General features: G+C 42.5%; 4 protein-coding genes across 16 annotated transcripts; 3 read left to right on the top strand and 1 right to left on the bottom strand.

The window, feature by feature from the left end:
* Positions 1 to 32,047: 32,047 nt before the first annotated feature.
* si:ch211-141o9.10 (probable endonuclease 4) lies at positions 32,048 to 36,270 on the bottom strand. The gene is made up of 7 exons (XM_039787874.1): positions 35,955 to 36,270; positions 35,661 to 35,870; positions 35,319 to 35,501; positions 33,913 to 34,044; positions 33,609 to 33,713; positions 32,648 to 32,777; positions 32,048 to 32,427 (listed from the first exon to the last, which is right to left on the bottom strand). The coding sequence occupies exons 1-7, from the start codon at positions 36,115 to 36,117 to the stop codon at positions 32,367 to 32,369; spliced, it is 984 nt and encodes a 327-aa protein (XP_039643808.1). The 5' UTR covers positions 36,118 to 36,270; the 3' UTR covers positions 32,048 to 32,366.
* Positions 36,271 to 36,367: 97 nt separating this feature from the next.
* On the top strand, positions 36,368 to 65,682 carry tnrc6b (trinucleotide repeat containing adaptor 6B). 7 transcript variants are annotated; one of them, XM_039787870.1, is made up of 23 exons: positions 36,368 to 36,660; positions 37,452 to 37,590; positions 38,998 to 39,084; positions 39,989 to 40,010; positions 40,388 to 40,846; positions 40,970 to 43,936; positions 47,117 to 47,281; positions 47,382 to 47,584; positions 47,987 to 48,061; positions 49,954 to 50,163; positions 50,381 to 50,500; positions 50,703 to 50,828; positions 51,675 to 51,845; positions 52,385 to 52,495; positions 56,651 to 56,849; positions 56,980 to 57,150; positions 60,338 to 60,484; positions 60,681 to 60,824; positions 61,162 to 61,254; positions 62,058 to 62,270; positions 62,649 to 62,716; positions 62,983 to 63,122; positions 64,357 to 65,682. In XM_039787870.1, exons 3-23 carry the CDS (start codon positions 39,028 to 39,030, stop codon positions 64,928 to 64,930), a joined length of 6,435 nt encoding a protein of 2,144 aa, XP_039643804.1. In that variant the 5' UTR covers positions 36,368 to 36,660; positions 37,452 to 37,590; positions 38,998 to 39,027; the 3' UTR covers positions 64,931 to 65,682. The 7 variants fall into 7 exon arrangements, with proteins under 7 accessions (XP_039643804.1, XP_039643806.1, XP_039643800.1 ...); XM_039787872.1 differs by having other exon boundaries at positions 38,995 to 39,084; positions 56,983 to 57,150; XM_039787866.1 differs by having other exon boundaries at positions 38,995 to 39,084.
* A 2,289-nt stretch (positions 65,683 to 67,971) lies between these two features.
* On the top strand, positions 67,972 to 82,596 carry csnk1e (casein kinase 1, epsilon). 5 transcript variants are annotated; one of them, XM_039789326.1, is made up of 11 exons: positions 67,972 to 68,027; positions 71,018 to 71,116; positions 71,313 to 71,423; positions 72,025 to 72,173; positions 75,011 to 75,239; positions 75,577 to 75,747; positions 75,915 to 76,063; positions 76,671 to 76,869; positions 76,956 to 77,101; positions 79,409 to 79,474; positions 81,150 to 82,596. In XM_039789326.1, the coding sequence occupies exons 2-10, from the start codon at positions 71,041 to 71,043 to the stop codon at positions 79,439 to 79,441; spliced, it is 1,263 nt and encodes a 420-aa protein (XP_039645260.1). In that variant the 5' UTR covers positions 67,972 to 68,027; positions 71,018 to 71,040; the 3' UTR covers positions 79,442 to 79,474; positions 81,150 to 82,596. The 5 variants fall into 5 exon arrangements, with proteins under 5 accessions (XP_039645260.1, XP_039645259.1, XP_039645262.1 ...); XM_039789325.1 differs by lacking the exon at positions 67,972 to 68,027 and adding an exon at positions 69,400 to 69,529; XM_039789328.1 differs by lacking the exon at positions 67,972 to 68,027 and adding an exon at positions 69,400 to 69,534 and having other exon boundaries at positions 79,409 to 79,463.
* A 2,433-nt stretch (positions 82,597 to 85,029) lies between these two features.
* tmem184ba (transmembrane protein 184ba) lies at positions 85,030 to 97,256 on the top strand. Of its 3 annotated transcripts, XM_039788976.1 has the most exons (10): positions 85,030 to 85,385; positions 85,480 to 85,520; positions 87,620 to 87,853; positions 89,666 to 89,831; positions 94,402 to 94,492; positions 94,918 to 95,085; positions 95,504 to 95,673; positions 95,779 to 95,973; positions 96,181 to 96,207; positions 96,870 to 97,256. In XM_039788976.1, the coding sequence occupies exons 3-10, from the start codon at positions 87,620 to 87,622 to the stop codon at positions 97,097 to 97,099; spliced, it is 1,281 nt and encodes a 426-aa protein (XP_039644910.1). In that variant the 5' UTR covers positions 85,030 to 85,385; positions 85,480 to 85,520; the 3' UTR covers positions 97,100 to 97,256. The 3 variants fall into 3 exon arrangements, with proteins under 3 accessions (XP_039644910.1, XP_039644911.1, XP_039644912.1); XM_039788977.1 differs by lacking the exon at positions 85,480 to 85,520; XM_039788978.1 differs by lacking the exon at positions 96,181 to 96,207.
* The last annotated feature ends 4,306 nt before the right edge of the window (positions 97,257 to 101,562 follow it).

Raw genomic sequence — 101,562 nt, 5'->3', positions numbered from 1 at the left:
GACAGTTGGCTCATGTTCGTGAAGATTCAACTAAAGGAAACCGAAGTTGAGTCTAGTGAGTTACTGGACCAATGGCTCACAAACTGCTGTTTATGATCCACTTGATCCACTTTGTATTTTGCTCTTAAGTGACCACATGATATCACCGTTTGTTGAAATAGGGCTTATAGGTGGGCCAACGCATTTTTTGTGCATGCATCGTTTTAGTCCGGCGCAACACCAGCAGCGCCACCGCTAGTTAGCTTAGCGTAGTGAATGGAATCCTATGTTGCCGGTTAGCATGTTGTGAGTAAAAGTGAGCCAACAAAAGACAAAAAAACAACCTAATACACTTAGACAAAAAATGCGTTGGCCCACCTATCTACAGCCAGGATAGACCGTGATAAGCCCTATTTCAACAAACGGTGGCCTATTCCTTTAAGCAAACAGTAAATCTACAGTGTAGCGTTGCTATTACAGGGATATGTTGATTTTCATCAATTGCAGACTCACTCTGAGGTCTATGATTATCAGGTAAGTAGAGTTTTACTTTTAACATCTCAGCAGGTTCAGCTTTAAACTTCAGTTAAATTAACTGACTGCTGTAAAACTTCATCCAACACTCAGAGAACAACAGCCGTCCGAGTTGTTATCCCCATAAAGTGCACATGTGAGCAGTCCCACGCTGACCTGGCCAACAGGAAACAGTGCCTTATCAACAGGAACAGAAGCATCCTCACGCTGCCCTCAAAGGCTTCTAACAGGTCAGTCTGTCTGTCGTTAAAGCTCTGAGGTGGCCTGTAAGGCTGCCAGCGTACACCACCACCCATAACACCACAGCCACATGCCACCTCTTAGTGCTACTACTCCCTCCCACACCCCTGGTATACCACACACACACACACACACACACACACACACACACACACACACACACACACACACACACACACACACACACACACAAACACACTTATGAGCTCACACGCAGGCAGGCAGGCGGAAGTAAACACAATCACACACAGTCCTGAAAGCGGCCATCATTCAGTTTCAGACAACACCCTTCCTTACCTCACCATACTTTGTCCTTTGTTTGTAGCTGTTGCATTTTTTAAATATCCACAGTCTTTTTACAGGAAGTTTCGGACTAAATCCACTATTCTTCTTTCTGATTGGCTCAGAGCATGTATGTATTACCAAAATACATCCAGGACACTTTGCTGCATTTGAACCAGAACATGTTCAATCAGTAGGCGTACCTCCCGGTCTCCACATTGTCCATCTGTTCACTCCTTCTCACACTGATTGCACTTTGATGGAACTTTTGGGGGAAATTATCCGTGTTGTTTATCTGTTTTGGGCATTTAAAAAATGACTATGATTGGACAAAAACAAGTGAAACGTGTTTACTTGTTGTATTCCGTATTACTATACTAATTTAATTATTCAATCAACCATATCATTAGAGCATCAGGTGATTTATAGTTTGTTAGATTGGATGTCCTTGGATTACACAATTATCAAAACATTGGCCAAGATGTGCACCACCATAAGCACAATGTCAGCCTCACACTTTTGGCCAAACACTAAACACACTTGTATACATTAGACACAGATGTATCATGATGTCACTTCCTTGCAATTCCAAAGCACTGACTGTCAAATTACCACACATATGAGACAACCTGTGAAACACAGCCATCAGGTGAACAAACACATGATTATTTACAGTAATCGTAGACACACCAATCAGGTTTACAGTTTTTTTTTTCCAATTGCTAACACACTAAAATGACATGCATAGTACAATTATTTAAACTGACACACAGAGCAAAACCTCTTCTCAAGTCTCCAAAAGTCTAAACATATTTTCTGCTTTACACACATTTTGCAATTCAAAATGGCACTTTTTTAAAGGTCCCATGACATGGTGCTCTTTGGATGCTTTTATATAGACCTTAGTGGTCCCCTAATACTATATCTGAAATCTCTTTTATATAGACCTTAGTGTTCCCCTAATACTGTATCTGAAGTCTCTTTTATATAGACCTTAGTGGTCCCCTAATACTGTATCTGAAGTCTCTTTTATATAGACCTTAGTGGTCCCCTAATACTGTATCTGAAGTCTCTTTTATATAGACCTTAGTGGTCCCCTAATACTGTATCTGAAGTCTCTTTTATATAGACCTTAGTGGTCCCCTAATACTGTATCTGAAGTCTCTTTCCCAAAATTCAGCCTTGATGCAGAATTACAGCCACAATGAACTTTCCTTAGGATGTGCCATTTCTGTGTCTGTAGCTTTAAATGCTATTGAGGAGGAGAGAGGGGGGTCAAGGTGGAGGGTGGGGGTGTGGCCTTGACCAACTGCCACTTTGCTCGTTTGAAAGCCATGATGTCTCTCTCTCATGGGTGGGCCAAATTCTCTGGGTGGGCAAATTAGAGAAAGGGGAGGTAACCTTGCTCCTTATGACCTCATAAGGAGAAGATTCCAGATCGGCCCATCTGAGCTTTCATTTTCTCAAAGGCAGAGCAGGATACCCAGGGCTCGGTTTACACCTATCACCATTTCTAGCCACTGGGGGACCATAGGCAGGCTGGGGGAACGCATATTAATGTTAAAAAACCTCATAAAGTGAAATTTTCATGCCATGGGACCTTTAAATGCACTGAACACGGTTCTCTGCATAAGACACAACAATCTGACATAAAGTCGCATGTCTGCCATTTCAAAACACTGCCATTCAAAATGACACTACATGATCTGATTGGCCAATACCTACATGTGCCACCTGGCCAAACTCCTCAATGGTTAATTGTTACCTCTTCAATCAGGAAGTAAGCACTATGAAAAGACCACAGGTGAGCACCTTTTGATTTTTCTAACATTTCTACACATTTTTTCTGCAATTTTCTTTTTCAGTTCACTGTTTTTTGTGAGCATATTTTTGTTCTGTCCAATGTAAATATATCTGCTGTGCATATGCTGCACTGACTTGTTTGGTGAAAAATAAAAAAAATAAAAATGTTTCAACAGCATGTGTTTCTATTTCTGTGCATGTGAACAATCTGAAGAATTTTCTACAATCTGAAGTATTTTAGTATTATGGCAAAGCATACTAAAGATGAGAGTGCTTTTCATTATGCCCAACAGTGTGTAGTTGGTTAGACAAAAATCTGGTAATATGAATGAAGTGTGTGCCATTTGGTGCAAAAGTTTGATTTTGATAATGCTATATGGAGCTCAGCATAAATTCTTGCAGGAAGACTTCTAAACTTAATCATATTTCTCTCTCTTCTAAAACTGAACAGCTGTTAGAGGCATTCACTTTTATTTAACCAATCAGAAGCGGCCTTGAATTTCACGAGCCAATCACAGCATGACATCCCTGTTTTAAACCTGTCTCTCTCTGCTGCTCAGTTGTCATTTCAGGCTAAGAGCACAACCCTCCTCCTCCCCTTGCTCCTTCGGGAAGACTGCCGTCGGATCCTTGGTTCGGTCTTTGGGTTCCTCACACCAGCATCATAGCTAGACTCCATTGGGGGATCAGCTTCTGGCTTTCTAATCCCCTAACTATATATATATATATATATATATATGTGTGTGTGTGTATATAATTTCATAATGATGGAGTCTAATCTCCAAAATCTCCTAAAAACTCATCTTTTCAGACAAAAAAAAAGAATTAAAGAGAGTAACTCTTTAATTTTTTGACTATAATAACCCCACCCTTTTTTCTTGTTCTTTTATAAATAGTATTATCATGTTATTTTATGGTTTGTTTCTCTGATTGCTTGTTTAATGGATTGAGTGTTTTATTGCTGATTTTGTAAGGTGACCTTGAGTGTTTAGAAAGGCGCCTATAAATAAAATGCATTATTATTATTATTAAAGACCGTACATGTCATATCATGCATTCGTACAATAAATCTTTGCATATCTGCAACGAAGTCTCTCCTGATTGAAATTTGGTTTAGGTTGCAGGGCTTCATTTTGTAGGATATATGAGGTATTTTGCAGTTTGGGTGTGTGGTTTTGTGAATTGTGTTAAGTATTTTGATAAAACCAGTCTAGTTTGCAAAATTGTGTTTTAGCAATTGGAAAAAAAACTGTAAGCACTATAAAAATGCAGCAGGTAAGTCTAGTATTTTCTGTACTAGTTTTTGTTTATTTGTTGTTTTGTAATTGTAACCTGTACTGGATACAGTGTTTGATGTTTTTCTGTTATTTGCTGAGCTAACAGTGTTATACACACTACTGTAGTAGCATGAAAACTGGGACATGTTGTCGTGGGGATTCTCCATGTTGACCTGTTGACTGATTTAGGTATATGGAGAGAAATGAATTATATTGTCCTCAGTCTGCAGCATTGGTCTTGTGTAGTGTTCTGTGAACTTATTGTATATTTTCACTTTCTCTGTGTACTTCATTTACAGTACTATAATCACTAAGAAGTATAATTGCTAAAAGTGTTTTAGGTCAGCAACAACAGTGTATAACTGGTTCAAACTGATATGTCATTTTAAACGTGTGTGTTTCATATAGTAACAAAATGTGTGTGTGTGTGTGTGTGTGTGTGTGTGTGCGTGTGCATTCCATGCCCATGTGTGTCAAGCAGTATGTCTGTATTTGCTCTGTCTTGTCTCCAGCTGCCACCTATGCCCACACTTCTCGGGCATGAAGGGCTGGCACGCCCGCTCCGCCTTCACTGCAGCTCCAACAGACATTCATTTAACACCGCCAGCAGCCAGGCTTCACCGTGCTTTCAGCAGATTCACTAGGTGACATTTACTTTGCATTTGCTGACCTACAGTACAGGCCAAAAGTTTGGACACACCTTCTCATTCAATGGTTTTCTTTATTTTCATGACTATTTACATTGTAGATTCTCACTGAAGGCATCAAAACTATGAATGAACACATATGGAATTATGTACTTAACAAAAAAGTGTGAAATAACTGAAAACATGTCTTATATTTTAGATTCTTCAAAGTAGCCACCCTTTGCTTTTTTTGATAACTCTGCGAACCCTTGGTGTTCTCTCAATGGGCTTCATGAGGTAGTCACCTGAAATGGTTTTCACTTCACAGGTGTGCTTTGTCAGGGTTAATTAGTGGAATTTTTTCCCTTATTAATAAAAAACAAAACAAAATATTTTCAGTTATTTCACACTTTTTTGTTAAGTACATAATTCCATATGTGTTCACTCATAGTTTTGATGCCTTCAGTGAGAATCTACAATGTAAATAGTCATGAAAATAAAAAGGAAACATTGAATGAGAAGGTGTGTCCAAACTTTTGGCCTGTACTGTAATTTCCTGGCTTTTTGGCTCAGGTGGCCAAAAAAAAGTTGCCGTCCAGTTTCCAGTCAGAATTTAAAAAAAAAATACAAAAAAAATTCATGTACTGGTTTACATTATTTCTCGCTTAGTCTTAACCACCACGTTCCACTTCCGGGATTTCTCCGTTGCCGACGGAAATTCCGCCGGATTTCACTCATTTAGATCCATGGGGGTAAGCGAGCGTCTGGAATGCGTAGCTCCTATGGCGCCATTTTGATGCTAACAAGTGATCACCCGCCGTTAGCATTCCATTGACTGCCATTCATTTTGACGTCACTTTGACAGCGAATAACTTTACATCTGAAGCGTTTAAAGACTCTTTTTGTCCATTGTTCATTTCTAAAGAAACACAACAATGTATAAAAGGCTCCATTACCTTGTACCTCACGTTATGGCTCCGTAGCAGACGCTTTTGTAAAAATAGGCTAACGATTGTGTCATAACCAAGCGAGCAGGCAGTTTGGACTTACATGAGCTGTTTAGGTTTAATTACTGATGTTAACTAGCATTTTAGTTAGCAATAATTAGCCTGTGCCCATGTTATCTCCTTACATATACCTACGCTCTCCGTCTCTGTAAGATTGGGAATGATTGAGATTTCTCTTGGCACAGCTACCAGAAGACTTACAACTTTCAGACACGTTGCTCACGTCACACTTACATTGTCTCTCAGTTGGAGGCTGCGCAGTAAAGCTAGTGATCACCGGAAAAGTGCTTCTAATATCCTTCACTGGTCTCCGTCCAGAGCAACGGGATCTGTCGGTCCACTCTTATACACTGTCTATGTTTAGATCAGATATCCGTTACCTTGAGCTGTCTTTGTGTTGGCATTTTAAAAGTCGTCAATTTAGGACTAGGGTTAACTGCTCCTCAGATCTCTGCAGGGTAAATCCAGACAGCTAGCTAGACTATCTGTCCAATCGGAGTTTTCTGTTGCACGACTAAAAAACTTTTGAACGTAGGCTATACGTTCCACCAAAACAAGTTCCTTCTCGTCGCTCCGTATGGCGCTTAGCGCTGCCCAAGACGATTGCGATTGGTGTAAAGAAATGGCAATAAACCAGGGCACGTTTTTCTTCCATCCCGGAATGCTGTGTGGACTTGCCAGACCCTCCTTCGCAGAGCAGTGGAGGAAGGTCTGGCAATGCGAGACTATTTTTTGCTAAAACATTCCACGTGCTAAACAAATATAAATGTTGTCTCGTTCAAATGATAACGCTGGTGATATTTTTCTTACTGTCTACAAATCTCCATGAAAACCGAACATGGAACTGATCCCACTAACACTTATTGTTTGTGTAGCCAAAGCCTGGTATATCGTACAGTATTCCTCTTAACGATTGGAAAACCTGCATTGATGTCCAAAAACTATTAAAAACACATTGATCAGCCACACCGTTGTACTGTTGGTGTGACATGTTCCTTCAATACTGTTCCTATTTTAATTCAGTCCCACATACACTGGGATTGTTTTGTTTTATGGCCCGCCACTTTACTGATTTGGTTCAGTCTCACCACTCTCATCAGTGCCCTTTTCTAGCAACAGGCAGCTGTTTTCAGCAAAAAAAAAGCTGGTGAGCAAAAGTGGAGCATTTAGCAGCTAAAGAGTCAGATACTTCCTTCAGAAGTTGGTGAAGACCAAAATAGAGCCTAAAGCCAAGTTAATATTGAACTTACATTCATCAGGTTGCCAAAACCACAACTCTAATACAATGCTAATGTTGCTGTGTGTCTGCTGGGTGTGTGGATATAGATAGATAGATAGTCTTTATTGTCCCATAGGGATAATCATTTCCAACTGTTTGCTTACATGTAAGCCATAACAACTTTACAAGGTGGAACTTTGTTGAAGTGTTTGTATCTTGTTGTGCTGTATACCCAAGTGGCCACAAGGTTTAAGCTACAGTATCTAAAAGTTCATCGTGACATCATGACATCATACACGCCACTTTCTAAAGCCATGTGGCATGTTATCTGTACGCATTTTGAGCTATCCGCGTGTATGTCTACGCCTTATTCAGCGGGCGGGTTGGGTTTAGGAAAAGAAGAGCGGGGCGGTTGGGTTTAGGAAAACAATAATGGGATGCGGGACAACAACGGCACGGTTGGGTTTAGGAATAGAACAACGGCACGGTTGGGTTTAGGAATAGAACAACGGGACGGTTGGGTTTAGGAATAGAACAACGGGACGGTTGGGTTTAGGAATAGAACAACGGGACGGTTGAGTTTAGGAATAGAACAACGGGACGGTTGGGTTTAGGAATAGAACAACGGGACGGTTGGGTTTAGGAATAGAACAACGGGACGGTTGGGTTTAGGAATAGAACAACGGGACGGTTGGGTTTAGGAATAGGGACGGTTGGGTTTAGGAATAGAACAACGGGACGGTTGGGTTTAGGAATAGAACAACGGGACGGTTGGGTTTAGGAATAGAACAACGGGACGGTTGGGTTTAGGAATAGAACAACGGGACGGTTGGGTTTAGGAATAGAACAACGGGACGGTTGGGTTTAGGAATAGAACAACGGGACGGTTGGGTTTAGTAAAAGAACAACGGGAAGGTTGAGTTTAGGAAACGTGACACGCGGGACACGATCCCCGGTCTCCTGGGTGAAAGTCCTGTGTTGTTTGACCCATCCACCATCCCAACCAACCTCCCTATGTGGATTTTCGGGCTTTCATACTACTCGCTACCGTTCTTTTGTCGGGAGAACTTGACGTAAATTAACACGCAATCACAAGGTAATGTAAGTCAATGGAGGCCAAACGGTGTTGATAACCACACTAAAAAGCGATTATGCGTCTTGATAACACGCCAAAATGGCATACAAATTGGCGTGTCATACATACGCCGCTTATTGAGATCAGTCTGAAAAGTTCCACCTTTTTCATTTACTTCCTTCTTGTAGATGTCAAGTGCAGCTTCCAAATAGATTTTGGATTAGATTCTGTTTTCCTTTCTGCAACTTGTAAAGAGATAGAGATATTGTTTTCCTTTCTTGTGCTTTTTTTGGCCTTGGTTCAATGATGGACTCAATCTAACTTTGTGCTCTAAAAATGTCCGGAGGCCTGATTCATAACTTTTAAACGTTGCTCTTAAGGTTGCCTTGGTAATAGGTCTATATTTGAAGTGTTTCTGTAGCAAATGGTGCACAGTCCTGTTGTTAACACTGGCGTATATTTTCTTTTGTTGAAATATGTCTGTTGTTCTTCATGCCTTTTGAATGCTGTTATCTTGGCTGATATGCTTTATTTCAGCACTTCAGCCTGCAAACCATTTGAAGATTTTACAAGTAAAAAATTTTTGTTTTGTACAATTGTAGACTTGTGTGGAGGCTGATACTTTAGCGTCATGTTATTTATTTTCCTGCAGATTCCTCGGTGTCGTCCGTTCCTCTCACATCTTTCTAAGTTGATTTATTCTTACATTCAATCTCTGTTTGTTCCTGTGGGTTGTCATGATTTTTAGGCTGCTCACGTCTTTGTTACTGTGAAACATATTATTTCTGTAGATCTGCCCGAAACTGTCATTTGTTTTTCATTCGTCTTTCTTATGCCTCCCTTTTATTCCTTTTGCACAATCTCAAATCCTCCTATCCATCTCAATGTTCCTGTTTTTCCCCCTCCTCTCTCTCCCAGGCTTTCCTTGCATCCCTCTTCTCTCACCCCTTCTCTCCATCCCAAGATAAACAACCTCTGTTCTGAGGCATGTCAGCTATTTGTTCAAAAAAGCTCGCAAGTTTTTGGATGCCGTTCAGAGCTGGGTCTCCGAAGGGAGGCAAGATTACAAATTTAGTGCTTTTTCACGATCTCTCCCTCTGTTTTTCATTTTTCTTTCTCCACGCTGCTCTTTTTTTTCCCTCCCAACTCTCTCACGAGTTCTACATCTCTCACGTGAAACTCTGTGATTCCCAGATATGTGAGTTTCGCCGCCCTCTCACCTTTATGTTTGACCTTATGTCCCTCCTAGTACAACCAGTTTGACCATGTAGAGTCTTCAAATTCCATTCAAACGTTTGATTATGCTGATTTATTTTCTGTCAGGAACTTTCATCACTCTTCTCTGATTAACACACGAGGGGAAAACCGAAAACCAGTTCTCGTGCGTCTGAGCAGCCTGTGTTAAGTCCCTTTGAGAGTCACATGCAACACACACTCCAGTGACTCTGTGCCAAAACATACTCAATTTGGCATTTGCTTATCGCGGAGTTGTTTAGAAAAGCTTTTTTCAGTGAAATGACCTGACATTTTTCTGATGACAAAAGATGCGTGTGTTTGTGTAATGGGAGTCCAGAATGCTGTGTTCTGTGGCGAGATAAAACCAAGAACATCCGAAGTACTCCTTGGTTTTTTTGGTTCATATACTTTTCCTTGTGTCATCTGCAGACTTGCAGTTGTGGTGCGTGTTTGTCTGCCAGCAAACTAATTCTAAATTCAATATTTTTCACCTCAGATTACATCTGTTCTTTGTCTTTTTGATCTCAGTGTTTAGCTTATTTTCTCAAATGTCTCACTCCATCACAGTGTGTGTTTATGTGTGTTTCTCCATTTTGAATAAGTGGAACCACAAACAGGTTCCTTAATGTGCTCAGTGCCTAGCCGGTTATCCAAGATGCTTTTGTACTTTTGCATCTTGTGACAAACACACATACTGTTACTCAGAGCCATTTTTATTTTTATTTTATTTTGTGAAAACACACAAAAAGACACCCACTTGTATGTGCAACCTACTGGTGATAAATGCTTCTTTTTATATCCCAATGCGCGCGCGCACACACACACACACACACACACACACACACACACACACACACACACAGGTTTGTGGCACTATCTTTGTGGGGACCCGTCATTGACATCATGCATTCCCTAGCCCCTTACCCTAACCTTAACCATCACAACTAAATGCCTAACCTTAACCCTTACCCTCACATTAACCATAACCTAATTCTAACCCTAACCCTAAAACCAAGTCTTAACCCTCAAACAGCCCTTTAAACTTGTGGGGAACAGCATGTTGGCCCCACAAAGCTGTTGGGACTCCACAAGTATACTGGACTCCCGGGTTTTTGGACCCCATAAATATAGTTAAACAAGCCCTACACACACACACACACACACACACACACACACACACACACACACACACACACACACACACACATCAATACACAATACAGCATCTGTGTATAGACTAGGCCACCATTCTTATATGGAGATACAGATCACTGTTTTGCTTTCTGGAGCATGATGAAGGGGTAATTATATCTAACCAGAGGGAACACGAGAAAGAGAGAGAGAGGAGAGGGGGGGGGAGGGCGAGGGCGTAAGAGCACTGACACACTGACCCGCAGGCTGTTTTCAGTGTCAAATCCTTTCCCCATGGCCACCTGTGGTGATGGTGAAAAACACATTGATGAGTAGGTGTGTGACAACAAGCGTCATAGTCAGACGGGCTTGTTGACCCCTCACTGTGATTTACTTTGTGTCTGAGAGTGTCAAAGCTGCTTCTCTGGCCTCAACCAATTTGTCTGCGGCTTGTTGCCTCGGTGAGTCCTTCCAAGTGGTGTCTGGACGAGAGCAGATGTAACTATCTTTGTCAGCTGGAATATGCAAATAATGTTGTGTGATGCATCTACCGGCATGAATCACAGCAGTTTGCTCAGAAACAAGGAGATTTTTTTTTCTTCTCCCTTTTACACTTTGAGCGATGAAAGCAGAATTGTTACTCATGGATATTTATCAAATATGCAAAACTACCCTGAACAATGATTGTCCAATCCAATCTATATCCAATGACTGGCAACCGTAACCCGGCACAGCAGGCCAGTCAAGCTTTGGATTTACGATGTTGAAGCGCTGTAGTGGAGTATTGTGTCTTTTTTTTAATCGCTTTTCAGAACCCAAAAGTGTAAGAAGCTGATTAAACAATATGTTTATCTGCTCTAGCGTTAGATGCAAACGTTAGCATTTCCAGCTAATTAGCTTACTAGCTTCAGTAATAATCCAACTCAGTGATAGGCCAAGGAGCATTTCATACCATGTTATTTTGTGGAGTTACAGGTGCCCTTTAAAAACAGGCCAGTTCACAACTTGCACATGCATGGTTGAGTATTACCCCACTGCGTGGAAGCCGTTCTAGGATGCCATGTTTTTCTCTTTATTGGAGGTTTAACACTTTAGCAATCCCAGCCAAAATAGCCCAACACCACATTGGTTAGTCCTCATCCTAAAAGCATTTTCTCTTGTAATGATGAATGTAGAAAATACTCTTTGAACATATAGACAAAAAGACACAAATAACCCCTGTCTGCAGCCAAACAGGGTTATGTTAGAATGAAATAACAGTCTGATAAGAGTATGATCCGTATCATAAGGACTAACTAGCTCTACTGCAGTACGAGTACAATGCTGTTTCTTTATTATGTCTTCTTCTATGAGCTTTAGCCTCAGTCTTTTAGAACAATATGTAGCTATCAAATGTGCTGGAAACACTGAAAAGCCAGCCATCTATTTGTCTGTCTGTCTATCTGTCTGTCTGTCTGTTTACTTCTGTCACACTTTCTGTTCTCTCACGGCACATTTCCATTCTCTCACGCAATTTGCAATAATAACAGTGGCATATTAACTGCTTGTAATTCTTGGTTATTTCTGAAACAATGGGTCTTTATTGTTTTCAGACAGAAGTATACAAAACGCCTCATTTCTAATCCGCTATGTCAATTTAGTTGGCTGAATTTGCAGATTTTATCAGCTGTAGCTAGCTAGCAAATTACATGTAAGCTGATAGATAGATAGATAGATAGATAGATAGATAGATAGATAGATAGATAGATAGATAGATAGATAGATAGATAGATAGAAAGAAAGAAAGAAAGAGAAAGAAAGAAAGAAAACATCTTATGTCAAAGTGAGATCTCAAAAGTTGACAAAGGGATGGAGGAGGAAAAGGGGGGGAAGGAGAGGAAGTCGGGCTGCAGAAAAGCAGAGAGGATGAGGGAGGCCTGAGGAGAGTGTGAAGGGAGTGAGGTGGTGTGCTAAAACAGGATGAATATAGTATTTGGATCTTTGTCAAGGTATAAATTAAATGTACAGAAGACCCAGGTGCTAGTTCATAAATGAGACCCTCCTGATTACATAAAGTCTGATTATAAGCTTTAATGGCAGGCAGAATCAATTAAATATCTCAGGGTGTTTCTGCCGAAAGATTTGGACAGACCCATCAACTATCTCCTAAATCTCTAAATTGAACTCATTACCATGTCTTTTGTATCTGTTTAAAACCTTGCATGTTGATATTCCAGATAAGCAATTTGTGGAGTGAGACAGACTTATATCAAGGTACCTGTGGCAGGGCAAAAAAACTAAGAGGAGCTATAACACTCTCCAACTGCCAAGAAAAAAGGATGGTTTAGCACTGCCATGCCTGAGGGACTATCACAGGGCTGCCCAATAAGAGTATGAATTTAACAATTGAAAGATATTGAGACTTCTCTGACAGACATACTCGATAGTATACTCGAGACAGCTGGTATAAAAATTGGGCCACAAGTACGCTCTTCAAGTGCAAACTTCAAGATTTTCCAATCAAGATAACTGGATAAGAAGATAACAAAGGATTTGTATTGATATAGTTCACATAGCCACATGCTCTTCATCTTTCCTGTGAAAATAAAGGCCTAAAAAAACAGTGCAAGTGCAACAACTTTTTGGGATAGGTTTCAAGCGATGAAAGTGTAACTTTATTGTAAATTCTGATTTAAAAACTGAATTGTAAGAGCTTACCATCTCTCCCTGAGTAGCTGACATTTGCTTCCATAATGGCCAAGTGCTTAATGTCTCAAACTGAGTGTTAGAGGCAGGCTGTCAGATGCTAACTGGACTGTAATTAGTGTCTTATTAAAGCAAGCTGGAGGTGAAATGTCATTGTTAAGCCTAAAAACTGAAATACATGGCCAGCATCAGTTGTGATACCAATATGGAGCATATTGTCTTCTAATGGAAGTAAAGAAGCTCATACTGCCTCATTCACAATAGGATGCTTGAAATCATCCCCAAACTAGGTATTCAGAAACCTTTGACTATAGGGGTGAATGTGCATTTATATTGTACCAACTGTTAAGCTTTTTAGGATATGCTGGTAAACACATTTAATCACCCTACTTTTGATTTATTGATTTATTTGACAGACCAGGAAGCCTCATTAGGTGCAGGGGGTATTGGAGGCATTTCTTTCTCCAAAATTGAACCCCCAAAACTCTTTTTAAAGTGCTCATATTATGCTTTTTGGCTTTTCCCCTTTCCTTTATTGTGTTATATATCTTTTTGTGCATGTAATAGGTTTACAAAGTGTAAAAGCCACAAGTCCACCCCAAAGGGACTTACCATCTCCAACAGGATAACACTGTTCACAAACTGCTCCAAACAGCTCTGTTGTAGTCCAGCCTTTACTTCAGAGACGACCGTGCGTCACTTTGTAACACACGTTATAATGCTCGCCTAGCTGCTAGCGCAGCATGCCCTCATACTCTGCTTCTGACTGGCTAGTAGTCCTTACCTAGGTACTGCGCATGTGTGACTCCCAACAAAGATGGAACAGAAGTGAGATGTCTCACTCTGTAGCTACAACAGAGAGCTCAACACACAGATTGAAAAGAGGAGCTGCAGCAATGTGCTGTACAACAAATATATTGTGTTTTCTAAAAATTAAACTACGTAAACCTATTCTGGTACAACCTGAAAATGAGCATAATATGAGCAATTTCAGCCATTTAAATGCCATGCACAGTCTGGCAGTTCACAGGGGGTATGTTATGTGTAACCATAATAACATCCGAAGTTCAAATTGTGACTTAAACGGAGGTTTATTTTACTGTCCAATTCTGACAAAAAGGGAAAGCTGTTTTGATCTTTTGTTTGCTCCGACTCCAACCAGAGACAGAGTGACTTGTTACCTAAATACATTCACTATTAGTCTCTTTTTTTGGGAAGGGTTTCCATGTGTGAAGAATGTTATACAAGTTAAATTAAATTTAAACTAATAATAGTTTTTTTTAACATTACAGCCTGCAGTAAATGCATCTTTATCTGTTCATTCATCATGCTTTTAAAAAAAAAAAAAAAAAAGGAAGTAAGAGTTTGGTGGAAGCTGGCTATTACACAGAGGAGAGGATTCCAATCATTTCCTACAGGGAGACCTGTTACAGGTAAGTCGCGGACTGTGTTTGTGTGCACGTGTTGTGTCCTGTATGTGCATATGCTGTGAGGTCAGCACTTAATAAATCTTAACACATCGTTGTCGCTCGCGAAAAAAAAACATTTTATGTCCAAAACTGTTGCTTTTTTTTAAGGAAATGACAAAAAGGCTAATTTGAAAACACTATATTAAGCTGTTTACCTCCGACAAAGTCTGATGAAATTGCCTCATCACTGTTAAAATATTTGTAAAACCCACAGATAGACGTAAAGGGTGACCAATACTGTATCATTGATATATGAAAAGAAATTAAATGACGAAATATGGAGATACAAGGTTGTTGCCCGACAGCGACGACATATCGCACGTCAGTCTTTACTAACTTCTGTTGTGTCTTTTAGGAACTTTCAGAGGAGGAAAGGTCACCGTGGTCATCACCACGAGTCAATAGGCCATGACGGAAACACCAGTAGCACCGGTGACACACAAAATCACTATCTACATCACAACACTACACAAATCCCTTTTGAGACTCAGACCATAGAGATCGGAGTCCCCACTCAGACCATAGAGACCGGAGTCCCCACTCAGACCATAGAGATCGGAGTCCCCACTCAGACCATAGAGACCGGAGTCCCCACTCAGACCATAGAGACCGGAGTCCCCACTCAGACCATAGAGACCGGAGTCCCCACTCAGACCATAGAGACCGGAGTCCCCACTCAGACCATAGAGACCGGAGTCCCCACTCAGACCAATCACACTTGGACCACTGCAGTAAAGCTCATCAGTGTTCTCTGCATCCTGCTCCTTCTGGCCATTGGTGAGTTTCCTCCAAATCTTACGCTAACATAATTTCTAAAACACTAAAACCTGGGGCTGCTGCTTTTATTTTATTTTTTATAAGGTTCCTTGTCAATAGTAGTGGTGTAAATAAAACAATCACGCTTTGATAATATATTGATTCGATATTGATTGAGTCAACGATACAATATTTACTGATATCACAAAGTCTGCCACGATACGATTTTGATTTGATTCAATTCAGAGGCCTGCGACCGATACGAGACGATACATAAGCCCATTTAACACGATCAGTTACATTTATATTCACTGACAAAAAACAACTAAAATAACATTTTTGCATTGCATTGCTCTTCCAGACATTTAAATTAAAAACAAATTACTCTTGTAGTGGACATTTCAAAATAAAGGCACATCTTAAAGATGAGGATACGTAGCGATAGTTCCACTTTGTATCGATAATATTGGATGGCTGAGGATTGAATCGATATATATCGATCCAGATCCATGTATGGTTACACTCTTAGTCAATAGAAATGATAGCTTTATTTTTTATCTTTATTTTGAACGCTTCAAAAATAAATAAAATGAAGAAAAGGATAATGAAAAAAAAGATTAAAAAAAACTTCAACATAACATACACTAGAAAAAAGGGTATAGGAAGCCTAGGCCTGTCAAGTCCTACCCCCAGTCTTTATCACAGGCAAGGGCACAATCCAATAAGATAAACTAAACAGACCATTTTTGATTGACATTCTCCTTGGTCACTTCTGTATTATCAAAAATATATCTTTTGTACATTTTTGCAATTCTTTTACAATTGCATTATATTTATACTGTTTGATCATGTCGTCAAGACCATTCCACAATAAAAAAAACATACTTTTGCGATTGGTCCGAGCATACTGCTGTTTCAAATAGAATTCCCCTCTTAAGTTATAACCCCCCCTCTCTATCTGTGAACAGTTGTATGTTTCCAGGCAGCAGTATAATTTTTGGTTTAAATTATTTGTGGAGTCTTAAATTTTACCAGATCCTTAAACTTAATTTCTAACCTTTGTGCTTTGTGACCTCAGGAATCACACATTACATACACATGAGCATGCATGTAAAAGAGCTCCAGCAGGAGATGGAGATACTCCAGAAACATGGCATCAAGATTATGCAACTCAAAGAGATCGGTCATGGTAGGAGATGCTCAGGAAAGATTTGATGATGGGGATGGAACTAAAGAAGCTCCAGGTGGATGTGGAGCTACTCAGGCAATGTGTTCATGGGTGAGTCATCTTCATCTGTTTGATCAGGATTTATACACAGGAAATGATCCCAACAGTTCTGTGTTTTAATCGTCTAATACTTCAGATGTACTTGTAGGCCGTTATATTGATGAGTAGTTTAATTTATATAAAAACATCGGATTTGATTAACTACATGAGTTTTTTGTGCAAAACTCTTAATTTGTAAAGTAACTAGTAACTAAAGCTGTGATGATGTGCAGATGAATGTAGTGGAGTCAAAAGCACAATATTTCTCTCTGAAATGTAGTGGAGTAGAAGTAGAAGTAAACAAGTAAAGTACAAGTACCTCAAGATTTGTACTTAAGTACAGTACTTGAGTAAATGTAATTAGTTAGGCTACATTCCACCACTGGATATATCCAGCATACTTGTCAGTTTTATTCACACAGTGCACAACAAAAGGCTCAGCTCTTCTCTTTTTCTTCTCCAGGGAAGGATGCTCATTTCTACCACTGACAAGGAAGGAACCCATTTGGGAACACTGGTTTATGATGAAGACGGCGCAGCTTTTCAGACCTTTAAACTGCCTGTGAGTATGATATAACAGTAGAGCTCTCATGAACATGTATAGGATAATAAGTAGAGATTCTTCTGAGAATGAAAGCTCTTCCTTCCCATGTTAATGGCTGCAAACTGTGGTAGTCAAACAAACTGTATTATAGAGATGGATTTCATCATTTCTCTCTCTGACTCTCTTTGTTCATTTCTCTCTCTTGTCTCTTACCAGAATCCAGACAAAGGAGTCTTCCGATATGTGAAGCTACAGATTGACAGCAACTGGGGAAACATAGACTACACCTGCCTGTACAGCTTCAGGGTTCACGGTAAGATTGTTGAAGCTGAAGGTAAATCAACCGCAAAACCACCTGAATCCACCTGAATTTGTGTACTAAAATTTGTAGTCACTAAAATATCAGCAAACATATATGAATTTCCCCCCAATATATTTTAAAACATATTGTAAATGGAGGTGGACAAAATATGAAAAACTATATTTTAGTGACTAGAAATTCGATTCAATTCAAACAAATTTCATTTTAGTGTCAAATCATAACAGAAGATATCTCAGGACACTTTCCTGTTAGAGTAGGTCTAGACCAGTGGTTTTCAAAGTGGGATCCGGACCTTTAGGGGGTTCCAGGGGGTCCCCAGCAAAAAGGGGAATCATTTATTTTTACTATAATTCCATCCATAAGTAACACAATAGCAGCAATAAAAGCAAAAGTCCTATCAGATGGGGGGACACTGGGACAAAATCTTATTAAATGGGGTCTGTGGTCTAATTTGTGTCAGTTTAGGGGTCCTTAGTATCACATTGCCAGACCACAGCGCTGGGCAGTAAGGTCTGGCTACATCACACATATATTCTAGGACTGGGAAGTTTGCATTCCTTTAAACCAATCACAATCGTTTTGGGCGCCCCTAAGTTCTGGACACTGTGACGGTGGCTCTGCAAAAAAGTCTCGTGAAGAAACTTGTTTTGGTGGAACATTTGCACCCCGCAAAAGAAAAACGCCACATTAAATATAAATTATATTTTAATGTACACAGTGCCATGGATACGCATTGCTAGGCCTCTGTCCTGATTGTAGGGGTGGAACGGTACACAGAAGTCACGGTCCGGTCCATACCTTGGTTCAGACATCACGGTTCGGTACAATGGAAGGAAAAGCACAAAAAAAATGCAGAAGGCAATTATTTTTTTTATTGCGCATGTCTCAGGCTGTACCACCTAGTGTCATACAGTCTCTCCGCTAATAGTATGTAAAGTAAGATGTAAACAGTAAACAATAAGTACCCTCATCTCCATCTGTAACTTGTGAACAAAATAAGACAATCAGCTATACAACTGAAAATATAGCATCTCTTATGAAAGTCCAAATTACATAGAATAATTACAACCAAATTCTACTTAGGCGAAACCTTCCCCCACAAAAGATAAAAAAAAGTATTCTTGCTATTAACCCTTGTGTGGTGTTCGGGTCTGTGGGACCCATTTTCAATGTTTGCTAAAAGAAAAATGATGCTATTTATTATTTATTCTAACTCAAACTCATTGGCCTTGGCTCATTTTCTGTGAAGAACATGAAAAATAACTTATTTTCAATGACTGCACATGGTACACCCCCCTCCCCCCCTACACATAACTATTACATATGAGGTGTTTGGGTCTACTGGACCCAAGTGTATTTAAATGTAGGTGCTATGAAACTATGTTGTCTTTCTGCACCTGCTATGCCCACACAAAGTTATACAATTGTTACATTGCAAGCACTTTCACCTGTGAAATAAGCACCAATAATGATCAAAAATCTTTTTTTTTGTAAATTTTATTTATGCAGATTTTTATATAATAATGATCAAAAATCTTGTTTCTATTTTTTTTTTTTACCTTTTGAATTTTAATTGAATTTCCTTATTTTCTCACAAAAAACGAAAATGATCATAAATGTGTGACTGAGTACCCAGGGCCCTCATGTGAGGAGGGCCAAAAAAGATACTAGAATGAATAGCTGTGGATGCGGGGAGGGGCCCATAGAAAATGCCTTTCTACAGGGCCCAGAATGTTGTGCTACGCCCCTGGCGGCACCGGAGCAATCCCTGAAGTGGAACGTCAAGGATATATGTTAGTTAGCCATTTGAGCATGTAGCTCAAAGTTTGTTGTTGTTTCCCATATTGAAGGGATTTTAAGAATGCCAACACACAGAGAGCGGAAGGCAAGAGGCAATGTACTTCCGCTGATCCAGACTAAGGGATCCTTGACGTGAAAAGGTTTGGGAACCACTGGTCTAGACCATACTCTATAATTTACAGAGACTCAACAATTCCCCCAAGAGCCATTGCATTTAGTCCGGCCGACACAAGGAAAAACTTGTTTTTAACAGGCCGAAACCTTGAACAGAACACGAGTCTAGGTGGGCGGCCATCTGCCTCCACTAGTTGAGGGAAGGATTCATAAACACAAATCTTTACGATATGTTCCCAGATGTTTTGCAGTTGATTTAACTTCACTCTTAGGGTGGCGTGGTGGCTGTGTGAATGCAGCCTCCCATGTCTGCGTGAGTTTACTCCGGGTGCTCCGGTTTCCTCCCACACATGCAGGTGAACTGTGTATGTTTGGATTTAATTGGATCATTCAATTGGAATAAATGAATTCGAATTGCAATACCAAAGATATTGAATTGAAATTATATTTGTTTGTTTTTTTGCAAAAACAATTGCCCCTATTGGCTTTTTTCCTACATCACCAATTATTACTCAAGCATGAATTTTTCACTGTCCTGGGGGGTTCTGAGCTTGTTGTCAAGCCAATATAGACTTTTCCTTTACTTATTTACATTGATAAAATTAAATTGTTTCTTTCTTTTCAATAAAAAGAATTTACTAAGATTCAAAATGAATACAGAATTGAATTAATGTTATTTTTAGGCCAGATGCTGAAAAGGCTTATGATTCGGTGAACTGTTCATACTTGAACAAGGTTTTAGGAAAATGTAGGTTTCATGATGATGCTATAAGTATTATCAAGAATGTATATGACAAGTCATCTGCTAGAATTAAAAGGAATGGGCATTTAACAATTAGTTTCACTATTAAAGTCCCCTTAGCATTGTTCATCGAACCACTGATGTCCTGATTTTATTGAGTGACCCCTCTTTCTCTCTTCCAATTTCATGAGATCACTTCTAGTACAGGGCTGGACTGGCCATCTGGCATACCGGGCATTTTCCCGGTGGGCCGACGCACTTTTGGGCCAAATCGCCGATAAATAGGCCTTTTTTTTGTTGGGCGCCGGCCCATAAAGAACTCACAGCAGCCCATTGGTTAATTTTCTTTATTGGCATTGGCCTGACCCAATCAAATCCAGGAACTCCCTTCCCCACTCAGGACCGCAAATTTACGAATCCCACTATGGCCACGCCTCCCGGCCCTGAGACACGAGCTGTAATAGTTATGCTTATGATGGAAGTTTAGCATCCACGTTAAAATGGACAAATGACCACCAAAGCGCAAGGGAGGTGCAGAGAAATTACGGGAGAAAAAAAATTAAGAATCTACAGGCGGATTCCTCAAAATGTGCCAACATTTCTGACATGTTTGGGGCTGTAGTAGCTGCTTCAACATCAGCATTACCTGAAGCCGAGGAGGAGGAGAGGTGGCTGGCTCTACAGAGAAGCAGAAACAGCATCATGACAGGGAAGAAGGCGAGGAGGAGGAGAGTGACCATGACAGGGCCATGGGAGCGAGTGAGGAAAAGATGGAAGAGAGAGTAGATGATGATGTGGTAAGGAGTAGGCAAATTAACAGGGACTCTCAGGAAGGGAGGGAGGCTGTGTGTGTGTGTGTGTGTGTGTGTGTGTGTGTGTGTGTGTGTGTGTGTGTGTGTGTGTGTGTGTGTGTGTGTGTGTGTGTGTGTGTGTGTGTGTGTGTGTGTGCACGCGTTATGTGCGCCTCACGTCATAACAATAACAAGCAGTTTGGCTGTAACATTAAACGTTAGTGGCTGTCAGGTAAGCTAGCGGTTAGCCTGTTGGGTAGCTGAAAAGTCTTTGTGATCTATAAAATCAGTGTTGATGCAAGCATCAGTGTTCCTTCAATTGCTTAATTAGCTCTTTTCCAGGGCATATACTACTCTCAGCTTTATTGTAGCTTTTGGGAAGGGTTATGGTTATTGTATTTAGCAGACACTTTTGTCCAGCAAATTAGTAATAAAAACAATAATGACAATACAATATAAAATATCAATAATAAAAAATAACAAAATTAATAAAATAAATATACAAATCATAACTCTAAGAATTAATTCATTTTTTAAGTGTAAGATCAACAGATAAGTCCTGAGACCCCTCTTGAAGGATCCAAAACAATCACATGAACGCTGAACACTAGGCAACTCATATCATAGAATGCACGCATATTTTAAGGGTACTGTCTGCAGGGAATGTGTCTGACCAATCACGGTGGGTGTGGGCTGCCTGGGCCAAAAATGCCAGGGCCCATTTTTTGTCCCAGTCCAGCCCTGTTTCACAGACAGAACATGGGGATGTCTTTAAAGGAAACGACTTTCACACAGTGCAAACGCCTGCCAGATACGCTGAAACCATTTCCAGCAGCACAAGCCCAAGAAATTCAACCAATTACCAAAGTAATTTTCAAAGAAAATGACTGCTGAGCCAGCCAGTAAACTGTAATGTATTTCCATTTGAGACCAGAGACAGTTTCAGCTAACAGCCCTCTGAAATTGTAAGTAATGGTGTTGTGGGGGGTGGGGGGGGGGGGAGTCTCCCTCTCAAATTGTGCAGCAACATTAGAGAGTTATGTGCTGTTATAATGTGCGTACTTACAGGAATAGTTGTGTTTTATTATGTTGCTGCTCCTTCATAAACATGCATGACTTATGCTAAAACAGCATTCAGCATACCATGACAAATATGCATTCTGAGACATTAAAAAAGTAAAGCCATGATTTCTTCTTAACATTAAGGTAGAAAAAAAAGTTTTACAAAATCCAACTGTGCTTTTAAGTGGCCCAGTGTCCTTTGTGTGAGTTTTGGACACTGAGGCAGACATTCTGGCTGCCAACAGACTGTTTTATAAAGCACAAATTCTCACTTTCAAACAAAACCAAACTTAATTAAATTCAAATTCTCAGTCTGAGTAATATCCTCTTTTTTTTTTTTTTTGCAGCGGTGTGCATTCAAACAGGGATTGAGTACCAGTTAGTAAATCCTGTTTCTGCGGCATGGGCTGCTCCCCAGCGGCTAGACTGGTTTAAATTAGGCCTCTCCAACCTTCAGCGGCCCGTTCGCTAATTTGACTCCTAGAATAACAGCGGCTACTGTGTTTTTCATGGGTGTGGAACCAAACGTCTGTCTAGGGAGTCTACAGGTGCTTGCTCTTGTTCTCTCTCCTCCTCCAGGACTTTGGTTGAATTATGTCTTCAGGAGGGACTGTTTTACTATTTTACAAAAAAAAAAAATCCAAAATGTCTTGTTTTCATCAAGTGTGTTTCCTGATCGGATCTTTACTCTCCTGTCTGTCTGTCTGTGGATTTGGCAGCACGTGTGTGTGTGTGTGTGTGTGTGTGTGTGTACATGCAGGCTTATGTGGGTGTGAGTATCATGTATACCGGTATGTATGTATAAGTGTAAGGCCCTGTCCAAAGCTAAGGGGGGGTCAGCCCTATGTTCCCACAGCCCAATGGTCCCACAGCCCTATGTTCCCACATTTCTAAGAATTTCTTTTTCACTGAAAATTAGGCCCTATGTTCCCACATTTCTAAGATCTTTCTTAAAATTAGGCCCTATGTTAGGGTTAGGGTTACATTCCATCTGTAGTCCATTGCTACTGGATAATAGGTTGGGTGTAATTTGCTACCAAATTGGGAGAAAGGAGGATAAAATCTGATCCACATTTATGAAAAAGGAAATGTGGGAACATAGGGCCTAATTTTGGAAAAACAATCTTATAAATGTGGGAACATAGGGCTGTGGGAACATAGGCACGCTCCCAGCTAAGGTTAGATAAAATCCACATGCCGTACCAACACATCTAAAGCTCACTAATTAACGCATTATGTATGCTTATTCCATACCACAATGACTCCAGCCAGTGCTGATTCAGTGCCATGTTGGAGCAATTCACTCAAAATCTGTTACCTCCTCTGGCTCATATTGTTTGTAAAGAGTGTAAAGAGTGATGCCATTCAAACTCAGTTGGCACAAACACCTACATGATTAGACACCCCCAGTGGATGGTGTGTGAGTCAGCTATTATAAGTCAAATTTATGCCATTACCTGGTTTGGTTCAAGTCTTAAAAACTCTTTATGTAGTGACTTTTTGAAATATCTTTGAAGAAAATGAAAGAGACCTTTTATTTTTTAAACGCAGGCTGCTGAAAAAGAGAGTTGTCATGTTTCAACTATATGCAGCCAAACCTACAAATGTGAAAAGTCCACTTTCCCGCCGAAGAAAACCAACTCACTGTAGGTGTAATCACACTCTATTTGATACACTATAAACCATAAAGGCCTCTGTTGGAAATCCCCCCCATTCCTGGTTTTGCTTTCCAAACCCCAACCCTTCTGTACTTCACCCTGCACCCCTTACCGCCTCCTGCTCCAGTCCCCATCACTCCCCATTCACATGCATCCGAGTGCACACATGCATACTGTAGCTGTGAATTCGTGAAACTGGGATGCGACGCTGATTAGCTTCCTGGCAAGAACGCTTCCACCCAACCCTGGAATCAGAGCCGGGTTCCTCCTGGAGGGCCCGACAGTGGGTGGAGAGCTGTAGCCGCCGCTGTTTGTTTGCCCTGTGTCCTAATTTCCGCAAATTCTAACCTGACGGGAAGCGTGGAGGGGAGATGGGACAATGGGCTATTGTAAGACCGCTCTTTATGTCCACGCAAGGCTAAAACAGGAAAACGCACTACGACTGGCACAAGCAAACACACACTCTAACCTGCACGAACACACAGAGTCACAGAGACCCCAGCAAAGACCGCCATCTTCCCTGTCCTGTCGACTGCAGAATTTTAACCACCCCTGATCTTATGTTTTTGAGAAGCCCAAATTTACTTGAGCTATTGATGAGCGAGAGTTGATCTCTCCAAGCCTTACTAGCAAACCATATTTTAATTACCTGGACTGATAGATAAGAATAATTCAAAAAAAGCTTTATTGTATTTTGGATTAACTGTTCCTTTAATAAAAGGCACATCAGTTTGGCAAGACGTAGGTCTAGACCTTTCCTTAGCATGGGTTCCTGACCACCACATCCATGTCTCAGCCTGCGGCCTTGGCCATGTCACCTTTCAGGTCAGCTGGGAGAGCTGAGCTCTCAGGCCGGATGATTTATGGATTCACACAGGCTGTCAAAAGAGTCAAAGGAAGCGAAAGATGTAGAGGAAGGGAGGCTATTTACAGAATGGAGGTATGTGGCGGAGCACTGCTGTTTTCCGTGCTGTATGTGTGTGTGCGTGTGTGGGGGGAGGGGGGGAGGTGGAGGGACTGAGAGTATGGATTCTCTCGTCAAAGCCTGTGAATCTGAAGGTGTGATAACAGAGAAACTGCAATATGGATGGTCAGGACAGGAGTGTGTGTGTGTGTGTTTTGTGAGAAATTTGAATGCCTGACCTTTGTGCTCTTTGCGTATGGATGATTGACCTGAAAGACCTGAGGGCTGGCTTGAGACACACACACACACACACACACACACACACCCCCGACATGCCTCTTTTCTAAAGCGAGAACAAAAACCCTATCAAAGCATGCCATTCATGTTTTCTGAGTGTTTGGACCCATTTGTCAGCAAGTGGATGCTGATGATGTGTCGGCTAGCAGTGACAGTGTGATTTCGCTCACATCATTGTAATTAGTTTTGGCTGGGTGGCATCTGAATAACAGTGTGAGTGCAGCGGTAAGTTTATAAGTGTGTGTGTGTGTGTGTGTGTGTGTGTGTGTGTGTGTGGAGAGTCTGCTGCTTGAAGTTTCTATTTCAGTATGATAAGGACAAACAAATTTAAGAGGAGGATTTTTCTATGAATGAGAATGACAGCTATTTTTTTTGGTCACATTCTGGTTGTTTGTTATTGCTTGTGATAGTGAGGAAAAGTAGCTACGTCACCCGGATATCGTTGGTCTGATTGGTTGCGCCCAGAGTCATTTGAACTATGCCCGTTGATCACACCTCTTGTGCAGTAGAAAATACAGAGCAGACTCCCCAGACTAATGTTCAATCTTAAAAGACTGAGCTTGGTCTGGTGATAGCCAGACTAGAGGCAACCTGCAGAGTTGGGTGTTAATTCACCGGTTTTTATTTTTTTTACTACAATGACTGCTTTAACATTACACATAGTCATTTTATTTATTGTTAATATAAAAAATACTGATGATAGCAGCTTTAAAGTAGAGGGTTTGAGTATGCACGGGTAAAGAAAAATGACTTTAATTTACCAATTTACCATCATAGTAACCTGAAATTTTTTTTACTTTCGTTGGTGATCAACAAAATTTCCCAGGCTGCCATTGACAACACCCAGAGAAAGGATCTCAGAGCTGTATACATGAACCGTAGAGAGAGAGAGTGATGACAATGCCATAGTGAATAATCGTGACAGTGGACAGAGAACAATGTCATGGTGTGCTGCTGCAAATTACAAGGAGGCAACTGAAGCAGCCACTGAGTTTCCTCTCCACCAGCAACGTATTTAAGGATGATGCAATCTGTGGTTGTTTTACATTGTGAGCTATTAAGGAAATGACCAGTGGATACATCTGTTTGTGTGAGAATACAGTATGTATATATTTGAAACAATTTTAAGGTGGATTTGTCCTTCACTTAGTCTTTTTTTTTTATTTTTTAGATTCATGGACCGAGTGAGAGGTACAGTAGATACAAGTGAGACAACTTCTAGTAAAGATCTATGATATATGATATGATATTCATGCAGCACTCGTCCACCCTGACTCTCTTCACTCGGCTCTTTCGCTCTTCTCCTCCAGCCTCTTTCTTTTTCTCCTCATCTTTTTTCCTGCTCTGCTGCTGTGATTGCCTGTCTCCTCGTGGCCCGATGCCCAGCCACCACTGGGTAGCATTCCTCACCCGAGCCAGCGGGAAGAGAGGGATGGAAGGAGGGGGAGAGAAGAGGAGAAGGACAAATGGAAGGAATGAGAGAAAAGAACCACAGCGGGTCTCCTTATATAGAGTGTGATGTTAGAGATCTGTGACCTCGCTGAGGGGGCGATTTGAGCAATTTCTTCTCCAAATTGTTTGTCGCTTTCCAGCTTTTCCACCGAGCCCACTGCTCATAAACCTTCCCTTTTTCTGTTTATAGCCCCGTCCACTCACTTTTAAACACTCTCACTCAGGCCACAAGATACCCGCACAGTTTGACCACACAGGGGTCTACTAAAATACACATAGCATTAAAATACACACGGCCTCGCTTTCTTTCTTTTTTCACAGTGGGAAGTGAAATGCCATATCTTGAAGGTAAGTTATGATGCCTGCGCCGCCGCTGAGGTGCAAAAATAAAAGATTTGCTGAGAAAGCAAAATGGACTCCACCCTGCCCTTAAGCTCTTATTTCTTCTGAGCACTTCAGTTCATGGGTGTGCGTGTGTGAGGCTTGAAGAAACATGTGGCCAATACAGAGGATTTTGTGAGAGTGTGTTTGTGTGTGGCATCTCCGCTGGGAAGTGCTGGCAGATGTAGCAGTCAGACTGTGGGTAGGCTACACAGGGACGGATAAAGTTTGGCTCATGCTGCAACTCAAGCCACACTGGAACACAAGAGCCACGCATACAGTCCTTTCTCTTTTATTCTCTCTCCTTTTTTGTATTATCTCTCTCTCTCTCTCTTTCTCTCTGCAGTTTTCTTTCCCGGTTTAACTATGAACATGTTGAATCTTCATCTATCTCGGTTCCTCTTAGCATCCCTCGGGTCAACACAGTCCAATCAGTTGTTTTAATTCCACAATAGTGATCTTGTTAATTGGATTTGCTTTTGAAAGGTCATTTACAGATTTAAAAAAAACAGCTCAATAAAAAATATATCCACATATGTGTTAAGGATGAATAGGCTTTCAAATTGGTGTGAAGTTGAGTAGTGCTGCGATTGAAAGTGTGTAAAAACTAGATAGCAGGTGAGCAAAGAAGCTAAAGAAAATTAATAAATGTTTCGCTTCTGCCACTCCAAGATGCAGTTGTACGAATACAAACTTAACTGAATCTACTGACAAAACAATTCAAGACACTAAAGCCCTAACACTTCCATTGTATGCAGGAAATATTGTAACAACGCCCAATTGTACATACTTGAATGCAGGGGCATAGCACAACATTCTGGGCCCTGTAGAAAGGCATTTTCTATGGGCCCCTCCCTGCATCCACAACTATTCATTCTCTTTTTGGGCCCTCCTCACATGAGGGCCCTAGGTACTAAGTCCCCCCCCACACACACACACACCACCACCACCACCACCAGTCCGACACCCCTGCTTGAATGATTAGTTTGACATTTTAGGGAAGAAATACTCTTATTAGCTTTCTTACTGAGGAGAGTGATACCACTTTCGCTAAATATGAAGCTATTGCCATGCAGCTGGTTAGCTTAGCTTAGCACAAAGACTGGAAACTAACTGCTGCTGACAAAGGACTTGTCTCCATACTTGTTTTATTAGATCTTAGTGCTGCTTTTGACACTATTGACCATACCATCCTGTTACAGAGACTGGAACACTTAGTTGGCATTAAGGGAATCGCACTAAGCTGGTTTAAGTCCTATTTCTCTGAGCGATCCCAATTTGTTAACATTAACGATAAACCCTCCAAGTACGCTAAAGTTAGCCATGGCGTTCCTCAAGGCTCAGTGCTTGGACCAATTCTATTTTCCTTATATATGCTTCCTCTAGGTAATATTATTAGGAAACACTCAATTAACTTTCACTGTTATGCAGACGACACCCAATTATATCTGTCAATTAAGCCAGACGAAAGTGGACAGTTAGCTAAACTTCAAGCGTGTATTAAAGATATAAAATCCTGGATGACCCACAATTTCCTGATGTTAAACTCAAACAAAACTGAAGTTATTGTGATGGGACCAAAGCACCTCCGAACTTCATTATCTAAAGATATAGCTACTCTGGATGGTATTGCCCTGGCCTCCAGCACTACTGTCAGAAATTTAGGAGTTATTTTTGATCAGGATATATCCTTCAATGTCCACTTAAAACAAACCTCAAGAACAGTCTTTTTCCATCTTTGTAACATTGCCAAAATTAGGAATATCCTGTCTCAAAATGATGCTGAAAAACTAGTCCATGCATTCGTTACTTCTAGACTAGACTACTGCAATTCCTTACTACCAGGTTGCTCAAATAAGTCTCTTAAGACTCTCCAGCTGATCCAGAATGCTGCAGCGCGTGTTCTGACGAGAACTAAGAGAAGAGATCATATTTCTCCTGTATTAGCTTCTCTGCATTGGCTTCCTGTGAAATCTAGGATTGAATTTAAAATCCTCCTCTTGACCTACAAAGCTCTAAATGGTCAAGCACCATCATACCTAGAAGAGCTCTTAGTACCTTATTTTCCTAGTAGAGCACTACGCTCCCAGAATGCAGAGCTACTTGTGGTTCCTAGAGTCTCTAAAAGTAGACTGGGGGCCAGAGCCTTCAGCTATCAGGCTCCGCTCCTGTGGAACCAGCTCCCAATTTGGGTTCGAGGGGCAGACACCGTCACCACATTTAAGAGTAAACTGAAAACCCTCCTCTTTGATAAAGCTTATAGTTAAGGAGTGAGGAGTTGCAGCGTCCGCCTAACCGGCCCATCTGCTCCTCTTCGTAGTCATCAGTTTTATTTATCATATAATCAATAGTATAGCGAGAGTAGATGGAGGCAGGCCAGTTCAGCCCGATCTGGTTGGGGAGAGTTCTAGCCCGACACCTGCCCAGGCACCTCTCTTTAACCCGCCTCTCTTAGTTATGCTATTATAATTCTAGACTGCCGGGGAAGTTCCTTCCTTCCTATGACACACTGAGCTGCGCTCTCATCTCTGTTTTCACTTGTTTCCTTTTGTATGCATCCTGTCCCAGAAATGCTTGTTACTAACCTAGCTCTGGGGAGTTTACTCCCAGGAGTCCTTATGTTTCTTCTTCGCAGAGCTATGCTCTGCGATTCTCTGCAAATTCCCGGCCGCGTCCTACTGTGTCCTGCTGCGTCCGCCGCATCCACCCATGCTCTGCAGCGCCACGTTACATCCCGCAACGCCCTGCTGTGATGTTCATATGCACAGAGTAGTCAGGATCCGATATAGGAGACTGCACTACTCAGTATGACACGATGTGCCCTGCTATGACATGAACTTCCACAATGACCTTCAAAGTCACTGTTCCATTATCTTTAATGTGACTATTATTTGCCACTATCCCAACCGTCCCCGTTAGACACCGCCTACCAAGAGTCCTTTTCTTCCTAAAAGGGAGTTTTTCCTTGCCACTGTCGCTATAGCCACTGCTAATGCTTGCTCTTGAGGGAACTACTGTAATTGTTGGGGTTTTGGAATTATAGAGTGTGGTCTAGACCTACTCTATCTGTAAAGTGTCTCGAGATAACTCTTGTTATGATTTGATACTATAAATAAAATTGAATTGAATTGGAAACAGGGGGAAAACAGCTAGCCTATGATGAAATATTGGCTGGGGCGTTTGTTATATTCCTCTAAAAAAACATTTATATAATACTAATAATAATAAACAGCAGCGTAAAGGTTACTGAGGTTTGGCCTATGACCTGAAGATTAAAAAAATAATCCCTGTATGGATTGTGAGACAGTGAACACATCAGCCTCCCTCTGCTTGGTTGCACCCGTGACCAAAAAAAACCCTGCAACTGTCCCAGTTGAGCTGTTCAGTGGAAGAGTGTGGTTTTACTGAGCAGTTCCAATGCATGCATGGATAACATAGGGAATTGAGGAACTGAAAACAAACAGCAAGGCTTCAGCTTGTGAATGCATTGTTAAAAAAATGAACCAAGTGCTTGTAATAAATTGCAGGACAGGTCCATTTGAACGCATAACCACATTATAATCTTAACTGTATGAGATTTCTGTCCCGGCCGCTTCTCTTTGGCAGCCCGTTTAGAGGCTCGTGTCCCACAGCAGCTATCAGTCTGATGGAAACCGAGTCCAGTGGGAGATCATCAGTTGGCTATTCACAAGCCTTATGAAACACTGCAATCTAACCAAAGATATCTGGAAGTATTTACAAAGTTGTATAATTAGATCAGTGGCTTTAGGCTGCAGTGGAAAAATATTCACAGCATCATGTAATGACAGAGAAAGAGGAGAAGAAACGGCTGGACGAGCGCTCGCAAAACATGGGCACGCGCGCGCACACACACACAAAACACCAGAATCAGCTAATACGACACATCTTAAGATAATTAGAGATTGGCACAGCATTTTAATATTCCCATTGGTGGATTTCTCCTTCAGCAAATTATTCATTTAGAGTTCAGGAATGTGTGTCCACTGTTTAGTCTTCGGCTTCCCTGGGTTGTAACCCCTGACCCGCCCACATTGCCAGAACACCTCTGAAAACCATCAGACATCTGCTTATCTAAACTATAGAGCATACAAGTACCAGGACCAGCCTCTTCATTATTCAAACTCCACAAACAGGAGACTACTTCTTTTTTTTTTTTCGTCAGCACAGACTCAAACAGGCTGGACAGGCATTTCCTGTGGGTGGGACCTGAGAGCAGAGACATTCTTGGGCCAGGCACCTCCACTTCCTGTCTCTGTCAACTCCACACTGAAAAACACATACTGTCTGGACCTGCTCTTACTTGACGCTCTTATCCCCAGTGTATGAAGCAGGAGATTAAGCTTTAATTCCAAAATTACTTATGTTGCATGTAAACAAGAGTTAACAGCGCAAGGTCTCAAAGTCTCAGTGCCCAGATAATGGAGGGAACAAAACAATCCTGTGACCCTTATGCTATGATCTGAGACAAAGAAGTTCTAGGACAAGAGGTCAGATACAGATATTGTACATACAAATAAAAAAAAAAAAAAAAAAAAAAAAAAAAAAAAAATTTTAAAAAAAAAAAAAAAAAAAAAAAAAATTATAAGAATAATTTGAGTTTTGAACTCAGAAATCCCTCCTTTCCTGTTACTGCGTTACCTTAGGAGTCTTTACCACCTGTATACAACCGGTCTTGTGTTTAAAATGAATACATGCAGCTGTGGGGAAAGTTTAATATGACTCCAGAAAACATGATCAAACTTGCATCTGGTTGTGTTTGCACTGTTTTGAGTATTAGGAGTCACACTAAAGTCAACACATATTAGTAGCTCATATTCCTAAACCCCACGTTTCTCTCTGTATTTGCGCTCTCGTGTCTTTGTCTCAGCTGCATTCACAGATAGAAAGCTGTAGGTTTCAAAGCCTCAAATGTCAGATGTTTATATACGTGTGTGTGTGGGTGCACACATGTATGTCTATGTGCACCGTGGGGTGTTGGACTAGGTGTGACAATCAATTGGTGTCCTCCCAGGGGTCAACAGCTGCACCAAAGTGTTGGTATTCAACAGTTGGAGTATTTTAGAGAAGGAATGTGGGGGTTATTATGGGTGAGAGTAGTGGGGGGTGTGTGTTATAGGGAGTCCTTATAAATCCATATACATCAGTTAAATATGCACACACACACACACACACACACACAAAAACAACACACACACACACACACACACACACACACACACACACACACACACACACACGCACACAAATAAAATGAGGGTTACCTGTATTCCTCAAATAATGGCATTATAAAGATAAAAATACAGTTGCCAATAACTACATTAGGTCCTATAAATTGAAACTGCACCATAAGAATGTGACTGCCAAATGCAAATGTGCATGTAAATTGGATTTTTATACATTTTTATGTCTGTGCCTGTGTTATTTGGCATCACATCAAGGACTCAGAAATGAGGTTAGTGCTGTGTGTTAATGCTGCCATCTAGAGTCTCAATGTAAACAAGACAACTTCTGTTCGGAACTGTCCACCCGCTGATTAACAACCAAACTAATTCGGAGTGTGATGAAAGAGAACGGGCTTCGCCACCCATCCACTTTGGTCCTTGACAAACTATTTGGATTTCTCTTAAGACGTGTGAGCTGTGGTTTGGCAGGGTCCAGTTTAGCGGTGCCAACTCATCAGTGAGGGTGCTTACTAGTTTTTCTCACAGAGGGAATAGAGAAGTTCAATCTGCTCAGCATACTCGAACCCTGGCCTGTGGGGAAAGGAAAGAACCGCAATGTTAAAACTGCACCTGCCTCATAATGACATCCATACATTTTTTATTTACTTTAAAAAAAGATAGTTCCGTCAGAACAGACCATGCACTCTTCTCCATTATATTCCCATTTTGTAATTTAATTAAGTTGTCCAATGTAAAGACCATATCCATCCATTGTTCACAAACAAACCCCTCGTCTGCGCAGTGATCTCACCGTCCAGGTGTCTCCAGTATCAGAGGGATGTTGTCCAGCCTGGGCTCATTGACAATGTCTCGGAAAGCAGAGATTCCGATGTGACCTTTGCCAATGTCTTCATGGCGATCGAGGTGACAGCCTAGTTTACCTGCAAAAAAAAGAAAAAAAAGAAAAAAAGAAACTAAAAAAGTCAGAAAGGACAGTGAGAGTTAACAAAGCAGAGTTGAATTCACAACAGTCACAAAAGTTCGTCCAACTCAATGAACTTATCTATCTATCTATCTATCTATCTATCTATCTATCTATCTATCTATCTATCTATCTATCTATCTATCTATCTATCTAACTATCTATCTATCTGATTGTTATGACTGCGGTCATATTTTTTCTTTAGCCTGCTGTGTGTGCTCTGTGTTTTTTCTCGTTTTCAATTTCCCATGCAAATAGGTGTGTGACATAACCGGGAGAGAATTGGTGGAAAGCTTTCATGCCCAAACCCGTGACTGGCTGCAGCTGGGGAACCACCTGATCTATAAGGAGCCAAGATGGCAGCCGTCTGTTTGCAGCAGGAATTTCCTCATCCTCCATCTCCCAACTGGCCACACTTTTGCTTCATTCAACCTTGTTTTAGATTAGGTACTGTTTCTTTTGAGTAGTAAGGGTGGACTGCCAGGTGTGTTAATCCTGTTTTATTAGTTAGGGAGGTAAGTCTTTTGTCATTCTTTTTGCCATTTTGTTTGTTAAAGTTAATTTCTTATCTCCTAGATGGAATTGTTCGTTGGTCATTTTGGTGGCCTTGTATAATTTACCTATATCTATATTTTCTATTTAATGTAAAATAAATGTTTTCTGATATTCAAACAAATAATTGTTTGTGGCTACTTGGGAGATGGGGAAGATGGGGCCTTTTCATGTTGTGTCCTAGGCACCCCTAGACTGGGGTGTAACTGATATTTGTGTGAGAAAGTCCTGGCTGTACCTTTGGAGTCATTGAGATGGATGGCTTTAAGATAGTGGAGCCCCACTTCCTGATCAAACTCATCAAGCATGGCCTTCACTCCTCCCTCCGCAGCCACGTCATATCCTACCAAGACATGAAACAACACTTCAGCACAAGAACAAACACTCGCAGCCCTAATGGCAGTATTAATATTTTAAGGCTTAGATATAAAAAGCAGATTATAGGTTTATACCATGAAGTTGAAGCAAACTACGAACTATTTTCGATTTTTGATTGCCCTTGATTTTGTGGGCCAAAAAGATTAACGTCAGGTATCACTCACCTGCTGCGTAGGCGTGGCAGGTGTCCAGACACACTCCTACTCTGGTCTGGTCTCTCACTTTGTCTATGATGCCCTTTAGCTCAGAGAACTTCCCACCCACCGTACTGCCCTGACCGCTCATGTTCTCCAACACTGACCACATGGGGGCAAAGAAAAGAAGGCACTATCAGTCCGACACACCAATTCAACTCCAATACTCCTCATTCCCCCCCGCACACAACACCTGACGCACGTCCAAAATTGGGTTTGGCTGACGTTCATTCCTAAAACATAGCCTGGGGCCAGTTGTGCTACTGCTTCACTGTTTCTGCAGGCATTCCACTGCAGTGTATTCTTGTCACACCAGCGGCATTTAGGGTATGCGAGTCAAAAGGACTGTGGTCATTGTCCTGAATCACAAGTAATGCAACACCGGTGTCAAGCCTGCAGTCACTTATGCAAATTGTAAGTTACGTTTTAACAAAGAAGTCAGTCTGAGGTCAAATGGTTCTGTTGGACATGGTGACGTGCCTAATTTGTTTGGATAAGTGACTTGTGGTAGTAAAATATGAATCCTCCCAAATGGGGTCAAGAACATTATAAAGTCCAATTTTCTTAATCACATGCAAAGGGATTAACCCACCAATTGTGATTTCAATCAAATTTTATTTAAATTTGTGTTCACTGGATTTGACTGCTGAATTATCATGCTGTGCTGAGATTCAAATACTCAAAGCATAGTCTTGCAGTAAATTTGTATTTCAGTGAAGCTCATAATGTTCTGTGCTCGACAAGGCCATCAACAGGTACGGATAAAAATCACTGTTAGGGCTGTAGTTTGTTAGCCTGGTCCTAAAAACTTCCTTTACCGTCAGTGTTGGTGAGGTTCTCTACTGTTGATCTTTGCTAAAGCAGTTTTCATGTGTTTAGCATATATCATTGTGGTTTTCTGACTTATTTCCCTTGCCACATGACACCAATTTGCAGTTTTTACAGTTGATGCACTAGCACCAGCGACTATCTGGCCTCATAACCTCGAAGTTCCTGTCTTTCTTGGAAACTAATTTTTTATAAAAAGTGATTATAAGACCTTTGTTAAAGCTGACCCACACTGCTAATTCAACTGAATAGCCTTGTTGGGAGTTATCTGCCTTTGTAATAATGGTTTACAGTAGTCCCTCCATGAATTGCAGAGGCATCAGTCTCAAACACAGCAAAATTATGTAAGAAAAAGCATGGACCAGTGGTCGCAGATTGACCCTCATCACAAAACCAAGTACATTTAACCAGATGTTTTGAATGCTACAAATATGAACCACACTTAATCTAGATATTATGAGCTTCATCAGAAAGGCATTTGTTGTGGGGCTACTGTATAGCACTGGGAGTTTTTGTTATTTCCATTATGTTATGTCCAGCCCCTGTACCTGTAACCACAGCAGGTGTTTGCTGGTGAGCATGATTAATAGCTCCTGCTATCTTCGCCACACACTGCTCAGTGGTGATGGAGCCCAGGGAGGAACCAGGGTGGAAGTTGTAGAGGTTGAGGCCCAGGAGGCTGCAGCGGCTGAGCTCATCCACCAGCATAGCCTGGCTCTTCTCAAACACATCTGGGTGCAACATGGTGCACAAAACAGAAGAGGTTGTCGAAGAGAGAGGAGACACTGTTGAAAATATTAAATAACTAAACAAAACCAGGCCAGGTAACTGATGATTGTGAGGGAGCAAGGGATAGTTGGAGACATGACATCTATTGGTTTCTGACAAACCCTCTTTAGGAGATCCACAGTTCATCAGGTAGGACCCATGAGGCAGGATGTGAGCTGGGTTATACTCCTGTAGGGAACATTGCTCCCGAAACTTGGCTGCAGCTGTCTGGTCCAGGGCAGGCCTCTTCCATGACCGTTGGGAGCCCAGAAACAGAGCGAAACTGCTGCCACCCATTTCTGTGCAGGACCCCACTGCTTTCCATATCCCACCTGGGGACATATAAAAGAGACAGCACAATAAATATTGAGTGTGGGTTTTAATTACTCAAGGAGAGTTTAATAAGATCGCATTACCTTGAATGCCAACATGAGCTCCAATGTATTTGTTATTCCCGCGGTTCTTCCTCCTCCGGTCTCCTCTCTCCTCAGCCTCCTCCTCATTACCATCTCTGTGCTTTTCTCCTCCCAAAGCCTCCTCGGATGTCCTTTTCCTTGCTCCTCTCTTTTTCGGACCCATGCTATGCAACAGATATGAGCGGCGCTTTTGAATATGCTAATTTCTGCAAATGGCTGTTAAGACTTTAGTGACAAACTTAAAGTTTGCATTTGGGAGGGATGTTAACCTACGAAGCATGAACGGTGGTGATAAGCTTGACTGTCAAAAGTTTATGAAGGTCAAAATGCGTCTTTTATGCATCCCTCCCTATAGGAGCCAGCCAGTCAGAGGGCTTCCACGCAGCTGCCACAAGCTGGCCATTGGAGACGCTTCATGCTGAGCAGCAAAATGGCCGCCCGTCAACCGACTGACTACACAGCGCTTTGAAATTTAAATTCTTCTGCACATTAGGGTTTACACTATTACAGTGTTAGTACTTAATTACATCCAGTAGCTTATTGCGTGTGTATTCTCATCATCTGCCACTTACTTGACTGTTCGCTCAGGCGTCGCTGTTCTTGTAGCCTCGACGAATGCCTCAAAAAGCTAAAAAAGAAAATCGCACTAAAGCACTTTCGCTAAGCTAGCTAGCACGCTAGCTTTTCTTCATATGTGATTCCAGAGGTGAGTAACGTTCGCTGGAGATGTGATAACTATTTCTCAGCCTTGTAACATTTCATAATTTGTATGCATGCAAAATGGCTGCAACATATTTGTTAATGAAATGCCATTCCACTGCGCTTGCTAGCTAACGCCGTTAGCCTGGCTACTTGTAGCTTCTGTCAGTAGCTACGTTAGCTAGCTAATATTCGATAGCATTAGCTAGCAGTGTTGTAGCTGTATCTGTGGTTGTGCATTAGCAGTGGCAAATATGTGGCTCAATGCTCGGTGTGTACACAGAACAGAGTAGTTAACGTTACCTAGCTTACGTTGTTTGAAAGCTGGTCGATCTCGCTAACAGTAACGTAGCTAGTAACATAATCTGCGTGCTGTTTATATTATAAAGCAGCATATGAGCCAAACCACTCCTTAATGTTAGCCATCGACGACATATTTTACCAGCAGCTGCTGTTAAACTTGTCGCCTGTATAGACATATAATTAACGTGAATGTTACAGGGGTGAAGGTGGTTGGATATATACGCTAACCCGTTTATGCACGGTCCAATTTAAGCGACTTTAATCACCTGTGTGTCTTCCATTTTTAGCATAAGAAAGCTCAGATCTTCTAACTTAGTTAGCTAATGTTGTAGCGTTAACTAGCTAAATGCGGATGAGCTTGTGATAACGTCGACAGGACAACACATTTATGGTAACATTAGCTGGTGTAGTTTACATTCGTGATTTGAAGAGCGGAGTGCAGACCTGACAGCTTGTAATAACATAATAAGCAGGTCTGGCTTTCTGATGCACCAGGCCTGAGATCAGAAATGCTTCAGGAAGGATGTCGGGTTCGTTGTCTGTGAATCAAGGAATCCTGCCTGCTGGAACTGTTATGGCACTGAGCAAAAACGAAACCAACTAAAAACAGACACCGTCAGGGCCTAGCAATTCAGTAAGTTTATGCATTTAAACCGTCTGTTCTCTAAGTTTTTCAACATTGTGATATGCGTTTGGATACCCTGTGGGATTTCGGTTATTGCCATATTCTAATATACTGGTGTATTAAATGTGTGCTTCCTTGCAACAGTAGAGTAACAACATTTTCTAAGCCTATTATATTGTTAAAGCTAAGTAAAATTATCAGTGGATCATGCCTTTACCGTTTTGACCATTATATATACAGTATTAATGGTTTTCTTTAGAAAACAATCAAATAATAATTTTCTATAAAGTTGAGCTGGGCAATAGATCTATTATATTGTGATGTGACACTAGATATCGTCTTAGATTTTGAATATCGTAATATCATGATATGGCACAAGTGTTGTCTGTTCCTGGTTTTAAACTCTACAGTAAAGTAAAGTTATTATTTGCCTTTACCCACTTAGTTATTATATCCACATTACTGATGATTATTTATCAAAACTCTCATTGTGTATATACTTTGTGAAAGCGGCAATAGTTAACACTCTAATTTTGTCACAATATTGATATCGAGATATTTGGTAAAATATATTGTGATATTAACTTTCTCCATATTGCCCAGCCCTACTATAAAGCATCAACATCTAACTCTAAAATAGCACTACAGTTTATCAATATTTATCCACATTGAGGTATCTAATCATAAATATTTTGTTAGTTGGATTTGTCCATGTCAGCCTGCTCTATGTTCTTATGTTGGGCATCCTAATGACAATGCATTATTTTGTGTTGTAGTATTGCACACGTTTCTTGTCTAACAGCTGTTAAAGCAACACTCCATTTTATAAAACTTCAGTTGGTCATTTGTAATGGTTTCCATAGCCTCATACAGACTCAGTCAGTCTGCTGACACTATTAGTTAGCTAACTAAATCAAGCTCTTTGTAAACCGTCTAAATTGGTTGAAACTAGGACTGGGCAATATATCGATTTTGTGAAATGAGACTAGATAATGTCTTAGATTTTGGATATCATAATATGGCATAAGTGTTGTCTTCCTGGTTTTAAAGGCTGCATTACAGTTACATGATCAGCTTACAGTATGCATATCATAGGGATAATTGCTTGTTTGTTGTCCATATGTCCAGCAGTATATTTAGCTCTAGCACCTGATAGCTGCTTTATCCAATCAAGTATGCAGTCCATTGTAGCTTACACACATGGATGGAGGCTCACATGGCCATGAGCCACACTGCCACTGTTATGTTGTCTTTTTCCCTTGATTCTTGCTGCAGTCATCATTAACTATTGGTCAGTGTTTTTTGAGCAGTGATTTGAAAAAAAAAGAGCCACTGGCTATACAAAGGAAGCACTCGGTGACTTGAAAATGGTGACTGTGACTACATTTTTGGATACCCTTCTTTTTCCTCTAGAAGAAAGGAGTATCAGGACAGGAGCAGTAGTTCATGGAAGACAAGAAAAGGAAAAAAGACGACAAAAGGAAAAGGGAAGCCTCTCAGAAGGTGAGCATATTTAAAGTTACTTGCAAGCTCCTCCATATGGGTTGGACACCATTGAACAACATTTGTGGTCAACAGCAGTTTGAGCTTTAAAAACAGCCTTAAATGTTCTTATTGGCGTGCTATTTCTGCTTATTTGGGGTTGTGTAATTTTTGGAATGAGTTAGGAATATACTGTATTCATATCTGAATACAGCATTTTACATTTACATCAAAATATGGTGATTCCATTACACTCATGAAATAACTTATTTTGGATGTTAATTTTAGTTTAAGCACAAACCATGTGCGTAGGTAAACCTTGATGTGTGGATGAGAACTTTTAAAACAACTTAACATTAAAAAATACTTGATCTAGGGTCTCGACTAACTCGCTCCTACTGGAGGCACACACAACAACATTTATAATTGTTTGGTGGAACCGAATAGATTAATTGATGTTGAACTACTGTTGTATGTGCTTTTTGTAATAAATGTTGTCCTTAAAGTGTGCCACTGTCTTATACAGGTTGTATAGATCTCATTCACATCCTTATCCAATCATATATTGGTTTATGACAATATTTTTTAAACAATAGTTTGCGATGAACACAATTCTGAAAGATTTCATTGACCCAGGAGGAATTTTAGGTTGCACTGTTCTGAAAATATGAAATGGAACTAATTGGAAGAAGACTAAATCATGATCGTCAACATTGTTTTGATTTTGTCAGTGTTACGAGAATACTGTTTCAGACATGGGGTGAGGGGGGAATGTTTTCTTTATCTAACCACAATCACAGTTTTATAGTTATGAATCTCTTCTTGATGTTGTCTCCTGAATAAAATGTATTTTATGTTGTCCTCACTTTGATGCTTTTTAAAGAATGATTTTTAGTAACTAATGTGTTTCTTCTCATCATTTTAGGTCACAGAACAAAAAAACAAAGGTAAGCAGCATAGTGATGTACTTTATGTGTGTATGTTTGGATATAGATGTCAGGTGTTTCCTATGTTCACCAAAAGTTCCTGTATCTGTCTTCTGACATTTGATCTTTTATTTTTAAGTTGTATTCTTATTCTTAATTGTCTTTTGCAATATTTGCTTGTTTTAGTTTAAAAAAATAAATGCAAAACCTCTGTATCAGGGAATTCTTTTTTAGCATCTTCCCTTTCCTTATCTGGTTCATACCAAAATATGGTTAGTGCTTACATTTACAGGAAGTGAATTGTGCACTGTTCTTATTATTTAACCAAGATGTACTTGTTTTAAATTATGCTTAATTTCATCCCCTCTGTTTCTCTCCCTGCCTTGGTCATCCATCAGTGCCAGACTTGACCAAGCCGGCATCTGCCCAGTCTCCTGTCACTCAGAGCAGCTCTGCCTCCCCCAGCCCTGGACCCACCCCCTCTGCCTCCCCATCCCCAGCCACCTTGGGCCCTGGCAGTGCTGCCACCCCGTCACAGGGCGGCAACAATGCCAAGCGCCTGGCGGTGGCCAACGGACAGCCCACCTCCACCACCATTTCTTCCTCCACCGCTGGCGCCCTCAGTGCTGCCGGAAACGGCAGTACAAGTAGCGGAGGCGGTGCCCAGGCGCCTCAGCAGCAACCGCGCTACATGCCGAGAGAAGTGCCGCCGCGATTCCGCTGCCAGCAGGACCATAAAGTGCTACTGAAGAGGGGTCAGCCGCCATTGTCCTCCATGCTGCTGGGAGGGGGAGGAGGAGGAGGAGGAGGAGGAGGAGGAGGGGATGGCCCCAATGCAAACATGGCTGTTGTCTCAGGTAAGTGTTAGAAATGCTGTATGCCACATAAAGAGCTGATCCATTATATGTAAAAATTATTTAGATAATTTCTTTCTTCCTTTTGACCCCTAAAGTTTCTCTCTGTGGGATTTGCTTTTTCAGATTCTGGTGCAGCTGCCTCCTCATTGGCCCTCACCTCATCATCAGTTGCTGCTTCTACTACTACTTCTAATTATGCAAATTCCATGTGGGGGGTGAGCTCAGGCAGCCAGGCCTCCTCTCAGGGCAGGGAGAAGGTGATCGTTGATGGCAACGACCTGGAGGAATGGCCTAGCATCGCTGGCAGTGATGGAGGAGGAGCTTCTTTCACCGGGGCTGGAGGGGGCAGCAGCAACAACGGAATGCCTGTGAACAGCATTAGTGCCTCTGGCAACCAATCCTCACCCACTTCCTCGTTCTCTTTGCCCAATGAATGTATGCAGTCGTCCAACGGTGTGGCGTGGGGGATGGCTGCCTCCCAGGGTCATCTTGGAGGAGGGAATGCGGTAGCTGCAGCTGGGCCTCTGCTACAACAGCCCTCCTCACTTTCCAAAGCCTCCGCTGTGCCAGGGAGCCATGACGCCAGTGGCCCCGTCGAAGGCAGCAGTGGGATTCCAGGTGCCAACTTCAATCCAAATGCCAACCCTTCGGCCTGGCCTGCCCTGGTGCAGCAGGATGGGCCCGCTGCTGCAGGGGAGGGAGGTCCATCTTCCTTCCATCACCAGGGCCCTGTAGGGTCTTTGTCTGCCAACAACTCCGCTTCCCTGGGCCTGGGACTGGGAGGCGCGGCAGTCGGGGTGCTGGGGGGTCACCCACCTTTATCTGTGAATCAATCAAGCACCCATCAGCGGCAACTTCACCAAATGCAATCACGAGACAGAGAGATGGGAGGGGGGAAGTGGGACAGCGAATCAGCGGGACCAAAAATCGCAGGGGGGGAAGGAATTGGGGGAGGAATGGACCGTGGTGTTGGAGGAGGCGAGATGAGTGTGGGAGACCACAGCCTCACCTCCTCATGGAGAGGCCAGTCTTCTTACCCTGCAGCTAACTCCAAAACGGGTGCCTCAAGAACTGATGGATGGGAGGGTGGAGCAGGTGGCACAGGGGGATTCGGAGCTGCTGAAGGAGATAATGGGACATCTGGTTGGGGGTATCAGAGTTCCACTACTGGGGTTAATGCTTGGGGCAGTGCTGGAACTGGGGCAAACAGTAGTCAAACCTCCGGGGTATCTCAGGGAGGGTGGGGGTCATCAGGAGTAGGAGGGGAGAGAGGGGTTTCTGGTGTTGATTGGGGTGGGAGCTCCACCAGTACTGGTGGAGCTAATCCAGGAGGTGATGGAATTGGTGGAGCCTGCAGCAGTAACAGCAGCAGTAGTGGGGGCAGCACAGCTGGCAACCCCCCTGCCACCTCATCCTCTTCCTCAACAGCCACCACTACAACCAGAGCTTGGGACAATCAGAAGGGGGAGAGTGAAACAGGGGAATGGGGTGGGGGAGTAGACAGACAGGGAGCACAGGGAGGATCCTCATCCAGTGGTGGAAATTCCAGAAACGGGAGCAGGTCTAACAGTAGTCACAGTCGTCCTCCTCCCCGCTCTGCACCTAACGCTGAAGCTGCCTTACAGAACCTGCTTAGCCGGTCTGATTTGGACCCTCGGGTCCTGTCCAACACAGGCTGGGGCCAAACTCAGATCCGACAAAACACGTCCTGGGAGTTTGAAGAACATGGAGGACAGATTAAAGGTGGATCGTCATCAACTACATCGAAACACGCATCTTCTCTTGGTGGTTCTTCTCAGTATTCTGGAGGACCCAGAACTCTAATGACTGATTCTATGGGTCCAGGGGTCAATCCTTCCCTGGTTCCATCTGCTGGGTCCCCCGGAGAGGGCTGGGAAAGCAGCAGCAACAGTAGCAGTAGTGGGGCCTCTCTGTCTGGGAGAGCCCCACCACCGTCAGGCCCCAACATGAGGAATCTTGGCGTCTCACAATCTGGGCCAGTGAACACAACGGGACCTGGTATAGGGTCAGGGGCAATGCCAGGACATAGCCAGCAGGGGAAGGCTACAGGCTGGGGTGGAGGAGGGATGGGGTCTGGGGATGGCCAGCAGGCCAAGGGCTGGGGGAATGAGGAATGGAGAGACAGTAGTAGAGGAGGAAATGGAGGAGGATGGGGTGATCTTGGGCAACAGGGAGACCCAGTGAGTGGAGGCTGGGGAGGAAATAAGGAGGAGAAAGGGACAGGGGGGTGGAAAGAAATGGGAGGGAATGGAGGAGGGAGTGGGTGGGGATCAGGACAGAAGGCTGGGGCAGGTAGGGATTGGGGAGAGCAACAGTCTAAATCAAATAGCGGAGGAGGGGGATGGGAGAATGAGAGGAAGAATGGAGGAGGAAACTCAGGTGGGGATTCAGGTGTGGGTAGTTGGGGTAGCTGGGATGATGGTGCTCCTCGGAGAACCTGGGGAGCAGGGGGCACAGGGGGAGGAGGGAGTGGAGGAGGGGGGGTGGGTGTTGCTGGGGGCATGGGGTCCAAACCCCATCAAAGTTGGAGTGGAGGAAACAAAATGCACCAGATGCCAAACAGCCAGCCGGGCTCCATCACAGGCCCACCGGCACAACTGCAACAATCGCAGCCCCGCAATCAGCATCCACAGCGACAGCAAGCGTTGGACCAAGGGGCTACGCAAGGAGGCGGGGGGAGGAAACCAATCTCTCAAGCCCAGAATCAGAACCAAAGCTCAGGCTGGACCTCGGGGCCCATCCCCGGTGGCTCTACAGGGGGTGGAAGCACTTCTGAACCCAGCGGCTGGGAGGAACCCTCACCGCAGTCTATAAGCAGGAAGAACGAGATAGATGATGGAACATCAGCATGGGGAGACCCAACCCATTACAACTACAAGCCGGTCAACCTGTGGGATAAGAACAGCGCCCCTGCTGGGCAGCAGCCGCATGACCAGCCTCAGCCTCAGGCTCAACAACAGCAACCACAGGCACCTCCGATACAGCAGCAGCCTAGCAGGCAGGCCGCAGGGCTAGGAGGTAACAGAGACTTCAACACTGGCCATGGACCTGGAAAAACTTCAGCTATAGGTAAGACACCACAAACTGTGAACTTGACCATAGTACAGTGATTTTGAAATTGTCATAAAGGGAAAAATTATTTCATGTGTTGCTTAAAGGGGACCTATTCTATGTATATATTTTAAGGTTAATACTACGGCTGCACGATTAATCTAATCGCAATCGCGATGTCACTCTGTACGATTACATAACCGCAACATTTTTGCGGTTTGAGTAAACAAATATTAGTATTAATTTAATAAATTAAAAAAAAAATGAAGTTATTTAAAAAAGTATTGCACTTTTTTGTTTATGTATTTCTTCTCATGCTTGTTTGACTTTGTTTTCAAGTAAAAAAAATACACATTTCAAAATTTTACTAGCTTATTTTCTGCATTTTCCTTGATAATTAAGTAAACTTATGAAACCATTATATCCTAATCGCAGCATTGTCAATCGCAATATGACTTTTTCTCCAAATCGTGCAGCCCTAGTTAACACGTGTATTTTGTGTTTCTACTAGAACGCATGTTCTCATACTGCCCATGGCCGATGCACCTGTATTTACCCTCCATATGAGACGCTCTGTTGGAGTGCCTGTCTCTTTAAGCCCCCCTCCTGAAAAAGCCCAGTCTGCTCTGATTTCCATATCAGCGCTCCTGTTGTTGCTGTCTCCGTATAGTCGGTGGCTTCAACGGAGTATACAGCAGGACTTTGTACCATGCAAACACCAATAAAGGCTTTTGAACCCAATACTACCCAACCGGATGCGTTTCAACAGTAATGTGACCTGAAATTGGGGAGAAATTAACATCGGTAGCTGAGATTACAGCTTCTCTGGCGTTTGCTGTAGCTACGGTACTTGTGGCAATAAACACTGCAGTAATGTTACCCCCCCCAAAAGCAGATGACCAATCATAGCAAACCAGTAGAAAAAAAACCGTTGAAAGTGGAGCATTCAGAACACTGGGAAATCTGAGGTTTTAGCTCAGGGATTTGATTTCCTTGTATGACGTTAACCTCATTATTTGAATCTTTGGCCACGTTTAACATTCAAATTTGACATTGTAACATTATAGATATGAGAGAAAATATGGAAAAGCTAATAGGTTCCATTTAATAAAGTTCATTGAGAAAAGATGTCCTAAATAGCAAACCTATTTTATTGACTTTTCTTTTTTTACACGCTTTCAGAAGAACTTTCAACTTGTATTATAAGCTACAATTTTGTTAAAACATTTTGTTTACATAAGCATTTACAGAGGATGTAAGGTTTAGAACTGCAGTTCATCATATGGTAGTATATATCGTATTTATAGGTTTTAGCCAGCGGCAAAGGAATATCACGAGCGCCGAAACGTCTGATTTTCAGCAGCCAGCCTCCCTCTCAGCCACAGACACTCCTAGGGCTGGGCGATATAGCCTAAAAAAAAAAATAATATCCCTACCATTGTTTTTTGGGATGACAAAATGATATAATTAAGCTATATATTCAACAACAAAACGGATGCGTGAGATAAAGCTGTTTTCACACATACAGGTAATTCACTTCTCGTTCTTCGTTTAAAAGTTCAAATCATTTTGACTTTACTCGCGCAACCTATTTTCACCTGTTGCTGAGTAATGTACATTAACATCCCATGGTCTCATAAATGTAGCATACCTGTAGCAAGCTCCTTCGTAGTAACTAGCGGTAAAAAAATCTTTTTTGAAGAGGAGCTCCGTGCTACAGAGCGCCAATTGCTAGTTGTTTAAGCCGCTACAGACCTCTGTCACAGCTCAGCCGTATCAGTGACATTTAGTAGATGTGCTGTTCGGAACTACGGGAGCCCAGAAGGGCGCGTCGGTGAATGTTAAGGAGAAAACTGATTTTCATTTAAACTGATTTTCATTTAAACAACTAGACATTTGAGTTAATCGATAAAATCAATTTATCGCCCAGCACTAGTCACTACGGTATATACACATGCAGCGGGTGCTGATTTGACTGGATCTGAACGCTCCGCTGTATAGTGCTAATGGTATCTCCGTTTGCAGAGTCGGACTGTACCAGACTCTGGTTTGTTTTAACACCTGATGCGAGCTGTACGTTAGAACGCATGAAAACCAAATTTTCGAGTGCTTTGGCGGCATTGCCCTGGCTCCCTGAATAAGCTGCAGAGACGTCGTCTCGCTCCGCCTCTCTGCTGAGCCCCGTTCATGTTACAGCAGCAGTTGAACTCTATTTCACACTATGATGGTTACATTTGCAATTAATCTGCGGTTCACATGCATGCTGAACTGTAGGGGAGGTCCGTTACACTACTGTAGGCCTGTAGGCTATTCAACATCACTCAAAATTTTTTGATCAATGTTTAAAAATAGAATAAATTATTGTTACCAGCCACCAGAATTTTGCATTTTCCTTGACATAAATTAAGACGTTTTCACCTTATATTTGTGCCTGAAAATTATTAGAATGCAGGAAATGAAGTCTTCGAAGCTCAAAATTTCCCGGGGCACGACCACCAGACCCCCCACTTCATATGGCCAGGAAAAACCCTGACATGTGAATTGGAGTTTGTTTCTGAATCAGCTGAGACAGTTTGGCAGCCCAAGGTTTTGAAGCATTTTGACAAATGTTCTTTATCAGCTGTCTGTGGAAAATCACAAAGAAGTTAACAACTCAAAAATGCATTACTACAAACGCAGCGGTTACAGGAAAGGTTGATCTGCTGTTCATAGATTAGGATGGACGTTTAGCTTATCAAAATGAAAACTGAGTCACGAGATCAGCCAGCCACCTGCTTGCTATCTCTGCACTTTCATCTCAAAACCACATTATCATGACTCAGCTACAGTACTGTAGCTTCAGTGGGTGCTCTGAGTACAGCTGAGGTAAAACACATTTTCTGTCAGTGAATATTTCTGGGTAATACTGTGACTGCAGAGAAGATGCTTTGATTTTGATATGCATTTTGGATCAATGTCAAGCCAATAACCCATCAAAAAAGTACATGTGAGGAAGAGAGTTCCATAGCCTTTTGTTGCTAACCCCTGTAAACATGCACAGACTAGACGTAGATTACTACGTAAACAAAACACAGCTCAGTCTGCGTGTGCAGAGTCTAGACGTTGGACTGGAATTGAAGAGAAACAATTGTGTCCTTACATAAAGGTTCTCTACCAGTTTGCTCCATCTTGACCTGTGTTGTCCTCGTGTGTCTGCAGGTCCATCAGGTTGGAGTGGCACTTCTCCATCTAGTCCTTCAGTAGACACTGGCACGGCAGCTTGGGGAAAGACTACTGATGCACCTACTGGCTGGGGAGAGCCTGATGATGCTGGAGGGAAGACAACAGGCTGGGGAAACCCTTCTCCCATCCCCACCAAATCTGGTTAGAAAATCAAATAAAAACTAAAGCATATGAGGTGAAAACACCTTGAAATGAATTTGAATGGCATTTAGTATTACTTTTTTTTTTTTTTCACCTACAGGTTCAAAGTCTATGCAAGATGGCTGGGGGGACAAAGAGGGCTCTGTGGCTGCCTCGCGTCACTCAAGCTGGGAGGAGGAGGAGGAGGGTGGCGGCGGTGGCATGTGGAACAGCGCCGGCTCCCAGGGAAGCAGCTCGTCTTGGGGACAGGGAAGCAATGGGGGCTGGGGACAGAACCACACTGGGAAGAAGCCCAGCAACAAGGTGGGTGGTGAAAATAATTCTTGATAAAGGAAAAGCATAAAAAATTAAAGATGTATTCCAAAAAACAAAAGGGACAAAAACACTTTGGGACCTGCAACCTTCATGTTGGTAAATAATTCTTAAAGGGATAGTTCAGTTTTTAGAATTATGAAGTATAGTCCAATTAAGGCATGGATGTATTTTATGTCACTATTTAGCCACTATACCATCTCGTAGACACAAGATGAACTAAGTAGAAGTGGAAGGTAGCTGATTTTATGAATTTGACCCACTCTGGGAAAATATCTTCCACTGGTTTTGTATGGCAAGCTTATTGTATTAAATCTAAATTATAATGTATCTGTTAAAACCCTTGTAGAACTTGTGTAATCATTGTCTGCTGACTTTGTATTTGTCTCTAAGGGTCCACTGAAAGCTGGTGGAGGAGACTCGTGGATGAGCCCCATCAACAGACAGTTCTCCAACATGGGGCTGCTGGTAAGACAACACATTTTTTTCACCTTTTACTCATGTAAAAGTTATTGTGGCAAGGAAACCTCAAAACCTTCCTTTTTTTTTCCAGATGCCTTGTTTTGTACCCAGCAAGGTTATTATCCTTAACGAAAACGAACGAAATAACGAAAACTAGGTGGGAAAAAATATTGTCAACTGAAATAAAAATAAAAACGAGGCATTACAAAAAAACATAACTAACTAAAACTGAAATGTCGGTTTACAAAACGAATTAAAATAAAATTATCGAGTAAATGTTGCTAGCTTTCGTCTTCGTCAATGTCTTTCATAGAGCAAATAATGTAAAAACGATCTTTCAGAGTTGACCTTTCCGACCACAGACCTGTTTTATACAGTCTATGCTATATATATATATATATATATATATATATATATATATATATATATATATAGCATAGACTATATATATAGCATAGACTGTATAAAACAGGTCTGTGGTCGGAAAGGTCAACTCTGAAAGATCGTTTTTACATTATTTATATATAAGTATATATATATATAAGTCTAATTGAAGACCGCCTAGTCCATGCCCCTCGCCTGGCATCATGGCGGTACCGAAAGTCGGAAGAAAGCGGCAGAGTCCTATTTGATTATGACTGTCAGATAAAAGAAAGTGCCTTGCAGTGGAAGGTGGTAACTTATGTGGACAATTTGTTAAAGGGAAACATCCCACAAATTTGAGAAGTACACACAAGGAGGCTAACCTAGCTTACCTTAACAAAGTAAAGGAGAATGCAAAGCCCCCTTTCCCTGAAGCAGAAGCTAACCCCGGTACAGGGCATGGATGTATGGGTACAGGGCCAACTATGGGTTATTATGTGTGTTAACCCACCTACATCCAGCTAGGCCCTGCAGTGCCCCCTTACGTCATGCTATGCTCTGCTACACTCTGCTACACTCTGCAATGCCCTGCTACGCCACGAACTACTACAACTACTATTTCTAGTCATAGTTCCGTTATCTTTGTTGCAACTATAATTGCCACTGTTCATCACGCCCCCAACTGGTACCGGCAGACAACCGCCCACCAAGAGCCTGGGTCTGTCCGAGGTTTCTCCCTAAAAAGGAAGTTTTCCTCACCACTCAAGGTTTCTGCCTAAAAGGGAGTTTTTCCTCGCCACTATCGCCCTAAATGCTTGCTCTTGTGGGAATTACTGGAATTGTTGGGTCTTTGTAAATTATAGAGTGTGGTCTAGACCTACTCTATCTGTAAAGTGTATCGAGATAACTCTTGTTATGATTTGATACTATAAATAAAATTTGAAAAATTTATACTGGAATGTCTGTACAACTGTGTGAGTCAATTGACTTCAAAAAGTTTGCCACTTTACGCGAACCAAAGTTCATATATGTCTTTAATCTATTGGCTATTTAGGTTTTTTCCTGTTACACGTCACTTACACATTTTGCACTTACTGCGGCGTCTTGTTCAGACCGTTTACATATTTGTGATAATCATATGAACATTTTATGTACTGGTGTTATTGTTAACTACATTGTGAAAACATATTTCTAAAATTTATGTTTTTTAGTTATTATTACACAATACTTTTTCTGACCTTTTTGAATCTTGCCCTTGACAAATAACCCATATTACAAAAAATAAAAAATAAAACTAAGCATTTTCAAAAAATTAAACTTAACTAGCAAACTCACTTTAAAAACTAATTATAAGTAAACTGAAATTTTAAACAAAAAGTCAAAACGAAATATAAAAACTCATGAAAAATGCAAAACTATAATAAACTTGGTACCCATGCACTTATTAGCCAAAATATGCAAGCGTTTGGCAGGTTGGTTATTTCTACATGACGATGATGTTAATAATGATAATTTTGGACTTTTCTCCCGGACAGAATGATGATCCCAGTGGCCCAAACATTGACCTGGCTCCAGGTTCTCTACAGGAGAAGAAGATGGATGCGGAGAAAAGAGGCATGGGAATGGGGATGAACGATTACAATGGAGACATGAGGAAAGGAGGAAGGGGAGGAGGGGGGATGGCTTATCGTCCACCTGGTTCCAAAGAGCCAGCACCTGGCGATGTTGGGTCTTACTATGACAAGGTAATGTCTCACTGCCACCTTTGGCATCTTTTTCTTCTGTGTCTTTCTTATGTCTAGATAACAGTTTGTCCTTTCTTACTCTTCTTTATTTCCTCTTGTGATTCTACCTTTTCTTCCTGGTCTGCCCCATTCCTCCGTGTCTCACTCTTCCCCTACCCCCCACCCCCCTCCTTCACCACCACTCAAATTGGTCTTCCATTGGCTGTCACTGTGACAGACCTTGCCTTTGACCAATCAGGATTGGTGCCTTGGGGAGGAGGGTCCTTGCTCTCTGTATTCACCACCCACTGTCTACAAGCCCCATTCCCTCTTCAACCACACTATTCCCTTTAGACAAGTAAGATAACCACGCCTCTTGTTTCTGTCCTACCATTTCTTACATTAGATTCTTGTAGATTTTCGAAAAAATAATCATACATTTATACCCCCAAATTGTCCTGCTCCAGTCTGTCATGTTCTGTGTAATCTGTATGTTTTTCATGTATTTGTCTGCACTTTTATGGGTCCTCTAAGGTTTCATTTTCCATCTTCGATCACAGGGCAGTCACAGTATCTTTGGCAGTAGCGGAGGGATGGCTCAGTCAAGACATCAGCCAAGTGTCCCACCTATAAACCAGTCCCCAGGGATACGAGCGCAAGTGCCTCATCAGTTCCTGTCACCTCAGGTACCAATGCTTTTGCTTTTATTCTGTGATCAGTATTCCCAGCTTCCGAGCTGTCTACATGTTTACATGTCTACACCTAGCATTGACACAGGAAATGTGGGTTGACTGTGTTGGTTGTGAAGCAAGTAATCTTCACAGTTTGTTTGCTCCTAAGTAAGCAATTAAACGCATAATTACTTCTTAACTTGGAAGTTTTAAATTGTTGCAATGTCCACCTCTACATTCATGCTTGTGTGAGCAATTTCTATGACTCGTTATGATAAGCTGGTAACTCGTATTTTGTAGGAAAATGCAATGTAGACATCTGCTTTTGACATTTGTATCTTCATGAACTTCACTTATATTAATTTATAAGATGAGATCTTGCAGTGAGGCTGGTGGGGAAACCGTTATTTGTAAATAGGCTCCAATGTGGGATCAACACACTCCATCAGATCAGATGATTGCGTACATTACTCGTCTTTGTGCTGTAAATCTTCTGACATAGTTTCTAATGGTCTGATTCTTATGTATGAGCTTACACAATGTGCTCTGCTGGCAGTGTGCGTAGTGTCTATTTGTTAGTGCGGTCCCTAGTGTGCATAATCTCTCTTCAGGACAACAGTTTCCCCGCTTAATTCTAAAGAATACAAATACAAAGTGAAATACATGTCTTTTTTAGCAATCAAATCAATTCCATTCACTCACTTGAGTCAAGGCACTTGTTAACAACAGTTAATGAGAACATAAAAGAGAATCATTGTTAATCAGGGAGAAGCAGTAAGCTAATGTGGTTGCTAGTGGTTACAGCACCAAAGCGTTTCTGTGGTAACAGGTGTGCCTGCCTGCCGTTGTGTCTGTCTCCAGGTGCCAGGCTCTGTGCTGAAGCAGATGCCCCCTCCCAGCGGGAGCGTGGGGGGTGTTGGCGGCGTGGGAGGAGTGGCAGGAGTCGGGGGAGGTGTGTTCCCTCCACAGCTGTCCCCCCAGCATATCGCCATGCTCAGCAGCATCTACCCACCTCACATCCAGTTTCAGCTGGTAAGAAGCAGCACTATACATCTCAGAGTTCCGTCACAGGTCTGCTGAGTCTGGAAATATATGGAGAAATGATATGATAATTTCTCTGTCCTGCACAGTTTGAAAGTTTCACAAAAAATTGAGAAAGGAAAGAGAAATGTTTTCATACTTTTCATATATGATTGTACATTTTGTGTACATAAAGTAAATATCAACAAATTGTGATTTTTACTCCCTCTGCATCTCACATTTTCACCCACAAAATACATGAAATCATATCAAGTAACTAGGTGAAAAATATTTATTTTGGAAATTGAAACGTTGTAGTAACCCTGTCACCATCAAATTGAAAAGTGTGTGATACAAATGTATTTTCATGAAAAAAAACTTTTGCTACATCTCTGACTCACAGTGGAGCCAACTCTACATAGTACTCAGTTGACACGTTGGTTTGTCAATGCAAAGCTTTAAAATTGCTGTGCAGAGTGCATTTTTGTCTCTGTTGCCATCTCACTCCTCCTCGTTTCTTTTTCTGTTTTGCTCTGACTGTGTTCGTTCAGGCTTGTCAGCTCCTCCTCCAGCAGCAGCAGCAGCAGCCGCAACCGCAGCAGCTACTGCAAAACCAGAGGAAGTTCACGCCAAACGTGCGGCAGCAGGCTGACCCTCAACAGGTACACATAAACGCAACATTTCACTGGTGCTGCGTTTCATTAGTGGTTCAACAGCCCCTCAGCCCTTGATATCATATAGCAGCATACATCGCACAGAGGCCACTTGGAGAGCAGAGTGATAGTGGGTGGGACAGGAGCAGGGATATAAATGGAACACACCTGCCCTTGTTCATTTTCAGCCCAAACTATATGGATCGTGGCCAGTTGTAGGCTATGCGCTGCTGCTTCAAGTGTGTTTTATTTTCCATCTTTTTTTCCATTAACTGGCATTCTATCCCTGTTTTTATGTTTGTTCTATGTCTGTTTATGTCATGTCATTTCCTTAATGTAAAGCATTTCTTGTGTGAAAGGCGCTATACAAATATTTATATGTGTAAAGTGGGTTTTACAAATCATCATAAATACCTGCAGACTCATTTTTCAATGAGGCTTGGTATGCATGAGTTTCTTTTTTTTGTGATACATTTTTTTATTGCCACCTTCAGACATACAAAACAAATTACACAACGTGTGACAAGTTATAGCAGATGGTGCACAGAAGAGAAACACAAATTGAACAAGAACAAAACCCTCTCCCACCCCCCACCCTCTGTGGTCTCGAGGAAAACAAAACAAACAGAAATCACACCTTGCCTAATCACTCTCCTCTACTTCTTGTGGGGTTGAGGTCATTGAGTCTGAGCTGAGCTATCCTTTTCTTGGATGCAGTTGAGCTGGCTAGCCAAATTTTCTTGTCTCCCAAGCAGGTGTAATTTAGAGTCCTCATTAAGTAACAAAAAAATCGGGTCAGTAGGAATTTGACATCCTATCACATCAGATATTATTGATGTTGTTTTATTCCTGAACTCATGCACCTGTTCACACTCCCAGACCATATGCAGGAAAGTTCCAGTTTTTTTAGGTTGACAGAACGTGTAATAGGGAGTGGGAATTACTTTAGAGACGGGTCTCTTCTGAGGAGTCCAATATGTCCTATGACATATGTTGAAGTGGATATACTGCTGATTTGGGTTCTTGGAACAGTGGGAAATGTTGTCCCAAAATGTCTCCCAATTAATTGCATTCCCCTCAGGGCTCAGCTCTCACTCCCATTTCCCCACTATTGGGAGTTCTCCTATGGATGCTTGCATCAGTTTAGCATAAATCCTGGACACTAATCCTCTCACAGGAAAATCAACAATCCATTTAATAACTGGGTGCGCCTCAAGACTATTTTCCCATGGTACTCCATAACATTTTAGGGCTGATCTTAAGCTAAGATAAAAGTAAAAGGATGTCCTGGGGACCTCAAAACTAGCTCTCATATCTTCAAAACTCAACATACCTTTCTCATTGAATAGCTGATCTAAAGTATAAATACCTCACTCCACTGCTTACAAGCAAAGTGTTTGTTACCAGACATTAAATGTGCCTTGTGCCACATTGGGTATTCAAATGGCACTTATTGGTGTAGCGTAGTTGCTCCTCGACCTGTTTTAAAGGCTGCATGAGTTTCTGATTTAGAAAGTTTGTGATCTGTATCAAGTTGGATCATATTGCTAGGGGTTACCTTGCAAAAACAATCTTTTCATGCATTTACAGATAATGCTGGCAATTAAGAAATCACACAAGTACAACAATCTAAATACATATTAACTGACATTAGTTATATTACCTACATTTTTCACATACATACAATATCATACTATGAATTAGTTCTGCTTAAAAGCCGAAATGTATTTATTCAATTTATTCATCTTCTCCTTCTTTGGTGGTCAGCCAACAGTACTGGTTGTACATAGGGCTGGGCGATATGGACCAAAAGTCATATCCCGATATATTTTGGCTGAATATCGATATACGATATATATCCCGATATTTTTTTCCGCGAAGTGAGAGCAAAGCCCAAATCAAATATGACATGTCACAAGTAGTTTCATAGAAACAGTTGCAAAATCAAATAAATAATAAACCGGTTTCTTCACCTGGTTCATGATTAAATGCTCAGCTGTTCAAATAACAATAAAATGTAAACCTAAATACTGTATAACAGGAGTACCTTTTTTGAAATCAAAGCTCCATAGGCTATTTGTGATTCGTTCCAAAGGTCAATTAAGCTTTAGATATTAATATAATCTACTTTGTTCAAAATGTAATGCCTCATGCCTGTAAGCCTAGGTTATAGTCCCATTCTTCCACTTGATACTGCTTCCACTTAAATAAACTTAAGATGAACTATCGACTACAAAACAAAGAAATTTATTATGATCGGTTCACAGATCTGAGTGCAAACGGAAACTTCACCCTTCTGAACTAAGAGTTTCTGCTTCAAGGTGAAGTTTAAACAGACTGAAATGTCCAGGCTCATTCCTCCACTATTTATTTCTGTATGTATTTATGCGTTACATGTAATTTTAACGGGCACTGAGCTCCAGATCCTGCAGCCGCAGACGGTCGCTGCCCCGCTGTAGCTTCTTTCCGTCCGCCTGCCGCCGGCAAACTTAGTGGAACTTTCTGCCGATATCGACATACAGTTCGTCCTGGACTACGTGTAAGATCCTACCGATCACCACTCTGTCTTTGGCTGGTCCGATCTGGATCAGCGGGGACCGCGCAGCAGCCGGCGAGCTGTGTTTTTTGCCCGGGGAAGAGACGCTGCGGCCGGCCACGCGCTCTCCGCTCCCGCTCGCCCGGAGCTCAGATTGCTGGTCGAGGCGGCATATATAATCATAAAACACATTGTCACCTGTTAAATGTTATCCATTGCTGTTTGTTCTTTTCATTTCCTCTATCGAACATAATTAAGCAGTACAAAAGTCCGGCATCTTTAGCGTTGATCTGAATGCTTCGGCCCCCTGTTCCAAGATGGCGGCGGGTTTTGACGTATGTTTAGAACCTCACGGCGACATATCTATGGGAGCAAGGATCACATTTGAACTATATCGATATATGCGATATGGTCTAATTCCATATCTCATTTAAAAATATATCGATATATTTGTTTATATCGATATATCGCCCAGCCCTAGTTGTACATTACTGCCACCTAACCATGGATGCATTTTCTTGCACCAAATGCATAACTGCAAAGCATTGTGGGTGATATCCACCCCTGGAGTGACCATCATGGATCACTCGCTCCCTCAGCCTTACGTTGGTCGATCTCACCAAGTTCCTTCAGTTTTTCAGACAAATGGAACTTTCTTTCATAGAGCAAATAATGTAAAAACGAGCTTTCAGAGTTGACCTTTCCGACCACAGACCTGTTTTATACAGTCTATGCCATAGACCTATATAGTTTCCAACTAGGAACCCAGAAATTCTGACATTCCAAGTCAAATTGAAGACCGCATAGTCCATGCCCCTCGCCTGGCATCATGGCGGTACCGAAAGTCGGAAGAAAGCGGCAGAGTCCTATTTGATTATGACTGTCAGATAAAAGAAAGTGCCTTGCAGTGGAAGGTGGTAACTTATGTGGACAATTTGTTAAAGGGAAACATCCCACAAATTTGAGAAGTGCACACAAGGAGGCTAACCTAGCTTACCTTAACAAAGTAAAGGAGAATGCAAAGCCCCCTTTCCCTGAAGCAGAAGCTAACCCCGGTACAGGGCATGGATGTATGGGTACAGGGCCAGCTATGGGTTATTATGTGTGTTAACCCACCTACATCCAGCTAGGCCCTGCAGTGCCCCCTTACATAAAAAATACATATTAACTGACATTAGTTATATTACCTACATTTTTCACATACATACAATATCATACTATGAATTAAATCTGCTTAAAAGCCAAAATGTATTTATTCAATTTATTCATCTTCTCCTTCTTTGGTGGTCAGCTAACAGTACTGGTTGTACATTACTGCCACCTAATCATGGATGCATTTTCTTGCACAAAACTGCAAAGCATGGTGGGTGATATCCACCTCTGGAGTGACCATCATGGATCACTCGCTCCCTCAGCCTTACGTTGGTCGATCTCACCAAGTTCCTTCAGTTTTTCAGACAAATGGAACAACGCTTAAGATGGCGGTGGGGATTCCCCCGAGGGGAAGCGCTGAGGGGAAGTGAACGAGGACATGTTGAACCACTAATGAAATGCAGCGTCAGTCTTTGTCACTTCTGTACATCCTCCTCCCAGGTGCTGACTCTTGTTTTTTTGTCGTGTCTCCTTAGCTGGCCAGGATAATGGCGGTGCTCCAGCAGCAGAGGCAGCAGCAACAGGTCGGGGGTTTAGCTGGCAGCTCCAAACTCTCCCCCTCCCACCATGGTGGAGGTGGCGGTCCCAAACTGCCCGGGGTTGATACCATGCATCACCCAGGCCTGGCAGGATCTGTGGCTGACCTGCACCAGAAAACTCTTGGGCCGTATTCCGGTGAGTTCTTGTTCTTGGACCGGTTTAAGAAGAAAAAAAAAGAAGAAGCTAAATCTCTCCCTCACCCTTTACTTACTTACTTAAAAATAACCCTCTTCATGTTTCCCTCTGTTCTGTCTCTTCCTCTAAGCAGGGTTTGGTTCTGGGGTGAACCTCCCAGGTCTGGACCTGGGTGGCTCTGTAGTGGGGGGACCTGGGGGCATGAAGGACCTAGGGATTCAGCAGTCCCGCTTTAAATGGATGATGGAAGGACACTCTTCTCCAGACACCTCCTCACCTGAGAATGCATTCCACAAAAATGGTAAGATTGTGTTGTTGTTTTGTTATACTAATCAGTCCCTCCAGAAAAACGTGATTATGCGATTGCATAATTCAATGCATAATCAGCCAAAGTCCGCATATTCATTCAGGGGCCGCATTATTTCAAATATGCCGCACTTTCGCCGCATAAATTGCGGATTTCCGCGCAAAATATGCGGTGCTTGCATGATTTCATAATCCCCGCATTTTCGTTGCAAAAAAGTCACATATATCTTAGCAGAAAGTTGAACATTTTTTGCTTTTAGTTCACACGAGCAGCCATTTCCCCCTGTTGCCATGGGAACGTTATGAAGTGACGTAATTACGCGATGTGAACATCATCGAAAAGCAGGTGTTGGAGGTTGAATTTGACATGTACTTTGAGTCTCTTAAGTTGGTATCCAATAAGAAAGCTATCTTAATATCTGATGTCTACTCACATTTCTTTAAGTGCTCCTGCTGTCTATATTATTAATGATTTTTGAAAGTCTGTCTCTTTTGTATCTTTTATTTCCCTCGGTTTAGACTATTACTTTTATTTTTACTTTAATATTATATTATTTGTATATATTTTTGTATCTTATTTGTTTACTTATTGCAATGACTGAATATCTCTAAACTATTTTTGGAAATTAAGTTTTTAAAAAGCAGGGTGTTGGGGGAATCACTTTTTCTTCTCTTTTTCATCAAACCGCAGTTTTTGCAAGTTCCCGCAATTTTTGCAAGTTCCCGCAATTTTTGCAAGTTCCCGCATTTTTTGCAAGTTCCCGCAATTTCATCGCATAAAATTGCATAAATATCCCGCATATTCCATCGCATTTTTTAAAGGGGTGATAGAATGCAAAACCAATTTTACCTTGTCATAGTTGAATAATGACACTTTAGTGGGTAACTAGGACATACATAGAACCTCTAAATCCCATTGGCACCTCTTTTCTCGGCAAATCTCACAATTTGAAACTGCCTCTGAAAACGCCTAGTTGACGTCAACTCGGCGGCTCCTCCTCATTTGGCTCTAGTCTGTTTGTCACGCCCCAACATTTACATAGGCTACACAACTGACCTGAGATCAGTTAGTCTTCTGAATCTAGGTTGGGCAGATCTCAGAAATTGTATAGATTGTTCATCTGCTATTTTACCATTCAAGTCACTTCTGAGACTTTTTTTATGCGAGAAATCCACAATGTAGAGGTCAAATATGGGCCATTTTACAAAAAATTATGTCTAATTGCAAATTTTGTCCGACTGTGTGCTGGAGTTCAGCGGCCGGTGCTGCCTGTGTTGCTGCCTCGCCGCCTGGCCTGCCTTCCTTCACAGACCCCGGCCGTCAAGGCTGGCAGCCCACGGCACTCCATACCCGCGCAAAGTCACCGTTTTTTGGGTGAATGACCAAAACGCCGTGGCCCTGACAGAGCTCCTGCGGCTGGATTTAGCTCTATCAATGAGAGCTAGCTAGCCTCCTCTTAGAATTCCTCTGAAATTCACAAAAATTCATTAACTTGAAATCGGACACCGTTGTTAGCTTTATAAGACATTTAGGTAGATGTTGTATACGTGAAATTCAAACTGTAAATATAACTACTCGAATTACGCCGAAAATGAAGCTAACTATCTGTGATTTTTAGCTACACATAGCTAGGATTGAAGGGACAGTCGCAGCTAACGAAACACCTGGGCTGTGTCTCAAACCACACACTTCTGTCAGTATACTGCTAATGTGCACTGACCACTTACTGCCGTAGTGCCCACTTTGGATGGTTGGTGTTGTCCCAAACGGAACATTTATGTTAAAACACTTTCTGATTCAAATGACGCGCGGTCGGCTCGCCCCGCCGCCTTTTTGAAAATCTGACGAAAATCTATTAAACTGACCTTTGTTGATCTGAAATGAAGACAGATTCAGGAACTGCATGGCCTATTTCTCGCTTAAAATGTTTTCAGAAACACGTTTTGGTTAACTATTTTTGTAAAATACGAGATCGTATTCTAAACGAGCCACCATTATGCTCGGTTGTGAAATCCGGGAGAAGCCAGACCCATGTGACGCGTTCGTCCAATCAGCTGCCGGTCGACGTCCCTGGTCCCTCCCCTTTCCGCTGCGTAGTCAAGATGGCGCCCATTTAGTGCGCGTAGTGTCCATCGTTCCACACTGAACTTTTTGACCGTTTTTAGGGGGTCATCCTGGTACTTTCAGTGCACTGACTTTTTGCGTTATCTACACTATATACTTAAAACTAAGTGCTTGGAGTGTGCAAGTAGGCGGTTTGAGACACAGCCCTGGTCTTCACAAATATTAATTAACTTGAAATCGGACACTGTTAGCTTTATAAGACATTTAGTTCGATGTTGTATAAGTGGCGTGACATGTCTGTGACATGTGGTAAGAGATTGCTGGTGTAACATGCTCGCTGACCGCGCTCTCACTCTCACACAACGGGCCATTTAGCTAGACGGAAGAGGGGAGTTGCAGAGCTCCAAGTACCTCATAGCAGGCCGGGGTTTGTGAAGGAAGGCAGGCCGGGCGGCGAGGCAGCACCGGCAGCTGAACTCCGACACACAGTCTTACCAAATTTGCAATTAGCCATCAATTTTTGTAAAACGGCCCATATTTGAGCTTTATATAGTTGATTTCTCGCTTAAAAAGTCTCAGAAGTGAATTTTAATAACGAAATAGCCCGACAAACAATGTATAACTTTGCAGTGTCTGAAATATGAGACCTGCTGTCGAGTCTGTGTTTCTATGTAGTTTGCTCAAACCAATCAGCGCGTAGCTCATTCTGAATATTCATGAGCATATCATATTTGGAAGAAAAGCTTTTGTTCCAAATAGAGCCATATTCACAGGGTAGTTAAGGGCCTAATAAAATAGCATTCGGGCAATTTTCAGCCCAACCAATGTTACATACCCCATTAGGAGACCTTAAGGAACAGTGTAAAATACCCTATATAATCATTCTATCACCCCTTTAAGAAAACGTGCCGCATAATCAAGGATTTTTGCCCGCAACAATCACAAAAAAACTCCGCATTTTTCTGGAAGGACTGACTAATGTTTTATAAGAAGTGGAATACATAAAGGTCTTGAGGCAGATAGTGTTAATGGGATTAGCTGTGAAGTCACATAAAGGTTACATTAGTTAACCCATCTGGTATTCAGTGATGTAACCTACATTATCATTGCCTTCCAGGTCCTGTCCCCACCATGAAGATGCCAGGCGGCTCGCCCTACTCTCAGTATGACATGATGGTTGGAGATGGGCTGGGAGACAACTGGCATCGCACCCCTGGCAACAAGATGGGTACCAAGCCTACCCCCACGCCCAGCTGGCCCCCTGGTAAATGACAAGTCATAGTTAAAGTTATAACCTGCGCTAGAGGATCCCACAAGGTTTAAAATAAGACAAAAAGGAGAATAAGTCTTTTCTGTTTCGGAGAACAATTTAGGAATGTTCTCTCTACCTTTTTTTTCTTTTTTTCTTTTTTTTTTTTTAAACTAGCTTCAACATGTGCATGTGTGTTTTATTTTTTTAGAGTTCCAGCCTGGTGTGCCCTGGAAGGGAATCGACCGTGTCGACCCTGATTCTGACCCTTACATGACCCCAGGGAGCATGATGGGAAACGCAGTGTCCCCTAACCTCAATGATACTGAGCACCAGTTGTTACAAGACAATACTGGTAAGCATTTAACAGCTCCACCGCCTCATTATCTGTACCACAAGATGTATGAACACATCATATCTAGCAGATACTTAGTTTACCTTCTTTATCTTATTGTTTGTCTTCTGGTACCATTTCTTGCCTTGTTGAAAGAAAGATGTTGTCAGCCTTCTTTGTGTTTTGATCTTTTTTTGTTTTCATAGTTTTGCTTGTGTTCACTTTGTATGAAGATTAGACAAAATAGTTTTTTAGCCAATGAACAAGTCTCCATAAATATGGATTCTGTTTTTTGAATATTTGTTCGCCGTTTTATCATGAATGACTAACGCAGTTGGTTGGTGCCTTTTGTTTGCAGATCCCACCCCTCCCCTCAACACCTTGCTGCCTTCACCTGGTGCCTGGCCCTACAGTGCCTCAGACAGTCCCCTCAACCACGCACACAACTCAGGTAACCACACACACACACACTCAACATCTCATTTCTGGGCTGGTGTGTGGCTTTGTCTTCTGATTAGAGCTTAAACGATTGGTTAATTAATTGATAACTCAACTGTCGAAGGAAATAACCGGTAACTTAACCATTGGTTATTCGTTTGTGGTTATTTGTCAAACATTCATTACTTCCACCTTCTCAATTGTGGGCTTTAGGAAGTTGTGATTGTGAGAAATTGTTATTTTTCACTATCCTCTGACATTTCATAGATCAAACAGTGAATCGATTGATTGAGAAAATAATCAGCAGATGAATTGCTAATGAAAATAATCGTAAGTCGCTGCCCTATTTCTGATTGTCCCTCACATATATTCTGTCTTGATGTATTTAAAATACTTTATTTATTTTACGTAACTGTCACAACTTGCACGACTTGTACTTGATAGTTGAGCTATGTCATAATCTAAAGCCACTCACTTGAGACCCAATAACTTCTGGACCACATGCACCATCTCCAAAATGTGATTAAACAAGCTGGAGAATTGTAATGCCGGAAAATTGTATGCTCAATGCAGTATTATAAATGATAAAGTGGTTTGATTATGTAAAACAAGGGAAAGCCTCTTCAGCTGCATGGGTGTAATGACATTACATCTTAATAATTGTAAATTATAAAAGCAGTCTTGGCCTTTTATCTTGTACTTGCGTCTCTGTCAAAGTTCTTCTTGATTACAATGCTGGTTTTGCTACCTACTGGTATTATGTTTACCAGTGTACAACCCCTCCAGACCCTCATTCACTTTTCTGTAACCCTACAGCAAAGTACATAGACTACAAGACCAGCTGGCCCCCAGAGCCCATCGGACACAAGTCCTGGAAAGCGACTCGCGGCAGCAGCCAGAACCAGCTGTCCCAGCTTTCCCGCCCACCTCCAGGACTAGCCAGTCAAAAGCAGCCATCGCCTTCTCCTTGGTCTGGCGGAGCTCCTCGATTGGCTGGCCGGGGCTGGGGCGGCGGCTCGAGCACCACTGGTAATGCCCGTTGCATTTTTCATGTTGTTTCGGTTACAAGGTTGCCTTTTCCTCATCCAGGCACAGTGCTCGTTGAATCATTCATCTGATTTAAATGTACAGGAGATAAAACAACTGGTTCTGATTGCATAGCTGTAACAGTGCTCTTTTGAACCAAAATGTCCATTTATATTTGATTTGGAAGAGTAGCCAAGCTTCAGTGGAAGCAGCAGGGAATGTTATTCATCATTTATTACATTTAAGAAGCCGAGGGGAAAAACAGAGTGCAATTGTGTTCACAGGGAATGTGGAAAACTCCCACTCACACTTTTTCCCCCCGTTTGCTCTCTCTCTCTCTCCCCCCTCTCTCTCTCTCTCCCCCCCTCTCTGCCTCTGCAGCCTCGACCTGGAGTGACGGCAGCTCTCGGGAAAGCTGCTGGTTGGTGCTCAGCAACCTCACACCACAGGTAAACACAGACATGTTTTACAAAGACAACTGCTGAAACATCCGTGGGGGAAAATAGTATTTATTATTAATTTTTTTTCTTTGTTTTCAGAAAGCTCTAGAGCTGTAACTATTTCAATACTGCCAGGCTGGCTTGTTTTTTTTTATCTCACTTCATGCATGCACAAATCATAAACGAGCACATGGAAACGCTGCTCTGAAATTCATACCCAAACCCGTCAATCTTCCAGTTAAGTTCACCGTCGTCCATCTTGTATATTCCTGCAGATTGATGGCTCCACTCTGAGGACCATCTGCATGCAGCACGGCCCTCTTCTGACCTTTCACCTTGGCCTGACCCAGGGCACCGCTCTGATTCGCTACAGCTCCAAACAGGAGGCAGCCAAGGCCCAGAGCGCACTCCACATGTAAGACTCAGTCTGTTGTTTTGATGACATCTTTACAATATCACTCTTATATCTGTATGGTAAATTTGTAACTGAAACCAGTAGCCTATAAAGCTCAATAATTTAAAACTTATCTAATTTGTTTTGCGTGGTTTGTTGTGTGTGTGTGTGTGTGTGTGTGTGTGTGTGTGTGTGTGTGTGTGTGTGTGTGTGTGTGTGTGTGTGTGTGTGTGTGTGTGTGTGTGTGTGTGTGTGTGTGTAAAAAAAAATAATAATAATAATAATAAAAAAACTGAAATGTAATTTTTACACTTTGGTGTTTGTACGAATCAAACAAACACAATATACAATGTTAATTATTGATCGCATTACACGCTGAGCCAATGGCATGAAACTCCCAAATGGGCGTGGCCTTGTTTGAAAAAATCACGTGGATGGATGAAAAGTTTGTATAATTTATTAATATTTTATTTTGCTAAAATTACATATTTACACCGCTAAAAGACATATCTAGAGTAATGAAAATTTGTTTTGCTAGGGCATTCACGTAGCTTATCTGTGTTGCCAGCTATCGTGAGAGTTTGGTCCTGATACAGAAACAGGTCTCAAACAAAGAACAAAAAAAATTTTCTCCTGATGTGTCCGTCTGAAAAATGGCACTTTTGTGTCCGAATGTTCAGGAGATATATGGCTTGTGATGAATGGGTCCAATATTTACTTTGGTGACTATGAGGCGGAAAAAAAACGGTCATCTGTGTTCACAATCACTTCTCCCATTGGAATCAATACACTCAGGACCGTCTCTGGCCAGGCTAGTTGTTTCTCTGTTTCCAGTCTTTATGCTAAGCTAAGCTAACCGTCTGCCGGCTTAGTTTAATATATACCATACAAATATAAGAGTGGTATCAATCTTCTCATCTAACTTTCGCCAAGAAAGCAAATAAGTGTATTTCCCAAAATGTCAAACGATTTGGCACTGGGAGGCACTGTGATTTCAAGTCATTAACTGCTTTACCATTAGTATGTGGGCATGGTATAAGACATCTTGTTACTGAAAACCTCCGTCAATTCAAGCCTATTCACCTCCTCACTATATACAATAATACTGTATCGTGGTAACTAGTAAATCTATTTCATCTATTAAAAATAGAAAGAAAATTGTACCGCATAAAAACAAGAATTTGTATCACGACATGTTTTACAATTTATTGTAAACCCCGTAAGGCTGACAGACAGACTTTTTGTTTTCTATCAGGTGTGTTCTGGGTAACACCACCATCTTGGCGGAGTTTGTGAGCGAGGAGGATGTGGCTCGCTACATTGCACATTCCCAGGCAGGAGGAGCAGGGAGTGGAGGAACCACGGCCGGCTCTGCGGGCTCCGGGCCGACGGCATCCTCCGCGGTGGGGGCCAACGGTAACGGAGGGAGCTGCGAGAGGGGTGGCGCAGGAAGCAGCGGTGGGGGAGGAGTAGAAGGAGGCTCCACAGCTGGAGGAGCAGGAAACGGAGGAGCCGGGCCTTCCAGCTCCGGGTGGCAGAGTCTGGACAGCACAGGCAGCTCATCGGACCAGTCCTCCACCCAGGGGCCCGGGCTGGGCATCTTCACCCAGTGGAGCAGCAATGGGACCGGGGTGGGCGGGGCTGGAGGCGTGGAGGCCGGAAGGCAGGGTCTGTGGGGGGGGATGGGGGGGATGAGCGGGATGAGCGGGGCGGGGTACCCTAGCAGTAGCCTCTGGGGTTCCCCAGCACTTGAGGACCGTCACCAGATGGGCAGCCCCGCCTCGCTGCTGCCAGGGGACCTGCTGGGCGGGGGGGCTGACTCCATCTGAGGGGGCCGACTGACACACACATTTTACACCCAAGTTGTAATACATATGTCACACTCTGTATTTATTTACTTGTAGAGATGACATGAATCAAAGCTACTTTGGTCACTCAACATTCATACTACACACAGGCTACATGCACTCATTATTTTCAGCACATACACATTAAACCGCTAAACTTTAAATGAAGACAACAGTAAAACTTGAACCGGATAAAAAAAGGTGAAATCCATTACACTCTTTAGGACCCAACTGGATAGCTTTGTCTTTCTACTCCAAATCTCACCATCTGCATTCAGAGACCCGATCACTCAGGCATGCACTGTAGACAGGCTCAGCCAGAGTCGTACACGTCAACAAGTTTAGCTATTGCTGTTTTTAGTGTGCCACAACTTCCTTCTTTTGTATTACTATTTAACGGTTGAATCTCAAAATTCAGACTTGCAGACTGAGCCATCATAGACCTGGCTGGCTGGCGTACTTCTAAGTTCTCATGTTCGGAAGTTTGACAGTGGGGAAGGATCTGGAGTTTGTAGAAAATTTGGGACGGCGCCACACGACTGAGTCAAATGGACGATCGGCAACCTTTTTTGAGATGTGGGAAAAGCGAGCGTTTTTAGTAGGTACCGACACCTCTACAAAAATCTGTCATCAACATGGGACCCAGGGTAAAAAAAAAAAAGAAAAGAAATCAAAACCGAAACAACATTAGCCAAACTTGCACTATATGCCTCTGGGTTTGTTGTTGACACATCCTCCACAAATCCCTCCATTTTTTTGAACCAGAGCTACAAAACAACTACACAGACCTTACAGGACTACAAGTTCCAACAGCAGTGGCCTTGGCTAACAACCAGCGGCCGCCCGCCATGTCAGCAGCCTTCACACCTTCTCATCAGTTACACATTGCTCTTATATTTGACAAGCAAAATTGTATCTCCTTGTTGATGTACGTCGGTTGTTTATCATATTTTCTTCTGTTTTAAAAGAAAAGAGAAACGTGTGAAACTTTGTGGAAATTCAGAGATGTCCTTTTTTCCCTTCAAACACTGACCTCGCTATTGTATTTTTTTTTTTTTCTTACTCGAGAAATCAAGTTGGTTATTATATATTGTCATGATGTTAATGATGACTATGATCACTTATTTACTCGCTGTACAAGGTGCCCTCCTGCCTGCCTGTGCGTGCATGAAAGGAGTGATGACAGTATGACCGAATGGGGGAGGGTGTGATGAAGATAATGATGACGAGGATATCTGGAGTGTCTGTGTTATTCTTACAATGTTGAATGTTTTTTTTTTCTTTTGTTTCTTGTCCATGAGAGATTTGTGTGTGTGTGTGTGTGTGTGTGTGTGTGTGTGTGTGTGTGTGTGTGTGTGTGTGTGTGTGTGTGTGTGTGTGTGTGTGTGTGTGTGTGTGTGTGTGTGTGTGTGTGTGTGTGTGTGTGTGTGTGTGTGTGTGTGTGTGTGTGTGTGTGTGTGTGTGTGTGAGTGTGAGAGAGGGACACGGTGAGTGTGTGTGCTTTTGAACACTTATCTGCTCCAGTCAGGGAAGTGAATAATTGTTAATCTGACATCTTACATTTGAAAGTGTGTGTGTGTGTATACATGTTTGCGTGCTTGACTGTCTGGATATTGTAATAGCTAAAAAGTAAAAAAACAAACAAACAAAAAAAAACATTGGCACTATTGCATATGTCGCTTAAGTTGTTTTTTTTTAGCTGCATTTTGTTCCTGTTTGTATTTTCTTTTTTCTGCCAAATGCAATAAGAGAATATTTTGTTTTTAAGACGAAGCAACCAACTGAAGGCATTTCTATTAAGATGCCAAATCCTACCATACCAAGCTGAGCTGGAACAGTGTTTTACAGACACGTTAAAAACATTACCTGTTATGTTTTACTGTTTGTCTTTTTTTTGTTATTATGTATCAATTTAAATTAAGTCAGTCTTTATTATCACTCCTGTTCGGGATGTTTTCATTTATTTCAGATGTTACAAAAAGGAGAGGAAATTAATTTAAAGCAGAAAAGAACAAGATAATAAAGGTTGAATTGAAGTCTGTAGTGGTTTATTGTTTGATCTGTGCGGCCGAGTTAACAGTTGACCTATAGCAGGGCCAGCCCTAGACTTTTGGGGGCCCTAAGCAGGATTTGGTTTGGGGACTCTCCACATTGTAACATGTTGCCACTGCACTTGGCACTTAACCAACTTGTGTATTGTAAATATTAGTTTAAGCACTCCTAATGTACAAATGCGCATTTAAAGACTAATGTGAGACCTATTAGCAGCAACACTATCTTTAAATAGACTGGCTCTGTTATGATCTCTATTGTGGGACATTTTAAGCGCTCTTGGGGGCACCCTGGTAGCCACGGTAGGGCCCTAAGCAGACGCTTAGTTCGCTTATGGGTCGGGCCGGCTCTGACCTATAGGATGTCAGGTATTCATAGCCCAGTTTCCTGCCGTTTCAGGTTAGATGCCAACCATCTTATAAATGCAGTTGTTCCTTTGCCATTCGACTGTAAAGTCAATGGGACTGGCTGCCAATGCATCTTTGTTCCATAAGCATTAAATGGAGAAAAAGAAATCCCCTGTACTTGTTGGCAGTGCTAGAAAAGTTCATGTTAGGGTGAATGCTGGATATATTCTGGCACAGTCTCTGGTTTTTCATCCCCTCTTACTGTCATGTTATTAACTTTTCTGTTTTAAAACGAGTAATTAAGTAATTGTAATGCAGAAAATGTCCTTCAAGTCCAAGGTTTCCTCTCTGATTGACAACTTCAGGAAAGAGTGATTTAGGTTCGCAAACATCGATAGACCTGCGTGCAGAGAGGATTTATTTTAAAATCAATTGCGATACACGCCCATAACCTTAACCAATCACAACCAGTCTGGTAGAACACATTCTGTTTATTATGTATTCATATTGTATTTAGGGGTTTCATTTAGAATTAAAAAAAAAAAAAAAAAAAAAAGGCCATCGATTACTCGGAATTGCTTAGGCTCGTGCACGTCATCTTACCTGCGTTTTCTCTCGGTTGCTGCACATTTTCTGTCCAGCGAGCAACAAGAGAACCAACACATTACTATTTTACACTGGTAAGGTACTCGGAGCAGAAAACATAACTTTTAGGTTGTTAAAAGATACAATGAATATGTTGTTTTTTTCTGGTGACGTTTTTCATGACAAGCTGTTATGCTAGGACAGCTGCTTTTTCTTCTTTTTCGTTTGGGCTTCTCGTCCTTCGTCGACGTGTTATTTTGGCTATAGCTTTGCAAAAAATCAAATTTATGCTGGCAAAAAAATGTCTGAGTGCTTCTTTTTTACTTAACGTTAGTTAGTCAGTCAGTCCCAGCAACTAGTCTAACAGACGGTGTAAAAACGAATTGGCCTACTTTTGTGCAAGTTTAGCTGGTGATATGTTCTACATAACACATTGTTGGTAGGGCTGGGCGATATGGAGGAAATCAAATATCACAAATAGGCTACTTCGATATTGATACCCCAACGATATTGTAGTGTTGACTATTGGTGCTTTCCCAAAATATTTACACTGAGATTTTTTATAACTAATCATCAGTAGGCCTATGTGGATATAATGACTAAGTGGGTAAAGGCAAATAACAGAACAGTAACAGCATTCTGGTAAGTTCAGAAAATGGCATCACTTTACTGTAATGCAGCCTTTAGAACCAGGAAAAGACAACACGATCATGCCATATTACGATTTCCAAAATCTAAGACGACATCTAGTCTCATATCACGATATATAATATCGATATATTGCCCAGCTCTAATTGTCGGCATACTTTTCTTTATTCCCCATTCAAAACATAAGTTTTATCAATATAATTTTTTTTTTTTTTTAAATACAGCGGTTTACAGTTTGTTCTCTATACCGAACAATCTACAGAATCGTACTCTGAATCGAATATACTGCAATTCCACTTCAAACAGGCCTACGATTAAACGTTAACATTTAATTTTGGGTAAAGTGATGCATTTTTGTAGGGAGTAGTAGGCCTACCGCTAGAGGGGGCTGACGCTTCTAGACGCACAGTTTAACACACACAGAGCACTTACCTGTGCATGCTGTAATTGTCTAATGTGTGTACTTTAGGAATTCATTTAGGTGTGTTGGTGAAAATACACGTATCAGCTTGGCGCTCCATTCTCGTCCGCAAAAACAGGCAGCAGCGGCAGCGCGACGGCTTTAAGATAATCCGGGCATCTCTTCAAGTCTGTGGATGACATCATTGATATTGTCAATGGTGTAAACTGAGAGAGGGGTGGGGGGTGGTGTTTGAGTGGGGAGAGAGAGGAGAGCAGCCAGAGGAGAGAGAGATAGAGAGAGAAGGACCTCAGTGTCTGGTTTCGGCGTTTTTCCTCCCCCAGCATAAAAATCGTGACAGTGAAAATCCTCCAGAGTCGCGGGGCTGCAGTCGTTTTTTTTGTTGTTGGGGGGTCTTTTTCGGGAGTAGGGGGTTCGGGTCACAGATCTCCGAGGTTATGAGCCGTCCGAAGCCGCGTCGGTGCGTCGCTGTCCAGGGTCCTGAGTGAGACGGAGCCATCGGGCGACCACGGAGCCTGCCATAACCCGGTGAGGTGAGGAGGAGGAGGGGTGGGGTGGACTGGGGGTGTATGTTGGCTAGTCAAGGTGTCTGGAGGCTTTGTGTGTGTGTGTGTGTGTGTGTGTGTGTGTGTGTGTGTGTGTGTGTGTGTGTGTGTGTGTGTGTGTGTGTGTGTTTTGGTTTAGATAAATAAGGTCCAAATATAGAGTCGTGTTGGGGCTGGGTGTGTGCTTGTTCAGAGGTCCTACCTGTACATGGAGGGTGCGGTTATGGGAATTATTGGCACATTTGATGGTCAGTGGGGGACGAGCGATGTGTTTTTTGCACTTAGCACCTTCCCCGTTTCCTCTCCTGTGGTATCTGGGGCAACTGCATGAAGTATTTCGCTCTGAAAATACACAACGTCTTGCCTGTTTCTGCAGTCCTTTGCAGCGACGTTGGATCTCAGTTTTGTAACACTGACAGTATAGCAGCTATGAGAGAGGAGGAGATGAGCTGGAGAGACCTCAGGTAAAGGGTTTGGTCATGTGCAGCAGTGGCTTGCTCTGCCTTATTTCCCCCCCCTCCCCCCCACACTCAGTGTATGGGGTGTACGTAGGTCTACAATGCAGCCGAGACAAACAAAATGAACTTAGTCAGCGTTTAGTGCAATGCCAAACCGACTTGTAAACAGCCACAACCTCTGTCGAAATAAGCCCTCAGTCAATTCCCACTGTTAAGTCCCTATATTTGATGGCTGTTCACACAGGCTTGGGGTGAGGAAAACGTGACTCATTCGAAATTTCATCAGGGGACTCCGGTCAGAAATTGGGAGTTTATTGAGATGGCTTGTACACACCCCCCCCACCCCCGCTTGCAGCTCTGAATAAATCATGTTATACTAAACTACACGCCCGGTTCTTCTTTGATCGCACCTTTTCCCCATGCACTTGATAAACCCTTGATTGGCCTACATTGTTGTCCTCTGAGATACCAGAGTTTATTATTGTGTCCGCTGAAGGTGTAATATCTCTAACTAAAAAAAAAAAAAACATGGCTGACAGGAGCAGGGTGGTTACATTAGATCCTGCGTATTGAAAAATGATTTGCTTCCACACTGGGTTTAGTCACATAAAGTCAAGCTGGAAGCGAGCAACATTTTCTTTCCTAGTTCCAGTGATTCAACTCAGGCTGCCCTACGTCACCGCTTTGCCTCGGTAATTTGCACTTTTCATACTTTCTCATCTCTGCTGTCGATTCTTCCCAAGCTTCCAGTATTATTTTCTTTAATGATACAGCCGCACCAAGGCTCGAGGCTTTCAGTTCAAAGTCTGCAGCTTTGCACCACTGTCCTTTACTCTATTGATCACCACTGATTGATGACAGCTTTGTGTGTGTGTGTGTGTGTGTGTGTGTGTGTGTGTGTGTGTGTGTGTGTGTGTGTGTGTGTGTGTGTGTGTGTGTGTGTGTGTGTGTGTGTGTGTGTGTGTGTTTGATTGTGTTTGTATCTATGTGTGCGTGTGTGTTTACCCCTTCAGTGAGTTAAAAAAGCTCAGGAGCCATGGAGTTGAGGGTGGGGAACAAGTACCGCCTTGGGAGGAAGATAGGGAGCGGATCCTTTGGAGATATTTACCTCGGTGAGTTTGTGTTGTGTTAACCTGATATTGTTCCTTATCTTCTTTCATTGCAAAAAGTGAATATAACACATATTCCAGTTCATGTGAACAATGTTAAATAGATCTCACTCTTAAATTTCATAGGTCAAAAGACCCTTTTTTTGTGTTGGGAATGATTGACATGTTGCAACTACATCGCTGGCATTTCTCCCATCAGGTTCTAACATCGCTACAGGAGAGGAAGTAGCCATCAAACTGGAATGTGTGAAAACCAAACATCCACAGCTTCACATCGAGAGCAAATTTTACAAGATGATGCAGGGCGGAGGTAAGATGAAGAAGAAGCATTTCGGGGATTTTGAAAGCTTTACTAGAACTTTACACTGAGAGGCAGTGAAGAGTTTAAGGGGGCGCTAAGGGGTATTTGGAGCTGGTGAATCAGCAATGATTGCAGTTGTTTTGGAGACACTGTCAGTGGCAAAATGACCACTTTTGTGAAGGTAAATACAAGCTGGACAATTGCTTACATTTACTTACATTGTAGCTTGTTTCGCCGCTGCCTACTGCTGTGATCTCGCTTAATACTGGAACAATATCAAAGAGTGTTGTTCCCATCAGTCACTTAGGCACAAAAACATAGGAAAATAGGGTCCAGGTTCTAAAAAATTGTAGTTACCATTTAAATGAAAAAGAGATGAGGTTAAAAGTAATGCAAAGGTCCATCTTCTGCTAAAGTAGCAGTAGTAGTGTAAATGCAAACTGCAAGTCCAGTCAAATAAGTGAAAAGAAAAGTGTGTGTCATTAATTGGTGGATTATGACCTTGTATATACACTCTCAACCCCATGTCATTATCTATCTATCAGTCTATGGTTATTATGCCCTATTCTGTTTCCTAACCCACTGATTCCCCCTCCCTTCCTCTCCACAGTGGGGATCCCGTCTATCAAGTGGTGCGGAGCGGAAGGCGACTACAACGTTATGGTCATGGAGCTGCTGGGCCCCAGTCTGGAGGACCTGTTCAACTTCTGCTCCCGCAAGTTCAGTCTGAAAACTGTCCTGCTGCTGGCCGACCAGATGGTGAGACAGACTGACTGACTGCCTGCAGTCCACACTGTAATACACAATAGTTCGTCAGAGTTGTTCCTGAGACCCAGGGCCAATAACTGCCACACAGTCCCTCCGTAGTAACTAATGACTTCAAGAGCTCACCGAACACTTTTGTGTTTCATGGAGGCTCCATCGGGGTTTATTCAGTCTTTATAAAGAGGTCCCTCAAGGCGCCCAAGGAAAAACAATACCTAAACAGTGATCGTTATGGAAAGGTACACGATAAATTGTCTAAACTTGCACCTTTGCTTATCCAATATAATGCCCTGAAGTCAACCTCAGGCTGGGAAGTTACACCGATTAAAGAAAAAAAAGGATGTGGCTTATTTTTAGACTGGAACTAAATGGATAATTTGAAATCGGAGCATAATTCTCATCCAAACCTCCGAAGCTTGTTTCCTGGATCGGGACAAAGCCTATCCCCTCACTATCTTGGACCATTCAGCTCCTCCATAAAAGTCAATTCCAATCTGGGACACGGAAGCTCTGCAAGACGGCCTAATCCTTGTCACATAGGGGTCAGCCTGTGTTGTCTTTTATGAGCCTCACGTGTCATTCTTTAGTCTACAACTGGTACATTTGTTCTTTTCCTCCCATTTTCTCTTTGGCAACTTTGACCTCTTTTCCTAATCGTTATCTCCTCTCCTCTCCTCTCCTCTCCTCTCCTCTCCTCTCCTCTGGCAATAACTAAGAATTGAACTGTCCCATTACATAAAATGACCTTTATTTATCTGCAGACAGGCTGACAGGGTTATTGATCAATACCAATGAATCAACTATTATTTCACTGGGCAATGAGACTTGTGGCCTTCAAAACTCACCTTTAAACCAAACACTATATAACTATGGGAATATAAAGACTCCCAGCATCCCAGCTCTACCTATCAAGACCAGTAGTAAAAGTAACTGATTCTCTGAAAAGGAGTAACTGTTTACCAGACATCCAGACCAAAGTACTCACTCATCTTAAAACTTAAAAAAAGACAGTATGTGTAGTCAATTTTCAATTTCAATTCAATTTTATTCCACAGTGGGTGTTTTTTAATGCATTTGACCAGCACCCACATGTTTTAGAGCAATACAGAAAGGATACTAATCAAATACATAGCTTAAAGGACCACACCCCACAATTGCATATGCTAAACTACTGACTGAATACTTCCCTTTTTTAAAGCATACCACAAGGGGGTAAGCGAGAAAGCGTAGCTCCTATGGGGAGATTCTGAGGCTAACAAGCTTTCCGCTAGCATTCCATTGTCTCCCATTCATTATGGCGTCACTTTGACAGTGAATAACTTTACATCTGAAGCGTTTAAAGACTCTATTTGTCCATTGTTTATTTCTAAAGAAACACGACAATGCATAAAAGGCTCCATTACCTTGTATCTCACGTTATGGCTCCGTAGCAGCCGTATTTGTAAAAATAGGCTAACGATTGTGTCATAACCACGCGACTTACTGTCGCACAGTAGAGAAATTACCGTATAGTCAGGAGAAGCTTGAAGGCAATCGGGGGGACGTGGAGGCATGCAGTCAAGGGAGAAGCCCATAGAGAGTCCACGAAAGCATCAGAACAAAATATTTCAGCAACGTTTTGATGGATTGGAAACACTTCAGTGTGTGGCAAGTGAATTCATATGAAGTAACATTTATCCACGGACAGAATCTCTTGGCACAGCTAGCAGAAGACTTACACATTTCAGACAGGTTGCTCACGTCACATCTACGTTGTCAAGTTCAGTTTGAGGCTGCGCAGTAACGCTCGGCCAGCACCGGAAAAGTACTTCTACTTGACTTCACTGGTCTCCGTCGAAGTCTATGGCGTTGCTGTGTCCATTTCTTTCGCTGTTTATGATCATTTTAGTGGAACGTTCTCCCTTATAGGCAGCCATTGACCTCCACTTCTTTTAGTACGCTATGAAAATCAGCTTGCAGAGATGTGAAAGGTAATCCATCACTGTTAAGATGTCATTACTTTTTTTGTCAAAATTCATAACTGTAGTTTGGTTTTGCAGCTGTGAGCATGGGCTGCTAAAAAAAAAACCTCATTGTTGAGATATTATTGTTGCCTGCTTAAAGTCAATCTTTTAAAACACCAAAATACATAAGCAGTATGTATGTACCTTTTTACATTTTCCATCTGTTAGTTTTCGTCTTCTGGCTTAATTTCAAAGCAATATAACTCATTACAGTAATAGAATGCCTTTTGGTAGCTAACTCACATCTTGGATGTCTGAGCATCTTTTTTCAAAGAATTTTAAACAGTTCCCGATTGCAACATGCATTATTACATGATAATGTCATTGTGTAACTGTGACAAAAGATTGATTTTACACATGAAGACCAGTTTACTATGAACTTGGGGGTTAAGATGTGGGCATCTATGTAACAAAGTACCATACTGAGTTGCATTATGGGGGTTGTAGGATCCAGTGTTTTTTTTAGCTTAACTCATACTCAGGACTCACAGTCAAGATATCTCTCCCTCTGCTGATTCGACTTTGACCATTTCTTTTTCAAATCTGTCTGTTGTTAGTCCTCCAATTTTATCAAAGTGCAGTGCTAAATTGCAGGAGTACCCCTTTAAGACATTTTGTGGCTCAAGCCAGGTTCAAGTCTCTCTAAGTCGATTTTTACTGCTTACTCACATGATATTACCTGGGGGATTCCTGAAGCGTCTAACCCGAAAAACTAATAGTTTGCTCTTCTGAACTGCACATTTTTATCAATGGGCTACAGCTTCCAAAACCACTAATACTCTCATTTATCCCAACTAAATCCTGTTTCCCATCTCTTATCCGTTCCAGATCAGTAGGATTGAATACATCCACTCCAAGAACTTCATCCACAGAGACGTGAAGCCTGACAACTTCCTGATGGGGCTCGGCAAGAAGGGCAACCTGGTCTACATTATCGACTTCGGCCTGGCCAAAAAATACCGTGACGCCCGAACGCACCAGCACATCCCCTACCGTGAGAATAAGAACCTCACTGGCACCGCCCGCTATGCCTCCATCAACACCCATCTGGGCATCGGTAAGACAGCATCCACGTAGAGGTTGGCCAGGATACTGTATCTGTGCAGGTGTGGATGTATGTGTTCTGCTAACCCCACTGTGGTCAGTCCACAGTCAGTAGAATATGTTGCAATATGCATGTTTATTGATCAGGACTGGATTCTCAGAACTGCAGCCTCCTTTTGTTTCTTTTCCTTTCCTTTTATCTTCTACCTCTGTCTTTGTCTCCTCCTCTTCCTTTTCTGCTTCTCCCCCCTGAAACTTTTTTGCCATTTCACTCACTCCTCCCTTCTCTCTCTCTCTCTCTCTCTCTCTCTCTCTCTCTCTCTCTCTCCGTTCTGTTTTTTCCTCCACAGAGCAGTCGAGGCGAGATGACCTGGAGTCTCTGGGCTACGTACTCATGTACTTCAACCTGGGCTCTCTGCCCTGGCAGGGCCTCAAGGCTGCCACCAAGAGGCAGAAGTATGAACGCATCAGTGAGAAGAAAATGTCCACCCCCATCGAGGTGCTCTGCAAGGGATATCCCTGTGAGTAAAGCCAATTTAAAAAGGGCTTTTGCAATATTTCTGTCTCAGTTCTTCTCAGAAGGCTTGCCACCTCCCCTTGACAGCTTTGAGTCAAATTCCTTGTACAGTATGTGCACACATACTTAGCCAATAACGCAGATTTTTGATTTCTCTCTTGTCTTTCCCAGCTGAGTTCTCCACTTACCTGAATTTGTGTCGCTCCCTGCGGTTCGACGACAAGCCAGACTACTCATACCTGAGGCAGCTCTTTAGGAACCTTTTCCACAGACAGGGCTTCTCCTATGACTACGTCTTTGACTGGAACATGCTGAAGTTTGTGAGTGGCTCATCCAAAATTCAGACCTGTCACGCTCCGTAACGGAACGCTGCGGGCGTCATGCTTTTGCTTGTCTCGCATTGCCAGACCTTCCTCCACAGCGCTGCGGAGGAGGGTCTGGCGAGTCCACACAGCATTACGGGATGGGAGAAAAACGTGCTCTGGTTTATTGGAATTTCTTTAAACCGATCACAATCGTCTTGGGCGCCGCTATGCGCCGGACGGAGCCACGGTGCCTCTGCAAAATAGCCTCGGGAGAGGAACTTGTTTTGGTGGAACATGTGTACGTTCAAAAGTTGTTTTAGTCGTGCAATAGAAAACTCAGATTGGACAGATAGTCTAGCTAGCTGTCTGGATTTACCCTGCAGAGATCTGAGGAGCAGTTAACCATAGTCCTCAGAAATCCACCGGAGTTTAAAATTACAACACAGAGAAAGCGGAAGGTAACGGAAGGAAAAGAGTGACTTCCGGCGGAATTTCTGGCGGCAACGGAGCAATCCCGGAAGAGGAACGTCGTGGATATAGACTATGCTTTTGCAAACTTACTTCCAGCTTTGAGGTTTAAAAGCCGTACGTTCACATTCTGTCCTGTTTCTCTGTTTTTCAGGGGGCCAGCAGGACCGCAGAGGATGGAGACAGAGAGAGGAGGGAGGGAAAGGAGCCGGAGGAGCGAGCAGGAGGAGGCCAAAGAGGAGCTGGGGGTCGAGCTCTGCCGCCTGGTCCGAACCCTTCAGCAGCCAACAGAGTCAGGAACGAGGCCGACGCTGCTCCCTCCAACCCGGCCGCACGTGGGGTCCAGCAGTCAGGTCAGGATGTTGTTCGTGGTTTTGGAGCTCCAGCTGGAACAGACTGAAGGCTTTCAATTCAAACGCGTGTCTATCTGTGTGTGCAGGTAACCGCTCTCCTCAGGCGGGGCGAGCGGAGCGAGCCGAGCGAGAGAGGAAGGTGGCCATGAGGCTTCATCGCGGGGCGCCCGCCAACGTCTCCTCCTCCGACCTGACTGCACGCCTTGACCAATCACGCATCACTGCGTCACAGGTAGATAGATTGTGGCTTTACAGGTTCAGCAAGAAGAAGAAGGGAGTTGCTGCATGTTTGATGCGCATGCCGCTGCAGATTAAGGGACAGTTTCGGCGCAAAATGAACCTAGGGGTTAATAACACATGGGTACAGAGCCGACCGTTCTCTGGGAAATGTTTTCATGCTAATCGAATGTGACCAGTCGAACGACAAACGCCGCGCTTGACCTACAGTATGTTACTGGTTACTGGTTACATGGCGTTCGTCGTTTCCCAAGATGGCGCCTGCCTGTATACGTGTACGGTACTGTCTTTATAAACTATCTTTTTAATAAACTGTCTGTACACTTACAAAGTTCTCAATGCTTTGGTTTACATCTAGGGACCCTCGTTATGCTACCGTGGAAGTGTGGTGCTATTTTGAGCCTTGTTAGTGGTATAGAAATAGCGATTTCTTTTTACTTTTTGCGTGCCCCGACGACTAGCTTTATAAGGTAATTAGCGGTTTGCGATAAAACTGGTCACATTCGATTAGCATGAAAACATATCCCAGAGAACGGTCGACTCGTTACCCATGTGTTATTAACCCTTAGGTTCATTTTGCGCTGGAATTGTCCTTTAAGGTGGCGATTCATAGGGCACAGTGCTAACAAACAGTCACAGTCATCACCTGTTGCAAGTGCAAATTACATGCTTTAGATTTAATGCTGCGTGCACCTAATATTTAGAGTAGGTGGTGACCTCTCATTGATGCAAACTGAAGGGGTTTGTGTGTTTCCTGAATCCTTTTTAGCCATGCTAACGGCCATGCTAGTCGATCGGTCCACCACTCTACTCCAGTTGCAACTGTTGGGCTGATTTCCATGACATGTTGTATAGACATTCATGGTCCCCTGAGGATGAATCCTACTGGCATTGGTGATCATCTTACTTTTCCTGGTTCAGCATGTCAAAGTTTTCACTTACATGTGAAATATCTTGATTTCTATCTACTTGATGGATTGGCACAAAAATTGTGTACAGACGTTTGTGGTCCTTGGATGCTATATCCTCACGACTTCTGTGATTGGTTCGTGACCTAATACCTGCATTACCAAGGCCATTCCCAGGTGGTATGCTAACCCGCTAAACTAAGATGGTGAACATGGTATACATTTGACTTGCTTAGCACCAGCATGTTAGCATTGTCGTTGCGAGCATGTTCGTAAGCTGGAACTCAAAGCACAACTGTGCCAAATTGCATCCTCACAGAGCCGTTAGCATGGCTCTGGACTCTTATTCTTGTTATTTAAGAATTTACAAAACTCAACCGTAAATAAAATGCAGCAGAGATTGCTCTCTTTTCACATGTAGCATTGATTGCTTTTTGTGTGTGAATAAAATGGATCAGAAGGATTTCCCTTTACATTTGACTGCTGACATTGGATTCTCTGTAATGCTTGCAACTCATGTTGATATAAATTCATAATTCATGATGCCAAATTTTGGAGCTAGGAAAATATTCAAACATAATCTACTTGAAATTACCACCACCAATATACTGATGTGAAGAGCTTTTGTTACTGTGCTCAGTTTAAATCTGACATGATACAAACACAGAATAGACTAATCCACCAAGGCCCAAAGCCTCTTATAATCTATAATATGTAATTGGACTCTCTCCAATGCTTCTTCATTTATTAGGGATCATGTCTGCATCCTGCAGTAATGTCACCAGCCGTTCTAAATATCCAGGCTGTCTTTACATCGCTACTCATATAATCTCACATGCACTATAACAATTTGGTGCAGCAGATGTTTCAAATTCAAATAGATATAATCTCAATTTACACTGTGCAGTCTGAATTTGCATACATTAACAATGATCTAGACAAAACCAGCACATTTGCATAATATCCTATGATCTTTGAAAGTTGTAAATAATTCAGTTTAGTTTTAGTAGCCGTCCACTGCTCCCCAGTGAATAAGATGACTTTGTGGTGGTTTTCTGATTTTGGTTTTTCTGAGCTTGCTCTTTCTGGTCCAAACCTTTATTCAGTTCCTGTGCTTCAATTGTCTCTGTGGGTCGACCCATATTCTAAAAATGTTCCCATGCTAGCAGCAAACCCCTGTCAGAGGAAAACCCCTGTGAAACAGCCAACAGGTCACAAATAGCCATATTCTGATCAAATCGCCAGAAAGAAAACTAAACTCAGGATGTAAATCGAGAAGTAAAAGAGCGTACAGGATATGGGCATGGAAGAGCTCAAATTGTAAATACAGTTTCAGGTTTCTGTCGTCTCCCTTTGATCTGCTTCAAGCTTCTCATCTTTCCCTCCACACTCAGGTCAGTGTGCCGTTTGAACATCTGGCAAAGTGAGGTCCTCCTGGCTGGCCCGCAGGTCAGTGGCAGGTATGGACACACACACACACACACACACACACACACACACACACACACACACACACACACACACACACACACACACACACACACACACACACACACACACACACACACACACATTTTTCATGAAAAGTTTTTTTATTCTAGAATTAAAAAGTTGCTATTTTCCCTGTAGAGTGAATGTTGCTGTTCCTCTTGCTATTGCAATCTAAAGCAATGCAGCCACAAATGATGTGTTCACAACTGGGTGTTCACAAATGAATTGGTTAGTTAGGTTTTATTTTGTTTAAGCTATTCTGGAAAATGTAGAAAATCGAAAAAAGACAGAAAATTTCAACACGCTTAACAAAAAAACTCAAATACACTAAACATTATAGACCAAATTGACTGAATGTATCATTGTCACATTAACAATGAAAAAGTATTTGAAGTTGGATGCCAAAAAGTCCATGTCGTAATGCCCTGTATTCACAGGATAAGTCTGGTGTTATACTTTATTTTTCTTATTCTCCACAAATTACAAATTATTGTGTCTGTATCAAAGCCTAATATATCTTATTCATGTGTGCTATAGACCTCCATTGTTGTTCAAAAACTATTTAAAACATCAATGTTGATTAGGAATCGACCGATTTTTTATAGTGCCGATGCCGATTTTTTTTCATCAGCCTTAGCCGATGACCGATACGGGCCTGAATTTGTTTTCAGAATCTGCTCTGCCATTTCTTTAAAATTAATAAACAAAAACACAGATCAGTGTCACTTCTGCAATCATCTTACATTCATATCACCCAAATTATGTGTGCAATGTGCATCATATGGATGGATGCACTGCATATGGTTAACTGTGCAAGGGTAAAAGGCTTCCATCAACATCTACAACACAGCCTTGATGATGCATTGCTTGCTGACATAAGACAGATATAATCAGGTCATCACAAAATGTCATTCGTCAACACATTTAAATAATTTAAGAAAACAATAAACCTGAAAAGAAGCCATTGAAATAAAGTGCTTGATTTGTAATTTAAAATGTCCATGGTACTGGAAGCCTGGCAGGCTTCCAGCACTCTGCTAGTCGGGGAGGGGCAGTGCATGGTCTGCACGTGAACTGCAGTGTCTCCAGCAACACAGAGCTGCCTGTGGACGCCTGTCTGTAAATAATGACAATGAAAAAAACTATCGGCAAACGCAGCAGCCGCGTATCGGCCGATGCCGATACACATAAAAACGCAAATATCGGCCCGGTATATCGACCAGCCGATAAAATCGATCTATCACTAATGTTGATATGCACCTTCATCGCCATGAACTTATATTTTGAGTCGATCCTACATACACAGTAAATAACACTAGGGCATCTAATGTGCTGATGATGAAAATAGTCACCAAAAAATGCGCTATTTACTCCTGTTTGAGTAACCTCTGCTAAAAAAAAACAACTACAAGCTGTTTTAGCCCTTTTTAAAGATGAAAGTATATATTTGTGACCTTCAGGAGGAACCAAGGCTTTGGGATGAACGCCACAGACAGGTTAAAGAAGTTAGAGAGTGTTGGGAGACTGACTCAGACTGAATTGTTTATATAATTTCAAGGAAAATAAAGCATATTTACATTTTTATCCTTTCCACAACATAAAATCTGACATTTCCCTTCTGTGTTTTGTTGTCTTGTGGTTCAGCAGCTGCAGGGTATCAAATACCTCTTACTTTTCAAATGGATGAATGAAAACATGAGTGAGTGGAGGAGAACAAGAGGAGCAGGAGGAAGCATTTCTGACCCTTGAAGAGGGGAAGGAGGCCATTCGTGTGTCTGTCAGTATGCTGTGTGAACAGTGGTGACCGGGGAAGAGCCGAAGGAACACTGAGATGATAGAAACCAGCGGGACAAACAAACTCTTGGCTGGAACCGGACGGTACAGCTTTTTCGGGATGTGGTCAGGGGGGTGGGGGGGAGTGGGTGATACTACACACTGGGCCCGCCCCTCCTTTCACGCATATTCACCTGTCCATCGACTCAACTTGCAGAAAAAACAAAACATCAAAGTGCACAAAACGGACTAAATTTCAGTTATTCTGTGGTTTACACCTGTGATAAAATCATTTAAAATCAACCCGATCATGTTTGAGAGCTACATCTGCTGCTTATGGTGTTCTTGCTTATATTTAAATATGTAAACAACTATGGAGATGAACAGGAAAAAAAAAAGTGTATTCAGGCCCTATCACAAGATGCGACAGGAGAATGCTTGGAAATGGATCAAAGAAAGGATCAGAGGAGGAGGAATGAATTAGAGAGACTGCAGGGAATTTTGTGAATGGGAGCGAGGCTGCTTTTTTCGTCGACAAGTGTCAGTGACCGTCAGTGTGTTATTGTCTTTAATTGTTCGTTTTGCCTTTCAATTTGCTTCAGAGAGCCTGAGGGGCTGGACGAGGGGAAAGGTGACTGTGTATGGTGAATTACCCATGAATCATCACAGAAGACTTGTCCCCAATTAAAACGTTCTCTTCTTCAGCACACTTGTTAGCCTATTGTCTTACCTAGGAAAGCCTAACAAGGAAAACGTGCTTTGCTGAATGTGGAAAGAGAAGAAGGAGGAGGAAGACTGCTTTGAGTTGAGTACAGATTTAAAAGGGACAGCCATGAGGATTGTATGATATGATGAAGCCTAAATCCAGCTTGTAACTCCGGGTCTGAAAAAGACTTGAGAAAGTTATACGACGTTTGGTGGTTTGTTCTTTCCTTTTGCTTTTTGTTTTTGTTTTAGAATATATGTAAAAATGTGTAGATACATTTTTGCCAGAATGTGACAGATTGTGTAAAGATGGAAGCTGGAGAGAAGAGTACTGTTTATTTCCTGACAGCCCTGGGGGGAAAGAGGGATTTGTACCACTGAACTTTAGAGTCCGCCAGAAGTGTGTGTTTTGGTTTCCACTGTGGCAGGCAATGACGGAGAGGTTCTTATTCATATTTGAAGGAGTGTTTTTGACCCAGGCTTGTCAGGATGGACGGATGTCACTGATGGGAAGGAGCTGCCTGATGTCCTGTACATTTCTATCCCATGCTTCGACTTTATTACTATGATATTTGTGTATATTTTCTGAATCAATAAAAATATACACAGCTTATACAGACTTCTAATTGATTGCAAAGTATTTGACCATTCATATTCATTATGTAATGTATTTGTCTTCCTTTTTTTCACATTTCCACCTCATATGCATTTTAGAGTGGCATCTACCCCTTGACCCATTGACATTTCATTTTACACATTCAGCTTAACTTGAACTGAAATTGTTCCTTTTGTACAGTGTATGCGTATCTTTTTAACTTGATTTTCTTTTTATGTGTATGTTGTATGTGTTTATTGCTGCTGTTTCGAGTTCTTTATGGCATTATGTTGTAAAATTCTGCTAGGGTCATTTGATGGTGTGTTTTTTTATACTAATGCGTTGTGTTTCTTTTCTTAAAGGTCCAATGTGTAGGAATTTCTCCCATCTAGCGTTGAGATCATACATCGCAAACCACTCTCTCGCGCCACGCAGTTCAAAGTATGTATTACAGCTACGGTAGCCTTCACGCTTCAAAAAGTCTCTTGCTCTTTTCAATATTCTTTTCCTTTTTCTGGGCGAAGAAGGAGACTCCTGTTCCTGAAATTTGGATTTTGAATACGTGTGGTCCTCCAGGTTTCCTTCCTCAAACTTGGCGGGGCCGGGAAGCTACGATACCCATTAGCAGCATTAGCAGCGCCTGTGAGTTTATCATGGGACAGCGAAAACGCGAAAGGCGGAGCAGTATGTCCTGTATGTCCCTTACCGGCTAACGTATTTCAAGATGGTGCATGAATATGGAGCGTCTACCCAAGGGGGTAAACGTCTGTCAACATCCCGTACCTCCTATGGCGCCATTTTGATGCTACCAAACGATCACCCGCCGTTAGCATTCCATTGACTGCCATTGATTTTGATGTCACTTTGACAGCGAATAACTTTACATCTGAAGCGTTTAAAGACTTTATTTGTCCATTGTTTATTTCACGACAACGTATAAAAGGCTCCATTACCTTGTATCTCACGTTATGGCTCCGTAGCAGACGTTTTTGTAAAAATAGGCTAACGATTGTGTCATAACCACGCGACTTACTGTTGCATAGTAAAGGAATTACCGTATAGTACAGGAGAAGCTCACAGGCAGATTTGACTTACATTAGCTGTTTAAGTTTAATTACTAATGTTAACTAGCATTTCAGTTAGCAATAATTAGCCTGTGCCCATGTTATCTCCTTACATATACCTACGCTCTCCGTCTCTGTAAGATTGGGAATGATTGAGATTTCTCTTGGCACAGCTACCAGAAGACTTCCAACTTTCAGACAGGTTGCTCACGTCACATTTACGTCGTCTCTCTCAGTTGGAGGCTGTGCAGTAACGCTCAGTGCTCACCGGAAAAGTGCTTCTAATAGCCTTCACTGGTCTCCGTCCAGACCAACGGGATCTGTCGGTCCATTATATATTGTCTATGCGTCTACCCCAGTTCATGCAAATGCAAATGTAACATTTCAAGCCAAAAGGAATACTTTTGGTGGTGGTAAATATTCATGAAAAAGGACAAGTTGGTGAACGGGCAACACAGATTTTGATAATGAACAACTAAACACGTCACACACTGGACCTTTAAGATAGGAGTCCTCATATCTGATTGCCTGTGTAAATCAAGGCAAGGGAAGTTTATTTGTGTAACACCTTTCAACAACAATTCTTTACGTAAGACAGAAATGTATTAAGAAAATAAATATAAAAAAAGAAGACGCAAGGCACAGGTCAATTTAAAAAGCATAAAACATACAAATAGGATTATAAAAAGAGTCAAACTAATTAAGATGGGGAATGGGGACCTGTCCCAGACGATCTAAGGGTTTTCGAAAAGCTGAAATTGGGACTTTTTTTTTGTATTTAAAAAGTCGGATTCATTTATTTATCTGGTAATTATATTTCCTGCAACTGTTTTTTGAGTTTCTGAGTGCCCCAACTTTATGAGAGTACAATAAGATGTTGCTGGAGGACCTCTTTAATGTTTTAAACCAAAGCCCCTAATTGTACCAATAGTTGGCCTTGCATGTCCTAGGAAAAGAAATGAAAAACAAGGCTCAAACTATTTATTTTTTTAAATTGAAGTTACATGCAGTAGGCTACTGAAAAAGAACAGTATAACATAACAAAATTACCAGTTAATATTATGGTTAGTATTTTATGCCCACACAGGACAAGAAGTCGTAAACTAATAACTCGTCAATGTGTGGAAGCTTGTGGGCTTATGGGCACCTTACATACATCAATGCTTTTACACATCACCCACATTGCCACTGCTGATGTAGCCTACCTTTATGTGCTGTACCCATGGATGTATTAAGAGAATGGCTGTACCGAGAATAGACCAATAGACCCGCGCATACTCAGTGTCCAATGAAAAAAACCCGCCTTCTTCCGGGTTATTAATGGTAGTCTGTGTGTGATTGGCTGAGCCGGCTCGTTCTTTGTGGTGTGGGCGGAGCTCCTCTGATCTGCAGTTAATCCGACAGGATTGGTTTGAAGTCAGCGGAGTGGAGAAACAGGAGCGGAGAGGAATGACGGAGTTCACTGTTCTAACTCCAGAAACACGGACTTTAGACGATGTTAATGTACAGACAGGAGTACTAAAAGGATAATATATAAGTGTTTAGACATGAGAGACTAACTTTGGAGGTGAGTTTTTCGGGGAGACGCAGGAGTTGACGGGGCAGTCCGCCGAGGTCTCAACATGGATGTCCGGGGAGCAACGGTGCGGCTCTGAGGAGGAATTAAGGCCGTTTCTGGGTTATTTCTGTTCGCGAGTCTGGCGGAGCTGAGGAGGATTTAAAAATCAGCAGCCTATTTACCAGGTGAGCCTAGCCTCTAACACAGGTTAGAAATACTTTGCTTTTAACACTTTTTTTTTTTAACCTGACTAATAAAGTGTCTCTTTCTCAATTCTAGCTTTAGAATTCTAGTCTGAATTGTTGCGGCTATAAACTAAGGTAAGTCTTTTCAAGCGTTGCTATTTACGGTTGATTTATTTGAATTTGACTGTCGTTTCATGTTATTCAAACATGTTTATTGAGATTTACCAGCAGCATTAATTGACAGCTGTAGGGTACAATAAAAGCACTTATATGGAAGTAATGCTAAAGCAAAGAAAGACAGAAGTGGTCAAATGTTTTGGATGCTTTCTGTTGGATGGACCCCAGTTTTGCTGCTGCTGCTGCTGTTGTTGTTGTTGTTGTTGTTGTTGTTGTTGTTGTTGTTGTTGCTTCAACCAGTATTCTAATCCAACATGGCTAACCCATAGCATTACTTTTTATGAGTTATAAACACACCCCGTCTGCCCCCCCATCGCCCCTTTCCATCTGTTGCTTTGCTTTATTCCCTCTGTCTCACTGATATATTATTCCTCTAAGTGTGTGTGTGTGTGTGTGTGTGTGTGTGTGTGTGTGTGTGTGTGTGTGTGTGTGAGAGTGAGAGTGAGACTCACAGACTTTTGCCTTTTAAATGAAACCCACAGATGCCCCTCTGCTTCAGCACAGCATAATTTCGCTGTCACTGGCATTGTGTGTGTGTGTGTGTGTGTGTGTGTGTGTGTGTGTGTGTGTGTGTGTGTGTGTGGCTGCTGATGCCTTCACTTCTCCTTGTTGACATGTAGAGCTGCTGATCCCTGGCAAACTAATACAAATGACCTCTCTCTCTCTCTCTCACACACACTCCCCCACACACACACACACACACACACACAAAACACTCCTCTCAGCCTCACATATAAAAGTGTGAAAGCAGTCTAATTTCATTTCATCGTACCACCAAATTAAATCACTTGGTTTTAATGTAATTAGTGTTGTAAAGAAAGAGGTGTGTGTGTGTGTGTGTGTGTGTGTGTGTGTCTGGCAGACGAGATGTGATCAGTCAGAAATGAAGGATACCATCTCTCCCCATGTCTCTCGTTCTCATCCAGTGACCATTTTTAGCACTTATGTCCACTGTTTTGTTATTTCAGTCCTGTACGCAAGCTGTCTGTCAGCATACAAGAACAAACGTGCCCAGAGCACTAGACAGTGTCACCTTAGAGACGGTGACAAGCTGCAGCTTACGTAACGTGTCTTCTGGCCACTTTAAGTCCAGTCATCTTCAGCTGCAAGTGGACGCGGCAGCATATATGACGTCTTTTTGTCCATCCTGAGCTAAATTTGGTCAGGCTGAAGGCGGTTGATTCTTGTTCGACTCACTAGTCCAATATGGAAAGACATGAATATCAGAGGTGGGGAAAACGTTCCCAAAATTGTTTTTTCGGTCCATTCTGTTGTTTTGAGTCTGTTTTTGTTTTCTTACTTCAGAAGATAACTGGACACATCCAGGTTTTTAGAGCACATGTGGAGTTTTGATTGCAGAAACATTTCAGTGATTGAAAACCTAACTTAGCTTTAAATACCAGGGTTGGTTTTTCGTCCTGTGAATGAAACAGCATTTTCTTATAGAGCTCACCATTTTGCCTCAATGTTTAATTATCATACAAGGAGGAATCACCGAAGCCTAAAAACACCAGAATGCCTTGCAGCTAAATGACACGTTGCTTTCTGTTAACTTGGAGAAACGGTGGAGCGTGTGTGAGTTACAGCTGAATAGTAGATGTTTGGGCATGTAATCTGGCAGCGCTCAAATGGCATTCTGGAGATGTAGGTTAGTTCCAAAAATCTAATCTTTCCATACAGTCCCACACAGATACATTATACAAATGAGACACACACACACACACACACACACACACACACACACACACACACACACACACACACACACACACACACACACACACACACACACATACATCCTTGACTCATGGCGTAATGTTGACCTGCAGTGTATCTGTGTGTCCTCTATCTATCAGGCTACATGTGTCTCTGATTACACATTACATTGATAACAGAATGTGTGATCCATATTCCAGGTTGATGATTACTAGTGGAAATGGATGCTCATTCTCAACAAATTGTGTCACAGCGTAGTCACTGTTAGAAATGTTAGAATGTACACACGCACGCACGCACGCATGCACAGACCCCTTATCTTTGTTCTGTGTCACTTCCAGATGCTAAAGCTGATGAGGCGAGACGTGCCGCTCTCAGAAAGGCTGGGGGATGGCGCTCCTCTGGCCGCAGCGCCCGGCCCCCTGCCAACGGCAGCCCCAACGGGCCCCAACATTTCATGGCTCCCTGAAGCCCCACTGCTGAGCCCGGACCAGCCTATCTTCCTCATGACTCCCGCAGCGCAGGCTGTGTCTGGCTTCTTCGTCTGGACCGCACTCATTCTCACCTGTCACCAGGTAACCGCTTCCAACCAGCAGCAGGAGGAGAGAGAGAGAGAGAGAGAGAGAGAGAGAGGCGGTCCAATCATCATGTCTTTAATTCTACTTGATACTGTTTTATTTACTCTTACTAAATGTAAACTAGATTTGGAAGGCGTGTGCGTGCGTGTGGTGTTTCCTACAGGTTGAGAATTGACTTGTGGTGGTGGGTGGCGCAGGATGTGATATGGCGGCAGCTTGCCATCTTTGTTTGACTAGCCATCACATGGCGTTTTATGAACTATTTATTGAAACAAAATGACTAGCTACATAACAAGATCATTTAGAAAGAAATAAGTATTTGCATATAAAACAAACCAGACCAGAAGATGATACAGATGGAGTGTAGCTGTGCTTTATCAACTAAATCTGGTTGGTTTGTCAAATAAAATGTATGGTTCTGCAGATAAAATACGTGATTGACGTTACCCAGAGCTGAAATGTTGTATTAACAACTTAACCTTAAACCCCTCCTATGACCCATAGTGAAAATGTTATTATAAATCTCAACACTGGTTGTGTCCGAAATCACATACTCTGCACTACACGCTCAACATGTATACTATCGTTCAACATACTCTTTTGTAAATAAAACCGTAGTGTGTATCTTTTTGGATGCGCGCAGCTGTAATTTTCAAAGTCACCTCCTGAGAGCCTCCTTGCTTTTCGAGACGCGTAACCGTGGTAACCCCTGCCGAGCTCAGCTTCAGCGGCATCGCCAGATAATGCTTAAATGACTGAAAAAGGTAAATAACTAGACTAGCAGACGTTTAAATATGGAGAAACGTAAATGAAAGCGTTTTAGACGTTACAGATCTGCCTCAGTTGCGGTCCGTTTGTTTCATTGTTTCAAATGTTGTCGTTACTACCGCATTGCATTGTGGGATACTTATGCCGGTGTAGTGTCCAGTGTTTGCATACTGTAATATCTACCGGAAATAGTATGCAAGATTTTGGTCATATGCACGGCGCTAAAGTTTATGAGGGGGAGGGGCTGGAGGCCACTGGTCTGTGTGTTTTAATTGTTAATTGGAAAAAAATGTAATTCGGATTTTATCCACCTGGGTGGGTATCAATCTACCTGGGTGGGGCCCCCAAGTAGAACCTATGGATGGGAAACACTGGGGTGTGTTTAATGCACAAATGATGTCATCCAGCAAACACACAGACCTGCTCAGGCCCAGAGAAGGGCAGGGGTTGCTTGGCAACATCCCTCGGCAGGTGTTTGTGATACAGAGCACACACACGCACGCACACACGCACGCACGCGCACACACACACGCGCGCGCACACACACGCAAAGGTGAAACTTGATCTAGGTGGATGACAAGCCTGTAGAGTTTTTTTTTCACACTATTCCTGGTGGACGATGTAGGTGAGGTAATGTATTGCCACGCTGACCAGACAGCAAAGGGACATTAATGATACACTGTATAAAAATCTGAATATTCTCAAGAATCTGTATCCTCATAATGACATATAATTACAAGTTTCTTTTTTAGTTTCCAAGTCCTTTTTTTTTTTTGTAAAGCTCCCAAAGCTCTGCTCCAGCCTAACTTGTAGACTCGCTACACAAGTGTCTAAGCCCTTTGTTCCAGGCGTACTCGTCTACAGCCATAGTAAGAACAGGGAAGCCGCTTTTCTTACTTATGCCACAAAGCTATATGAAATATGTTACTTTTTTAATCTAGCCTTTAGCACCTTACGCGTCGTTTTATTCCGACGCAGTGCAGATGTTTTTAAATTTTCGTTTTCTGTCAATATTTCAAGTGTCTCTTCTGTCTGTCCCAGATCTACATGCACCTACGTTTCTACAGCTCGCCGGGGGAGCAGCGCCACATCGTACGGATCCTCTTCATCGTTCCCATCTACGCCTTCGACTCTTGGCTCAGCCTCCTCTTCTTCACCAACGACCAGTACTACGTGTACTTTGACACCGTCAGGGACTGCTATGAGGGTAAGGACGTGGTTTTCGTCTTCGTCCTCCAGTTCTGTCCCGTCACAGCTATTAAGCTATTAGTTATTAATTCCACTGAGTAGTATTAATGCCAGTGATTCAGCAGACAACTGGGGCGAGGGCACAAAATCGATGAACTGTCAGCTTTGACAGTACAGTACACAAGAGAACCTCTTGCTTGTTGAATACCGTTTTGGGACCTGGAATAAAGACCGATCTAATGGCTATTTTTTTTTTATTCCATGGATAGATTTTTAAAATCCTTTCCACCACCTGGTTTTGATATTATTTTGAGTTGAGTTAGTGCGACTGAAATCTAGGAGAAAGGATGTAAGCAATGGCTTACTGCTCACTGTGGAATATGGACGGTGTTTATTTATGTCCGGGCAGAAAAGTTGACGGTGAGCTGGCAGCTTTGCTGAGCGGATGGGTGACGCAAGCACAACAAACGCTTCCTGGTGCTTTGAATCTTGGACGACCCTTACATCGTTGAATTGGCAGAAAGGCAGCCGACCGCCTCCGCTCCTCCTTTCTCCAGAGTTGTGACGTTCAGGATAGAAATAGTCCACTCACTGTGAGTGACACTTAGCACAGGCGTCAAGTCTCGTGTCAGCGAATGGATGATGTCACATGCATTCAACTATGGAGTGGAGGCGCTCTACGGCTACATCCAAACTACTCTGACAGACGGCTCTCCTCCTCCTCCTCCTCGTTTTTTCTTTCCTCCTTCTCTCTTGTCATTATCCTTCCTCCCTTCGCTGTTTCCTCCCGCGCCTCCACCTCACTCTCAGCTGAGTCTTTTTCTTATTGTCCGCATCTTCTCCTTTCTCTTCCTCCTGTTTGTCTTCCCCTTCCCACGATGCCACTGCTGAGCCCCGCCCAGATCTTTTCCTGGGCAAGGATGGCCGACCTGTTGCATGGCAACCGCGCCTGCAAATCTTTCTCATCAACCAGAGTGGCTGCATCAGATAATGAGTTTCTCTTGACCAAACTTACTGCAAAAGTTCCCATTCTCATTGTATGTAAGGCCTACTGTATCGCCTTGGCAACTGGCACTGCCGCCGGGGTCCGTGGAGAGAAGGGAAGGAGCATAATGGTAAACAGCTGAGACACAGAGAGAGCCAGTTCTCACCACTCGGCTCTGTACGCTAGCTGTTGTTAAAGTCAGACTGTGAACTGGCCTTTATGGAATCTTATTACCTAAGTATTGTCTAACAGGAGACTGACGTCAGACAATAGACCACAGAAGGCAGTGATCAAGTTCGTGTGTGTGTGTGAGAGTGTGTTTGTGTGTGACAGAGCTGAAGTCAGAGTGAGAAAAGGAAAATATAATAACTCCGCAGCAGATAACCGACGTAACACGAGCCATTGCCAGCAGTGCAGCTGCTTTGAAAATCAGTGTTGTGACACAACACTGCAACACACACAGACATCCTCCTGAAGCTTTTACACGCACGCACGCCCGCACGCACGCACGCACGCCATGGCAAACACCCAGGATACATCACATATTCACAACTAACTGATATACACCCCTCACGCCAACCTTATTTTACCTCACATGCACGGTCTTCTTGAGATGAGAGAGTGTGTGTGTTAACAGGATTAGTCTGGCTGTGTTTTCATGAGCCCTTTGGTCGTCCTCACCCTCTCCCTGAAGCAGCACAGAGGAGAGATAATCCACCGGTCACAGGAGACAGGCAGGTGAAGATCAGTCACACGGTGCGTGCGTTTTGATCTTCTAGCCTCGTGAGATCAGGCTTGAGATTCTCGCTCAGGAAGTGAAGATGTTTCTGCAGCTTGAGGCCAGAAACAAATTCCTACCATCATTTAGGTTAAGTGTTGATTGTAGAGGGACGATTTATGGTTAGGCTTAAGCTTGTGTGAGCCAGTGAAGGGTCCTCCGAAGGATGGAAACACAATCTGTGCTTTCTGTTCATTATTTTGTTACATATTGGAAAGCATTTTATTGAATCTGAATCCATTATCAAATTCATTTAGGTTTAGCACCTAACAGTTTTAATTACCAAACTCAATAGTTAAGAATTAAAACTCAAAGATTAATATCCAAAGAACTAAAACTCAAGTTGTATCAGGTTATGTGTGCTGTTTAGCTAAATTGCTTTGTGTATGGTTGGCCATTGCTCTTTGCCAGTGGTGTAGCACAGAAGCCTAGTCTCTGGACCTGTGCAGCCTTAGGCGTGATTTATACTTCTGCGTAAAATCTACGCCGGGGCTACGTCCGTAGGTACGTGGAGACACGGAACACGTCACGGCGACGCATGTCGTGTCTTGGCAGCGTTGCATTTCCCCCGACTCGTTTCCTGGTTCTCCTTCTCCATAAACAACATGAAATCAAGGAGAGGCTTCACTTTTCCTGCTGCAGATTTCCCACCGTGGTCAGAAATAATATGACTCTAGAGTCGCTACTCGCTCCAAACCTAATCGCTGTCACTCTCTACCTTCTCCCTCGCTCTACCACACACTACCCCCACACACACACGTGCCGGCTCGACGCACACACGCCAACGCACAAGTATAAACTTGAGGCCACTTACGTAGGCTAAGGCAAAAGCTCTTGCGTGGAGCCTCCGCAGAACCATAAATCACGCTTTAGTAGGCCTCTTCACCCTTTTGATACATCCACTCTAATGTCTGTACATATAACTGATTCAGCGTATTGTATAGTTAATGTATTTACAACACATTAGTAGACAAAAATTCTAACTTATAAGTAGTAGTGTTTCCCCTATATACGTATAGGGAATCCACGCCAAGCTAGAATGTTTTTTTTTTTCTGTCAGCAGGACTATCGAGGGTCTGTTCTCTAAACTGCTAAAGTCAGCTTATCAGCATGTGATTATAAGGTAACAGATTCATTTGGCATGCAGTTAACACGGCAGTCAGATTTTTATTTTATTTTTTAACTCCTGGGCCGGCATTTGCTCCTGGCGTTCTTCACCACTGTTTTGGAAGAATGAAATAACAGGAGTAACCGCTTTAAAAGTGACCTCTTTTCTTTTTAAATAAGTGCTGTGCGGTGGATCTAATTCGGGCAGACGTGAGGAGTGGTTCACGTGGATTTTCGAAAAGTAACCGATAAATTCAAAGAAACTACAAAGGGTTAAGTTTGAGAACCGGAATTTGACGCTGGTCTTTCTGGTTGTCCACAGTTCATCTCCACCACCAGCTCACGGTCAGCAAGACACTTGAGCCTGACGTATCTCCTTTCCAGAGCGTAGAAACCCGCCTCATAAGCAAACTGCTCTGGGGTCTCCAGCGCTGCTATAGTCGGTTCCATTTCCACATCCAGCACATAGTCTGCTGAACAGCAGACACAGGACGTGCCAGGCCAAAGCCAAGAAGTTTGACTTGAAGTGTTGAAGTTAAGGCACATATGATCTTTGTCGAAGAATGAGAAGACCCTCCCAATGTTGCAAGAATCTCGATCCAGCCTGTTTCTCCTCTTGCCTGTCAAACGATGGCAGGGTGGTCTCAATGGCGACTGCCTTGTCTGTGACATTTTTAAGAAACGGCATGGTGTCTTGCTGAAACAGTCGAACGTAACGTGATTGGTCCGTACCCAGCGTTATCAGCTACAATCAGCACAGTCTGGAAAAACGTCACACACAAATAACAAAGGATTCTGCAATAGGTTTGCTTGCAGATGTCAAAGCAAGTATGACAGGAAGTGATGTGTGTTTGTGTGACTGTTTGGGGGAAGGGTCGGGGGATCTGTGGGTGACTGAGTGATTCACCTGCTGTACCTTTTGTGGTTTTAAAGTTTAAACAGTTTTCTCACAGTTTCCAACTGCAGCTTGACTATTTTATAGGCTATACAACAAGTGCTGTTAAATCTGTTTTCACACAGGCTACATACAGTTGAAATGTGTTTGACACAATTATAATTAATGTGACAATTTGAAGATCATAGCTCAAAGCAGCAATCCAGTGAACACTTGACTTGTCACGGACAGTAGGAAAAGCGCAGGTTGTAGATTATTAGATGAATGATTGATGATGGCTGAATTCCATTCCGCTGCTTCAGTTTCAGGGTCGTGGTAGTGTGCATGCTGGCTCACTGTCACACTGTCATGACTTACTGGCACACTTGAATTCAACAGAGCCATCTTTAATGCAGTTAGTAATATTGTCCTACAGTGGCAAGTTAAAAATAAAAGTGAAGTTAAAAAAAAAAAAAAAAAAACAGGTCTATGAAGGGCTTTTCAAATGAGTTATAATATAATCACTGCTTCAAGCTGCAAAATGTATTTTTGTTGTTGTTGTTGTCAAGACCCATAATGGAAAACAACCAAAAAATAATTGCAGAATCAGTTATTGGAAAAGAAGAAGAAAAAAAAAAAAAAAAACTAGCTTTATAAATATTTTCTCATGCATACTCACTTTTATTAAAAGGTGAGTATAAAATTCCAAACTCAAGCCAAGAGCCAAACAGTGAAACCTCTTGGTGGCTTGTGAAGGGCTCCCGTGATTACACAAAATAAGTAAATAATAATAGAGATCATAACAACCAACCCTTTCTCTCCTTGTTTTTCCCCCCCCCCCCCAGCGTTTGTGATTTACAACTTCCTGAGTCTGTGCTATGAATACCTGGGAGGAGAGAGCGCCATCATGGCTGAGATCCGAGGAAAACCCATCGAGTAAGTCTCCTGTTCTCTCCCCCCCCCCCCAGCTGAAGGGTTAGATTCTAACAGGCCGTGGAAAACCCCAGCATGTAACGAGGGTCTTGGATAAGCAAATGTGTTTATGTTCAAAGCAATTATTGCACATATTTTCCTTTTTTTTTTTTTTAACTGCTCTTCTTTTCACTCACACTCAATTCACCAGAATTATCAGAAACTGCATCAAGGGCGCCCGGATAGCTCAGTTGGCAGAGCGGGCGCCCATATATAGAGGCAGCGGACTCGGGTTCGACTCCGACCTGCGGCACTTTGCTGCATGTCATTCCCCCCTCTCTCTTTCCCCTTTCATTTCTTCAGCTGTCCTGCCAAATAAAGGCCTAAAAATGCCCCAAAAAATAATCTTTAAAAAAAAAACCCCGTAATCTTGGGTTTTGTCCCATCAGGTCCAGCTGTATGTACGGTACCTGCTGTCTGAGGGGCAAGGCCTACTCCATCGGCTTCCTGCGCTTCTGCAAGCAGGCCACTCTGCAGTTCTGCGTGGTCAAACCGCTCATGGCCGCCGTCACCGTCATCCTGCAGGCCTACGCCAAATACAAGGACGGAGACTTCAAGTAAGTGCTGCAGACAGCAGAGGTAGACAGGAAGGTCTATCAGCTGACCCTGGCTTGACCTCTGGGTTCATGTATTGCTTCTGATTGGTGGAGCTGGTACTGAAAACCCACGAGTAGCAGCTGCGTCGCAAAAACATAAAATGCAGTACAGAAAATCAGTTACCAAAGATGCCATCAGATTTAGACAAAAAACGGGAACTTGTGGCTTATTCCCTTTTTTTTTTTATTTATTTTTTATTTTTAGATGAATTGATTGTCCCAGACTGATCGTCGCCCCCCTCCCTTACTCATCTCTAATGGGAGATTTATTTAGGCTTTCAGCCCGACCTGCAGCAACAGCAATCGGAACAAAACCAACCGACGAGTCAACACCAACACCACTAACGCCGCTCTCTCCGACTTCTTCTTCTCTCCACAGTGTTGCCGGCGGTTACCTGTACGTGACCATCGTCAACAACATCTCGGTTAGCTTGTCTCTGTACGCCCTCTTCCTCTTTTACTTCTCCACCAGGGAGCTGCTCAGCCCGTACAGCCCCATGCTCAAGTTCCTCATGGTCAAGTCCATCATCTTCCTGTCCTTCTGGCAGGGTACGCACGGCATGCTTTTTTTTTTTGTTGATTCACACATACTGTACGTACGTGAGGATAGTTTTTATCTTCATTATGTACCGTCTTATCATTTTTGGGTGTCAGGCGTGTTGCTGGCCGTCCTGGAGAAGTGCGGGGCCATCCCCGAGATCGACTCGGTGGAGGTGACGGTCGGCGAGGGCACGGTCGCCGCCGGTTATCAGAACTTCATCATTTGCGTCGAGATGTTCTTCGCGGCGCTGGCTCTGCGCCACGCTTTCACGTACAGAGTCTACATGGACAAGAGTCTGGACTCCCAAGGTAACACCACGCCAGAGTTCTCTGCATGTGTCTTACGAAAGGAAAGATCGGAAATATTCAAAAATAGCGTTTTGTCTCCATTTCTTTCCATCTGTTGCATGTCACTTTTTTTTACACTCTTCTGTCCATCACTCGTGTTTTTGTTTGGGCCGGTTTCTCCACCTCCTTCTTTATTTGTCTCTTTTTCTTCTCTGCTGTGCCATAAAGGACCTGTTCCTACATACGGAGAGTTTGGTAGGTTTAACCACTGATGCTGCCCTTCTCACATCTTTTCAATCAGTTTCGGTTTTTGTTGTTCTTTTTTTTTTTTTTATTTATTTTTTTTTTCTTTCATCCAAGGATTTTAATGTGATTGAATCGTTCCCATCCTCTTTACCGGTCTACATCACTGCGAAATGAACCATTTTCCCTTTTTATTCCCTCTCTCTAACTCACATCCACTGTCCCTTCACAATTCTCCTCCACCCATTCCCTCCTTTTGTCTCGCCGTTTAACATCCCTCTAAATCACCTGTTCTTCTCTTGTCTCTGTTTTTTTTTTTTTGTCCTTTTCATTTCCGCTCCCACCCTTCTCTCCTTTTGTACTAAATCACTTCCCTTCTCCCTCTCCTCTGACTCTATTCTCTCTTCTTCTCCTTTCTCCCCTCTCCATTTGATTTGCCACATCGCTGCCTAAATCACCATAAACTCACCCTCCCATAATGTTTTCCCTCCTTTTTATCTTTTTATTTTCACTCCTGTCCTTCCTTTCCTTTTCCCTCCCTTAAATCACTCCTGGGCCTGTCTACACCCTGTATGTCCTCTCCCCCCTTTCATCTTCCTTTTAAACCCCATTTCCTCTCTTCCACCTCTTCTCCTAACCGCTAACTCTTCGGTCTGGTCCCCCCCCCCCCGCAGGCCGCTGTGCCCCTATGAAGAGCATCTCCAGCAGCCTGAAGGAGACCATGAACCCGGGAGACATGGTCCAGGACGCCATCCACAACTTCTCCCCGGCCTATCAGCAGTACACCCAGCAGTCCACGCTGGAGCAGGGGGCGCCGCCGCCCGTCTCCCGCACGCACAGCGCCGTCAGCGGCCGCGGCGACACGGAGAAGACCCTCCTGCTGAGCTCCGACGACGAATTCTAGAGCCGAGACTGTTTTTAACGGCGGACGGTACTTTATCCTCCCGTGCAGCCGGCCCCCTTCAGTGTGTGAACGGGTTAGAGAGGTGTGTATTTGAATGTTCCAGTTATGGAGACCGATCGTGGATGCAAGGATCTTCCTGCATTACCGTCTTCACCCACACCCCGAGCCGTCTTTATTTTAGCGGGAACACTTGAAGCTGATTTGCCGATTAAACCCTTGGCCAGAAAATGAAAAGGCTCGTGTTGGGTTTTCAGGAAAGTTTGTGAGTCACACTCTTACGTACTGAATCATACTGAAAAGTTTCCTGGCTTGGATTAGAAGCTTCATTTCACATTTCAGCTCAGTCATGTGGCAATGCAATCATCCTAATGGATGTTCTATTTCTTTTTTTGTCCTGGGCCTGGATTGGTTTGCATTTTGAACACCCTGTTGTTGTTGTTGTTGTTGTTTTTTAGGTAGTCATTGTGTTCATCAAGCCATGCAAATCCTTTTGTGAACTTAGATCCAAATTTGCAACAATTGAACAAATAAGTCGGTCTGCAAGTACATTCATGTGCTTCAAACGGAAGCTGTTTTTCAGAAGAAATGGGCCATAAAAATGTTTTACAACAAGTCATAAAACTGAACATAGATGACATTGTATGTGAGCTGGGGAGACCCTAGTGTATTGTGGGATTGAAGGGACACCCTTCACTGCAGTGTGGGGATGGATTTAAAGGGAAACTAAGCGGGGGGGGGGGAGACCACGAGTTAATGTCAGTTGTATGGATCAGGAGAGCAGATTATAGATTATACAGTAGAGCTGCTCCAGGAGGAGACGAGCAGCAGCATCGGAGCCGGTCAGGATTACGCCGGGGTTACTGGGCCGTCATCTGAGTGGCCCGGATTAGAGTTAGTGGCGGTTGGCTCAGGGAGAGTAGACCTCTGCAGGACCCAATGTAGGTTAACTGGGCTGAGGGGAAAACAAGAGAGGAATATAGGTCAGTAGAGGAGCTTCATCGAATGAATTAAAGCTTTTCCTTTTGATAATACACATTTGAAAAACCCCAGAAAGGATTCACACACACTCATTTCTTTGACTTTCAATTTGTTTCAGTCATTTCACTTTAAGTAGTGCATTTTCAAATATCCACCCATTTCACAACCTTAAGTTCCCGATTGGCCAGATCCTTGAGGAAGACTAAAATCCATCCAAAGCAGATGTGTTTCTGCACTGGCCCTGACACTCACCCACTGTAGTCACTTCTTCGTCAGCCAATCGGGTTTCAGTATTGTACTTTTTTTTTAAATTTTTTTTGCTTGTAAGTCGTAAGCTTAGCTTCAGTTTTTTTGCGCATTTTACAGTTCTTATCCTGAGCTAGTTGAAAGCTTAAAAAAAAAATCCCTGAATATTAGCACAATAATATGGGGAAATATATTACGTCTACCCACATTTTTATTTTATGCATTTACAGTCCATATTCTCTCAGTTAAAAATAACATGTAATGTGTAAAACTTGTTACAGTTCTTCCACTTGGATGCTCTTCTGTTTCTTCCAGGCAGTCTATTTTTTTTTTCTTTCTTTTTCGATTTAACTTCACCGCAGGCAGAGCTGGTTATTTGTTTGACGCATAATTGAAGTTCTTGAGTCATGGGAATGAGTCATGGCGAGTCTGCCGACGTGTTTTACTGCGAGTGCTGCCACCGCTCTGCTGTGGCGCCGTGTGAACACCAGGGGGCCGCGTGGAGAACACACGTGGACACATTCCCACTCTTATCAACAGGCAGACAGGCTCTTAACACACACTTTAAGCTTGGTGCACGTGTGTAACTGCTTTGTCTGAGCCCTTTTTTTTGGTGGGGGTCTTCAACACGCCCCAGCCTCAGACAGTGGTCATGGGTCTTTGTTTTTATTTCTGCTTCTGCCTGACATAATATTGGTTTTAAATAGGACAGAAGCCATGTCTGTGCACAGGAGCAGTGTCCTATTTTTAGACTTTGCTGAGTGTTGTCTTTGGTAATTGAGTTGCTGCATTTAGACATGGATACATTATTTTTAACATAACTGAGCTTCATCCCTCTACAGACCCTGTATTTCTTTTATAAAAGCACTGGCCAGTTGATTGTGTTGCAATTACGGTACACTACAGTTTCTTATCTATATAAATGCATTTTAATGCTGAACCATTGAATGACCGTGCCGATATTTTTTGTGTGTTGGTTGGTGTGCTTTTTTGGACATTTTCATGCTACAAAGTGAAGTCTTACCAGGGTGGAAATGAACCGATGCAACCGATGTTTTTTATTGAATTACAGCTCCTAAAGGCAGGTTTCCAATTTGAAAGCAAAGTAGACAGTATATCCATTGTACTGCACTTTGAATGCCATTATTCACTTTCGAGCTTCTTCCTCTTTCTCTACGTCTTCATTATCTGGTGATGTGCTGATGAATCTAGGAAATGCTGCAGATGTAAATATAGCTTTCAGTGCTGTCTACAGGAGGAGGGGTGATGTATGTGGGAATAGTCGTATATGCTGTGAAGATGGAGCGCAGTAGAAGAAAATACCTACTTTTGTATTTTTTCTTACTAACTTGTCTTTTTTTTTATTTCACATGACTGTTTTTGGTTTCTAGTTGTTTGTATATGATAAAGCTGCTCATGATGCTATTATTTCATGTCAAATGGAGAAATACCTGCAGATATATTAAAAGATATTTAGTCTAAAACAACTTTTGTACATACACAAGTTCCTTCCCGAGGCTATTTTGCAGCGGCTAAGCGCAGAGCTTATGACAATTTGTGATTGGTTTAAAGAAATGCCAATAAACCAGTTTTTCCCCCATCCCAGAATGCTGTGTGGACTTTGCCAGACCCCCCTCCCCCTCCCCCCCGCAGCGCTGTGGAGGAAGGTCTGGCAAAGCGAGACTAATGAATATTTAAATGTTATTCATTTCAAATATCTCCCACTTCACTGGAAAGTTCATTCTCAGGGTCGAGTTTCCACATCACTTCTGTTCCATAGTTAGTTAGAGTTGCATACTGGACCGTGATTGGCTGTAAACTGGTGATGTGATGTCACAAAGTTCTTAAGGTATGTGTTTGTCCTAAACTCAGATTTAACGTGAGCGAAGAAACTTCCTCCCTTCAGCAGATGAATGTGAAAACAAACTCCTACTCCCGCATCCTTCTGTACTGAGAAGCTCAAACATCCAGGTGAAGCAACAAGGAACAACGGCCACGTTTGGAGTGGAGGGAGACTTTAAAGGTCCAGTGTGTAACGTGTTTAGTTGTTAATTATCTAAATCTATGTTGCCCGTTCACAAACTTGTCCTTTTTCATGAATATTTTCCACCTCCATCAATTCCTAGTATTCCTTTTGGCTTGAAATGTTACATTTGCATTCGCATGAACTGGGGTAGACGCTCCATATTCAGGCGCCATCTTGAAATACGTTAGCCAGTGAGGGACATACAGGACATACTGCTCCGCTTTTCACTTTTTCGCTGTCCCATGATAAACTCACAGGTGCTGCTAATGCTGCTAATGGGTATCGTAGCTTCCCGGCCCCGGCGAGTTTGAAGAAGGAAACATGGAGGACCTAGCCTCGTGAGACCGTCCTGATCTCGCGAGCTCCAGTTTTCTACTCTCAGATCAGTCTAGCATCTTGAGATAGAGACAATTTGGAGCCGTTCGCCAAACGACTGACCAATCAGCGTTGGTTTTGATGCGGGTTTAGGTGTGACGCAACGAGAAGCGTCTATCACCAACATAGGTGGTGATAGACAGATGGTTTATCCAATCAGCTAACCAGTAGTTTCACACCTTCCCAAAAGTTCTCCAACGGTAAGTTCCCAGATGGATATGCCGAGCAAATGCGAAGCAATCCATCTGGTGGAGTCAGGTTATGGAGGACCACACGTATACAAAATCCAAATTTCAGGAACAGGAGTCTTCTTCTTCGCCCAGAAAAAGGAAAAGGATACTGAAAAGAGCGAGAGACCGGCTTTTTGAAGCGTGAAGGCTACCGTAGCTGTAATACGTACTTTGAACTGCGTGGCGCGAGAGAGATGATTGCGATATATGATCTCAACGCTAGATGGGAGAAATTCCCACACATTGGACCTTTAATGTATCTTCAGGTGTTGTCTTTGCAGTACTGTAAACCCTTTTTTTTAACAGTGAATTCCATCTTACGGGTGCTAAGTGTAGCAATTTAAACTCCAAATGTTTATTTTTAAACAGGATAACTGACCTCTGTGTACTTCAGCGGTATTAAAGGGGAACACGTTATTCCTATGGTCTAAGACTGTCCGCAAATATCAGTCAACATGAACAACTCTTTTCCCAAATCCCCAAACTAGAGTGCTAAAACTCAAATTTGTTAAGCTAGGCTAAGCAGATAGTTCCTAGCATCATTCATATGTACTAGCAAAACCGAGCTCTGTTATAAATTCTAGACATAACAAGAGTAAGCAAGTTCC

This window comes from Perca fluviatilis, chromosome 21 (genome assembly GCF_010015445.1).
Source record: "Perca fluviatilis chromosome 21, GENO_Pfluv_1.0, whole genome shotgun sequence".
In the NCBI taxonomy this organism is placed as follows: Eukaryota; Metazoa; Chordata; class Actinopteri; order Perciformes; family Percidae; genus Perca; species Perca fluviatilis.
The sequence above is the reverse complement of the archived record's forward strand: the minus strand, read 5'-3'. Positions and strand labels throughout refer to the sequence as shown.

Excerpts from the sequence above, each read along its gene's own strand:
- si:ch211-141o9.10 (XM_039787874.1), bottom strand. The coding sequence starts at position 36,117 with ATGGGTCCGAAAAAGAGAGGAGCAAGGAAAAGGACATCCGAGGAGGCT. Across the intron at positions 35,502-35,660 it reads CTGTGGATCTCCTAAAGAGG|ATGTGTTTGAGAAGAGCCAG; the intron begins GTTTGTCAGAAA and ends TGTTGCACCCAG. Across the intron at positions 34,045-35,318 it reads AACACCTGCTGTGGTTACAG|TGTTGGAGAACATGAGCGGT; the intron begins GTACAGGGGCTG and ends CCATGTGGTCAG.
- tnrc6b (XM_039787871.1), top strand. The coding sequence starts at position 39,028 with ATGGAAGACAAGAAAAGGAAAAAAGACGACAAAAGGAAAAGGGAAGCC. Across the intron at positions 50,829-51,674 it reads ATCAGTTCCTGTCACCTCAG|GTGCCAGGCTCTGTGCTGAA; the intron begins GTACCAATGCTT and ends GTCTGTCTCCAG. Across the intron at positions 52,496-56,650 it reads AGCAGGCTGACCCTCAACAG|CTGGCCAGGATAATGGCGGT; the intron begins GTACACATAAAC and ends GTGTCTCCTTAG.
- csnk1e (XM_039789326.1), top strand. The coding sequence starts at position 71,041 with ATGGAGTTGAGGGTGGGGAACAAGTACCGCCTTGGGAGGAAGATAGGG. Across the intron at positions 71,117-71,312 it reads CTTTGGAGATATTTACCTCG|GTTCTAACATCGCTACAGGA; the intron begins GTGAGTTTGTGT and ends TTCTCCCATCAG. Across the intron at positions 75,240-75,576 it reads CAACACCCATCTGGGCATCG|AGCAGTCGAGGCGAGATGAC; the intron begins GTAAGACAGCAT and ends TTTCCTCCACAG.
- tmem184ba (XM_039788977.1), top strand. The coding sequence starts at position 87,620 with ATGCTAAAGCTGATGAGGCGAGACGTGCCGCTCTCAGAAAGGCTGGGG. Across the intron at positions 89,832-94,401 it reads CGTCAGGGACTGCTATGAGG|CGTTTGTGATTTACAACTTC; the intron begins GTAAGGACGTGG and ends CCCCCCCCCCAG. Across the intron at positions 95,086-95,503 it reads TACAAGGACGGAGACTTCAA|TGTTGCCGGCGGTTACCTGT; the intron begins GTAAGTGCTGCA and ends TTCTCTCCACAG.